Here is a 144,179-nt window from a genome sequence, read left to right as displayed (position 1 = left end):
TTTAATTTAAGGCATTCTTAGTAAAAAATTGAATTCATGACTTTTAATATTTTAAATAATATTTTTTGAGTTACTCTATATATATTTATATATTGTTTATGTAGTTATATTTGAAACTTTAAGATGTTTTATAATAGTTTGATATTTTCTTAATAAAACAAAATAAGAAATTATTATATAAACTCAATTATAAATTTTGTTTTTTTAGTAATATTCTCTATTCTAAGTGAATATGTTCACATTTTAGTTGGTGAACCACATTCCATTCTTTTACCATATATAGTATAAGTTGTATAAAAGTATAAATTATAACTATCTTATATTATTATAGTATGAATTATAAGAAATTGTATAAATTATATATGGTTTATAATTTAGTGTTTGATATATAATATATAAAAATGTAGTATAGCTAGGTGGTAAAAATATGAATTTAAAATTATTATTATTTTTAAATATTTATTTATATTATCAATAATATTATTTATTATTATAAATTACTGTATGGTTATTGTTTAATAATTAATGTAATTTTTATTAAAATCTAAAATTTTAATTATAATATAAACGATAAATTTATATTTATATAGTTTATATATTATTAATAATTGTAATAAAAAAATTAAAATAAAATTTATATATAAAATAAAAAATAGTATTTGTATTATAAGTAAATATATAAAATTATAATTAATAAAATTATCGTTATAAAAATAAATAAATATTTTTACTTAAAATATTAAACTATTATAAAAAATATATTAAAATGATTATATATATAGTAATAATATTAAATTAAATAAAAATATATTTATTATATAATATAATAATAAGGTATATATAATATTAATATAGGTTATAATAAGAAATTAAAAATTAAATGATATAAGAATAGTATTGTATTTGAACTAATTCCCAAACAAGATTAGGTAACCTTAACCTTAACCTTGTTTAAGGTTCAATTTCTCAAATTAACCTACTTTGTTTATTTACTTTCAAACTAACATACTTTACTATTTTGATATTTTAATTTAATTTTATTATATTTCAACTTATTATTAAATATATATATTTAAATTATTATTATTTTATTAAAATATTAAAATAATTATTTTTATAAATTAGATTATTTATATTTTAATGTATATATTTACATTATTATTATTATTTATATTTTGATATATATATATTTTTTAAATCATTATTTTTATAAATTTTATAATTATAATTTTAATATATATATATATATTCACATTTCAATTATTATAATAAATATTCACTTTACCATCCTCGTAAATAATTGATAAATATTAATATATTTAAAATATTTAAACTATAATCATATATAACAATTTAATAACTTTTAAAAAGGATTACAATCCTTCTTCTCTAAATTATTGATAATTTTATTCAATACATCTTTGACTATGTTTCGTATAACTTTTTTGGCTACATCTCTCACAAATTATGGTCTTTCGTCTCAATTCAAATACGCTGATTTTGACTTCGTTAGTTTTTCTTATTTCTTAAAATTTCATTGAGAATAAAATTATCATATTTCTCCCTATCATGCGCTATTGAGAACGTCCAATATTGATTTTTTTTAGCATATCTAAAATCGTTAAAACTATATTTTATGTTGGGTTTGTTCGTTGATAAATATTTTTTATTTATGTTTTTATTGTTATTTTTCAAATGTTTAATCTCGTTATTTGTTCACTTCATTTGGTGACACTCTGAACGATCGTATTTTTTTATAATGTTTTTGTCATTATATTTAAACAATTCTTATTTATATAATATTAGATTAATTTTTTTTAAAATAAAAATAAAAGTTATATAAAATAATAATTAAAAGTAAATATATATTTAAATATAAATAATCAAATTTATAAAAATAATAATTTAAATATATATATCAAAATATAAATAATCATTTATAAAAATAATAATTTTAATATTTTAATAAAAATAATAATTTTAATATATATAATAATAAATTTAAATATAAATAAATTTAAAAAATAAAAAAACTAAATTTGAATAGTAAAATATATTAGTTTTGAAATAAATAAATAAAGTAAATTAATTTGGGAGGTTGAACGAGAAACAAAATTAGTTTGAGAATTGGGTTCATTGTAACTAGGTGGACTAGATACTATTTTATAGTAAACTAGCAAAAAGTTTGTGCGTTTGCACGGAGTTAAGTTAACAAATATATTAACTAAAAACATATGTAAAAAATAAAAAAAATTAATTTTCTGATTTTTTTCGTCTTAATAAATTGTCGTGTTCGACAAATAACCACTAAATGCTTGTAGTTGTCAACGCTAATTAAATCTACCATTCAAATGGATTTCTTTGTATTATTTTTTGAGATTCTAATATTAATAGATATTATAATAGTTAGTGTAAGTTGTAAACATAAAAAAATTATAAGTTGAAATAATAAGTTGAATGAATATCGATAATTGGACAATTATTACTACATTTTTGTAAGGTTGTAAAGATCGTAATTGGACACAACACGAGAAATAAGAAGTTCTAATTTCTCAAAATTTATGACAAATATAATTTAAAAGTCTTACCAATTTGAGACTATAAATATCAAACAAAACTCTTATTCATAGTGTCGATTCAATCAAATCTTATCCAAATTAAATTACAGAGATTAATAAATATGATTGAAGTCATCATTAGATAAGAATTTAATGGTTTTACACATTCAAACAATAAAATTGATGTTCAAAATTTCTCATTTTATGTACTTGTAGATAATTTCATTTTAAATGAAATAGTTGAAAAAGTAGTAGAGAATGAAAAGTATAATATCAAAAGGCTAATGATTTGATAACATTTTCAATAAACATCTTATTATTTCAATTTTAAATCATTAAAATATAAAATAGTGAAAAAAAAAATTTATTACTAGATGAAAAGACAAATATATATATACCAAAATAAAGTAGATATTGAACCATCAGCAATATAACATTAAAGTTAAAATATGACAAAATAATAATAATAATAATAAAATTAATAATAATAATAAAGTATCTTTGTTTATGAATTTACTTGTGTCACCTAAAAAATTTGTCTTAAATTTTGTAAAATGAAACTCAATTTTTTTTTTTAAATTCTTATAATTCATATTCCACAATATTTGTATTAATTAGTTATAAATTATGGTGAAATAAATTTGAGGGGTTTGTTTTGTTTGATATTAATTATTTGGATAAATTATTAATATATGTAAATTGAAGGTTATAATAATATTTATTATCCATTAATTTTATTTCCATTAATTAGTTATAAATTAGAATGATTTATTTTATGGATATGAGATTATAATAATATTTAGGGCAAATTATCTTGGGGGTCCTTTAATTACTTTGATCGCTCACTTTTGGCCCTTAAATTAATATTTGAAACAAATCGCCCCTTCAACTATTATAAAGGTCACCGATAACCATTCCGTCAACTTTTTAGTTAAACATAATGGTTTAATCTTAAAATACTATTATATATATATATATATATATATATATATATATATATATATATATATATATATATATATTATATTTTATTTTTTATATTTACATATATAATTATTAAATAGCTTATATATAATATTATATATTATTATTAAATTTTATATTTATATAATTATTAAATCTTTTATATAATATATAGATAATATATATTATTTATTTTTATCTATGTTTATATAAAATAAAGTTTAAAATAATTTATATAATATATATATATATATAATTAATATATATTATCTTTAATTAATTTATATATAATATTTATATAATATATATTTTAAAAATATTTTAAAGGTTAAAAGTAATTGAGTAATTGAAAAGTTACCATTCCTTTTAACCTTCAAATTATTTTTTAAAATATATATTCTATAAATTATATAAATTTATATATATATATATATATATATATAATTAATGATTAAAAATAATACATATAAATTATTTTTAAACTTTTATTCATATATATATATATATATATATATATATATATATATATATATATATATATATATATATATATATATATATATATATATATATATATATATATATATATATATATATATATATATATATATATATATATATATATATCAAAGTAAATAATATATATATAAGAGATTTAATAATTATATAAAAATTAAAAATAAAAGATATATATATATATATAATATTATATATAAGTGATTTAATAATTATGTATATAAATATAAAAAATAAGATTAAAGATAATATATATATATATAATATTATATATAAGTGATTTAATAATTATATATATAAATATAAAAAATAAGATTAAAGATAATATATATAAAAAATAATATTTTAAACTTAAAACCGTTATGTTTAACAAAAAAAAAATTGACGAAATAATCATTGTTGACCTTTTTAAAAGTGAGCGATCAGTCATTTAAGGCCGCCCAAGTAATTTGCCCTAATATTTATTAAACATATTTAATGTAAGTATATTTTTTTATAATTTAAATCTCTTAAATAGTTTTCATAATTAATATTAATATTTAATACAAATATTAATAATTATAAATGACTTTTTAAATGAGAAAGGTTTATTTTAGTTGAATTTATTTATAAATAATCAAATTATTTAGATGAAATATTTAATAAAAAATATTAATATATATGGATGCTAGGTTATGTTTATTGAGTTTATTTTAAAAAAAAAATTAAAAAAAAGTATAAAAAACAAAATTATACCATAAAAATTGAAGTTGCACAATAAAATTAAATTTATAAAACACATTATTATTTCAATAAAAATAAGAATATTAAACAAAATACTTAATCTTTAATTATTAAGTTTGTGTATACACATTTATATATATATATAATATTTTAGATGAGAATTATTAGGTTTAATAATTTAAAATAATCAATAAAATAAAATATATATATATATATATATATATATATATATATATATATATATATATATATATATATATATAAAAGAGTAACCACATAGAATAATTAATGATGAAACTTAGTTAATAGAATTCATGATATATATATATATAAAGAAAAAGAAAATACTTATAATGATGAGGATCATTTTGAAGGAAGAGGGAGTGATGTACACCTCTTATACATATAATTAAAATATTAATATTATTTATTAAATTATAATTTTATTATAAAATATCTTATTAGACTGTGTTATGAAATAATAAAAATAAATTAATTTTGAAAAAAACTTTTCTAAATTCACGGAACAAAAATCTTCGTCTTTCTCTTGATTTCAAATCCTTGTCTTTTTTAGCTTCCCATTTTTCTTCAAATCAATTAAATTCAGAATAAATCACATTATTATTATTATTATTATAATATGATAAATATAATATGAATATATTAAATAGGATAATCAAGACAAATATTATAAATTAATATGAATAATAAATAAATTAATTAAGCATTATAATAAATAATAATAATAATAACATTTCAAAAAAAGGAAAATAGTAAAACATATTAAGCTAAGAATATAGAGATCATATGCATATAAAAAATTATTTTTATTTTATTAATTAGTCATAAAATTTAATCATTACTCATACTTTGACCATATCGGATTCAAAAGAAAATCGATGAAATTGGTAGGATGTTGTTGCAGCTGCATGTAACGATCGAATTCAAAAGAAGATCGGTGAAATAATGCGTAGGATGTTTTGCAACTGCCTGAAACGATCAGATTCAAAAGAAGATCGATGAAATGCGTATGATGTTGTTGTAGCTACCTGAAACGATCAAATTCCTGAAAAAAATGTAAAATAGTGAATAACTAATTGTTGAAACATAACATAATGCAAATTCAATTATTGAAGAATGATATTGATAGAGAAATTGAGAATATTATGAGTCCATTGAGATATTACTATTCTCTCTTCAATTGAACATCTAAGATTATTTATAAGGAGAAAATATTTGAGTGGAAAAGAAAATGAAAAGTCCCGTTGATTTAATATATTGGTTTAATTGTAGTTATATAAGTTGATATAATCATTTAAATTAAATTAATAAATAATTATAATATAATAACTGAAACTTTTTTTATTCTTGTATATTTTCATATTTAATATTTAATGTTAAACTGGATTAATGTAGATATATTTTTTATAATAACTGAAACTCTTATTATTCTTTATTATTCTGACAGTTTTTTATAATTAATAATTAATATTAAATTCAATTAATATATATAATATTTTAAATGAGAATTATTAGGTATATAATATTTTAAATGAGAATGAGAATTATTAGGTATATAATATTTTAAATGAGAATTATTAGGTTTATTTTTAAAAAAATTATTAAAAAAATATTCATTGCATCAATAACAAATAAAGTCAGAATATGTATAATCAACAACCCTCTATTTATTAAAGACATAAGGGAATAATTTCCTATTGAGAATGAAAGAATATATATATATATATATATATATATATATATATATATATATATATATATATATATATATATATATTTTCAAAGTGTCTATGTGATCAGAATATTTAATTTTTTAATTAATTAAATTAATAATACTTTATATTTTAAATTTAACATAAAACTTTATTTAAGTTAATAATATTTTATTTTTTAATTTTAACATAAAGCTTAATAAACATAAATATTTCTAACCTATAACTTTATAATGTAACCAATTAAAATAATAATATTTTAAATGTATTCATATAATTATAATTATAATTATATATATATATATATATATATATATATATATATATATATATATATTCCTATCATATTCATATTTTCTCATAATTATATATATATAATATTTTTTAATATATATATATAATTATGAGCTTTTATAAATTATTTTATATTTTTACCCCGTATATATAATAATAACGTTTAATTCTGAATTGCAAGAATTTATATGAATCGCTTACTGTGAACAATTTAGATATTCGTGTTAAACAAAATGAATGGTTAATTATAAATTATACTTAAAACTCTTTTTTTTTAAAATTATTTTCACTCATTTAATAAATATATATTTAAAATTAATAAATGTATATTAATTAAGAATATCAAAATTAATTTCTCAAAAAAAAAAATCTCAAAAGTATTTTTTTTTTCTAATTTTACTTTATATTATTTCTCATTAATAAATAATTATATATATAGATATATAATTTTATCATTATTAATTATTTTATATCTATATAATTATATATTATAACAATCTATTTAAAAATTAATTCATAATTAATTTGTAGAATTATTCGTTTTTTCTTTATATTCAAATAGGATTATTTGTTTTTTCTTTATATTCAAATAATAAGTGGCGATAGTGAGAATGGTTAGATTTTGAAAATAATATTTTTTATTTTTTAATAAAAGTTGAGTGATTTATTTTTAATCCTTAGACATATCAATTATATATTCATAAAATAAATTATAAAAATAATAAACAATCTTAAGTGATATAATGGTTTAATTTATAATAAAGACCAAGAATTTGAATTGAAATATGTGCAAAATGCTCGAAATAATAGTTCAATTGGAAAACAATCGATGGGAAAGAAACGATATGTTGTTGGGAACTAAAAGATATATTGGTAGATGAAATGATAATACAAGAAAAAATTTGTAATGATATAAAATGATTGTAGTAAGAGTGCTCCAAATGATATTCAATTATGAAAATCATTATAGTTTTGTTTAAATTTTTATAATTTGTTCAAGTTTGTTAAAAAAAGAAAAATAATTTAAACAAATTATAATATACTATTATCAATTTATAATTTTATATATAAATATATTAATTAAGATGAATGATCAATTTACTTAACTAATTAATTATACTCATTCTGCACTCATATTAAAATTCAAATAAATAAGATTAAGTGGCACTATTATTAATAAATAATTCAGTATTATAAGATAGGGCATAAGATATATAATAAATTTTTAGAATATATTAATCAATATACAATTAGAAAATCATACTAATCACTTATTATCTTGTTTCATTTTATTTAATGCGCTGATTTCATGTGTCGAAACGATACACTAATAATTGTTGGGCGGGTCGAGGCCCAATGTTAGTATTGTATTCAACCTAACGAAACCCTAGCTAATTATCAAAAACACCGCTTACATTATTTAAATACTTGATGCTCTCCTGTTTTTGGTGAATGTGTTATAAATATTTTTGATCATCAAATTCACTTACACAGGTGGTGTGAAATTTGTCATCAATAATTTATTTCATTGTGTTGAGCTCTTCTTCTATCTTTTATATTATCATCAATTATATTAGATAAATCATCTTATTACAATTACAATTGACTTTGAATGTTGATTAGTTCAACACCAATTTGATGTTGCAAACAGCATTGTCGACAATTGCATCACTTTCAAAAAGGTATTTTTATTTTGTATTCAAATTGATATTCCATTAACTTTAATTTAATTTAATTAATTTTATTTTATTTTAGACAATGGTCCATTCCCTGGAAGATGTTAACCCAACATCACACCATCGTGATATTAATTTCAACAAAAAATGTTTTCAGTATGAATCGAATCCAAACTCCAGGTATTCAAATATTCTAAATCTTTAATTTTTTTGTTATCTAAATTGTTGTTTATTTTTTTTTATGACATCTCTTCACTAAATCTTAAGTTTTGGTGTTTTTTTTCAAGTTCTATTTACTTTTTTTTTTCAAAATCTAAAATTCATCACTAAATTGCTAACAACTTGCTAATTTGAAGAAGAAAAAATGCATACAATGTTCCACATAGAGGTCCACAAAACTTCTTATATATAATTTTTTTATCTTTGTTACTATTTAGGATTTTATATATAAAGTATTAAATTATAATCTATTAATTTTGATCACTTTATTTTATAATCTGATCAGATCTTTCAGATAAAGAAGTTCACGTATGTGATGAAAGATGGGTTATTTTGGAATTTTATTAAAAAACTCAATCATCAAATCTTATATATATTCGTCATTTAATTCATTAAATAAAAATAAAGATATTTATGTAATATATATACATAAAAAAAATAACTATTTTTTACTCTCAGTTTTTAGAGGAGGGGCAACTTGTCCAGAATGTGTCAATATTGTTGAAGAAAGCTGAATAAAACATGAATATTAGATTTTTCCACCTATTAATTGTTTATGCTTTCGTATGCATGTCATCATTTGAAGTAATTTAAGTTTGGATTTTTAGTGCAACCTCAAATACATCAATAGTGACCCACCCACATTATTTTTCTTCAGAAAAAAAGAGGTCTTAGAAAAGTAATGGTGTAATGGCACCAAATCCAAAGACGAGATATGGTTTCTCTGAGGAAAAAACAAAACCAGTGTTACAGATACTCTTAAAAATCTATAAAAGAAAATGGGAATTTATTGCGGAAGAAAATTGATTGTATATTTGACGAATATGAAGAATATGTCGCTCCTGAAAATAATGATGTATAATTATGTTTTTCATATTTTGTTAAGATCTTTATCTCTATAAGTTTTTTTTATTTATGGTTAAAATATTATTTTGAATGTGAAGGAATCTGAAGCTGCTGATGAGACTGATCAAAGACCATTGAAAAAATATGTATACAGCATTCAGATAATTCTAACCTCTGAACGAGTAAAAATCATATATATTGGACAAGAAGCAGAGGAAAACAAGCGTTACAACTGTCCAAGGCATTGTTTAGTTATATTCCCAAAACCTTGTTTTAAACATTGAAATGTGAAATGTGAGATATGAGTTGTGCAGATTGTTCAAAAACTTTAGGTGTATTTAGTTAGATTGCCAAGTGTATAAATTTATAGATTTGTTTTTCTTATATTAAGAGTCAAGTATAGTTTATGGCTCTCACTCATATACGAAAGATATAATATAAGTTATAACTAAATTCTAAAAACATTGGAACTCCAAATCTATTATATTTAGAAACAATTTTTTTTTTTTTTATAATTAACGTGATAATCGCAATCACTATTAAAAATTGATAAAGTAGAAAATCAAAATTATTTACTAAAATAGTCAAGTTAACATAACGGTATAACCGCAATTACTATTAAAAATCGATAAAATAAAAAATCAAAATTATTTTATTTATATTTGAAACCTACTAAAATAGTAAAGTTACCGTAACGAGTCTTAAAAAATTAAAAATAATGAGTTTGATTTTCATTTTTATTAAAAATATCTTAAATTGATAATTATTTATTTGTTTATAATATAATTGATATGATGTCAAATTAATTATGTACTTAGACATACTTTAATATATAAAAACATAGTGTCACAAATAATTAATTAAATGAATATAATAAATAAAATTCATGACCAGCCCAGCAAGTGAGCCGATCAGCCAAACCCACAGAAGCTGAGCATTTACATAGCTCACACACGGAAAGCCAGGTCGAGCCCATCTCCACGCCACAGCATCCTTGAGCCGCGTCCAAGAACTGAGAGTCTGGGATCTCTTTGCCCAGGGGATAAAGCAGGGTCTTCGCGTGGCTTCAACTGGAGAAAAGAGAATAAACGACCATGTTTCAAACGCTTTTATCTTTGAGACCTTTAGGAATGTTAACGGGTATTCTGTTGGAATTAATTAAAATAATTTTATAATAATCTTAAATCATAAACTATAATACCTTAGATCTTTATTTTCCTTAGATATGAAAGACAAAAGCGGAATATATATACCTGAATCCTTAGACATGATTAAATGAAATGGTCTTCCAAAATGACAGAATTTCTTTAGCCTTATTTCTCCGATGATGGGAATTCAAAGAGATAGCGTATGATAAAAATAAGTTCGTTTTATTCTTTATCAACCAACCTCCTTTTTATAATTTTTCTGCCTTTTGGGGACCACTGACTCATTACGTTAATTTCTAATTTAGCCCCTCATCAAATTAAAAATACCGTAAGGTATCCACAATTTAACATTCATAACAATAACGTCCTTAAGTCAAATCTCAAACATCCTTAGATCACATAATATTGACTTATTATAATCAATGACCATATATATTAATTTAAATATATAAATGTCCCTTTAAATTCTAACATATCTGTATATTCGATACACGTATATATTCGATGATCGGGTTCGAGATCGAAATGTAAAGTGTCCGAAATCCAAATCTAATACCCAACTATATTAATATTAAAAATAAAACAAAATTCACCAAAGTAGTCTAGTGGTGAGAGTCGGCTTAAGAAACTAAAATGTCACGAGTTCGATTATATCTATAAGTGTTTTGAGTTAAATAGGAAACAATAACTGATGGGTGTCACTAAAAATAAAATATATTTTTATTAAGGTTTAACATGACATAACATATCATAAATATATCATTTATTTTATTTTATCCAAATTTTCCTCTAAATGTATAACATAAATAATTGCATTAATAAATAATATTTTATATATCTTTTTAACATTTTGATATTATTAATTTTAAATTTTTTATTATTTAATAAAGTTAAGATTTTTTAACCTTTTTACAATTTTATAAGTATTTCATTGGGTAATAAGGTACCGTCATTTATTGGGTAACCGACAAATAAAAAATGAGACAGAAATAGAGATATCAGTTGGGTCGGTCCGATAGTATTATGAAAATCATCAAATAAAGTGAGTGAGTAAAATAAAAGTAAAAATACTCGATTGAATTGGGTTGGGTTGACAGTGATAGTAAAATAGAAATCAAGTTTTTATCTGACAATCTAATTGGCTTAGTTTTGTTTTAATAAGTTATTCTTTTGACTTCAAAATCTGTAATATTGATAAAAGAGAAATAAAAAAAAATATATTTAGTCACTCTCTTATATATTAATATTAAGTTAACAAATTTATAATTTAATATTTAAATTAAAAAATAATAATATTAATGTTTATTTTATTTACTTTTTTATTTAATATATCAAATTATATAATTTATTAACTAAAAATAATCTCTTTTTTCTGTGTGATATAGTGTATGTTTTGTGGGATGTCTTTTATTATTATTATTATTATTATTATTAATATTAATATTAATATTAATAGGTAAAATATTTCGTTTATGTTTTACCCTTACAATGTATTCTATTAAAGTTTATAATATTATTAAAAATATTCAAAACAACCAAATTTAATGTATAAAATTGTGTCTATAATGGTAATGGTAATGGTAATGGTAATGGTAATGGTAATGGTAGTTAGTAGTAATGGTAAGAATATAACTATTTTTTTAATCAAATTTACTCTGTAGCGATCATTTTAACTTTAGTTTAAGGCATTTTTAGTAAAAAATTGAATTCATGACTTTTAATATTTTAAATAATATTTTTTGAGTTACTCTATATATATTTATATATTGTTTATGTAGTTATATTTGAAACTTTAAGATATTTTATAATAGTTTGATATTTTCTTAATAAAACAAAATAATAAATTATTATATAAACTCAATTATAAATTTTGTTTTTTTAGTAATATTCTCTATTTTAAGTGATCATGTTCAATTTGAGTCGGTGAACCACATTACATTCTTATTTTTTTAACTGTTTATGTCATCTTCACAGCTTTATTTTTATTAATAATTTATTAATTAAAAATACTAAATATATAATATATGGGATTTTTTTTTAAATAGCCAGCTAAAATGTGTGCTTACGTGGATGCATTTCACCCACCCCATGCACATGGCCTAACAAGAATAGGTCATACAATTAAGCCATCAATATTGTGTACCTAATTGTTGACCAAAATGCTCTTATTGGCTCAATCACTAGCTTACCGTAACTTTATATATTTTTTACTAAGTTATTATTACTAATATTATTTATAAATGTGTTATATTATTAAAAATGTATATAAATTATTTATTAATGTGATTAAATTATTTAAATAATTATATAAATATAAAACTAATATAATTGAGTTAAATCTTTAATAAAAAATTTGTTAGAAAGATGTTCAATTTTTTATATATATAATTGTAATGGTAAGTTTTATTTTTTTAGAATATTTGTTATATATAAATATGAATTAAGTAAATATACTAAAATGAATTAGTCACCTTAAAATAATATGTATAGATAATCTTATGTATATATATAATTTATTTACTAATAATTATTTTAAAATCATAATTTAAAATATATAAAATTGACCCTTTAAATAAAATATATTTATATATAATGAATATATATATATTTATATATATATTTATATATATATATATTCATATATATATATATATAAACATATTATTTGTGCTTAATAATATATATAAATTGTTCAATATTTATATAAAATACATATTAATTTTAACTATTGTAAATAAAAACGCAGTTAAAAGTACGATTACAAATTATATATAATATAAGTTGTATAAAAGTATAAAGATAAGTCGTTCATATTTGGTATGAATTATAAGAAATTGTATAAGTTATATATAGTTTATATAAGAATGTAGTATATGTGGTAAAAATATAAATTTAAAATTATTATTATTTTTAAATATTTATTTATATTATCAATAATATTATTTATTATTATAAATTAATGTAATTTTAATTAAAATTTAAAATTTTAATTATAATATAAACGATAAATTTATATTTATTTAATTTAAATATTATTAATAATGGTAATAAAAAAATTAAAATAAAATTTATATATAAAATAAAAAAATAGTATTTATATTATAAGTAAATATATAAAATTATAATTAATAAAATTATCGTTAAATATTAAACTATTATAAAAAATATATTAAAATGATTATATATATATATAGTAATAATATTAAAACTAAATAAAAATATATTTAATATATAATATAATAATAAGATATATATAATATTAATATAGGTTATAATAAGAAATTAAAAATTAAATATATAAGAATATTATTGTAGCTTAACCAATTTTAAACATTAATTTTGTTGACGTTCAACTTCCCAAACTAACCTATTTTATTTATTTATTTTCAAACTAACATACTTTACTATTTAAATTCAGTTTTGATATTTTAATTTTAATTTATATATTTAAACTTATTATTAAATGTATATATTTAAATTATTATTTTTTATTAAAATATTTAAATTATTATTTAAATAAATTAGATTATTTATATTTTAATTGTATATATTTACATTATTATTATTTATATTTTGATATATATATTTTAAATCGGTATTTTTATAAATTTTATAATTATAATTTTAATATATATATATATTTACATTTTAATTATTATTTACATAATATAATAAATATTCACTTTACCATTCTCGTAAATAATTGATAAATATTAATATATTTAAAATATTTAAACTATCATCATATATAATAATTTAATAACTTTTAAAAATGATTACAATCTTCTTCTCTAAATTATTGACAATTTTATTCAATACATCTATGACTATGTTTTGTATAACTTTCTTGGCCACATCTCTCACAAATTATGGTCTTTCGTCTCAATTCGAACACGCTGATTTTGACTTCATTAGTTTTTCTTCTTTCTCAAAATTTCATTGAGAATAAAATTATTATATTTCTCCCTATCATGTGCTATTGAGAACGTCCAATATTGATTTTCTTGAGCATATCTAAAATCGTTAACACTATATTTTATGTTAGGTTTGTTCGTTGATAAAAAAAATTTATTTATGTTTTTATTGTTATTTTTCAAATGTTTAATCTCGTTATTTTTTCACTTCATTTGGTGACACTTTGAAGATCGTGTTTTTTTATAATGTTTTTGTCATTATATTTAAACAATTCTCATTTATATAATATTAGATTAAACTTTTTTAAAATAAAAATAAAAGTTATATAAAATAATAATTAAAAGTAAATATATATTTAAATATAAATAATCAAATATATAAAAATAATAATTTAAATATATATATCAAAATACAAATAATAATTTATAAAAATTATAATTTTAATATTTTAATAAAAATAATAAATTTAATATATATAAATAATAATAATAATTTTAAATATAAATAAATTTAAAAAATAAAAAAAATAAATTTGAATAGTAAAATATATTAGTTTGGAAATAAATGAACAAAATATTAGTTTGGGAGGTTGAACGAGAAACAAAATTAGTTTAAGAATTGGGTTCATTGTAGCTAGGTGGACTAGATATTATTTTATAGTAAACTAGCAAAAAGTCTGTGTGTTTGCACGTAGTTAAATTAACACATATATTAATTAAAAAAATGTATAAAAAAATGAAAAAAAAAAAATAAATTTTCTGTTTTTTGTCGTCTTAAGAAATCGTCGTGTTCGTCGAATAACCACTAAATGCTTGTAGTTGTCCATGCTAATTAAATCTACCATTCAAATGGATTTCTTTGTGTTATTTTTTGAGATTCTAATATTAATAGATATTATAATAGTTAGTCTAAGTTGTAAACATAAAAAAATTATAAGATGAAATAATAAGTGGAATGAATATCGATAATTGGACAATTATTACTACCTTTTTTTTAAGGTTGTAAGGATCGTAATTGGACACAACACGAGAAATAAGAAGTTCTAATTTCTCAAAATTTATGACTATAAATATCATTTAAAAGTCCTACCAATTTGAGGCTATAAATATCAAACAAAACTCTTATTCATAGTGCAGATTCATTCAAAATTATTCAAATTAAATTACAGAGATCAATAAATACGATTGAAGTCATCATCGGATAAGGATTTAGTGGTTTTATACATTCAAACAATGAAATTGATTTTCAAAATTTATCTTTTTATGTACTTGTAGATAATATCATTTTAAATGAAATAGTTGAAAAAGTAATAGAGAATGAAAAGTATAACATCAAAAGGCTAAGAATTTGGTAACATTTTCAATAAACATCTTATTATTTCAATTTTAAATCACCAAAATATAAAATAGTGACAAAAAAATAAATAAGTTTATTACTAAATGAAAAGACAAATACATATATAAATACCAAAATAAAGTAGATATTGAACAATTAACAATATAACATTAAAGTTAAAATATGACAAAATAATAATAATAATAATAAAGTTAATAATAAAAAAAATATCATTTGCTTATGAATTTACTTATACCACCTAAAAAATTTGTCTAAAATTTTGTAAAATGAAACTCATTTTTTTTGTGTTGAAATTCTTATAATTCAATTTTCACAATATTTTCATTAATTAGTTATGAATTATGGTAAAATAAATTGGAAGAATTTGTTTTGTTTGATATTAATTATTTGGATAAATTATTAATATATGTAAATTGAAGGTTGTAATAATATTTATTATCCATTAATTAGTTATAAATTAGAATGAAACTGAATGATTTATTTTATGGATGAGAGGTTATAATAATATTTAGGACAAATTATCTTGTGGGTCTTTTAATTACTCTGATTGCTTACTTTTGGCCCTTAAATTAATATTTGAAACAAATCGCCCCTTCAACTTTTATAAAGGTCACCAATGTCCCTTCCGTCAATTTTTTAGTTAAGCATAAGGCTTAATCTTAAAATACTATTTTTTATAAATATTATATTTAATTTGATTTTTTATATTTATATATATAATTATTAAATCGCTTATATATAATATTGTACATATTATTATTATTAAACTTTATATTTATATAATTATTAAATTTTTTATATAATATATAGATTATATATATATTATTTATTTTTATCTATATTTATATAAAATAAAGTTTAAAATAATTTATATAATAAATATATATATATATATATATTATCTTTAATTAATTTATATATAATATTTATATAATATATATTTTAAAAAATATTTTGAAGATTAAAACTAATTGAGTAATTGGAAAGTTACCATTCCTTCTAACCTTCAAATTATTTTTTAAAATATATATTCTATAAATTATATAAATTTATATATATATATATATATATATAATTAATGATTAAAGATAATACATATAAATTATTTTTAAACTTTTTTTATATATATATTAGGATCGGGATCGCCCTTGGAGAACCGGGGACGGCTTTAAGGGTGAACGCTTAACAACACAACGCAAATTGGAATTAATCTGGTTAGAGACTAGAACCGCTTCTTAACACTACACAAGCTGTCACAAACCTCTTGAATCGGGTTCAAGTGCGGAAGTGGTTTGTTTCAACTTGAAGCAACACACAGTTCGGTTTGAAGGTTATTTAGAAGGAGATGTCGGTTTAAGGAGAAAGTCGGTTTGGTTGAGGAAGTTATTAGTTATTTCGGTTCGGTTTAGATGTTTCGGTTAGGTTTGAATGAGTAAGCCGAAATATGAAAGTAAAGAACACGAGACGAGATTTTATGGATGTTCGGAGTTTAATCTCCTACATCACACCTTCTTCTCAAACAGTGAGAAGGATATTCACTAAGGAATATTACACAACCACAACACACAATCCGAACGAGTCTTATTTACTGCTCTTCGGTTACACCACTCACAATGATGTAATACAATACTTTTACTCAATGGTAAAATACACACACAATACACAAAACACTTCTGGGAATTTCAATCACTATTCTAGGTTGTACGTAAGATCTTATGTTGTTGTTACTTCTCTCTTGTATAAGCTTTTTTGTAGTGATCTCACGCGTATTTCTTCGGCACCGTAAGCTTCTATTTATAGAGAAAATATGATAACGGTCATAATTTTCTCTCTCTGCTGGATTGGTCATCTGAAGCCGTGCCGGTCAGGTTTAGAGGATTGCGTGCACGCTTTGTTATTTCGGACACTTGACAGTCATGCACTTAGGCCGGTTTACATTTTGGACACATGGCATATATGCACCAGGTCTGCCGCCTGAATCAGATGTTGTTTGTAGTGTTAGATAAACAGTTCATCATTTTTTTCGTTGCATGCTTCTGATCCGGATCTTTTCTTCTTGTATATTTCCGAGAAATCTTTATATCATCATATTACGTCATTTTCTCAGATTCATCATTTTTCAAAGTTTTCCGTTGAGCTTTATAATCTTCAATAAAGAATGAGTCAACCGGATGAATCAACCGGATGATGACACTTTTACTAGCCAATCCGGTTGAAGGGGTTCAGCCGGTTTCACAAACTATGACCGGATCATTGAGTCATGTACTTTAGTCGGTATGATGCAGCTTGATCTGTACCTGCATAGAAAAATTGAAATTGATTAAGTTCTTTGGCCGGTTAAAATTAATCTACTTAATTTTTCTAGCAATTTTTCCCTTTTTGATTATTTAGAATAAATATTCAGAACTTGTAATGTGTGGCCGGTTGAAAAATTAACTTCCTTAATTTTTCTAACAATTTCTCCCCTTTTGATTATTTAGAATAAATATTCAAATTTTGTAATGTATGGCCGGTTGAAAAATTAAGTTGATTTGACCGTGTTTTGAAAAATGTTTTTAGCGATTTCTCCCTTTTTGATACTTTTCAAAGAAAAGTTTTAAAATATGTTGTTTTTTAATATGCGCCTGATGAACCAGGCTGTTTGAAAGATTTGATTTTTCAAAAACCAACTTCATAAACTATGAGAAAATAAACTAAAAGTTGAGGTGATAGGTTCATAAGTTCAAAACAAAAAGAGAGTAAATAAGTAAACTATGGGTCGGATGATCCTCCCTTTTCTTTTTCTTTGAGCTTTTTCTCCTGCTCGACTTTCCATTCCCTTTCCCTTTGATTCGCATCCATGCACCATCCGGTTAAGAGGCTTGTTCTTCCGGAAGGGAAGCGGTTGAAGCTGAAGGATCCACCTGCTGGTCTGGGTGGTCGAAGCGGGGGAGCAGTTGATGTTCCCTGACTTGTCGATAGAGCAGATGAGGTTATATCAGCTTTCTTCTTCCTTGGATGTAGAAGAGTTTCATCCTCTTCTTCTTCATCGGCGAGTGGACTTTGAAGACCACTTTGTTCTACTCGATACATTAATTCAACAATTTTCTTTCTTTTAGTCTGTCGCCGTGTCACCATTCCTTCAATTTGAACCGGTTTGGTTTCTTTTTGTTTCGCCTTTTCTGCCTTATCAAATTCCTGGGTTATTCTGAAGTCCTTTGTTACGAGAGGATTTTAGGGTTAGGTTTTCTAATCCTTAATAAGTCGACGGATTGTTTACGAAGTCGGTAGGTTCGATAATTTCTATAATTTCGTTGTTAATAAGCTGTATTCACACAACAGGTTTTTTAGTCTGGAATAAGCTGTTACACAGCATATGAAAGGTCTTGTAGCAGTTGAGTAACTACATTAGTTATAAAAGAAGGACAGTAACAGCTGGCCTTGCCAGCTGGCAAAGGCAGTTAGAGAGTCCTGTAAAGGGGTGAATGATTCTGCCTTAAATACTTGCTGAACTAGAATAGAAACCACAACTGATGAATTGACTCTTCAGGTAATCCTGATTAACTCTTCCTATTCTCATTCTGCATCTCTTCTAATCTCTTCTTCTAATTCAATCTCTTCTTCCTATCAATTGCAGATCTGCAATTATTCTCATTCTCTACTCCTCTAATCTCTTATCTTATCGGCAGTTACTAAGGTATTGTCAACCCTAGATTACATATTGTATACGTATAGTTCTCATAATATCATTGGTATCAGAGCGACTTTCTTGGCAATATGGTGGAAACACGTATCGACGGATAGTTGAATGAAAATCATAAACATAGTCAGGCGTATGAATGAATAAAGTGCAGTGAGTTGTCAAAATGAATTTTCCAAAATTCTTTGGAGAAAATGTCGAAGATGTTGAAGACTGGATTTATGAGGCAGAAAGATTTTTTCGGGTTAACAACACACTTGAAGAAGACGAGGTTCATCTTGCGACAAGTCACGTGAGGATAAAGGCACTACAATGGCTTAGGGAACACGTGGTCATGAAAACTCTCAGTAGGGGATTGACGTGGAGAGAGCTAAAACAACTATTGCGACGTGAGTTTGGGTCATGTGTCAGGGACGATCCACAACATATACAAAAGAAAGTGCAACCAGAACCGTGGAAGGTAATCGCGGAACAGTGTCAACAAATAACCGACTTGTTAAAATCATGGAGGATCGCTGATGAAATTAAAAGACAGAAACAAAAGGCAGATGAAGAAATAACAAGGCAAAAGTGGGAAAACGATCGTCAAAAATTGATAGTCGAATCCGATGAGTTATATGAAGATGACAAGCAACCTGTAGAAGATGTTGGACAATCGATACATTCCACATTGACACATTCACAATCGATGCCTTCCCCATTGACATATTCGGCTCTAAACAAAGACGAAACCTCTTTTAATGATGATTGTTCTAAAGTGGAAGACGCACCTCCTGTTGAAGACTTTTGTTATGGAAAAGAAATGGAGACTTCAAATACTCATGATATCAAACACGACAATCTCAGTCTCGATGAAGAAATCTACGATAATTCAAGTTCTTCGATTATTTATTTGCAAGTCTCACAAGTGTACGATGACAAAGAGAATGCGAAGACAACCTACGTTGGAAAAGAAGATCATTATCGGGTTGACTTGGGAGAAGTAAAATTTAAAGAAATATTTGAAGATGTTTTGGGCCTTGAAGATAGGATGTTGTCGTTTGATCCAATTTCTCAAGCATACTTAGCGCCAAGTCCAAATTGCGTCCAGATTTTGTGGTTCGAGAAATCTCAAGATGTTGGATCTTGCTTTCAGAAAATTTTATGGCATAAAACATGGATGAGATACAAATACTTATTATGGTTTGAAGAACCACCAGATGCAGTGTTTTGCAATTGTTCTTATGCCTTACAATTGGGAAATATTTTGAAAAAAATTGTGTGGTTTGAAGAGCCACCAGATACTTGGGAGTGTCAGTTAAACCTTCATTTATTATCTACAGGGGAGAATGAATCTTGGTTGGAACATGAATTTCCAAAACTTTGGTTTGTTGGAAATAAGTTGGCTTCTTCTTTTAATTGTGTTGTTCGTGGTCGAACAAATATTTAAGGGGAGGCTAATGTTACGAGGGGAAATGCAGTAGCCAATCCTCATATTCCTATCCTACAAGAGGGCAGCCTTGTAGAACCAGTGGCAATTCTAGATGAGAGAATTGTTTGGAAGGATGGAGTCAGTATAGGACAATTCCTGATCAGGTGGTCTAACGCTTCAGATGATGATGCTAGCTGGGAGGAAGAGTCATGGTTGATGAAAAGTATCCTCAATTTGTGTTGACGGTGGGAGACACAGCTTCTTTCAATCAACTTGTTCGTGGGCGAACAAGTGTTGATGGGGAGGCTAATGTTACGAGAGGATTTTAGGGTTAGGTTTTCTAACCCTTAATAAGTCGACGGATTGTTAACGAAGTCGGCAGGTTCGATAATTTCTGTAATTTCGTTGTTAATAACCTGTATTCACACAACGGGTTTTTTAGTCTGGAATAAGCTGTTACACAGCATATTAAAGGTCTTGTAGCAGTTGAGTAACTACATTAGTTATAACAGAAGGACAGTAACAGCTGGCTTTGCCAGCTGGCAAAGGCATTTAGAGAGTCTTGTAAAGGGGTGAATGATTCTACCTTAAATACTTGCTGAACTGGAATAGAAACCACGATTGATGAATTGAATCTTCAGGTAACCCTGATTAACTCTTTCTATTCTCATTCTGCATCTCTTCTAATCTCTTCTTCTAATTCAATCTCTTCTTCCTATCAATTGCAGATCTGCAATTATTCTCATTCTCTACTCCTCTATTTACTGCTCTTCAGTTACACCACTCACAATGATGTAATACAATACTTTTACTCAATGGTAAAATACACACACAATACACAAAACACTTCCAGGAATTTCAATCACTATTCGAGGTTGTACGTAAGATCTTATGTGGCTGTTACTTCTCTCTTGTATAAGCTTTTTTGTAGTGATCTCACGTGTATTTCTTCGGCACCATGAGCTTCTATTTATTGAGAAAATATGATAACGGTCATAATTTTCTCTCTCTGCTGGATTGGTCATCTGAAGCTGTGCCGGTCAGGTTCAGAGGATTGCGTGCACGCTTTGTTATTTCGGACACTTGGCAGTCATGCACTTAGGCCAGTTTACATTTTGGACACATGGCATACATGCACCAGGTCTGCCGCCTGAATCAGATGTTGTTTGTAGTGTTAGATAAACAGTTCATCATTTTTTTCGTTGCATGCTTCTGATCCGGATCTTTTCTTCTTGTATATTTCTGAGAAATCTTTATATCATCATATTACGTCATTTTATCAGATTCATCATTTTTTAAAGTTTTCCGTTGAGCTTTATGATCTTCAATAAAGAATGAGTCAACCGGATGAATCAACCGGATGATGACACTTTTACTAGCCGATCCGGTTAAAGGGGTTCAGCCGGTTTCACAAACTATGACCGGATCATTGAGTCATGTACTTTAGTAGGTATGATGCGGCTTGATCTGTACCTGCATAGGAAAATTGAAATTGATTAAGTTCTTTGGCCGGTTAAAATTAATCTACTTAATTTTTCGAACAATTTCTCCCTTTTTGATTATTTAGAATAAATATTCAAAACTTGTAATGTGTGGCCGGTTGAAAAATTAACTTCCTTAATTTTTCTAACAATTTCTCCCTTTTTGATTATTTAGAATAAATATTCAAAATTTGTAATGTATGGCCGGTTGAAAAATTAAGTTGATTTGACCGAGTTTTGAAAAATATTTTTAGCGATTTCTCCCTTTTTGATACTTTTCAAAGAAAAGTTTTAAAATATGTTGTTTTTTAATATGCGCCTGATGAACCAGGCTGTTTGAAAGATTTGATTTTTCAAAAACCAACTTCATAAACTATGAGAAAATAAACTAAAAGTTGAGGTGATAGGTTCATAAGTTCAAAACAAAAAGAGAGTAAATAAGTAAACTATGGGTCGGATGATCCTCCCTTTTCTTTTTCTTTGAGCTTTTTCTCCTGCTCGGCTTGCCATTCCCTTTCCCTTTGATTCGCATCCATGCACCATCCGGTTAAGAGGCTTGTTCTTCTGGAAGGGAAGCGGTTGAAGTTGAAGGATCCACCTGCTGGTCTGGGTGGTCGAAGCGGGGGAGCGTGTTGGGTTAAATTTTTTAATGAACTCAACAAGTTTTGATAATTTAATTTAAATAATCAAAAAGGGGGAAATTGTTGGGTTGATTTTTTAATGAACTCAACAAGTTTTGATAATTTAATTTAAATAATCAAAAAGGGGGAAATTGTTGGGTTGAATTTTTTAATTGATTTAAAAATACTTAACAATCTTGATTGGATGATTGATGAAATAGTTTTTGGATAAAACTAAATTCAATAATTGTTAGTAATATCAAATATATAAATATATATTTAGATATCAACATCTTAAGTGGTGTAGTGGTAAGCATGCCCGCCTGTAGAAAAGTCAACGCGGAGTTAGACCGATTTTATGAAAAACGTCTAAGGTTAGACGTGGAGTCTAATAGATGCAAGGAATTAGACGTGTGAGTCTAATAGATGCAAAGAATTAGACGTGTGAGTTTAATAGATGCAAGGAATTAGACGTGTGAGTCTAATAGATGCAAGAAGGTAGACGTGCAGCCTAGACAGAGAAAGTTGGACGTGTAGTCTAGAAAAAGAAAGTTATACGTGGAGTCTAACTAGTGTGGTTAGACGTGGGGTCTAATGTTAGATGGAGGCGTCTAATAGACTGATTGCGTCTAATCAGATGAACGGCCGAGATGATCAGATAGGCATCTGAAGGCAGATGCTCTTCCTGGCAGCTGGCAGCAGAGTATTCCAGGCAGCTGACAGCAGAGCCAACAAATGGATAACCGCCACGTATGCCATAATTCAAATTGCATGTACTGCATTGTACTACCACGATCTCAAGAATCTTTTTCTGATGTACTACCTAGTACCTCATAAATAGTACATTCAACGGAAAGATGACATGTGTCCAAAAGAAGGATTTGACCGTTGAGGCTTTTCAAGAATAAATTGCTGCCTAAGACAACGGACAAATCACTGGCTGAAAAATACAAGAAATAGAGAGAGAGCTGCTTCATTAATTTTTCTTTCAAGAAAGTTCCTGAAATCAAACATCTCACTTATCATCTAGTTGTGAATACATTGTATTACATACTGTCTTTTCTGTGAGAAAACTTCAGTGTTGTAAGTTGAACAAAGGTTGTTTTGTTCAACAGAGAGTTAGCTAGATTAGTGAACTGTATTTGATTCAAAGAAGTATAGTGAATCCTTCCGGTGGTTGGAAGAATGGGTGACGTAGGAGAGTTTGCTCCGAACATCCATAAACAACTTCTTGTGTTCTTTACTTTCTGTCATTCATCTTTCATTGGTTCAAAGCTTCAAATCCGACGAACAATTCCGCACTTGAATCTGTTTCAAGAGTTCGAAGAATTTGCGAAGAATAGAAAGAGATATTAATCCCTAACAGGATTTCTATCAAACTGTTTATCCGAAGTCGTCAACAATAGTCAGACTCCCGTCTCTATTGGTGTTGTCGATCCTATCAATTGGTATCAGAGTCTCATTTTCTATTCTCAAGCTTCTAAAGAATCTGAATCATGTCTATGGCTGTCATCAACAATGTTCCTATCTTCTCAGAGGAAAACTATGTTGTGTGGAAGGCGAGAATCCACGCTCATCTAGATGCCATAGATGATGACATGTGGTTTGTCATCACCGACGGTCCGATAAAGATTGAGAAGGCTAGATCTGAGTGGACCAGTGAAGATAAAAGAATGAACAACCTTGATAACATAGCAAAAGACATCCTCTACAAGACATTAGATGACAACATGGCATTCAAGATCATTACATGTCCCACTGCCAAAGATATTTGGGAGAAGCTGACTAAAATTTGTGAGGGCAACGAGCAAACAAAAGAAAATAGACTCATGGTTGCCACTCAACAGTTCGATAACTTCAAGATGCGTCCTAGAGAGACGATGACTGAGTTCGATGAGAGATTCAGTAAGGTTATCACTTCTCTATCCACTCTGGGCAAGACTTACAGCAACAGAGAGGTTGCGATCAAAGTCATGCGTGCTTTGCCCAAAGAGTGGGATATTAAGACGATGGCGATGAGGGAATCTAAAGACCTCAATAAGATGGAGCTCTTTGACTTGCTGGCCGATCTAAAGGCCTATTAGTTCGAGTTGAACTATAGAAATGAAGAGAAGCACCCCACATCCACCATCCTAACAAAGGCATTGGTGACTGTTGAGGAGCCATCTACTGTCACTGCTGTGAAGACTGTTGCTATGCAGAATAGAAGCAATGCCATGGCTCTTTTCATGAAGAAAATCTGCAAATTCATGAAGAAGAGACACTTCAAGGAAGGAAACAGCAAGCCGAAGCGTAATGAGAAAAAGAAAGATGAGAAAAAGAACAAGAAAGAGCTGAAGACTCTCATGGCAGCTGAAAACAAAGCCAAGTGGGCCGACAGCGACTCAGATGATTCATCATCCAACGTCAGTGATGATGAAGAGGTCACTTGCTTCATGACAAAAGAAGAAGTTGACTCTGAGGTATTTGATTTCTCCTCTGAAAAATTCTCAAGAGATGAGTTAATTACTGCACTCAATTACGTGGTCATTGAGTACAAGAAATTGTCAAACTCTTTTTATGAACTAAATTTGAAAAACAAATATGACAGCTCTTCTTCATATCAAAACAATGATTCTAAAGTTTTTGAAAACAAAATGGCTGAGCTCTCATCTGAGAATGAGAAGCTCAAGGAAAATGTTCAAACTCTGTTTTCTGAAAACCAACGTTTGACATATGTGGTCGGTTCCTGGACGAAGTCTGGAGATGCAGTCAGACAGCAGATAAGTATGCTGAGGCCTACCAGATGCAAATCCGGTTTAGGATTTGATGGCAATGACTCAGACAAGTCTTGTGAAAAATTAAACCCAGAAACTGACAAGTTTAAGTCTATAAACTTTGTCAAAGGGAGCTTAACTGAGAATGGAACTGATCCAAGCTGTGATGCGTTAACCTTAAAGGATGAGATTACTTATGTTCCGCCAACTGTTATCTGGCTGAAACTTAAGATGGAAGCAGCCAGTAAGTCTGGCATATTAAAACTTGACAGGAAGTCAAGGAGTTTTAGACAAAAACTATCCTCTAAGATTAACAGTTCAACTACTAGTAGAAAGACGTCTTCTAAGCGTAAATCATACGCACCGATCACAACGCAAAATGGAAAATCCATAAAAATAATCAAAGTATGGATTCCCAATGGACTAATAAGCCATGGACCCAAAGAAAAATGGGTACCAGATTCGTTATTGTCTTTGAATGCAGGTAAAACAATAAAGCAGCTTGGAAGAGGTAGACGGCATCTGGACAGCCAACTGCTCGGACATAGCATATGACAATCAACAGCCTGAAGTGGCTGACATCTTCTCAAAGCCACTTCTCGAGTCTAAGTTTTCTTACCTTATAAATATTTTTAGGATTGTTAGATTATGATAATGCCTAGATTATGTTTAAATAATGAACTCAACTAGTTTTGATAATTTAATTTAAATAATCAAAAAGGGGGAAATTGTTGGGTTGAATTTTTTAATGAACTCAACAAGTTTTGATAATTTAATTTAAATAATCAAAAAGGAGGAAATTGTTGGGTTGAATTTTTTAATTGATTTAAAAATACTTAACAATCTTGATTTAATGATTGATGAAATAGTTTTTGGATAAAACTAAGTTCAATAATTGTTAGTAATATCAAATATATAAATATATATTTAAATATCAACATCTTAAGTGGTGTAGTGGTAAGCATGCCCACCTATCATACAAGTTACCTGGGTTCGAATCTCATTAATCAATTTTATGAAAAACGTCTAAGGTTAGACGTGAGTCTAATAGATGTAAGGAATTAGACGTGTGGGTTTAATAGATGCAAGGAATTGAACGTGTGAGTCTAATAGATGCAAGAAGGTAGACGTGTAGTCTATAAATAGAAAGTTGGACGTGGAGTCTAACCAGTGTGGTTAGACGTGGGGGTCTAATAGACTGATTGCGTCTAATCAGATGAACGATGAACGGCCGAGATGATCAGATAGGCATCTGAAGGCAGATGCTCTTCCTAGCAGCTGGCAGCAGAGTATTCCAGGCTGCTGACAGTAGAGCTCAATAAATGAATAACGCCACGTAGCTCAAGATATTTTTCTGATGTACTACCCAGTACCTCATGGATAGTATATCCAACAGAAATATGACATGTGTCCAAAAGAAGGAAATGACCGTTGAAGCTTTTTAAGAATAAATTGCTGCCTAAGACAACGGACAAATCACTGGCTGAAAAATACAAGAAATAGAGAGAGAGTTGCTTCATTAATTTTTCTTTCAAGAAAGTTCCTGAAATCAAACATCTCACTTATCATCTAGCTGTGAATACATTGTATTACATACTGTCTTTTTTGTGAGAAAACTTTAGTGTTGTAAGTTGAACAAAGGTTGTTTTGTTCAATAGAGAGTTAGCTAGATTAGTGAACTGTATTTGATTCAAAGAAGTATAGTGAATCCTTCTGGTGGTTGGAAGAAGGGGTGACGTAGGAGAGTTTGCTCCGAACATCCATAAACAACTTCTTGTGTTCTTTACTTTCTGTCATTCATCTTTCATTGGTTCAAAGCTTCAAATCCGACGAACAATTCCGCACTTGAATCTGTTTCAAGAGTTCGAAGGATTGCGAAGAATAGAAAGAGATATTAATCCCTAACATGATTTCTATCAAACTGTTTATCCAAAGTCGTCAACAATAGTCAGACCCCCGTCTCTATTGGTGCCGCCGATCCTATCAGAGCGGTTGATGTTCCCTGACTTGTCGATAGAGCGGATGAGGTTATATCATCTTTCTTCTTCCTTGGATGTAGAAGAGTTCCATCCTCTTCTTCTTCATCGGCGAGTGGACCTTGAAGACCACTTTGTTCTACTCGATACATTAATTCAACAATTTTCTTTCTTTTAGTCTGTCGCTGTGTCACCATTCCTTCAGTTTGAACCGGTTTGGTTTCTTTTTGTTTCGCCTTTTCTGCCTTATCAAATTCCTGGGTTATTCTGAAGTCCTTGTCTTCCAGTTCTTTTCTCGACCTTTCTTGTTTTTCCTCTTCGGCTTGGAGTCGGAGGGCTGCTTCCGCATCTGATCGGATCTGTTCTTGAGTGTCAACCACTTTTATCTTTGTCAACTCCTCAATCTGAGCCGCCATAAGGTGCATCATTTCTAACAGCGGAGCGGTTGATGACTCAACGGTTGCCTTAACCGATTCAATTAATTTAGTTTTGAGGGTGGTGGTTCTGGCCTCCGTGACGTTGTGTCATTCGCTCATTGAAGTGGCAACAACGTTATCAATAATATCCTTAATATTCTCGGATGTGTATTCAATTTCCTGACTTGGTTGAGTATGAACCGACATTGCAGTTTTCGATTTCTCTTGACCGGTCGAATTCTCATCCTTGGGGACAGAGTGAGAAGTAGACTTACTTGGGGAGATGTGGTTGTCGGCTTTCTCTTCATTTGGCTGCGGTTGAGTTTCTTCTTGCCGGTCCCTTGCAGTTTTGGAGGATTCACCGATTTCAAAGATCGGCTTACTCTGGTAGTCTTCCGGATGCAAAAGACAATTTTTTCATTTTTCTTTTGATTCTTCCTCTAGCCGTTCGATGTTGAGAAGAGTATCGTTTTTCACCTTGCTGAATCGTTCAAGCATTATCTTTTCAACCTCGGTTGGGTTCTCTTGAACGTTTTTGAATGCTTCATTCAACGCTTTCAGCTTAGCGTATTCATCGACCAGATCTCCTCTTGCCAAGACCATTGAGACGATATCGGCTTTCGCAAGATCGAATGTTTCCTTCTCTATTACCAACAGTTCAGACCAGTATTTATTTTCGGTAAAGTCGGGAAGCATGTGTGAGAATTTTGTTTCACTTCTGATTTTTCACCAAAAGTGATAAGGGCGGGATATTCCTTCGACTGCCTCGTCTATATGGATGCGTAGTTGCTGAAACATGGCTTCTATTTCTTGTTCAGAAACCGAAAGAGCTGATTCCGGTAAGATTTCGGGTTGCGTTGGTCCTTGAGGAGTCGGACCGGTTGAACCATTCTAAGATCTGTTATCTCCTTGCACCAGAGGATCATCCTTAGTCAAATCTTGTTCTTTAGCACCCGGATTTGAGCCTTCCGGCATGGTAGTTTGGGGAACTAGCTCCTCTTGAGCTGGTTTTGGGTTAGATCCGGTTGGGATAGAGTCTCCCACAGCCGGACCGAATGAATGTCTTTCCTCATTATCACCCTCTCGCACCGGAGGGATTTCTGTTTCAGCATTGGTCGTTTCTCCGGCCAGATTGTTTTTGATCTGATTAGTTGCACCAACCTGACTAGTTCCTTCAAGAACAGTTGTCACCTCGTCTTTAGTAGCACGAGTGACATCTTGTACCACATTATCTATGACTTCCGAAGTTCTCAGTCTGACACTCTCTATCGTATTCTTAATAGATTTAGAGTGAACGGAGTGGATATTAACCTCTTTAAACGGATGAGGGGATAAATAGACCGGAACCGGAATATCAATGTTTATGAGAGTGGGGTGTAGAAGTGGATCGGATAGCCGTGGAGATTGTTCGGATGAAGTTCTCTTAGAGTCATTAGACTTGCTAGCCGCTTTCTTCGCAATAGGCTTTTTGGCTTTCTGAGCCGGTCTCTTGAGTCTTCCATTCTTCTCTTGGGCTCCGATTTGTTTAGCCTTACCTTTCGGTTCGACTTCTTTGGAACCTTCTCCTTCTAAGGCAGCCGGTTCGGCCTCCTTAGAAGCCCTGACTTTGGAATTCTTTCCTTGACTGGTTTGACAATCCGGGTCTGTACACTCTCAGCATTCATAATTTTACAGTTGGAGAGAGGTGTACCTTCACTGATTTGGATTTTTAGGTGTTGTAGAATTTTCCCGATCGGCATGGCGTAAGCTTGAACCCGATCTTTTGTCTTGGCAACCACTTCGCATAGTTGTTCGAATAATACACAGCCCCAATCGATTTTGTCACCGCGGACTATACCCATCATCATCTCGAGTTTCATTCGGGTCATGTTGTCGAAGTTTCCTCTTTTTCCTTGTAGTGATTTGGAGACGATATCTAAGAGCCACCGGAACTCTGACTTCAGTTTCTTCTTCCGGCTGGTGTGATTCACCAGGTCATATAGCAACATAATTATCGCGATTATTGAATCTAGACCAAAATTTGCTATTTTTTTTACCTTTCAACGGTCCCGAACCCTAACGCTTATTCGCCACCACTACCTTTTGTAGCAGCCGTAAATCCCGAGCATTTATTATAAACTCTCTATAAATTCTCGGGTCAGATTCAACCACGTCGACGAGTTCTAAATCTGACGGCCTAATAAACAGATCGATAGTTTTTTGTCACACACAATGGACTCCCTCCACGCTTCCCAGACCGCTCGCCTTGGTTTTTCTGCAATACTTGCAAATGATACTCCATTACAAATATCCTCACACATTCTGTTGGAGACGATGGCATGAGGTCTCCTAATATGAGAATGAGCTCTATCTCCCCAATGGCAACAGCGCGTTCGTTTTTGCCTACCACCCGCCACTCAGTCTCGACCTACAATGCTGATGATTTTTATGCTCGATCGACGCCCTTCGACGATTAATACGGTCCGTCTAGCTGGTTCCTTCAAATCCAGCTGACCTTTGAGTTTCTTCAACCCCTCGTTCATCAAAAACAATGAAAAATGAAGAATGAAGAATGAAAAAAAAAATTGGGGAAATTAAAGGGTCTCTCTCTATTTTTTTACTACTTTGTGTAGTTTTGATTAAGCATCATATCATCCAGCTGGTTTTTCTGGATTTGCGTTTCTTGTTTTATCCTCTTTTTTTTTTCAGTTTATTTTTTCCTTTTGTAGGTGTAAAAAAAGATGATGAAAGTTGGTGCTAGAAACAGCCTTGACCAGTGCAGTTAAACAGATCAACGTTTCTTTGGACCGAGATGCGCCATCGATCGAACTTAAAATCTACTCTCTTAGAATCTTCTCCATTTCGTTTCCTGTAAATTTGAAGCACTCTTAAACCAAACCCTTGATTAATCCCCCACGTCTACTCTACTCTACTCTTGCCTGTTTCTTCAAGTAATTTCATTATCCTCTGCAAAACCAGTTCAATTTCGTTGTCTGTTCTCGTCAACCGTCTCTTTCTTCTCTGCCAGACAAAGAAAGAAGCGCAATTACCAAGCAAGAAACCTTAAAGAGTCACCTTTACTCACTTGACCGCCCAACTATCTCTTCTACTAAATCCTCCATCAACCCAATTCAACTCTATTCTCCTTTCTCTTTGGGTTTTATGCCTTTTTGCTAGTAGATCTATAACAGGGATTCACCAACGGAGAGACGAAACATGAATAATTGGAGGCCGCCGCCGCCGCCGCCGCTCTTTCGATTTCTCTTTCTCTTGCTTACTATCGGAACTGTAAATCTTGCCCATGGTCAACGAACGGAGAGAATTTCAGGTGCGCTATATTTATATTCCTGATTGATTGTTGCTTATATATGGATCTTACCCACATTTGTTCTTCAGTTTCTTCATTAGGTCAAGTAATTTGGAAACTAACTGAACAAGAAAATGAATAATTCATGGCAAAGAAAGAACTTTGGCTCCTTGGTTCTAGTTGAATAGATCATTGCAGATTATTCCTTAGTATGGAATAAAAATGCAGATGAATCCATAGTTCTTGTTCTGAAAAGGAAATTCTGGCTGATTGGATTATGCCAACATATCTTCTTTATTTAGTGAACAAATTTGAATCATAATCCACTTCATGATTTATTAAATTGAGAAAGTCTTGAAATAACAAACTCACTACAGAATTAAATGAACTAGAATTCAAACATTTGTGTGGAGATTATTGTAATCCTTTTTAGGAAAACTATTAGTTGAAACAGATTGAACTTTTAGGGTCAGGCTTATAAAGTAATAAAGAAAATCAAGGTCAAACCATATTAGGAAATAAATTCAATTTACTGAAAGTTTCTACCTGAAGAAAGATGAATTGATGAAGTGTATGGATTGATTCATTTTTCGTGAATACCCCTAAAATAAGGGATATAATAATACTTAATTAGTCTCCTGACCAAGAAATTGAGCTATTTCATCCTTCCTCTGAGCAAAGTCATTCCCCAAAAGTATGTGTATTTCATTCTATCTTCTTAATCAACTTATTGATAGAGGAGCATACCATAGACTCTCGAGGGATGATGAATGTTATTGTAAATTAGTCAAAACACTTATCCTAGTTATTGAAAACTGTATCTTTTGCTTCTTTTGAAAATGGTCATAACTCGCGACCTTGAGGTCATGATCCTTGTGCTCTACCACTGTATTTTCTTTTAATCAAGAAAAGTAATAATGTCCCGTGATTGCACAACAGAGGAAGTTACCCTGACTCTGATTGAGATTCTATTCTCAATAAAAGTGCCAATTTGAAATGGCAGGTCATGGCGGTGAGTTGTTGTGTTAGCCGCCTCCTCCAGGGATTAGTCAAGGTTCGGAAAAGTTGGCCCAAACACCCTGTTACAGAATAAAAGAGAGGAACTAATCTATAAGGGTTTAAATCAAAAACAAAGAACAAATTTTGGAGAAAAAGCTTCAGCTTGTGTATGACTTTTTTTCCTGAGAAATATGGTTTATTTTAGGTTAATTCCAAATAACCCAATATCCCCTCACCAACCTCTCATCAATTACATAATTCAAATGATTAACCAAAATACCTATATTTTTAAACTATATTTAAATGGGCAATTTGGTAATTGGAATGTGCACAACGAACAATGTTATTTTCAAGTTATTTGCCGCTTATTTAAATCACCCAAGATCAAACAAGGCCATACATATTGATTGATTATATTTTCAATGGTTGATATTTATACACAAGATCCATGTTTATCTAATCCTTGTGAAGAATATTATTTAATGTCAGAAGAGATGCTTTGAGAATACTGTTTGTTACCATCCTTGTAATCATTTGAAAACATTATAAAGCATTTGTTGAATCAAATGTCTAAGTATTTCAAGTTTGTATAGGTAGTGCTGGGGATGTATTGGAAGACGATCCTGTTGGAAGGTTGAAAGTTTTTGTTTACGAGTTACCCAGTAAATACAACAAGAAGATTCTGCAGAAAGACCCTAGATGTCTCACACACATGTTTGCTGCAGAGATTTACATGCATAGGTTTCTTTTATCTAGTCCTGTGAGAACCTTTAACCCTGAAGAAGCCGATTGGTTCTATACCCCTGTATACACAACTTGTGACTTAACACCGAATGGCCTTCCACTACCTTTTAAATCACCACGAATGATGAGGAGCGCTATACAACTTATTTCATCCAATTGGCCTTATTGGAATAGAACTGAAGGGGCTGATCACTTTTTCATCGTGCCACATGATTTTGCCGCATGCTTTCATTACCAGGTAACAAACAAGTCCTCATTTATTTGCACGAGGATTTAACTAAACTTAGTCGGACACAGGAGCCTATATTGTTCTTTTTCGAGGATTGTATATGACTGGATAGGAATATTGCATATATTATTGATTTCAAAAGTTTCTTTTCCTCATGTATGTATGCTCCTAGTTTTATGGAGTTTTTTTTTTTTTAAATTGCTTCAGGAAGAAAAAGCCATTGAGAGAGGAATACTACCATTACTACAACGTGCTACATTGGTTCAGACATTTGGGCAGAGGAATCATGTTTGCTTGAAAGATGGATCCATAACAATCCCTCCATATGCTCCTCCTCAGAAAATGCAAGCCCATTTGATCCCTCCTCACATCCCTCGTTCTATCTTTGTCTACTTTCGCGGCTTATTCTATGATGTTGGCAATGACCCAGAAGGTGGTTATTATGCAAGGTATGTATATATACATGAACTTCTTAATTCATTATTGTCATGACTTCTTATAGAACAAGATGTAAACCAAAAACTTGGACAGCTTCACCTCTTCCAAGATTGCATTGAGAGTATCTGAAAACTATGTAAAAGGAATAATATAATCAGGGATTTGCTATCGGTTTCTTAATTTTGCAGAGGTGCCCGAGCTTCGGTATGGGAGAATTTCAAAGACAATCCCCTTTTTGACATCTCGACTGAGCACCCAACAACTTACTATGAAGACATGCAAAGAGCGGTTTTCTGTCTGTGCCCATTAGGGTGGGCCCCATGGAGCCCGAGGCTGGTGGAGGCAGTTATATTCGGTTGCATCCCTGTCATAATAGCAGACGACATTGTTTTGCCATTTGCGGATGCAATTCCATGGGAAGAAATAGGGGTGTTTCTTGACGAGAAAGATGTGCCCAATCTGGACACGATTCTTACGTCGATCCCACCCGAGGTAATATTGAGGAAACAGAGGTTACTTGCAAACCCTTCAATGAAGCAGGCTATGTTGTTCCCACAACCAGCTCAACCCGGAGATGCATTCCATCAGATTTTAAATGGTCTTGCTCGTAAATTACCCCATGATCGAGGGGTTTTCTTGAAACCGGGGCAAAAGGTCTTGAACTGGACTGCCGGCCCGGTTGGTGACCTCAAGCCATGGTAAAGTAAACCACAGTATATTGTTCAGAGCATCGAACTCTTTGTATGTGTGTTTTTTTGTCGCTTCACTGTAATCAAGAAATCAATTTTCTGATAATTGTATATTTTCTTACCTTGGATAAAATGAACTAGTCATTTTGAGGAAATGAAACAAGTTTTCGAAAGTAAAAAATCAAAGTTGCATGGAGCTGGTGTTGATAAAATCTCTCATTAGAAGATCATCATCATCATCAGCTGGTTTGATTATGCTAGAGATGTGCTTTTCTTTGTTATCTTCATTAAAGCAGTAAACGGGAGCTTGCCATTCAGCATCTTCAAGAACTTTTCCAACCTCAAATGTCATCACATGCCCACTAAATCCTGAAAAACAGAGATTTACAATTGAAGCAAAAAATTGAAATGAAATGAAATGAAACCCAATTAAAAAAAAATATTAGATTCATCATCTAACCGCTGAAGAACATCCAGTAGACAGGTCTGTTAGTGGCTACATCTTCATAGTACCAAATGAAATTGACCTTCTCCCAAACATTGCATAGGAAGCCATCAATGTATTTCTGTCCGAGGTAATTGGCGCCGTCGAGCCAATTTGGCCTGAGAATTCCGACATCAAAATGTCGAACAGTGCATTCCTTGTTCTTATCCAATGTATAGTAGAAGGATGTTCCGTTGTTCCATTCAAGGTCGTAGGTTAGTTTGCCCAATTGATTCTGGATAATGTTGAAATTGCGGCCGTTGGTCCAATCGTACCAGAGATCGGTGTGCTGGAGGTTTCCACTCCGGTTCATGAAGAGGATAGCGTGAAACTGAAGCGGCCATGGCGTTGGGACTGGTTCTGCGTCTGGTTTGGTTGATGAAGAAGAAGAAGAAGTAGTGGTGAGGAAGAGAGATAGGACGATGAAGAATGTGGCTAAGGCCATGTTGTTGTTGTTGGACATGTTTGATTTTCTGTGCTCATATTTAATGTATAATAAAACAAAATAAAATCAATGCCCTCAAAAAATCCCATTTTTTTAAAAAATATGTAAAACTAAAAACTGGGTCCGATTTTATCAAAACTCTAAAGTAAAGCGGTTAAGTAATGATTCTATCCGAACTCCACGGTTAAGTAATGATTCTATCCGAACTCCACGGTTAAGCGTGTTGAAGACGAGAATAGTACTAGTTTAGGTGACCTTGCACTAGTCGCATTTTATTGCAAGGTTTAACATATGTCTATGTTACATAGACATACATTCAGGAGGGTTGAATTCATATTTCAAAAGATAATAATGAATTAATTATAAATTTATTTAAAATTTACTCTCAATTAACTTTATAATTTTAATTATTTACTCAATCTTGACAAAAACAACTTAATAAAACAATCTAAAAATGATTTTTTTTTTTATTATTATTATTCTTGAGTTGGGTTGTAACTGTTGTTTGACTTGTTTCCCTCAACCAATACATTGTTACCAAAATTTGATATTGGCCTAAACTCAATGAACTTTGATAAATAATGATCTACACAATTTTAACAATTGGACAAAAAAACAGCCTATGATCAATTGATTATTCTGATTGTTTATAAAGAAAATTATGGAATTATTTTTTCGAATTTACATCCATAAAAAACGACTCCACTTCAACTTACTACGATTATCTAACCATAAAAAACGACTCCACTTCAACAACTTACTACAATTATCTAACTACTCTTGTCATTTGAAGATAGAGCAATCCAAATGGTTACAAACATTCTTTTAAGTATGATAAATAAAGTTGTCTAATGGAGATTAAATTAAAATTTACTCATGATACTGTCTCATGAATTAATCAGTTAATTATTTATTTGCATGATGATAAAAAAAAAAATGTAAGAAATGTTATACCTTTTCTTACAGAAATACATATTAATCATTTCAATACTTAAATGTTTTTTTTTCTTTCTTTTTTCTATACTTAGATGCTATAAAATGCAGGATTTAAAGAATAAAATGGATATGACCATCTCTTCACACATGTAACAAATCATAAGCTTCTAACAATCAGCAATTGTCAGTTTGTCATCAATTACAAACTTCATTTCAAGATGTCTGACTGTTCGAGGTTTCTTATGTGATCCGAAGCTTTGGGAGATTGGATTGTGTGATATTTGGAAGTTTATATGAATAAAATTGCATTTTCAGGCTAGTGAAAATAAACCAATAGTCGCTAAATGTGTGCAACATGTAGGAAGTGATTATGTAATGCAAATCCGATAGTAAATGGGAGAGGAGAATGAATTTACAGCAGCCTTTGTTTTAACTGAGAATGAAGGTGAATACATCTCTCAACGTGATAATGCCTTCAACACGATTTGTACCAGCCTCAATCACTACTAGCCGTCTCACAGCTGGAAAAAAATGCACAAGATTGTAAATATATCAAATTTAGATGTTATTAGAGCACAAAATCAACTGTCAAATGTGATATACGACTTTTTCGGTACAAACCTGGATTCGAAAGGCGCTCCATCACTACATACAAAGGATCAGAGCGTGTACAAGTACCGTACCTTTGCCCATCAACTAGCTCCAATGCCTGAACCACAACATAGAACTTTTTAAAGCAAAAAATGGAACTTTTCTCTTTATTCTTCTACATTTTTTCTTTTTAGTACCAGGGTGTTACGAGCCAGCTTCATAAACAACTCACTATCATTGCTTTCAATGAGAACCGAATCTGAGAAGTAAGGGTAGTAAGCCCCTTAAGTTCAAACCCTTTGACATTGAGCTACCAGAGTGGTTCTATGTTCTTCTTTATGCAAATCACAAACTGTAATACTTTTATTTTCTTATATTTTCAAAATTAATATATACAAATCACAAAAATAACAAAATATACTGAAATTGAAACTTTCATTAAACATACAATAAAACTAATCAACTATAACCAGATGCAAAGAAAAATAATAGAAGAACTGGAATTCTACAAGGCCCAAGAGATGGAATTGAAACTCCTTCCAGGAATGAACTGTAGCTAATAAATAACATTCATTTTAACTCCAGGGAAGTTGTAATTTCAATTTTTAGCTAACCAAAAATAGTTACAGATTTCAGGAATCATCAACGTGATTATATGATTTAATTATGCTAATAACTCTCCCCCTTTTAAAAAAATATAAATGAATTTATACTTGACTTTCAGATATTCACATCAACATGGTGAACAGATCACACAAAGGAAAGACCAAATTATTAGAACTAGATTCATAAATCACCTGAGTCAAAATTGTTCCATCAAGTTGAACACGAACATATGCATCATTTTTGGCCAATGACATTATGTCACTGTACAAATAGCAAGGCATCACTTTAAGTGGAAAATGTTGCTAAGGAAATAAAAAATTCACATACACAAATCTCTTGCATGTATTTACCTCCGGGAGTACACATTTACAAGGGATCCGTCACTATTTACAATAGGCAATGAGCTTACTTGAGCTGTAAAATGAGCAAATGAGAGTAAGAAAACAGCAGTGATGAATTTCTTTGCAGACATAATATACAGATATGAGGCAGTACCTTTTAATAAAAGATTCAGGACAGAACCAAGAACTTCAGTAGGATGTACAGTTAAAAGTTGACTGCTTGCTCGTCCATCTTTACTGGTCCATGTACCCAAATGGAGGCTTCCAATTGGCCGCCTTAAAAGAGGAAGATGATTCAGATGGTTGCGGAATTGCGTGCATATGTCTGAGATTCATAAGGAACAAAAGAGAGCATGAGAAAGTAAATAATAGTGTTTGACACAGTTCAATAGACTGAGGAGTCCTACATTTTAGAATTCCGCCAAGGCAGGCCACATGTAACAATTGCGGACAAGATCCATCACCCATTGAGTGTACAATGGGTAAACTTGATATCTTATTCAGTAGAATCTTAAGAGACACATCTTTTATAGATTCATCTGGATTAGCCTGTTGATATCAAAAAGGATAAGCTAAGATACAATTAAATAGAGCCAAATTTTTTTATACAAAAAGAAAAGTCTTGTTTGATGAATTCTTTAGGTTAAATGACTAAAATGTTATTTGTATTTAATATTTTAAAATGTTGCAAAAACTAAAGTAAGGGTATTTTAGTTTATTGGTTGATGAAGGGATAAAGGGTTATTTGAACCCTTCAACAAACAAGGCCTTAGACTCTGAAAACTTTGTTCAAAAAACGATTAGGGAACGGAATATAGGGAAAGATATTTACTATCAATATTGATGCGTTGTTTCTAATTCCCTTGTTTTCCTTCTACATGTCCTTCTGTTAAAGGCTTACCTGGATTAAAGTCTTCCTAAACATCAGCTCGGCAGCCACAGCTGCTTCTCCGTAGAATCGAGATTTTTCTTGTTTCCAAGTACTAATACTACGCATTTCAACTTGTTCATCTGTCAGCATTGCACGATTTCTATTCAGCTGCAGGAGGAAACAAATTTGTGATGTTTTTATCCAGAAAAAGCATCTCACAAGTTAGAATAGGACTGAGGTTATCAGCCACTAAGTAAGACGCCTAATGGGCTGTTTTGTAGATGTTGATCGTGATCCCGAAAAATCAACATTTGTTATGTTTCACAAAATGAAAATCATCTAGAAAATAATCTAATCATATGATATAAAGTAAGTTGATCATCAACTAAGAAACAATCTATATTTATGTCAAATGAAAAAAAAAAATTAAAACTATACTTTGGATCATGATCTAGAAAATAATGTGTATACCAAATGAAGCAACAAAAACCACACTATAGATTGGATTAAGATCCAGAAAATATCTTATACCAAACAGAAAAAAATAATCACTTCCAATTTTAACTAGCAATTTTGCCAAAGCATCATGATTTGACAATGACAAAATACCAGTGTTCAAATAGGCTCATTATGATCATGAGTGGTGAAGATGACTAACTTTCATTATACCTTACTTTATTGGAACAATTTAACGCATTCAACGACATTGCTCATATGCCCTGTCCATACCTCAATTAATATCAAAATGAAGTCAGAAGCAGTTAGCATTCCTGAAATTTGTCTGCGGTTCCCATCCATAATGGGTACAGAATCCAGTCCCTGGAGAAAGGAGAATTATTACAGGCTAGTGATACAAATTCCTCAGTATATGAAAGCACAGGGGAACACTTTCAACATAAGAACAATAGCAAAATCAATTTTCATTCATCATAATATGGATAAATTAATTGTCAAAAACTGACTTCCATTCATTGATGTATGGAAACTTCAATATTTTAGTTTTTCATTAACATTGGTTATCATCTCAATTCTCATCTAACACTCAGACCAGTTCAAGCTGTTGCCCAATTAATTGGGTTTAATGCCTTCAACACTCAAAATCTAGTTATTTCACTATTCACACTCCTACTTTGAGTTCCCAGTAAGTAAATAGCTAGAGGGAAGATCATAAATCAATTCTTTTCAAATTGTAACAATATTAGCCATTGCAAGATAACATTAAAATAGAATCCTCAATACAAGGCAGGAGTGTCAATACTACTTGAATTTGACAAACACATTATGACTACAGCAATCAAAGAAAACTGCTAATCAGTAATAATGACTTTAAAAGAAAATGGGTGAAGTTTACAAGCCGCACCTGTTCATGCATAATGTGGAAAGCATCTTTTATGGTCACTTCATCATCCAATGCAAAAACCTAAAATGATTGCCACTATCAAATTACATCATCTAAATGCAAATAAATGCAATGAAAAAACATATAAGAAAAATAAAGAAGGTAAAACAACCTTGCCTGATTGAGGCATCAAGTGAAATATTTTCTGACTTGATAAGTGCGTGAAAATGTTACGTTGAAAAACATCTTTGTCTGTATCTAACAGCTGCAGCTCCATCGTGACACTTGGAAGTGGAGTCTTAGTCACACACCACAACAACCAATTTGGATCATGAGAGAATTGCCTGGGATCTTTGATCAATGAATAAACATAAAGAGCAAAAAAAAGGTTGTACCGGAAGTTGTATGCTTGCAGTGTTATCTAACATCATGTTTGGATCATAATTTCCAGGATGAAATCCAGAAGAATTAGATTCTGAAATCTCGACATGCATGAAATTATTAATCGCTCCATTTTCATCCTGAACACATCTTTGTTGATTATCGATTCTCCAGACACCATTCACCAAGAACTTGTACTGCATTGAGTATTCACAATAATTTAAAGGTCCAAAATAATAATTATTATTCATTACCCATTTGCTTTTCCAAGCTTAAAAGAAAAACAATTAGCTAGCTCACCTGATGATAGCCAGGAGGAACATCGCAAGTTACAATGAAAATTGTGGAAGAACCCTCTAATGGAGTCATCCGTATCCGGTTAGTCCACCTAAATTATGCATAAAGAACAACATCAAAGAACTGGGGATAGAAAATTAAACTATTGTTGTTCTGTAGGAGTAATTGAACTTACCCATTGAAGGAACCAACAAGAAAGACTTCAGTACCACCGTAAGGCCATGAAAAGCTTTTGTAAACCATAGATGCGTTTCCGATTACTGGTTTATACAGGAAGACACATGCGTGTACATATGCATAGTGGAAAATTGATGGGTAAATTGGAATTTGAAACCCTAAAAACTTGTCAACAAAACATCACAGAATCCGCCGGCTGAAGAAGATCGTAGGAAATGGCCAGTGATCCCTTGGAATCCCCGACTGCGAACAGCTAAGACAGAGAAGGAGAGAATTGCATGAGAGAGAAGATTATCAAAAAAAGGAAAAAGTCGAAATTGGAAGACAACGCGAATACATACATAATATATATACAAATGAATCTAAATGTACCGTGCTGGATTGATGGAAGAACTTAGAGAGAGAATTAAAGATTCTTGCTTGGTTTTTCTCTACTCTTCTTTCCTTTTCCTTCTTTACAATTAGACAAAGAAATCTAAATCAAAATTAAAACAAAGAAAAATATATATATATATAATAAAGAACTTTGACTTTAAATAAAGAACTTGTAAATAAATTATACCAACAATCTAACTCCATCAATTAGCCATTTTTTTATTTTGAAAATTGAATCCTTATATTTTTTTTTGGGAAATTGGACGAAATGACCCTACAAATAGGGGAAATTACCTTCGTGGTCACCAGATAATTGAAATTGATCTGGTGACCACTTAATTTTTTTGGACGAAATTACCCTTTTTGCGTAACGCGAAGGGATTTCGCGTAACGCGAAGGGATTTCGCGTAACGCGAAGGGATTTCGCGTTTCGCGAAGTGAGACGCTGTGAAAAGTCCAGAATACCCTTACTATATAATAAAATCCGGCCATCTTTTTTTCATTTCTTTTCTTCCCTTCTCTTTCTTCCCTTCCGCTTTTCTCCTCTTTCTCTCTAATCTCCCCGGCGACGGAGTTCAACGGCGGCACTCAATGAGCTCCACGACGAGCACAAGCACTGTAACAATTGGTAAGTTTATGTATTTCAAGTTTATTGTTGTTCATTTATGCATTTTCGAATCACTGTGTTGTTTAGGGTTTCATCTGATGATACTTCCCGTTTCGCTAAGTACTTCCCGTTTCGCTAAGTACTTCCCGTTTCGCTAAGTACTTCCCGTTTCGCTAAGTACTTCCCGTTTCGTTAAGTACTTCCCGTTTCGCGAAGGGTTTCCATTTCACAGTATTAATTATCCCGTTTCCAATTTTTCTTGCAGCCGAAGTTTTCGTTTTCTATAATGGAGAGTGGAAAGTTGATGCTAATGGAATATGGTTTTTTGATGCCTCTTCAATCAAAACATTGGATTTACCCCAAAGTACTCGTTATGCTGAATTAATTGATAAACTCCATGAAAGACTTCAAGTGCAGAAATCTACCTATGATTTAGTGCTGCAAGTGAAGTATGATATTCCGAATATCACAAATCCTAAACCCGTTTTTATTGAAGATGATGAGGATCTGAACATATATTTATCACGCTTGATTTTGGGTAGAACTGTGTCACCATTGTGTGTGTCTGTAGTAGAGAAGTCACAATTTACTAAAGAAAAGATACCACTACTTACCTACCCAACTCAAGAAAGTATTCTCCCACAATTTACTCAGAAAATTGTACCAGAAGCTTTACCCTCGGAGGTCTTTGTTGAAAGTAATGAAGCCGGAGATAACTCTTTGCCTCACATCCCACTTACTCAGGACTTGCATGCATCGATACCTACACCACGTAGTGCGAGAAGAGCATCAACGGGTACACCTACTAGTGCAAGAAGATCATCATTGGGTACACCATGTAGTGCAAGAAGATCATCATTTGGTACACCATCGACAGACATATCACCGACAGACATATCACCGACAAACATATCACCGACAGACCCCTCATTTGCGTTGGCGTTAACTACTGAAACTGTATTGGAAGTCGGTGCCTTGTTTGAAAATAAAAAAGAACTACAACTGATGCTATATAAATATACGATGGCTAATCATTTTGAATTCAAGGTGGAGAAGTCAAGAAAACATCTTTGGTATGTGAAATGTTTGGATGAGAAATGCAAGTGGAGATTGCGTGCCGTGAAAGGTAAATTATCTGAGATGTTTGAGATCCGGAAATTCGACCAACAACACTCATGCTCATTTCTATCTAGGCTAGAGAAAAAAATGCAAACACCAGCATGGGTTATTGGGCAGTGCGTGAAGAGTAAGTATATGGACCATCACCATAATTACTTGCCTAAGAAAATAATTGAAGACATGCAGGCAACTTATGGGGTAAATTTGACTTATAATAAGGCTTGGAGGGCTAGGGAAATGGCATTAGTGGCGGTGCGAGGAACGGTTGAGGATTCATATGAAAAATTACCCTCATACCTATACATGTTGGAGAAGCATAATCATGGTACCATAACAGACATCCAAACAGACGAGGTCGGACACTTCAAGTATATGTTCATGTCCCTAGGCCTCTCTATTAGGGGTTTCAAAGCATTTTGTCGTCCCGTATTGTGTGTTGATGCCAGTTTTCTTAAGCACAAGGTGGGAGGTCAACTATTGGTGGCTATTGCATTAGATGCTAATGAACAATTATATCCTGTCGCATTCGGAGTTGTTGATTCAGAGAATAATAACTCTTGGACTTATTTTATGCAAAAATTGAGAGAAGCAATTGAATTAGTTGATGATCTCGTCTTCGTATCCGATAGACACCCAAGCATCGCCAATGCCTTATGTGCTGTTTTTCTAGAAGCATACCACGGTGCGTGCACATATCACATAAAGATGAATATCAACGCGAAATTCAAAACTGATAATTGTCATATGGAGTTTGATATGGCTTCTCGTGCGTACACCGTCCACGAATTCAATCGTTTTTTTGACAAGATAAGGGTTAAAGATAATAGGATTGCTGCCTATTTGGAAGAAATTGGATTTCAAAGATGGAGTAGAGCATTTTTCCCCGGTAAGCGATACAATCAACTAACAAGCAATTATGCTGAGAGTTTTAATAGTCAGAGCAGGGAAGCCAAAAAGTACCCCATTTCCTCAATGGCCGAGTATTTAAGATTGACAATACAAGGTTGGTTTAATGAGAGAAGAGAAAGAGCGTCCAACCACCAAGAAGTGTTATCTCCAACATATGAAAAGTGGTTACGTGAGGGATTCGAGAAGGCTAGATTCTATACAGTATCATCGCTTAACCGATTCGAGTTTTATGTGCATGACAATGAGTCTCATTTTAAAGTCAATTTGAAAGACATGAACTGCACTTGTAGGGTATTTGAAGTTTCTGGTCTTCCTTGTACTCATGCAATGGCTGCTGCCCGTCACCGCAATTTGGTTTGTTATGACTTTTGTTCAAGGTATTATTCAGCTCACATGTTCAATTTATTTAACCAATTGTTTAATTGTTTTATTTTCCATTCTTACAGATATTACACAACTGAATCTTGGATGAATGCATATGCGGAGACATGTTACCCTGCTGGTGATGAAGACGATTGGGATATTCCCGAAATGATCAAGGAACGCGTATGTCTAAAACCACCTGTCAAGGTTAAGAAAGGGCGCCCATAAACAAAGCGTATGTCATCTCAAGGTGAGGTACGTAAGGCTCCGAGACGATGCAGCTCATGTGGTGGACTAGGACATAATAGGGCCACATGCAAAGCAGTCATGCCTGCTCCATCTACTGCAAAAGCATCATCATCTAAGCATCATGACTCATCTTCTCAACAGCACGAGCCATCATCTCAACAATATGAGCCTTTAGATTGATTGGGATAAGTTGTATAAGTGTTTTGGATAAGTTGTATTATGTTTTGGATAACTTGTATTATGTTTTGGATAACTTGTATTATGTTTTGGATAAGTTGTATTATGTTTTGGATAAGTTGTATTATGTTTTGGATAAGTTGTAATCGGATAAGTTGTAATCTGTATGTTGTATCTAGTTTATCTGTGTACTGAAGGAGTACTTAACGCTTCGCTAAGTACTTAACGCTTCGTTAAGTACTTAACGCTTCGTTAAGCGCTTCGTTAAGTAAAACTTGGTTTAAGTGAGTTTAAGTTAGTTACTTGGTACATTGATTTATATGTTCAATTCTTTGGTATGTAAATATCAGACTACCAACCAACCAGACTACATTAAAACTACAAATATTTTAACATGAAATGTAACTTAAGTTGAAGTTCTACCCAAAAAGTAATACAAGTTCAGAATACATAAGCACAAGTCAAGTTCTATCCAAAAATCAATAAACGATTACAATACAAACTAAGGTTCTGTAATTTGATGAAATAACCGGACCGCCATCTTTTGTCGAAAAAACTCCATTTCATTGGAAGTCACCTTCTCTACACCTAAACCAGCAGTCAAGTATTCCATGTGCATAAGCATAAATACACCACAATCCCCACTTTCTTCTGCTCTAGGGACTTCCCCATATTTGGCGACTGCATTTTTGGCTGAGTGTGGCAACCTTTGATATGTCAGTTTCTGGAAATTGAAATTAGGATACCGTTGTAGCTCAGCATCACTGGCTCCCATTGCATATATTCGTGGAAACATCTCACACAAAGGTCTCATGTATGGATCGAGATTCCTATAAATACTCGAGTCGCAGTCATAAACGTCAATGTGATTATCTTGTACACGAACGACGCACAGTACCCAATGCTTGTTGCCAATGTTCAAAGGCACGTAAATATCGTCTACTAGTGGCCATTCTGGCATATGTCTATGAGGCGCTCCCCAGAAGTACTGAGAAAATACGTCTGCTATTGGAAATTTTTCAGGATCTTTTTTAAAGTTCGGGTACTCTCGCCTCATCATATCTGCTAATAAGCAATCCCCTATTGATACTTTACAATGTTTATATGTCTTGGGATATTGCTCTATCCTTTTGCGCAACAAGTGGCAGACTGCGTCGATTTCCTACAAAATGGGGGAAAATGCAGCATATATCAAAAACCTTATTCATAAGTTAAAGAATTAATATGAAATACAAGACTTACAGGATCTTTAAGCCATGTGCACTTTGTTAGAACTCTAACAAACAACTTCTTTCGTGCTTCGCAAGTAAACACAGTCTTTGTCTCATCATTGGTAGCTTCATCTTTCAACCAATTCTGTAATTGAACCAACAACTCATCATCAAATTTTTGAAGGGGATTGATAGTTAATGGATCATTCGTCTTTGACTGTTTTGACAAAGAAGGGTTGGTGTAGTCTTCATCTTTCTTCTGCTTCCTCACTCTTTTTTTGGGAACTACTCCTTTAGGTGGAGTGTTGTATAATTGGAAATCATCATCATCGTTCTTATCCTTCCCATCCCTCGAATCCTTCCCATCCTTCCCATCGTTCTCATCCTTCCCATCCGTGGCATCCTTCTCAACCTTGACTTTCTTCTCAATCTTCCCAACCTTGAGTTTAACCTTCCCAACCTTCCCATCTTTGGCTTTCTTCTCAACTTTCTCAACCTTGACCTTATCCTTCTTTTTCTCAATTATTTCTTGCATCATATCGGAGAGCAACATCTCCCCACCATCCACCTTCACATCAGTCTCAATCTCCCCAACATGCACCTTCACCTTGACATCATTCTCAATCTCACCACCATCCACCTTGACATCATTCCCAATCTCACCACCATCCACCTTGACATCAGTCCCAATCTCACCACCATCCACCTTCACATCAGTCCCAATCTCCCCACCATCCACATTCACATTATTCTCAGTCTCGTCCACCTTCACCACACTATCCTCCGCCTTCCTATCCTACAAAAAGAAAACAACAGTGTGGTCAGCGTTTACTTCCCGAAACAACATTTGACTTCGCTAATCAAAACTTACCTCAGTTATATCCTCCACCTTCTCACTCTCCTCCTCCACCTTCCCATCCTTCATCTCCATGTCATTCGTCTTCATCTCCTCCACATTCCCTTCCTGCAAAAATAAAACAACAGTGTGGTCAGTTAAGAACAACAAAAGATAAGTACTTAACGAAGCGTTAAGTACTTAACGAAGCGTTAAGTACTTAACGAAGCGATAAGTACTTAACGAAGCGTTAAGTACTTAACGAAGCGTTAAGTACTTAACGAAGCGTTAAGTACTTAACGAAGCGTTAAGTGCTTAGCGAAGCGTTAAGTACTTAACGAAGCGATAAGTATCTTCATCTTACCTCAGTCTTGGCCTTCTTTTCCAATTTGCTCTTCTTCTTCTTCTTCCTCTCCTCCTCCATACTATCTAATTTGACAATTAACGTGGCCATCCTTTGGTTGGATTTGGCTAATAACTGTTCGCACATACTAACAACCAACTTTTTCATATAAGCCTTGTGATTTGTTTGAGTTTCTTCGTAAGCTGTTTTCATCTCTTTGAGCTCCTCCTTCACCTCTTTGATGAGCTCCTCCTTCAGCGCTTTTACCTCCTCTTTCAGCTCTTCACATTTACATCCAACAGAAGATGTTGGAGGTAATCCAGGAGTAGTAGCGGATGGGGGGCTAGGAATGTTGGTAGGACTAGATTCATAAGCAAGCTTCCTCTTCAGGTTTACTGCTTCTTTGAGATTAAGCGCAGCCTTTCTCTTCCGGGTGTTTGGTTTGGAAGTAGGTTCTTCATGTTCATCCTCAGGTTCACTTCCCTCCTCTTCATCATCATAATCCTCCTTCACTAACTTCCCTTCTGTAAATCCCTCAAAAAATTCATCAGTTGACTCATCTATTTGTTCAAAGTCCTCACCACTGTATAACCTCTTCTCCATGGAGGACTCTTCCATCTCAGTCAGATCCGTTGTCTCCAGGGCAGACTTTATCTCGATCAAGGTGTTCTTCCTGTTGGAATGATAGACTAACAACCTTGGGCGTAGAGGATCATTAAGCTCATTCTTTCTAGCAAATTTAGGAACAAAACCTTTGATGACCTCGTATGTCCACACTTGAAATGCCAGTGCAAACCCATAAATGTTATAAGCAAAAGGAGCATAAGGATCAGTACTCTTTTTCTTCTTCTTATAATATTTGTGACTGAGATGTCTCATGTTCTTGTTCAAACCCTTGAGGGTGACTCTAAAGGTCACCTTCCCCCAAGGAAATCGGAGGAAACTTTCCTCGTCTTCGACCATGTGGAGGATTTTGGCAAATACCACCCTCCTTGGGTCAAATGAAAATAGGTACTGGCAAATCAAGCATACCAGCCCCATCTTCCAGGCATCTTCCTTATCTCTACATTTCAAAAAAGCAGTCTCCAAGTCTTGCATTACTACACTCGTCTTCCCTTTAAAATATTTTACCAACAGAGGTGGACAACCTCGGCATTCTTCTTCGTTCACCTCAGGAAACCTTCCGAAGTTTAGGCCCGTCACCAAGGCGTACTCTTTCATACCAAACACAAGTTCTTGCCCATTGATATTGAAAGTAATCTCCTTGGAGGTTGAGGTTACCCTCCTAAGCAACATGTGATGTACAATAGTTCCTGAGAACTGCAACACTGGCGCAGAGACTATATATCGGAATTGGGTATTGTACACCTTCTCCACAAGATCCATTTCCTCAAACTTCATAACAATTTTCTTCAGGCAGAGGGCGCTTTTCCAAGAAATCCGTCCAGGGAAATCAGGAACGGTGGTTTCTGCCATCTACAAAAGGAACAACAACAAAAATGTAAGATCATATACATAGACCACATCAAACGTTAAGTACTTAACGCTTCGTTAAGTACTTAACGAAGCGTTAAGTACTTAACGAAGCGTTAAGTACTTAACGAAGCATTAAGTACTTAACGAAGCGTTAAGTAATTCGCGAATCCCTAAACCAGAAACAATAACCAACAACCAGAAACAAACATGCAAATATAATGCAATAATCAATAACCAGAAACAAACATTAAACGCTAAACCTAACCAATATTAAACCAATAAACTGAAACAGCCAAAACCCCTAAAACTAAACATGCAAATATGAAAACCCATAACCAAAAAAAGACATGCAACAACCAAAATAAAACTAACCTGAGATTTATGGGGAATCAATGATAGAGAGGGAGGACACGAGGGGGACGGGCAGATCGGCCTTGTCAATGTCTTCTTCAGTGAGACGGTTGTAGAGAGAGAATAATCGAGAGGATAGAAGAGGGAAAATGGAAGAAATGAATGTCCAAATGTTTTATTTTTTTAAATATATGGTATGGCGCGTGCATATACGCGCGCCTCTTCGTCTTCCTACGCGCGCGTGCAGAAGCGTTAAGTACTTAACGAAGCGTTAAGTACTTAACGAAGCGTTAAGTACTTAACGAAGCGTTAAGTACTTAACGCTTCGCTAAGTACATAACGCTTCGTTAAGTAACTAGCAGAAACGATATCATCTGCAAATATCATCACAGCCAAAAGAACAATCAATAAGATGAACAAACTAATAAACCAATATGAACAAATATGAACATATATGAACAAATATAACCCAATATGAACAAATATGATTCAATATGAACCAATATTAACCAATATCACCAAAAAGAACATATTTAGGGTTAGGGTTTCATTAAGAAATACAAATAATAACATAAATCTGTTATATAAACATAGATTCGGGGATTAGGTTTCTTATCTTGTAGATTTAGTTCATAGTAGTCGTCGTCGCCGTCGCCGGAGTTTACGCCGCCGGCGACAAACTCAGGAGGAAAGAAAGCATGAGAGAGAAAGAAAATGAGAGAAATGAAAAAAATTGAGTATATATATCAATACTGTTTCACTTCGCGAAACGCGGAGTCCCTTCGCGTTACGCGAAAAGGGTAAATTCGTCAAAAAAAAAATAAGTGGTCATCAGATCAAAAATTATTAAACATTACCACGGATGCAAATAGGCCTATTTGTAGGGTCATTTCGTCCAATTTCCCTTTTTTTTTGTTTGTAGGTTGTTTTTCATAATTTAAGCATATATTTAAGTTTAATATTTTAAAATATTTAAATATTAAATAAACATTTATTATTGATGTTGAAAATATGAAAAATGGTACCTAAAAATGGTGTTAGAAATTAAAAATAATTGAAACAGATCCATTTTTAAATATTTTATGAAAATATTCTAAATATATTTGTAAATCGTTTTCTATTTTTTTAATTTTTTTAAAAATAGTTTAGAGCCTTAAATATAAAAAATAAACATTTAAAACCTAAAGTTGAAAACAAACAAACCTTTGGCCAACTGTTTAGGTCGGGATTTGGGTTAAGCGTGCGAGCGAGTTTAAACTTGATTTGATATGGGGTCAACTAGTGCGGGAGCCCAATTAATGCATAGGTGATTCTTCGGTCGTGCGAGATTTTCTCGGTCGGGAAGGATGTATGACTGGTTTTCTCGATCGAAAACTATGTCAGATTGAATTGTTTTGGTCGGAAGCGAGGCCTAACTAGTTTTATCGGTCAAAAACCAGGCCATGTCAAAATTTCATCGGTCAAGAGGTATGCGCTCACTCGCTCGTCTTCTACTTTAGGTAGTAGGAAAAAATATTTTTTTTATAATTTTGTTTCAAACTCCAAACCAATTAGATTGAAATGATCATAGGATCATTTAGAATTGAATGACGATCATTCAATCAATCAAGGCCTGAATTTCAAAATGACATTTCCTAATAAAAAAGGAGATTTCTCATTTTAGGGTGTTCGATGGTTAAACCAAACTTAAAAAAAAGCTTATTATTAATAATTGTTAGGATTAATCGTAACTATAAAATCATAATTAGTTGCAATATTAGTATACTAATTCAAGAATTAAAATTTTATATTTTATTTTAAAATTTTTATTTTTAGACAAACATACCTATATATAATTTAGAATTAATCCCAAAATGTTTCTAACATCATTTGAAATTAGTTAGTAATATTTTAAAGTCACACTCCCTTAGTTAGAGCATAAAATATAAAATTTGATTTCAAAAATTTTAAATTCAAAATTTGGTTTTACTGATGAGCTTATTTCATTTTATTTCTAAGATAGTTTATAAATAATATTAGGATCATTTTCAAATTAAGAAATTAAACCACGTTGAAGAACACTCAAACTGAAATATGAAAAATTCAAATTTTGTTAATGATAATTGATATGAATTGCATCATGAATAAAAACTTATAGTAAATTGGAGAACACTCCTAGAGTCTTGTCAAAACTTTTAGATAAACTAGAACTGAGATTTGAAGTTATGTACAAGATTTTAAGAAAAAACTTAAAAGCTTGAAATTTTTTAAAGATTCTTGATTTGGAAATTAAAAATAATTGAAACGGACCCATTTTTAAATATTTTTATGAAAATATTCTAAATACATTTTTAAATTGTTTTTTATTTTTGGATTTTTTAAAAATAGTTTAGGGCCTTGAATGTAAAAAATAAAAATTTAAAACCTAAAGTTGAAAACAAACAAGCCTTTGGGCAGCTGTTCAGGTCGTGAATTTGGTTAGACACGCGAGTTTAGACGTGATTTGATATAGGGTCAACTATTGCGGGAGCCAATCAATGCATAGGTGATTCTTCGGTCGCGCGAGCTTTTTTCGGCCGGGAGGGATAACTAGCTGATTTTCTCGATTGAAAATTATGCCAGGCTGAATTGTTTTGGTTGGAAGCAAGGCCTGACTAGTTATATCGGTCAAAAACCAGACCAGGTAAAAAAAATATTTTTTTATAATTTCTAAACCAGTTAGATTGGAATGATCATATGATCATTTAGAACTAATGAGATCATTCAATCAATCAAGGCCTGAATTTCAAATTGATATTTCTTAGTAAAAATGAGATATCTCAATTCAGGGTCTTTGATTGTTAAACCAAGCTTCCAAAAAGTTTCATAATATTTGTTAGGATTAATCATAATCATAAAATATTAGACCAATTTAAGAATTGAAATTTCACACTTTATTTTAAAAATTTTAATTTTAAACAAACATGCCTATATCTATGATTTAGAATTAATCCAAAAATGTTCTTAACATCATTTGAAATGAGTTAGGAATATTTTAAAGTATGGTTCTTAAGTTAGAGTTCAAGAACATAAAATTTTTAAATTCAAAATTTGGTTTTCCTGATTAGATTGATTCGTTTAATTTTATTTCCAAGAGTTTATAAATAAATTTTGTATCATTTTCAAAACAAGAAATCAAATAATTGGACCATGTTGAAGAATACTAAAACTGAAATGTGAAAAATTCAAATTTTGTTAATGACATGAATTGTATCATGAATGAAAACTTACGGTAAATTGGCGAACACTCATAGACTCTTGCCAAAGCTTTTAGATAAACTAGAAGTGAACTTTGAAGTTCTGTACAAGTTAAGAAAAAAACTTAAAAACTTGAAATTTTTAATGATCGGTCATTGATGGAGGTTGATTCGTATATTGAGACTTGGTTCTTTCTCTTCGGCTTGGTTTGAGAAATAGCCATCCAAGGTCGATTGGTTGATCAAGTTATTAATAATTTTTTCTTACTCGGCCGATTTCTATATATCCTTTTAGGTCATGATTTGACCTAGGCTAACACGCAAAATGATCACCAAACTAGGGTGCGATAATTTGTTTTTTTTTCAAAGTATTCGCCAATCAAAAACTTATCCGGCTGTTGCGAGAAAGAAGACAACACAGGACAAAACAACGTTGTTTTGTTATTTGGCATGGACACTCAAACGTGTGGTTCACAATGCGTTTGCGTTCCATCAACGATGGGTGATCCGTTTGCCCAAGTTTTAACCTTTTGTGTGTCGCTCTACTGAGACATGGAAGTTGCTCGCTAGGCTTTTGAATGATGTCTGAGTGATCATCTAATGGTTGTCTGGCATGCTAAAACCCTTCCTCAACAATTCGGTTACACCAGATCACGATCCATTTTAAACCTTAAGGACTTGTTTGAATTTGCTTCTTCGTTCATCTTTTTTCTTTTATTTTAATATGAAAAAATACATTAAAAATAAAACAAAATAAAATAATTAATAGAAATAAAATTTATTTTGTATATTTGTTTTATTGTAGAGCTACTTAAATAATTATTTTAGGATGAAAATAAATACAACATTCTTCTTAAAATAATTATTTAATTTATTTGATATTTGTAAAAAATTAGTCAGGGATTAATTAATACAATAATTAAAATAATTTATTTAATTTATTTTGGACTTTATTTTAATTAATTTGGAACATAATAATTACTCTAAATAATTATTTAATTTTATTTTAATTATTTTGAATTTATAATTATAATATTTATTTAAAATAATTATTTAAAAATTATAGATTGGAGCGATGTAATTTTATATTTACAGGGTGAACTCAGATTTTAACTATTTTGATTTAGATGATTCATTTATTTAAAATTAAGTTATTATTTTCAAATTTAAATATTTAAATAATAAAATCTTTAAAATATAAATTTATATTAATTTTACTATTTGAGAGTGTTAAGAAAGTAATTGATTTTAATATTTGAGAGTATTAAGAAAATAATTGTATTTGATTTTAGTATTAACTTTTACTTATTATTTTTCATAATATAATTTGATTTTTAAAATTTTTGTTTATAATTTTGTTATATAATTTTCATTTTCAAAATTTAAATTTTAGTTATTTTTTAAAATTTTAAGTTTTTACATTACCATAAAATTATTTTTAAATCATTGTTATAGAATTTCTTAGGTACATGGTTTTAGTTATTTTTTAAAATTTTAAGTTTTTACATTACCATAAAATTATTTTTAAATCATTGTTATAGAATTTCTTAGGTACATGGTATAAGGAATTTCTTGGAGTATTAATAGTTTTATCGTATGAAGATGCAAAATAGTGTATAGCTAGGTCAACTTAACTTAATGTATACAATTCTCTCATTTTTTTTCCAACTATTTAATCATTAAATTATCAATTAGAATATTAAAATATTTTAATTTATTAATATAATATATAATTATATAAATTCATAATATATTAATTTCTATATAATTAGCCCGGAAGAGGCCCACCCATGCTATACTGATATATTATATTAAATATTTATATAACTAAATTACCTATCTATTAACATCATAATTTATTAATTCTTAAATAAATAATTAGATTTAATAATAAATAATTTATTCTTTTTTTAATTTAAGAGTCCCTAACTTATTCTATTTAATTAAATTATGAGAAGTTATAAAGAAAAGGAATTTGGTGAGGGAATTTGGTGAGGGAATGACTAATCATCACCTTGTTGGAAAATGTAAAAGTGGGAGTAAAGAGAGAAAAAAGAGAAATTATTTGATTTTTTCAGCGAATAAGATTATGCCAAGTCATTCCCTCACCAAATTCCCTCACCTAATCATTTCTCTTAAATTATATATAATTTATTCAATTTAATTAAAAAAATACATTCTAAAAATTGATTTTTTTTAATTCTCTTCTAAAGTTTGTATAATTGCAGTGTTATCCAACATCATGTTTGGATCATAATTTCCTTCATGAAATCTAGAAGAAGTAGATTCTGAAATCTCGACATGCATGAGATTATTAATCGCTCCATTTTCATCTTGATGGAGATAGTTGGAATGACCAGGTTTTATAAAGGAAGATTTGATCCATTGGAATCCCCGACTGCTGCAAACATATAAGAAGAGAATTGCATGAGAGAAAAGATTATAAAAAAAAGAAAAAATCAAAATTGGAAGACAACACGAATACATAATAATAATAATATATATAAATGAATCTAAATATACTTTGTGCTGGATTGAGGGTAGGGGTGATCATATATTGGGTTGACCGAAACTTTAACCCTAACTCAAACTTAAAATATTAATTTGGGTTGGATTAAGTATAAGTTGAGTTGAATATGAGTTGAATTTAATTTGAGTTGGGTTAAGGTTATCTAAATTATATAAATTTAATGAATTCTTTCTTATTAATTCAATATAAACTAATATCTTTCGACTTCAATGTATTCTCTTTAATTTTACTACGTTGATATTCATTACAGTCGAACATTTTTTTTCACGTTTAACATGTTTTTCATATGTTTAACACGTTTTTCACGTTTTTTACGTTTTTAACACGTTTAACACGTTTTTGACATGTTTAACACATTTGACACAGTTTTACACTTATAACATATTTTCACACGTTTAATACGTTTTTTCACGTTTTTGACACGTTTAACACGTTTTTAACATTTTAATATGTTTAATATGTTTTCACACGTTTAACACGATTTGACAAGCTTAACACGTTTTCACGTTTTTAGCACGTTTAACACGTTTTTGACATGTTTAACACATTTTTCACACTTGTAACATATTTTTCATGTTTTTGGCACGTTTAACACGTTTTGACATGCTTAACACATTTTCCACACGTTTTACACATTTTTGGCACGTTTAACACGTTTTTGATATGTTTAACACGTTTTTGATATGTTTAACACGTTTTTGACATGTTTAACACATTTTTGACACGTTTAACTCGTTTTGACAAGTTTAACACGTTTTTGGAACGTGTAACATATTTTTAGCACATTTAATACATTTTGACATGTTACGTTTTTCACATTTTTAGCATGTTTAATATGTTTTTTTTACGTTTTTTACACGTTTAACACATTTTGACATTTTAATACGTTTAACATGTTTTTGGCACGTTTAACACATTTTGACAATTTTAACACTTGTTTGTCACATTTGACACGTTTTTGACATATTTAATACGTTTATGGCACGTTTAACACGTTTAACAAGTTTAACACGTTTTTGGCACGTTTAACACATTTAACACATTTTAACATGTTTTTCACGTTTTAACATGTTTAACATTTTTCACGATTTTGACTTTTTAACACGTTTTGGCACATTTAACACGTTTTTGACACATTTAACATATTTTGACAAGTTTTAACACATTTTGACACGTTTAACATATTTTTGGCACATTAAACATGTTTTAACACGTTTAACATATTTTGGCACGTTTAACACGTGTTTGGCACGTTTGACACATTTTAGCACGCTTAACACGTTTTTGACATGTTTATTGGTTTATATAGTAAAACACATGCATGTACATATGCACTGGAAAATTGATGGGTAAATTGGAATTTGAAACCTAAAAACTTGTCATCAAAACATCATAGAATCCATCGACCGAAGACCGAAGAAGATTGTAGGAATGACTAGGTTTATAAAGGAAGATTTGATTCCTTGGAGTCCCCAACTGTCGAATAGCTAAGACAGAGAAGGAGAGAATTGCATTAGAGAAAAGATTATAAAAATAAAGAAAAAGTTGAAATTGAAAGACAACGCGAATACATACAATATATATATATAAATGAATCTAAATCTATCGTGTTGGATCGTGTTGTGTCGTGTCTTAATCTTATGTATGTCGTATCGAGTCTTTATCTACTCAAAATATTATGATCCATGAGATCTTTCGTGTCGTGTTAATTCGTATCAACGAGTTTATTCGTGTCGTGCGAATTCGTGTTTAAATTCGTATTTCATGTTATTCCGACTAGAGTTTCGACCCAATCGTATTATGTCGATGCTCGTTTCATGTGTGTCATGTCGTGTAGACACACTCGTATTAATTATTTATATATATATATTAAATTATATTGTTAGTAAAAATGATAAAATATGATTATTAAATAATTAATTTATTTTAATTTAAAAAATTTAAATTAATTTAATAAGTTAAATGTGTTAAATATGTTATTTAAAAAACTAATTAATATGTTAAATAGGTAATTGTGTAGATATAAATTTTAACATATAGTTTCATTAAAAAAATTGAATGTCAATTATTTAAAATATATTTAAAAAATTACAAATAATTATATAAATAAAATTAGTTAATAATTTATTAATTGAATGAGAATGTAAATATATTTAGTTTGAGATTGTTAATGTAAAGGTGGATAATTTGGAAAAAAAAATTGAAAATGTGTGAGTAATTTTGGAAAGGAAATAGGAAATGTGGGTAAAAATTTAATGAATTTGTAGTTGACATATTTATAAATATATATTAGTATATTATAATTTAATGGAAATGTGAGTATAAATTATAAATATATATTATTATATTATCAAAATTAAATTATTATAATATATTTATGATTTAATGTATTAATAATAATTGAAATTATAAAATAATTTAAAATTTTAAAAATAAATAATAAATTAATTAATAAAAGTAATATCTGAGAGAATTATTTGAAAACTCACATTTTTTTCATATAATATTTTTTATATTAATATTTTATTTTAATTTATATTATTTAAGTTAATATTTTATTTTAATATTTTAATTTATCATATTTAGTTTTAATTATATATATTAAATTTTATAAAATTAAATAATTTATTAATTGAATGAGAATGTAAATAAATTTAGAGAAATTGTTAATTTAAAGTTGAATAGCTTAGATTATGTGACTAATTGTGTTTATGTCGTTTCATGTGTATACTCGTGTTTGTGTCGTGTTTATACTCGTGTTGTGTTTGTGTCGACCCGTGAACACTTTAACAAGACAGAGAAGTTAGATGCGCGAGTTAGTGGTGACTTAATTGATTTGGATCCGGTAATTGAGCCTACTACAGTTGATCCTGAACATTCAGATATGGTACAGGATGAAGTTCAGAATGATGATCATGAAGGTGAAGAAACAGATGACCAAGTTCATGTACCAGAAGATGTAGTTAGACGATCCACTAGAGACCGAATGCCTTCTAACCACTATTCAACTAATGAGTATGCACTTTTGACAAATGATGATGAACCTGAATGTTATAGAGAAGCTATTGAGAGTAAGCAGAAAGCAGAATGGATTGCAGCTATGAATGATGAAATGCAATCCCTACTTGTCAATGATACTTATGAGTTGGTTAAGCTTCCTAAAGGAAGAAAGGCTTTGAAAAATCGATGGTTATTCAAAATAAAACCTGAGAGAATATTTAAAGCCAGATTAGTCGTTAAAGGTTTTGGTCAGAAGAAAGGTGTTGACTTTGAAGAGATATTCTCACCAGTAGTCAAGATGTCTTCAATTCGGGTTGTTATGGGCTTGGTGGCTAGTCTTGACTTAGAGATGAAACAGATGGATGTGAAGACAACTTTCCTTCATGGTGATTTGGAGGAAGAACTATACATGGAGCAACCTGAAGAGTTTGTTGTACAAAACAAAGAAAATTATGTGTGCAAGTTGAAAAAGAGCTTATATGGTTTGAAACAGGCACCAAGACAGTGGTACAAGAAGTTTGAGTCGTTCATGGTTCAACAAGACTACAAGAAAATTACTTCTGATCATTGTGTTTTTGTGCAGAAGTTTTCAGATAATGACTTTGTCATTCTATTGCTTTATGTAGATGACATGCTCATTGCTGGTTCAAATGCATCCCGTATTGGTAGTTTGAAGGAAGAGTTGAGTAATTGCTTCTCAGTGAAAGATTTAGGGCCCGCGAAGCATATTCTTGGGATGAGTATTGTTCGAGACAGAATGTGCAAAAAGCTATGGATTTCTCAAGAAAGATATATTGAGAAGGTACTTCAGCGATTTAATTTAGAAAAGTCAAAAGCTGTAAGTACACCTCTTGCTACATCATTTAAATTGAGTGCTGATCAATCATCTTCGAGTGAGCAAGAAAAAGAATACATGCAAAAAGTCCCGTACGCATCTGCTGTTGGGAGTTTAATGTACGCAATGGTTTGGACCAGGCCTGATATAGCGCATGCAGTTGGCACGGTCAACAATTTTTTGTCTAATCCAGGAAAGAAACATTGGGAGGCAGTTAAATGGATTTTGAGATACCTACGGGGCACTTCTAATTTGAAGCTTTGCTTTGGAAGTGCAGAGCCTACTATTGTTGGCTATACTGACTCTGATTGGGCTGGAGATGTGGATTCCAAGAAGTCTACTTCTGGATATTTGTTCACTTTTGCAGGGGGAGCTATGGCATGACATTCAAGATTGCAGAAGTGTGTTGCATTATCCACTACTGAGGCCGAGTTCATTGCTATCACAGAAGCTGGTAAAGAGTTGCTTTGGATGAAAAAGTTTAGTGCAGAGCTTGATCTTGATCAAAAGAAGTATGTATTATTTTGTGACAGCCAAAGTGCTATTCATCTCAGCAAGAACCCTACATTTCATGGTCGATCAAAACATATTGAAATGAGATATCATTGGATTCGTGAAACCTTGGACTCCAAGAGATTTGTACTTGACAAAATTCATACTGATGATAATGGTGCTGATGTGTGTACTAAGGCACTACCTAAATGGAAGCTTGTCGCTTGGTTGCCGGAGTGGCAACATCCTCCACATAGTTGGGAGGGGGAGAATTGTTGGGCAGTTAGGTCCCTTCTTATGTGGTAAAACCCAAATATTTTGGCCCACAATCTAAATAGCCACTAAGGTTATTTTTACACATTTCTTCACATGTCAAGTAGTGGGCAGTACACATGATTCACATATCAAGTAGTGGGCAGTTTTCAGCAGTTACTCATTGTTAGATATATATCAGCAAGTTGAGTGTTTCAAGTTGGACAGAGAGCAATTTTGGGAGATCAGCAGTGGTTGTGTTTTAGGTCAGAAATTGGTTGTTTGCCGACAGGACCAAATCCTAGTTTGTTTTTTTCTAACTCTTATTATTCTCAATGTTTGTTGATTTGAGTTAGATCATATTTATGTTGTTCAGAACCATTGGTGGCAATTTGTGATTGTGTAAACATTATTTATTTAGTGGAGAATTTTTGGACCGGAGAAATGTCCCGTGGTTTTTATCCTTCATTGTGAAGGAGTTTTTCACGTTAAAATCTGCTGTCTTCTATCATTTCTTTATTACGTGATCGTTCTTATTTGCTCCTCTAGTTCAGTCAAGTGAGAATATTATTTAGGGATAAAGTTCAACCAGACCTGATATAACGCATGCAGTTGGCACGATCAACAATTTTTTGTCTAATCCAGGAAAGAAACATTGGGAGGCAGTTAAATGGATTTTGAGATACCTACGGGGCACTTCTAATTTGAAGCTTTGCTTTGGAAGTGCAGAGCCTACTATTGTTCAAAAGAAACAAGTGAAATGTTCAACCTTTCCCAAATGCTTTAGACTCATCCTTTTACTTTTAACCATAAAATATACAATGTCATTTTTAATTTAAATGATAACCCATTAGCTCCAAGGAAAAATATAGAAACAAACTTACGAACTATTGTCCCTATATATCTTGGTCAAAGTTTTCTTATGTCAAAAAATTTCATACATCTCTTTGTTTTTAAAAACATAAGTTAACGAACTCTACCAATACTGAGCTATTATGGGTTTAGATCGTTTTTTTCGCAATCCTATCAACGAACCATGAGCGATTTCAAAGATTTACATTTAACGGTTCCCATTGTAGCGGATGTGTATTCTTTTTAAAAGAACATAGAGGATTATTAAGATCAATTTGATGTCCAGTTTGATAAAATGAATTCCAAATTTCCATACTCATTAATTACTTGCATTAGTTTTTGCATTGCATAAAATATCAGCAAGGAGAAGATTAATAAGGCAATTTTAATGTTAGATTATGATATTACTAAAGGCAAACTCCCGTGCCATATTCATATATCACTCACTATATAAAAGCGAGTCAAATGAACAAGTTATAAATCAAAATTCTTAAATGATTTATTGATTAAAGTTTTTATAGTCCAGATTTCATAATAAAATCTAATGATTTAATTATGATGGAGTAATAATTATATATGTTAGAGTTTAACAACATGTGGTTTGGATGTGAGAAAATATTTAAATTGAATTTGTAATTGTACGGATGAATTTTATGTTTTTTAAATGTATATGTCAATTACTCGAATGACAATCATAGCGACATAGTTTATGTTTAATTATTTTTGTTATTTTATTAAAAGATATTATTAGTATTTTATTGTATGAATTCAATTGTAGGTAATAATATATGACAATATGAGCATTAATGTTTTACATTATTTCTTGAAAAACCTAATTAGTTTTATTTGGACGGTCTATTGACATATTTTTTTTATGAAAAATGATAAAGAACACGACTTGAGACAGCTGGGAGAGTGATGCCTAAGTGGTAAACAGGTAAAATATTCTCTCCTATTATTAAGAGGAATGATAGAGAGTGCGACTATGAGACAGCAACTGAGAGCGCGATGATGTACGTGTGATAGTTTCCCAAAGTAACCTTGTTTGATGTTCACTTTCCCAAACTAACATAGTTTGTTCATTCATTCCCAAACTAACCTAGTTTACTATTCAAATTCAATTTTTTTTTAATTTATTTTTTTACATTTAAAATTCATTATATATAAAACTAAATTATTTATATTTTGATATATAATTTAAATTATTATTTTTATAAATTAAATTATTTATATTTTGATATAAATTTTAAATTATTATTTTTTAAAATTTAATTATTTATATTTTGATATATAATTTAAATTTGATTATTTTTTATAAATTTGATTATTTATATTTTATTATATATATATATATATTTACATTTTAATTATTTACATTTTAATTATTATTTATATATATAATAAATATTCTCTTTAACTTTCTAATAAATAATTGATAAATACTAATAAATTTAAAATATTTTAACTATAATAATATAATAATTATATATTCATAAAAACGTTTTTAAATTTATCAATTATTTATTAAATATAATAACATTTTTAATTAATATTTTAACTCTAGAAATATGGTAATCTTTTTATTATATTTAATAAATAATTGATAAATTTAAAAACGCAAATATTTAATTATTATATTGTTATGGTTAAAATATTTTAAATTTATTAGTAACCAACAATTATTTACTAGAATTATTAAATATTTATTACACTATATAAATAATAATTGAAATGTAAATATATATATATATATATATATATATATATATTAAAATACAAATAATCAAATTTATAAAAATAATTATATTTAAATTATATATTAAAATATAAATAATCTAATTTATAAAAATAATAATTTAAAATATATATTAAAATATAAATAATTTAATTTATATAAATAATAATTTAAAATATATATCAAAATATAAACTTTATATATAATAAATTTTAAATGTAAAAAAAATAAATAAATAAATAAAATTGAGTTTGAATAGTAAACTAGGTTAGTTTGGGAACGAATGAACAAACTAGGTTAGTTTGGAAAAGTGAATGCCAAACAAGGTTACTTTGGGAAACCGTTATGTACGCCAACACTGGAATTAATAAATAAATAAAAATATAATAATAATTAAAAGAAAAATAAATATTCTCTCCTCTTATTAATTAATTTCTCTATCTTTTTTTTAAATAATTTTTCTTTCTATCTCTACAAATTAAATTATCTCATTTATCCATATTCTCACGATTATTATTTTACTCATTTATTTGATATTTATTATCTTAACGATTAAAATAACTCAATAATTTACAACAAACTCTCACATTAAATATTTTAATAATATGTTTAAATAAATTCTAAACTCTAAATCTTAAACCCTAAACCTAAACGCTAAATCCTAAACCCTAAACTCTAAACCTAAACTCTAATCCTTAAATTCTAAATACTAAACCCTAAACCCTAAACCTTAAACCCTAATTAATATCACTTATTAGTTGAATTATGAATTTATCTCTTTTATTTTTATTTTATTTTTATGACTTTTCAATTCATTTATTTATCAAATATTTTTTATTTATTTTTTATGGTCTCTTTTTTCTTATTTTTCTTATTTTATAGGATAGAAATTATTTAATAAGAAGAGAGAGAAAATAATTAATAATAGGAGAGAGAAAATAATTAATAATAGGAGAGGAAATATTCTACCTGTCAATCCACGTAGGCATCGCTCTCTCATTCATTGTCTTAAGTAGCGCTTTCAATGTTTTACATTATTTCTTGAAAAACCTAATTAGTTTTATTTGGACGGTCTTTTTATGAAAAATGATAAATAACACGACTTGAGACAGCGACGTGGGTAGACAGATAAAATATTCTCTCTCCTATTATTAATTATTTTCTCTTTCCTATTATTAATTATTTTCTCTCTCTTCTTATTAAATAATTTCTATCCTGTAAAATAATAAAAAAAAGAAAAAAGAGGACATAAAAAATAAATAAAAAAATATTTGATAAATAAATGAATTAAAAAATCATAAAAATAAAATAAAAATAAAAGAGATAAATTCATAATTCAACTAATCATATATTAATTAGGGTTTAGGTTTAGAATTTAGTATTTAGAGTTTAGAGTTTAGAGTTTATGATTTAGAGTTTAGAGTTTAAGGTTTAGAGTTTAGAGTTTAAGGTTTAAAATTTATTTAAACATATTATTAAAATATTTAATTTGAGAGTTTGTTGTAAATTATTGAGTTATTTTAATCGTGTTAAATGAGAGATAATAAATATAAAATAAATGAGTAAAATAATAATTGTGAGAATATGGATAAATGAGATAAATTAATTTGTAAAGATAGAGAGAGGAATTATTTAATAAGAGGAGGATAAATTAATTAATAAGAGTAGATAATATTCTGCTTTTATTTATTTATTAATTCCAACTCTGTCTGCCACGTATACCATCGCTCTCTCAATCTCTGTCTCTCAGTCGTGCTCTCTATCATTTCTCTTTTTTTATATTATAATTTTGTTATTATTTTTTGAAAGTTAACTATATATTTTGTTATAATGTTTAAATTTGACAGCATTATTTTAGCTTAATATTAAAGTTTAATCATATAATCATTTGATTAATATATTAATATGTAGGTAATCATTCATGGAAAATTATTTATGCATGGATAAACAATCACTGAGAAGAAAGGGAGTGTTCTAGAGTTGGAGATTTCAATTTTTGTTCGCAAATTGGATCCGAGATCTTCGGACTCTGAATTCGCATGCTCAATGGGAGAAATTAGTAATTATCGGATGATTTCTCTGCAATTTGCTTTGATGTTCCTATGCATTGGATGTTTTGTTTCTCAGCTTCCCGCCACCGCTGATCCGGTGAGTTTTATTTGCTTCTAAATCTATAATTTCTCTTCTCTAGCTTAACAACTCTCACTTCAGGACCTGGATTTAGTTTCTAATTAATTAAATACCCATGTAATATTATAGATCTTTTACGATTCATTTGATCAATCCTTCGATGGGCGTTGGATCGTGTCGGAGAAACAGAATTATAAAGGTATTTTACTTTCCTCCTTACATTCTTCTCGATTTTCTATGTTTCATGCAAGTTTGATCAATCAGTTGTTGTCTGGATTATTACTATTTTTGTTACAGTCAAATTGAGTAATAAATATGGTAGAATTGCATATATGAAATAGGTTATTTTGTTCTTGTTCTTGTTCCTGCTCCTGCTTATTATTATAAAGCATGATTGTTTTTATAGACTGAAATGCTGCATGCATGTCTTTCTAAGAATGAAGGATTACAAGTCTGTCACGAAACAATTGCAGTTTTGGCAACAACAGTTCCGTGTTTTATGCGATTGTTGTGTTGGAATGGTTTACAATCAATTGTATCCAAATTCATTTAAACCATTTTCCTTTACCTATAGGCATTTGGAAACATTCAAAGAGTGAAGGACATGAGGATTATGGACTACTTGTAAGTGAGAAAGCAATGAAATACGCAATTGTGAAGGAGCTTGATCAACCAGTGAATCTAAAAGATGGGACAATTGTTCTCCAATTTGAAACCCGCTTTCAAAATGGACTTGAGTGTGGTGGCTCATATTTGAAGTATCTCCGTCCTCAAAAATCTGACTGGGTCCCCAGTGAATTCAACAACGACTCTCCTTATTCTATCATGTTTGGCCCAGATAAATGTGGTGCAACAAACAAAGTTCATTTCATTCTGAAGCACAGAAATCCCAAGACAGGTGAATACACAGAGCATCATCTCATGTCCCCACCCCCAGTGCCATCTGACAAACTAACACATGTTTATACTGCCATTTTAACCCCTAACAATGACTTGAGGATCCTTATTGATGGACAAGAAAAGAAGAAGGCCAACTTCTTCTCCAGTGAAGAATTTGAACCATCTCTTATTCTTTCTAAGACGATTCCTGACCCAAATGAAAAGAAGCCGGATGATTGGGATGAGAGAGCAAAAATTCCCAGCCCTGATGCGAAAAAACCTGATGAATGGGATGAGGATGCCCCAATGGAGATTGAAGATATGGATGCAGTTAAGCCGGAGGGTTGGCTAGACGATGAACCAGATGAGATTGATGATCCTGAAGCATCAAAGCCTGAAGATTGGGATGATGAGGAAGATGGTGAGTTTGAACCAACAAAGATGCAAAATCCCAAGTGTGGGCCAACCCCTGGTTGTGGAGAGTGGAAGAGACCAATGAAGAGGAATCCAGCTTACAAAGGAAAATGGCATGCACCACTTATTGACAATCCTAATTATAAGGGTATATGGAAGGCCAAGGAAATCCCTAATCCTAAGTATTTTGAACTCGATAGACCTGATTTTGATCCTATTGCGGCTATTGGTATTGAGATTTGGACCATGCAAAATGGGTTATTGTTCGACAACATTTTGATAGCTAGTGATGAAAAAGAGGCAGAGTCATACAGAGTAACTGCTTGGAAACCAAAATTTGAAATCGAGAAGGAGAAACAAAAGGCTGAGGAAGCAGCGGCTGGATCAGGCTGGCTTAAGGATTTCCAGGTAGCTTACTTACCTTGCATCAATTGTTCAATAACGCAACAAAAACAACATTTCATTTTGTTGAGTGGTAGTATAATAAAGAACTAATACATGCCCATAACTTAATTTATGAAGTAAAACAGACCAGATTTTTCTTGTATTTTACTTGACATACATCCACTCTATATTTTTCAAAATTTCAGCAGTTAATTGAGCTCAATTATTTAGAAACTGCCTTATCACAATACGATCTCATTGGAAAATAGCCAAAGTTAAATTGTAAATGATTTCGTTTTTTGGTTTGGTATAAGATTTTTCTGCATCATGATCTAGATCATATTATGATTTTTGTCTTTATTTGGTATAAAGATAATTTCCATAATTATGATCTATATAATAGTGTATTTTTCACTTCATTAGGTATAAAAAGTTTTCTTGTGGGTCATGATCCAGCATATGGTATAAATCATACCCAGATGAAGAACATGCATATTAACTTACAGAATCATGAAAATATTTTATGGAGAAAATAATAATGAAATATGTTGTAATTTATTATTATTGCAGAAAAAGGTGTTTGATATCCTCTACAAGATTGCCGACCTTCCTTTCTTGGCTGAACACAAGCAAAAGATTCTGGCGAGTTTTCATAAACTTCTATCCATACATACATACATACATATGTTTGTCTGTCTGTATGTTCTATATTCTCATAGTTTTATTATTTATAATCTCTTTACAGGATTTATTTGAAAAGGGAGAAAAGCAACCAAATCTTACAATCAGCATTATAGCCTCCATAGTAGTTGTCATCTTCACACTTGTGCTGAAACTACTTTTTGGTGGACAGAATAAGGTGAACTTTTAATCAATTATTTGTGATCAAAACACTTTTTATCATCTAGATACATAAATGTGTAAAAATTAATTAAACTCAGTCAGAGACATATAGATATCCTTAGAATAGACTTTTTGGTTGTATTTTGATGGTTCCTATTTCCAGGCCAAAGTGGCAGTTGAGACTACGGCCACAAACAAGACTTCCAACGACGGAGGAAGTGGCGATGAGAAGAAAGATGGACATCGCAGGAGGTCTACCAGACGCGAATGATGGGCCTTAGTTTCTGTAGTCGCATTGTTACTTCTTCTTTGGGATAGTTATAGAGGGTGATGGTAAAATTTCATTCATTTGTTTATGAGGGAATTGGGATATTTCCAAATAATATCAAATACATATTGACATCTCCAAATAATATTCTCAATTGTCTCCCTCTCCTTTAAGCAAAATGGGCTAATATTAGATGTTACAAGCTCTTAATATTTTTCATTTTCATATAAAGGTTGCCAAGGATAGTTAGGGTGAGATTCATTCTTGTTCCCCTATCCATATGAATGAAAATGGAAAAAATTATCTTCCTAATTACCTATGTTAAGGCTTAAATTATTGTTATTAATCCCTACGAAATGGAAGTGGAAGTGGCTAGGGATGACAATTGATACCGATACCCGTGGGTATCCGATGGTCGGGTTCGGGTATCTTAAATCGGGGATGGGGAGCGATACCCGTGGGTATCCGGTGGTCAAGTTCGAGTATCTTAAATCGGGGATGGGGATGGAAAGGGTTAGAAATCTAAATCCAATAGTCGAATTTATTAATATATATATTATTAAAATTTAAATGACTTTTCAAATTCCACGTCTTAACCATCGTTGTAATAAATATATTATTTATTTTTTCCTTACCCAAAAACAAAAATCAGTCTAACATGAGTTGTAATAAGTGTTTCTCTCATGAGTCATGACTCTTAATGTTCAATCTTCATTTTATATATTTTTCCTACATTACTTCAACTTCTATATTTAACATTCTCTATAGTTTTTGTTTTAATTCCAATTCTCTAATAAAAAAAAAATATTATATTTTTTAACCTCTATGTAAGTAAGTAATAATTTCATTTGTGTTTTTAAAATTTTGATATTATTAGTTTTATTGTTATTTATTATTTAATAAAGTTATACTTCTTCTTAAACTTTTATAATCTTATACTTATTTATTAACTTAATCTTGTATCTCTATTTTATAGTCTCTTCTTTCTTTTTAGCAGCAACAAAGTTATTATATTCTAGTCAGGTAAGCAATCCGATCGAATCGCTAAGAACCGAACCAAATTGGAGCTAACTGAACCACATACAAACCTAACCGGTCAAATCGAAAAACCGGCGGTCCAAAATTGCGTGAGCCGAACCCATCCGGTTTGGTGCATTGGCCATCGGTTCTTTGATTGCGGAACTCCATTTTCGGTTCGATCGGTTTGGTTGTACATTTTGATCTATAAACCGACCGAACCGCTTACAGGCCTATTATGTTCTATCCGTTTAAAGATTTTTTTTAATATTTTTGTAGTATGGATGAATTTATATTATGTAGTATGAATGATTAACTGTGTCTATTATTTAAGGATAAAATATTTATTAATATTTTTTGGTCAATTATATTTTGTAATAACATATTAGTTAAGATATTAAATTTAATTTATAATAATTTTATATTATTTTAGTTAAACGTGTGAATTAAAATATAATATTTTAATATAAATAAATATAATTTCACACTTTAATCGATAATGGGGTACTCATCAGGGATTGGGTACTCGACAAATCAGGGATGAAAATATAAATATAAATACACATCGAGTTCGAGGTCAAGATTTAGGGTCGGGAATAAGTATATTACTATCCAGCAAATAGGGTACCCATTGTCATCCTTAAAAGTGACTCCAGAATTTTATATGATAAATGAATCATATATCCTATTGTATCATGTTGGGTTTAGCTAATTTGATAGTATTGGGAGCCCATTGTAAAATAAAAGTTTTTAAAACAATTATTTGCTTAGAAAAGAAGGCAATTATAAATATACTGATAGAACAAAAAAAATGAGAAACTAAATAAAAGTAGAGTTAGATATTTAGAGTTTCGGTGCGACGATCAAACAATATCAATTTTGACACGAATCACATGTGATAAATTTCGCGGCGTTTTCTACAATCCGACTAGTCTAGATCTTTATTTTGACTTCTCTTCGATATTCGTTTGAGTATTCCAATTCGGTGATATTTGTTATTGTTATTGTTCTTGTAATTCACCATTAATGGTAAAATTTTTGTATTAGTGAACCTCTAGAGCGTGAAAGAAGATTTTGTGTAACTATAATATAGTGAGTGTGTTTTTAAGAGGCCTACGAGTCCATTGTAATATAAAAGTTTTTTAAACAATTATTTGCTTAGAAAAGAAGACAATTATAAATATACTGATAAAACAAAAAAAATAGGGAGAAACTAAATAAAAGTAGAGTTAGATATTCAGAGTTTCGTTGCGACGATCAAACAATCAAACAATATCAGTTTTGACACGAATCACATGTGATAAATTTCGCGGTGTTTTCTACAATCCGACTAGTCTAGATCTTTATTTTGACTTCTCTTAGATATTCGTTTGAGTATTCCAATTCGCTGATATTTGTTATTGTTATTGTTCTTGTAATTCACCATTAATGGTAAAAACTTTGTATTAGTGAACCTCTAGAGCGTGAAAGAAGATTTTGTGTAACTCACTATAATATAGTGAATGTGTTTTTAAGAGGCCTACGAGTCCCGTGATTTTATCATTGTTGATTTTTTTACGTTAAAATTGATGTGTCTTTGTGTGTTTGATTTCATTATTTACTATTTGGTTTAGTTCTCTCTTGATTATCTTATTGTGGCATACAAGAGAGAAAAAATAATTAATTTATAATTTTTATTAGTTGTTTTTTCCCAACAAGGAATATTATTAGAGCTTTTTGGTTGGACTGATCAAATTTCTTGTGTGCTAAATGGATGGACAAATTTTGATTAGGATAATTAAGCCAACCTTGACGAACTTTTGAGTGTGTTAATGCAAAATGATTGATTTGCTTTATTCATTTAAATATTTATAATAATAGTTATCTTATTTATTGAATAAATAACATGAAAAGTGAAAAACTTTATACAAATTTTTTGATAGAATCCAATATCTGTCACATACAAGTAACAAACTTTAACTCTTTATTTCGGATTCATACATTAATTTCTATTTTTACTTATATCTACATACACGTAGATAGTAAATAGTTTAACAAGATTATTGTTAATACTGAGATTTCATTTTATTAGAACTTGTGTTATTAAAGGTAGAATAAGATTTTCTGTTGTATATTCATCTGACTTGAAAAAGGTTCTTGTTACAGTTAAAACCATTGTTTCATTTTTTAAAAGAAACTGGAATACTTGAACAATTATATTATCTCTGTATATTGTCATCCAACAACCTTGGAAATAAACTAAGCATTCTATCTAGTTGAAATAATATCCCCTTCCATAGTTCTCAATAAATCTCTTTCCAGTTACAAAATCATGCTAGTGTTTATCTCTTATCCTGAATTGTTTTTTAAGCACAAGTTTTTAGTAAGCAATTTGTTTGTAGATTGCTTACTATTTTCTCACCAGTACTTTGCTTGTAGATTTCTTATTGTTGTCGAACTACTATTTCCTCTAATTATGTATATGATCATGATCTAGACAAGTTTTCGAATAGTGCAAGTTCAAGATTCGTTGAATGAAGACGATGAATGGTATATTTTTTAACTTAAAATGGATTGTTACTTATATCAACTCAATCTTTAAAATTTTATTTCAGTACTTATAATCATAATTTTATATATTCTTTAGCATTATCTTGTTTTTTTGTCTAGTCGAAGGAACAATTGAGAAACATACGGAGGGACGGACCCATGAATTATCGTTATGGTGAGCTTTTTTTTTTGGATAAGATTGAATAATATAATGAGAATATTATAGATTTAACGAAGTATGAATATGAGTTTAGTCTTTTTTTTAGATTTATAAAAGAAAATAATGAATAAAAATGAAACAAAAAATGAAGGAATTTGTCCCTTTTCTACTCTAACAAAATATTATTTTTTATTATAGATCCACTCTATTCTTATATATAAGGTAATATTAAAAAATATATATTATAAAACCGAAATAAATTTAATAAACCAAAATTTTAATTAAGTTTCTATATAATTAAATATAATAAAATATTTCAAATTCAATTTGTAACATGTAAATAATAAAAATAAACTTTACAACAATAATTAATAAAAAAATATAAAATAATATTTGGGACAAAAAAAATTAAAATATAAATAATATGTAACTTACAAAATTGTAAGATATAATTTAGAAAAAGGTCATAGTAGACTAGATATTATGTAAATAATATTAATATTATTATTTTTGAAAGATTAGAATAGACTATTTTAATATTCATTATTTAATAAAATTATTATTATAATAAAATATGATTTAAATATAAAGAAAATAAATAAATTTAAAAGATAAAAAATATCCATAAATTATTAAAATACTAAAAATTATATTAGATAAATTCTAAAATATAATTAAAATATAAATAATCATTCAAATCAAACAAAAATAAAATAAATATATCTAACCTCATTTTTTTTCTCTCTCAAAGAAGACTTAAAAACCTCAAATTGCATCCCAACAATATGCACTTCCTCTAAATTATATGTATATAATAAAATTGAATGAGCTAGAGGCGAGAGTACACCTCAACCCCTTGGTTTTTCCGTCCCTGAACCTAAGGTAAATGTTTATTGTCTTCCTATGATGGATGTGACAATAAGGAAGATGTGTAGTTTTGACTAGTAAAAGTACATGTAAAAGTTAATGAATTATTCTCTACATGCTTATTACAAATATAACTTTTAAATACTATTAAATATTGTAGTGTTGTATTTGGTTTCTTTCTTGTTAAAACATGTTAGGTAAGAGAATTGAATATTCTTTGAAATTGATTTAGCCGATTAAAAATAGTTTAAGAGGAAATTGTGGATACATTAATAGAAATTTTGTAGTCCAATTGTGGATGCATTAATAGAAAAATGCAATATAATGGAATTGTGATACATTCACAAGTGATGCTGTAGAAAATGAATAGCATATTCAAATTGTCAACGATAATGTACGTATGATAGAGTAATAAAATTTTAACAAATTTTTATATGAGAAAAATAATTTCATCTAATAGGAGTAATTACTTGAGATTTATTAATGTATTTTATTTAAACAAATAGAACTATTATTTTTATTATATTTGAAATGATAGTGTTTTTATTTAATTATTTAAGTTATAAAAAAAATTAAAATAAAATTTAAAAAATGTAAAAATACAAAAAAGTGTTAAATAAGAATTTTAAAATAAAATAGAGACCTTTGAATTAATATTATCAACGCATATTAAACATTGTAGAATTTATCAATCTTTCGGCCATATAATTAATAGTTTCGACGTTTAAATAAGCATGATTAAAATTTGCGCTCTACTCTTGGCGATGCTTTCAAGAGTTAGCATAAATCTTTTAAAATTATTTTATTTTATTTTATTTATTATTATTATTATTATTATTATTATTATTATTATTATTATATATATATATATTGGTAGTGAGCATTTGTTGATTCATAATAAGAAGGTTTGAAAGATGAAACATTTCTTTATAAAAAATAAATAAATAATTTATTTTTTTAATTAGTTTAAAAATAATTTTTTATATTTAAAATTTAAATTTAATAAAATTAAAATATTTGGCTAAATAGATTGTGTAGTGGGGCACCACAAAGTTGCTCAGACACAATATGGTTGTTCAGGTAATTGTGTATGACACAATTTGTTTGTTTTTTATATGCTAGAAATTATAAAATAATAATTATTAATTTGTTTGTAAAAAAAAAAAAAACAGTATTTGCAATTAATGATATTAATAATTATAAATTAATTTAATAAATTAATAAGTTTAATTAGATTTTATTATATTATTTTTTAAATTTACATAACTTCGAATTAAATTTGCAATATATAAATATGCCACAAATGCACATTATCCCTTACATCTCTCACTCACACTAGGATATTACTAATACTTGTAGTTAATTAAATTAATTTAAATTATAAATTAATTTAAATCATAAATTAATTTTTCACATTTATTCAACCATCCTTAACTTATTCGACAAATTCAATCATACCTTTTTAGCTATATTCAAAACTCAAAAGCTCCATATAGTCCTTCTTAGCTAGAATTAGGGGAAGACTGTAAGTGAGAAGGAAGCAGACATTGTTAAACAATGGCTCAGAGACACCAATACAAAATCAATTAAAATCTTAGTGCAAGAGTAACGATATTTTAAAATTAAAAATTTGTTTAAAGTTTTAATTTATAACATGTGATTTAATGCCCATTTATTGTGATATTTTATATATATAAATTTTAATGTATCATGTTAATATATGTTTAAACAAAGTTAGTCGGTAATAATACTAAACCAAAACAGATTACTTAAATTAAATGAAAAGAGATTAAATACACTTGGGCAAGAATGAATTCACATTCATCTTCTCCCAATCAATATGAGACTAGGAGAACCTGTACTTTATATTAATTTGAGTGGAATGATATATTCATTTTTTAAGACTTTATTTAGTAATATTTATGATAGATGAAAATGTTGATTCATAATATTACTCCTAAAGAATTTTTAAGGCTTACAAATTATAATCTGAAAACTGAACTGCACGGACATGTAGAACAACTATTTACAACTGTTATTTGTTTTGTTTCACTAATTTAATTATTTTGAATTTAATATTTATATTAACTTTTTTCTTTTTAATAATGATAATTTTTTTTTAATATTTATAGAACTGTACTTTGAATATTATTGATGAATATGGTTTGTAATATATTAAATATTAATATTTTAGAGTTTTTTAAAAATATTTTAATCTTTTTGAAAAGAATAAAAAACAGTTGTATGTAGTTGATACAATACATAACGGTTAATTCATCTCATTTTTAAATAAATATAAACGGTTAGTCACAACACAAGAAAATATTATATTTCAGTGACTAAATTTATTTTTCAAAACTAGACACAATAAGATAGTCACAAGAAACTTTTCAAGAATAAAATGTTCCTATGTCCTAACTACCTATTTGTTAATAAATATATTTGGATATTTTAATTAATGAATTAGTTATTTATAGTTAAAATAATAATGATGAAATATTGTTTTAATAAAAATAAATACACATATCAAAGTAAGTTGTTTGTGATTACCTGATTGATTTTTGTATAAAAGATCAGTAATTTTGAATTACTTTTAATATTAAATTTTAAATATTATTCATTAATATCATTTATAAATAATTTAAAAAAAATTAATATAAGATAATCTGATATGTTTCTCAAATTAATATATCTTAGTTGTAAAAAAATTATATTTAAATTAAAATAATTGTTTTCTTTTATCAAAACATGAAGCTTAATTTTAAGACTTTGAAAGAAAGCATTTTGAAATTAAGGTTCACCCTCCAACACTGACCCATAAGTACCTCCATGTTTATTCTTACGTGCATGCTTTTTATCTTCTCATAAAACCTTAATTCATAATATAGTAATCCATAATTTGGAAAGGGAAAAAATTGTTATTATTTTTTATTTAATTTGTTATTTGTTATATTTATTTTATGGATTGTGACAAAATTCAATGTCCATGTATAAAATGTGAGAACTGTGAATATAATGATGTGGAATCTTATAGGGATCATCTTTATCGATGTGATTTCGTTAAGAAATACTATACGTGGACATCTAATGGGAACCACTATCTCACATTAAACCAAAATTAATGGTTGTTGATGTTAATCAATTTCGTAAAATGATCTTCAATGTTGCTACCAGTTATAATCCCCCTTAGAATGAAGGCACACGTTTTTCTTCACACATTCATTTAGATAATCACATTGAAGAAGGCGACACATTTTGGGATGTTCTGAAAGCTGCAGATTAACCTCTTTGATATGGTCACCCGAATGAGACCAAACTTTCTACGACGACAAGAATTTTAAGTTTTAAAATAGATCACAATCTATCTGAAACTACGGTGAAAGAAATGATTGTTATGATGAACGATTTTATATCACGTGACAATAATTTGTTAGGTAATTATTATAGCACGAAGAAGTTACTTAAGAATTTGGGTTTGCCGGTTATAAAGATTGATGCATGTAGTGAAGGGTACATGCTTTTATGGAGAGATGATAATCAAGATGAACAATGTAAATTTTTTTTGCGATCAAGATACAAACAAAATCAAGAGAAATCTAAAAAGCGAAAGTCATATAAACAATTAATATATTTTTCTTTGACTCCAAGGTTGCAGAGGCTATACACATTAGATGTAACATCACAACACATGATGTGGCATTCACGACATGAAACCGAAGAATATATGATGTGTCATCCATCAGATGGAGATGCATAGAAATCATTTGATCGTGCATATCCAAATTTTGCAGCAGAACACTGAAACATTCGATTAGGACTATGTGCCGATGGATTTGCACCTTTTTAATATATCAGGGAGAAATATTCATGTTGGCTGGTAATTGTGACCCCATATAATCTCTCACATGGTATGTGTATGAAGACACCCTACCTTTTTCTTTCTTTAATTGTTCCCAGGCCTGAAAATGCAAAGAATTATATTGACATATATATATGCAACCATTGGTGGAAGAGTTAAAATAACTGTGGATGGAAGGTGTTTCAACATATGACATCTCAAGCCTACAAACATTCAATATGCGAGCAGCTCTACTTTGGACAATTAATGACTTTCCAACACATGCAATGCTATTAGGTTGGAGTACTTACGGTATTGATGGATGTCAAATTTTTATGAAACGTTCAAAATCGTTTAGACTTAAGTTTGGTAAAAAACCGTATTACTTTGATTCTCACAAACAATTTTTACCGGAGCAACATCAGTTTAGACGAGATACAAAAAAACATCATCAAAGACCGAATTGAGATGTCACCTCCTCCGCAAAGACTAAGCGGTGATGAAATATTGTCGAATGTTAGTGATTTTCCCACTGCTATGGAAAATCCTTTAGGCACACATGTAAGTTTCAGTGTCTTGCATAAATGAAAAAAAAGAAGTATTTTTTGGGAGCTTCTTTATTGGAGTCAATTTCTCCTTCTTTATTTGATGAACATGGGTCGTTTTAACAATATAAATTCAACTTTTTAACTAACTAATATAAATATATATAATGATGCTTAATTTTTAAAGTGTCCAGATTGTCGGGTCGAGAGTTGTGGTTAATTTGAATATATATGTGAGAGTAAATGAATATTTGGGTCCGATTGTGGGTTGACCCGCCCATAAATTTAAAACGGTTAATAATAAAATAAAAAATGTTATGGGTATGTTTCGAACTTGCAACCTAAAAAACAAGTACAACTCTTTAACCAACTAAACTAAGAAGACTTTATATTTTAAATTTATATCAAATTTGATGAACGCGAGACGTTTTAACAATATAAGTTCAACTTTTTAACTAACTAATCTATATATATAATGATGTTTAGTTTTTAAAGTGTCCGAATTAAAAATGTTATGGGTATGTTTCGAACTTGCAACCTAACAAAATAAGTACAACTCTTTAACCAACTAGACTAAGAAGACTTTATATTTTAAATTTTACACCAAATTTGATGAACGTAGGACGTTTTGACAATATAAGTTCAACTTTTTAACTAACTAATATATATATATATATATATATATATATATATATATATATATATATATATATATATATATATATAATGATGTTTAATTTTCAAAGTGTCCGGATTGCTGGGTCGAGAGTTGTGGTTAATTTGGATATATATGTGAGAGTAAATGGATATTTGGGTCGGATTGTGGGTTGACCTATCCAAAATTTAAAACGGTTAAAAATAAAATTAAAAATGATATGGGTATGTTTCGAGAGTAATTAAAAATGTTATCACATTTTAATCGTAATTTTCTTTCTCGGTTATTATATTATTACTCGTGCAAATGCACGGGATAAATTCTAGTATGTCTAATGAGTCATAATTTCAAACTGTAATCTGTTCTTTTTCATTTGCTATTATTATTGCTCTATTTTTCAATGCATAGAGTAAGATAGATGATACAATATTTCTATTTTATTCTAGTTTTTTGAACATTTTTTAATGAATGATTCTGCTAAATGATTCTTCAACTTCTAAAACTGCAGATATGTATGTTAAGAATAAGCTTACCTAAAATCTACCCTTTTTTTGTTTACATTTATGATTGTCTGAAATCTACACTCCCAAATATGTTAGTTCTTTTCATTTGAGTATGACATTTTAATGGTTTCGAATGGGAACAATCATTCTTGATGTTTTTCATGATACTTAATGACCATGACTTAGCATTATTATTATTATATATTGCACAATATAATATGTATGATATAATAGAAGAATATTAACATTATTAAACTCTTTATAAGATCTACATTGAGTTACTTTTATATAGTTTTTAATATGGAGTGTAATATGATTTAATTTTAAATGATCTACATTGAGTTCTAATTGGTTTTGTATTTTATATTGGTTGAAAAGAGTATCTTGCAATATGAGTAGACAATCTCAAAGAAAGCGAGATCTAATTGAATTCGAATATACAAAATCAGACTAGGTATGATTTGGTTGATAGAGTTATAATTTAGTTAATAGAGTTATTTATGTCTTTAAAAAGTGTGTTACTAGTTTTAGGATGTGTGTGACAAGCATCTTCTAGACGAATAGGCCCAAAACAACCACCCCCAACTACACCTTAAAAACCTGTCTCCTAAAAAAAGTACCCCCAAACAACTTGTACCCCCCCCCCCCCCAAATAACTGGTACCCCCCAAACAAGCAACACTTACTTCATCTCCTAATCCCAAAAACAAAAAATCCAACCAAAATAAGAAGTCTACTCCAGCCAAACCGCCTTCAACTTTAGCTCAACCAAGTCTTCAACTTATCCCTTCTAAAGGTTTAGAAACTCAACATAACACAACATTTATTGTCGTCAATCGTGCCCTTATCCTTGACAATACATACCCAACTCATCCACCCTTAAATATTGAAATGGAAGATGAAGATGAAGAAGATTCAAGGGAGGATGTAGACCTAGACAATCTTTTCAAATCGTCAAAGACCTACATAAAAATTATTGGAGAGAAGTAAATTTATTCATTTAAGTTATGTGTATATTGTAATTTAGAAATACAAAATGACTTCATTTTTAACCCTTGTATGTTTTTGCAGCTCATATCTAAATACTTTAAAAGACATACATAGGATAATCACGGGTTATTGGAGGGGCATACTTGATTTGGAATCAAGTTTCTGAAGACATTAAGAACATTTGGTGGGAACAATTCACGGTATGTTTTATTACTTTAATTGATTTTCATTATCAATTCATTGTTCTAAGTCTTTACCAAATTTATATAATTAGTTGTAGGAGACATTTGAGTGGGATCCCATTGAGGAGGGGATGTGAATAAACTTTTCATGAAGAAGGGTGGTGCCAAGATAAGAAACTTTGTGACTAGGGCAAAAGACTCTTTGAAAAATCCCTCACACTTTACCCTAGAGAAGTCTGGAACGAAATAAAAACCAAATTTTATGAGCCAAAGTATTCTGAGAAGTGCACCAAGGCCAAAGGAAATTGAAATAAAATACTTTGAAAACGGTGTTGCTACATATTATGGTGGTTCAATCTCAGCTATAGAACATCAAATAAGATTGATAATTAAGTAATTTATTTATTTGAGTTGTATTTAATTGATTGAATTTTATATTACTAACACCTAAATTTATAATTTATAATAGAAAAAGGAACTTGAAGACATCCTTCCCTTCTTGAAACATTTGAGAAGACACATAAAAAGAAGGATGGTACATGGAGTGGAAACAGGGTAGCATAAGTTGTGATAATATTAATATTTTATGTTTATTAAAAGGTTGAGCTTTATTTTTTATACACAACTAACTATATTTTTTTGTTATGCAGAATTCTTTTACTCAGCTCCGTCAAACTCATGAATCTTTAGATACCAATGAACAGAAATCTAAAATTGAGTTGTGGATGGAGGCAATATGGAATTCCAAGAGCAGCTGTGTGTGTTTGAAATAGGATACATAGGCTGAAAACAGATGTTCTAAAATGGGCAATCTAGCACACAACTTTCTTTGGAATTAAATACACTTAAAGAAATCGTAAGTGTTTTGCAAATTATAAATTTTGAGAAGGAGAAAGAGAATACACTACAAAAAGAAGAAGTTGATAAATGTAAGGTAAAATATGTAGAACAACAAGAGAGAATTAAAATGTTATAGTCCAACCAAGTTGAACTAGATCAAGACAAAGTTGTTCTTCAAACTCAAGTGCAGACTTTAAATGAAAATTTTGACACTATCCTAGCATTATGGACTAAGTCAAGAAAACAAATGATCTCAAACATTCCCACTCAGGACGACTGATGAAGAAGGTTAGTGATTCAATCTTTAATTTGGTAAATATGCTTCATATTCAAATGCAATTCATATGCTATTGTCATAATTATATTAATGTTAGTTATAATAATAATAAAGATTTAAGTATGTTGAATTATAAGTTTGAATAATTAATAGGTAGATTTAAGTCGGTTGAATTAGATTAGTGTTTTATGAAATTTATTTAGTAAATTTTAAAGTGATTTAGTTTTATGTTCATTAAATGAGTCTTTTAAATGTTGTCAAGTAATTTAGTTTCATGTTTAATGTTTTCTAATTAATAGGTTAGTGTTTTATGAAATTTATTTAGTAAGTTTTCAAGTTATTTAGTTTTATGTTCAATATATGAGTTCTTTTAATGTTTTTAAGTGATTTAAATTCATGTTTAATGTTGTTTAATTAATAGATTAGCGTTTTATGCAATTTATGTAGTAAGTTTTCAAGTGATTTAATTTTATGTCCAATATATGAGTTGTATAATATTGTCAAATGCTATTGTAGAATGCACCATGATGAGTGGGATGGATCTTGGGCTTCAAAAACTGTAAGTAAATTAGAATTGTATATTGTTCAATATATAAACTAGATAGTAAATCTAATTCTCATTTTGTTTAATTTATACATGTTTTCAAAAATGGAAATTGGTTAAAAAAGTAAATATCAACGGATGGAGTGAAGCATAATTTGGATCTACTTGGAAATGTCATTTTGTGTATAATTTGGCATGTTTTGTTCATATTTTTGAAACATAAGTACTTGATAAATACTTTTTTCAAATCTGTCATGACTGATATTAGTTTACTAAGAATTGATGACTTGTTTTGGTTATGATGTATATATAGGAATCATTTTAAAGAATTCAATTGAATTATAATATTAGTTTATGATATAATGCGTTGAAGGTTGTAAAAATTATGTAAATTTAATGTAAATTTTTAAAATATATTATATAGAATTATGCAAATCATGCATTTCAAATAATGCAAATAAAGCTATATTTGTTATTGTTAATAGTAATGAAAAGTTGTGAATAAGGTCATTGCAGCAATAATTGCAGTATTATCAATAATATAATGTTAGGTGTGATAATGATCAATTATATAAGTACAATGCAAATGATAATTCTATAATACACAAAAATATAAATAGAATTTTAAATGAAATAATGCAAATCGAATTATAGACATATTTGTAATTCATTGCGGTACGAAATTTATATGATATTGTAAAGATTATTGTGTTATAAAATTTTATAAGTTAATGCAATTTTTGTTGAAAGTACGTTTCATATAAATAATGTATATATTAAAGTTTTTGTTGAATATACGTTTCATATAAATAATGTAGGTATTGCAGTTTTTATTGAATATATTTTTATAGAAAGATGCAAATTTTATTGCTTAATTTTCATATATTCGTTATATTGGATATTGTGAAACATATTGCAGTTCTTAATTTTATACGTTATTGCCGTTTATGTTAAATATATTTTTATTGTTTAATATATTCATCTTATTAAAAATTTTATTAACCATGATTAGACAATTTTAGAAAAAAAATGGATTTTCTGCATTACTCCTGGATTTAGTGGAAATGATGTTGAAATAGTTAATGTAAACACTTATGCAAATTTTAACTAGGAATTCGAAATGTTTAATGGTTTTTTGCAAGGAAAAAAGCTCACTTAGACGTATGTACTTGTATAACTAGCTCACTTAGACGTATGTAATAATAAAAGATCATTTAAACATATGTATTATCAAAAATTGGCTCATTTAGCCTCTTTTAATAACTATGATTAACTTTTATTTTTAAATTTATATATTTATTAATTAAATAATAATATATTTTCTCTCTCATTCTTTTTCATTAATTACACCAGATAATTTAATTTATTCTTAATTTTTTTTATTATTTTAATATTAATTTCTCTTTTATATGTCATCTTCCTTTTTTTATTAGTTTTTATTTCTCATATTTCTTAAATTCTCATTTTTAAAAAATTGAACAACTTATATATGAATTTTATGTTTTATTATAATATTTAATTTAGTATAAACAAAAATGAAATTAATAATTTTTTATTTAATTTTTATTCACGATTTATAGTAGTAGTAAGGTGCATTGTTTTGTCAAATATTTGATTATTACTCTTTTGGTGTTTGATGAATGGGTTTTTATTATTATCTAATTTTTAATTCTTAATTAATTTATTTTTGTGTTGAAGGATTTTCATTGTTAAAAGGATTTTCATTGTTGAAAGGATTTTCATTGTTATATTCAATCATTGAGACCAAATAATTTTAAAATAATTAATAAGAAATGTGAATATAAGAAAAAAAATATAAAAAAGAAGAAAAAATATAAAGTTAAAATAATTAATGATGAAGGCTTATATATATATATATATAATTAAATTAAAATAATCATAATAAATACTCATATAGAAATAATAAAAAATTATAAAAAAGATAAAATAGAGGGTTCATTTATTAGCAATAAATAAAAAAGAAGGAGATAGAAAATATATTAATATTTAATTAATAAATATATAAATTTAAAAATAAAAGTTAACTATGGTTATTAAAAGAGGCTAAATGAGCCCATTTTTGATAATACATATGTTTAAATGATCTTTTATTAGTACATACGTCTAAATGAACTCTAGTTATACAAGTACATATGTCTAAGTGAGCTTTTTTCCTTTTTGTAAATGTAGTTGTGAATTCGAAGTTCTAAACTAATGCTAGGACAATTGCTAAAGTCAATTTTTAATGCAAAGATGGTTGGTGGGAACTTGTTACAAATCGGCAATTTTTTGTAGTATTAATATATGAATTTAATTATAATGATTCTTATTTATTTGGTGTAACTATTTCAAAAGTGATTGAGGAAGAGAACACAATAAAATAAATATAAAAAACATCAACAAAGGAGAAGACTATAAAAACTAGAAATGTTCCAACACACTTAATTACCCACCCTAAATATTCAAGCTCCTTTACCCACATTAAATGTTAAACCTGCCTTAACCTACTAAATAATAAACCACCATCACAACCACCATGAGTAACACCTGTCTTACTCAACCACCATTACAGCCAATTTTAAATCATGGTGCTGTTGAAAAAGATGTTAATAATGCAAATCTTACGGAAACACAAGTTAAAAAACCTAAAAACTGTATTGGGATTGAAGAGGCCAATTGAGTAATATGCTAACATGTTTATTCTTTTTTTTTAGTTTAAATAATTTATTGTAGATTTATGTAGATTTGATTTAACCATCACAAAGAAAATAAACAAAATTTTGGTAGGTTAGTGAAGGAGAGCTTATGTAAATTGGAACCAATTCCCTTAAGATGTAAAATACTTGTGGTGGGCCAATTTTAAAGTCAGATTAAATTTAAATTTCATAAATATGTATGATTTCATAATAATGATATAATAAAGTTAAATGAATTATATAGAAAATATTTAAATGGGATCCAATAATGTTTGGCAATGTTTATAAGCTTTTTAGAAAGAAAGCAAGTGCAAAAATTTTAAGATTTGTCACTTTAAGTAAAAAAAAAATTGAAAAATGTCTCAAATGTTACAGATGAAAATTGGGTTTTAATGAAAATAACATTTGATGGTCCCAAATACGTAGAGATGCACAGAAGTTGTAGGTTGCCGAGATTTTTACGCGAAAAATGAGGAGTTGTGTAACGCGGAAGTTTCATTTTTCTCGCTCAACCTTCTTTCTAACTTTGGTCGTTCCCTTCAAAATGACTCATTCCCACGGTTAAGGATAGCCTCACTTCGTGCTAAACATGAACGACTCCAATTTGTGAATTTCTCAAAATTAGGGTAAATCCACTATGATCGGTCCCTAGTTTGAAGTAAGGACTTTGGGAAAATAATCACCGTGATCATTTTACCTTTTTGAATGAATGGAAATGATACAGAAATGACCAAGATAAATTTTCCACATATGAGAGCATTTTTTCTTCTCTATACTGTTGGTAATGCCATTCGGGGAAGAAACAAAGTTCTGAAAACCCGTTTCAGTCATCAACTTTATTTTTCTTTTTTTTGATAATTTCGATCAAACTGGGTGAACCACATGTCGGAGCGAATTTTAAGACATTGGTATTATACAACACAAATAAATTAAAATTGTAGGAAATAAGTGTCTTAACTGTATATATATGAATGTGGAATAGATTCAAAATTGATAATACATTAAAAAAATTAAAATTTAAAGAAATATTTTAAGAGTAGCTTCAAAAATAATTGGAATTTTATGAGTAGTGTTTCCTCGAATATTGGGCTGCCCTAGTCCATATAGTTGTTAATAAATTATTTTTTTAAAATTTGAACCTATAAATAAATAAAAATTATTATTTTTCATCCTGAACTATTATACTAAACATTTTTATGTTAAAAAGTGTTGGGTCAGCTCATTTGGCAGCTGGGCCTAATAAATTAATAAAGCCCATTAGGGCATATTTAATTAAGGAAAAAAAACACAGCAGTTTTTAGATTGGTTTTTCTCTCTCTTTCTTCCAGTAGTTCTTCCTCCATTGAAGCAACAATTCCTCCATTGCAGTAGCAGGTTCTTCTTCTGATTTCCTTTATCTCTTCTCCATTTGGTTAGCCATCTTTAGTGATGATGATAATGTATGTGAATGACAAGTTAGGATGAGGTCAATTGATAAATTCTGTTAGATTACCTCTAGGATTGTATTGAACTACATTGTATACCCATTTGATATAGTGGATAATTTAAGTGGCCGAAGTGTCCCGTGGTTTTTACATAATTTGGGTTTTCCACGTAAAATCTTGGTGTCCTGCTCTCTGTTTATTTGATCGTTTGATTGTTTGATGCTCAATTGTTTTGGCTGCCCATTTGATTACACAAAAGGGAAAAAGAATTGTTGAGCCTTGTTGTAGCTTGTTTATTTCTGAATTGCTAAACAGGTGCTATTATTCGATTTCTCCAACAAGTGGTATCAGAGCTGAGTTCGTTTGGTGGTGATTCTTGTATAATTCAAATGGAAGAATCGTTGAGCAGTAATGGAACGATGATCAAACTCACAGCTACCAATTACACAATCGGGAAGTCACGGATGGAGGACTTATTGTGTAATTATGATTATGAAGACACTATTTTGGGTGATAAAGGCAAACTAGAAGCTATGACAGATGGAGATTGGAAGAAGCTGAATAGAAAGGCAGTTGGTAAAATCAGGCAATGGGTTGACAACAGTGTGTATCAGCATGTGGCTACTGAAGTTAATGCTTATAAGGTGTGGACTATTTTAAGTGAGCTGTATGAGAAGAACAACACTCAAAACAGAGCATTTCTATTTAGGAAGCTTTGCTCGTTGAAATATCAAGATGGGTCTTCTATGTCTGAGCATCTAAATGCTTTTCAGGGGATTCTAAATGAGTTGGCTGCGATAGGAATGAAATTTGATGATGAGCTTCATGCTATGTGTTTGATTAATTCTCTGCCTGATAGTTGGGAAACACTTGTGGTTTCAATTACCAATTCTGTTCCACAAGGTAAGCTCACTTTGAAAATGATGAAAGAGAGCGTGCTGAATGAAGAGGCTAGAAGAAAAGAACAGGGCTTCTCGACTCCAAGTCAGGTGTTCGTGACTGAGAAAAGGGGTAGAAGTAAAAGTAAAACTCCAAAGAATCGCAGTGGCAGTTCAGACAGGTCACGGGGAACATCCAACTCGAGAAAAGAGATTACATGTTATCATTGTGGCAAGCCAGGACACAAGAAGTATCAGTGCAGATCTTTGAAGCGGGAACAAAAGGAGAATAAGCAAGATGGAAGTAGTAAGGTTGCAGATGTGAGTGGTAACGACATCGATATTGTTTACGACAATGATAGTATCAACTTTGTTTCTCAAGATACACAATGGGTGGTAGACTCAGGTGCTTCTTATCATGTCACCAATCGTTGTGATATATTTTCTTCTTACACTAGTGGACAGTTTGCTTCAGTGACGTTGGGAAACCATGTTACGTGTAAGATTGTTGGAAAAGGAGATGTTTGTTTGGATACTAACACTTCGTGCAAGCTACTTTTTAAGAATGTTCGACATGTTCCTGATATTCGGATGAATTTGATCTCTACTGGTATTCTTGATGATGAGGGCTATCATAGTTACTTTGGTGAAGGAAAGTGGAAACTCACTAAGTGGTCTTTGGTGATAGCTAAAGGAAAAAAGGTCGGTTCTCTTTATGTGACAGAGACTAAGTCTTACGGGGGAGAAGCAAATGCAGTTAATGATTGTTCAGCACAACTTTGGCATAAGAGACTTGGTCACTTAAGTCAGAATGGCATGCAAGTTCTCTCCAAGACAATCGATCTCCAGGGCTTAAAGTCCACAGATTTGAAGACATGCACAGATTGCTTAGTTGGTAAGCAACATAGAGTTTCCTTCAAAAGTTTCTCTCCATCTAGGAAGCCTAATATTCTAGATATGGTTCACACAGACATATGTTTTATGGATTCCTTGACTTTAGGTGGTGCTCATCATTACATCACTTTTATCGATGATTGCTCAAGGAAGGTGTGGGCATATTGCTTGAAGACTAAGGATCAAGCATTGGATTACTTCAAGTTGTTTCATTCTGAAGTGGAGAGAGAAACTTGGAAGAAGTTGAAATGTGTTCGTTCGGACAATGGTGGCGCATACAGAGGACCATTTGTGGAATATTGTAAAAGTCATGGGATCAAGCTTATGAAGACTGTGCCAAAAACACCTCAACAAAATGGAGTTGCAGAGAGGATGAACAGGTCTATCAATGAGAGAACTTTGTGTATGTTGTCTCATGCTAAGTTGCCAAAATCCTTTTGGGGAGAAGCAATGAAGACAACGGTTGATCTGATAAACCTTACACCCTCAACTCCTTTAGATGGCGACGTTCTAGAAAGAGTTTGGAGAGGTAAAGACGTCTCTTATGATCACTTGAGAGTTTTTGGTTGTAAAGTGTTTGTTCATGTTCCTCGAGATGAGAGAGCTAAGCTTGATAGCAAGACGAGACAGTGTATCTTTATTAGGTATGGCCACGGAGAATTTGGGTACCGATGTTGGGATCCGGTTAACAAGAAACTCATTAGAAGCAGAGATGTGGTATTCTTTGAAGATCAGACCATTGAAGACTTTGAGAAAAAGGAAAAGCCGAAGTCTACAGAGAATGAATTGCCTGACAATGGTAGAATTCGTACACCACAATCACAGCCCAATGATGTGGAGAATGCCCAAGTTGAGGTTGATGAGACTCCTTTAGTTGATGCTGAGCCAACAGAGGAAGCTGAACAAGATGATGATAGTTCTCTAGAGCCACCTGATGATCAGTATATTAGAAGATCTAGTAGGCAGCGACAACCTTCTAGTAGGTATCCTCCCAATGAGTATGTGATGTTGACTGACGGGGGAGAACCAGAAACCTATCAAGAAGTATTATCTCATGAAAACAAGAACAAGTGGTCGGTGGCAATGCAAGAAGAGATAAATTCTTTGCAAGAGAACGAAACTTATGACTTGGTGAAACTTCCAAAAGGAAAGAAAACTTTGAAGAACAAGTGGGTATTCAAGTTGAAGCACCAAGAGAATAGCTCACAACCTCGATATAAAGCTAGACTGGTTGTGAAGGGCTTTGGACAGAAAAAGGGAATTGATTTTGAAGAGATCTTCTCACCGGTTGTGAAGAGGTCATCCATCAGAGTTGTGTTAGCATTGGCTGCTAGTCAAGATTTGGAAATTGAACAACTGGATGTGAAGACTGCATTTCTCCATGGTGACTTGGAGGAAGAGATCTATATGGAACAACCTGAAGGTTTTAAAGTTAAAGGTAAAGAAGATCTTGTCTGCAGGTTGAGGAAAAGCTTGTATGGGCTCAAGCAAGCGTCTAGACAATGGTACAGGAAATTTGACTCCTTCATGGAAGCAAATGGGTACAGTAAGACTACTTCTGATCATTGTGTTTTCATCAAGAGATACGGTGTTGATGATTATGTTATTCTTCTGCTCTATGTTGATGATATACTGATTGTTGGGCAAGATATTGCAAAAATTGAGAAGCTCAAAAGGGATTTGAACAAATCTTTTGAGATGAAGGATTTGGGTTTAGTGAAGCAGATCCTAGGCATGGAAATCACAAGAGACAGAAAGAACAGAACACTCTGGCTATCACAGGAGAAGTACATTGAGAAGGTACTTGGGAGGTTTGTAATGAAAAATGCAAAATCGGTTTCAGTTCCACTTGCAGGTCATTTCAAGTTGAGTTCTAAACAATGTCCTACAAGTGAGAAAGAGAAAGATGAAATGAAGAATGTACCTTATGCCTCTGCAGTTGGTAGTCTTATGTATGCCATGGTATGTACAAGACCGGACATAGCACACGCAGTTGGTGTTGTTAGTCGGTATCTCTCCAACCCTGGAGAAGAACATTGGTTGGCTGTTAAGTGTATTCTCAGATATCTTCGAGGCTCTTCGAAAGCACGTTTATGCTTCGGAAGTGATACTCCTATTTTGGACGGCTTTACAGATTCTGATATGGCGGGTGATGTTGATTCAAGAAAATCTGTATCAGGTTTTTTGGTTACCTTTGCAGGCGGTGCTGTTTCGTGGCAGTCAAGGTTACAAAAGTGTGTTGCTTTGTCTACTACAGAAGCTGAGTATATTGCAGCTACTGAGGCATGTAAAGAGGTATTATGGATGAAGAAGTTCCTACAAGAGTTGGGTCAAAAGCAAGAGAAGTTTACTTTGTTTTGCGACAGCCAAAGTGTCATTCATCTCTCAAAGAATTCAGCTTTTCATTCGAGATCCAAACACATCGACGTGAGATATCATTGGATACGTGATGTGCTTGAGACAAAAGAACTGAACTTGGAGAAGATTCATACAAGTGAGAATGGTGCCGATATGTTTACGAAATCATTGCCTAAGGACAAGTTTGAAGATTGTCGGGAGAGAGCGGGTTTATTGGAGCCCGCAAAGTTGCGCTGACGGGGGAGATTTGTTGGGTCAGCTCATTTGGCAGCTGGGCCTAACAAATTAATAAAGCCCATTAGGGCATATTTAATTAAGGAAAAAAAACACAACGGTTTTTAGATTGGTTTTTCTCTCTCTCATCCAGCAGTTCTTCCTCCATTGAAGCAGCAATTCCTCCATTGCAGTAGCAGGTTCTTCTTCTGATTTCCTTTATCTCTTCTCCATTTGGTTAGCCATCTTTACTAATGATGATAATGTATGTGAATGACAAGTTAGGATGAGGTCAATTGATAAATTCTGTTAGATTACCTCTAGGCTTGTATTGAACTACATTGTATACCCATTTGATATAGTGGATGATTTAAGTGGCCGAAGTGTCCCGTGGTTTTTACCTAATTTGGGTTTTCCACGTAAAATCTTGGTGTCCTGCTCTCTGTTTATTTGATCGTTTGATGCTCAATTGTTTTGGCTGCCTATTTGATTACACAAAAGGGAAAAAGAATTGTTAAGCCTTGTTGTAGCTTGTTTATTTCTGAATTGCTAAACAGGTGCTATTATTCGATTTCTCCAACAAAAAGAATAAAAAATTTAGGGTTTTCCTACCGTGGATTGCCCTAATCCGTGAGCTTACTAGGCTTACCCAATTAATTAGGGTTGCTCATCCTATTTAGTCTTGTGTTTATACGATCTATTCTTTTCATGTATGAACTGAAGGGTGGATTCCCACTATGAGGCTTGTATCACATTGATTGAGGTATGGGCGGAGGTGAAAGTTGAGTAAAAGAAGGAATCGGAGATTAATCGGTGCATTTTGGCAACTAGAAATTACATAAGTTATGTATGGGGCATTGAAAATGAACAATGTCTTTAGAGTAAGTATGTAACTCGCAAACACACTTAACCATTTAACCAGGTGCAAAACTTGTCGCCTGACGGGTTCGAACCCATAATCTTAGGGTGAGTATCTACCTCTTATTGCCACTAGACTAGAAGAGGGGATTTTATAACCTTCTTTCAATCAAACCTTCGGATCGGACTAGATTTTGGTCAGTTCAAAAGGTACCAATATTGAAGTTAGAATCCGAACATTCATTCACCTGTTTCGGTTCATACGGTAAAAATGACGGTTGAGCCGCAAAATTTAAAACCTTATGAAGAAAGAGTGCTGGCTTGGGTGGACTACTTCGCTTCGCTTGGTCCCAATTTTATATTTTTCCTTCTTTATTTTCTTAAAATAACACAACACATTAATTAATAAATATATATAATTTTATTTTAATACCATTTAATATATTTAAATTATAAATCTAGGGGTAAAGTATCAATGTCACCCAGGGTTTGAATTTTTTTTTTAAATTAAAGGAAACCTAGCATGACACCCATAATCATGATTTTTTTTACTTAAATTCAAAGTACTTCAAGATGAAATCGAACCCATGACATTTTGATTTTTTAAACCGACTCTTACCACTGAGCTACCTTGGTGGGTTGGGGTCAGGATATGTTTTTAATAAAAATTGATGTAAAAGTTTTGATTTTGATGATATTAATGTTACTTATTCTCATCACCTATTGCCTACCAAAGTTCTTAAATGAAAATATCCATTTGAGATATAAAAATTACTAAATAAAATCTTAATAACATCAAAACTTTTGTGTAGTTGTGTTTGTTATTACTCATATTTTGTTTGAGGTAAAATCAAATTTGAAACAGGTGAACTTAGATATTTTTTACTTTAGATATTTCTAATTTACAAAAGGGATATCTCTATGACTTAAAGAATGACAAAATTTCAATATCAAGGAATGTTAAGTTTTATGAAAATGTTTTATGTTTTAGGTTAGTTCATTAGAAACCAAACAATCATATAGGAGGAAGTTGTACAAACTATGTCAAGCATTATCACAATTGGTAAGATGAAAATATATTCTCATTTGGAGTTTTATACAATCACATTTTCTAAACCATTATTTACTTGAGATTAAAAAAATCTGGAATTCATACTTTAAACATTCAATTAGTTATTATTTAAGTAAAATACTTAATTACTAATTAATATTCTAAGCATTCAATTAGTTATTATTGAGATGAAAATTTAATTAAAGATCAAGTTCTATAATTAGATTTTATAATTGTTCTTAAATTTATTTAGTTTTAGTGTAATCAAATTTAAATAATCATAAATAATACACAAAGTTAAATTTGAATTTTAAATTAGAACCAAAATTTAAAAGATTTTGAGAAATTGTTTTTTTAATATCAAATTGAACATCTTACCTTACCGCTTAACAACTAAATTGATGGACAATTAAACCGCTTTAAAAGTCTCACCAAATCATATTTCTCTAATCCCCAAAACGGGGTTGAGTAGACAAACTTATTAAAATTCAAAGTTTAGGGTTAATATAAAAAAAATATTTTGTTTATGTAAAAGAAAGACTAAAACTATTGAAGATGTAGTAAAAAAAATATGCAACCTCAGGTTTGGAAGACTACAATACACAATCATATTAAAAATGTAAATTATAACCAAGATATCAAATTATGAACTTCAACCACCCTTCCACCCTTGTTTTTAGTTCTTCATGCATTTCTTTAGTCACTTCTTCTATCAAACAAAGAATACCCCACAAGTCTTCCTGTTATAAAAATCATGTTTTATAATAAGATATCCTCATTGTTCCTAAATTTATTTAGTTTTAGTATAATTAAATTTACAGTCATGAACAATTAATAAATCTTTTAAAAAATCCACACCAAATTTGAATTTCATAAGATTTTGAGAAACTATTTTTCGAAAATCAATTGAAGACCTTACTGCTTAATAACCAAATTGAATGATAAGTATCCATTGAAATTGGAAAATATCCATCAAACTTCATAAAAAAAAATATACAAATTATTTTTTTAACTTTTAAAACAACTCAATCTAAGCAAATATCAAACTTTACATTAAACAATTAATAAAATCACTAACAACAAACATTATGTCAACATCTTAACTCAATATTGTTAATTCAATCTTAAACAAAAAAAATCTAAGATAAAAAATTACATAAACCTATAACATAAATTCAAATAATTAACTAACACATTGAAAAATATATTTTAACAGTATAAATTATTTAAATTTATTTTATAAACTAGTTACACATTCTCAATCTTTTCAAAGCAAATCGATCATTAACCATTCCTAAGTTTTTATGTTCATAGTTCTCTTCAATGATCTTTTTTTGGTTATCTACATACATACACTATTTATCTTACGCTCCTCCAATAATCTTTGTTCTCATACAGCTAGTTCCGAACAAGTTTTTATCGGTCAACACTTCTTCGTTCATTCACATTCTCGAAAGCACAATGACATTATCTCGGATTGAATAACTTGACAAAAGACTAATAAAACAAGAAAATTGTTAAAAGATTTTGAAAAGAAAATTTATTTACATCAATCAAATTGTAGTTAGTATACCCTGACTATGACACATATCACACTCAAATAATTAAGCCTCAAGTACTCGGTCGACTTTAAATTGTAGTGTAATCATTGTGGTGAGGAGATGATTTGTTTATTGAGAGTTGGAGAACCGATAACATTGAGGTTGTTTTCTCACAATTTGGTTCGGGACCCATCACAGTAAAGAATTTGAATCAGCAACATTTTATAATGTAGCTGAACATGAACATGGATTAATGGTTGCTTACAACCGTAAACAAGGCTTGTTTGGAGTTGTTCGAAAACTTTAAGAATTGCAGTTTAAATAGGATGTTCCTTTTTTTATTACAAATGGTGATAAAGAAATGTAAGAAACCAATATGTTGAAGATCATATTGTTTTCGTGCATTATTGAAAGAAGAAATTAGACCATATGGATGAAATGCTGAAAAAAGGAAACATCCAACACAGTCATAATGTATGTATTTGTTGCACTAGTAGTATAGTGAGAAAAATATATTTATCTTGGAGGCTGTGTATAGATTATCACTAAATGCAGCTACTGTCAAGGACAAATTTTCTATCCCATCATCGAAGAGCTGCTGGAGGAGCTTCATGATTCTAAATTCTTCAACTTGACCTGTCTTTGGTCTATCATTAGATTCGTATGAAAATTGTTGACTGCCATAATTTGGTTCAGGACCCATCACTGTTTATGGGTCACAATAAAGAATTTGAGTCAGCAACAGTTTATAATGCAGCTGATTATGAACATGGATGAATGCCAGTTTCCAACTTTAAACAAGGCTTGTTTGGAGTTGTTTTTCAAAAAAAAATGTTAAAGGTAGTAACTCCTCTTTTCTCTTTTTCTCTTACTTCGTCTTATCCAGCAAAACGTCATCTTTTCTTCTAATCTTTTTTTATTATTGTATAGGGTATATACAATAAATTTTCCTATAAAAATAATTAATTTATATAGTTGTAAGAAATCTCAATAAAATACTTATCAAAAGAAGACTAATAGAAAAAATAATTACGCTATATTTTTCTCAATCTTTAAGGTGATGGAGTTCTTTCAATATTTTTCAGTGAAATTCAGCCTTTCTTTTCTATTTTCGCAATAACCTTTCTAGACTTCAAGAAATATTATTGATGTGAGAAGAAATTATGAGTGGTTATGGAGAGAAAGAGCAAGAGAATGAAAAACAAGAAAAAAATGAGAAAAAAACTCGTGAGGGATTTGTATTTTTCTTTTAGTAATTTTTTTAGAACGTTGAGTTCCGCTTCTCTTTTAGAGTGCGACTAATTCCCTTCGGTTAAGCACAAAATCCGCAAATACACTTAACCATTTAACCATGCGCAAAATTTGCCGCCTGACGGGCTAAAACCAGGAACTCAAGAAGGCCGAGGATATCCACCTCTTATTGCCGTGCTATTAGAGGAGATTTTATTTAGTATTTATACTATCACAAAATCCAATATATGTAAAAAAACTCCCATCTATTCTAAAAGGTGTCTGAACTAATTTCAAATACAAAATATACCACAAACATTATAACTGATACTATGTAACCAACCTATGAAACTAAGTAACCAACATAACATATGTACTTATAACTTCTATTAACAAATAATACAATCATGCAATCAGTTTAACTCCAACTAACTAATTTTAGTCATTAATAATTATTAATTCTTCAACACTTCCCTTCAAGATAAAAATCTTGTAATTTAATTTTTTTTTAAGATTAAAAAATTGATTTATTTCAAATATTTTGGTGAAAATATTTGTAACTTGCATACTTGAAGGCACATATATTAGTAAAATATGACCTGATTTGTATTTATTTTTAACCAGAAGGCAATCAATATTGATATGCTTTGTAATTGCCCTTTTATGAAACACCGAATTTTTTTTAATATATATCGTCAAGAAACATGAATCTTAATATCATTAATTAAATATGTTAGTCATTGTTATTCAAAAACTGTTGAACGAGAAACAATTTGTTGTTTTTTTATTTTCCAAGTTACGAGTGAATTACCAATAAAGATACAATACTCTTAATGAATTTCTAGAATCTAACCAAGATCTTCAATTGCTATCAGAATATGAAAATAATTTAACACAGTTATTTGAGGAATAAAATACTGCTAAAGATGAAGATCCGTTCAAATATTTAGCTACTTATATAACTACCTCAAAATGAGACTTAAAAAAATTTATTAAGAAGTTGACTTAGTTTTTGAACACAATAAATAATGTCGGATTGAGTGAAATTTAAATATAATAACCTGCCAACAACCAGTCTTCTATGGTTAACGTCACATAATTCATCATTAGAATCATTAACAAGTTTCACTCCTTTTATCATAGGAGTTGTTGCAAGTTTAGAAGTAATCAAACCTAAATCAGAAATAAGATCCAGAATATGCTTCTTTTGGCTAGCATGACACCCCGCTTAAACTCAAAGCGCTTTCAAATTGAATCGAATCCGTGACATTTTAGTCTCTTAAGCCGACTCTTACCACCAGGCTACACTGGTGAGTTTCATTATTAATAATTTATAATTCTAAGAAAACTTAGTATTCCCAAGATCATTAATGGAATATTTAGAATCAACAACATGTTTTACATATTCAATGTCTTGTAAAGAATTACTTGCCAACAAGATATCATCAACATATAATAGTAAACAAGAATTTTGTTCTCATAGACAATGATCATTTTCATATTGTAATAAATCAATATTTAAAAGACTTTTAAAAATTTTAAAATGTCATTGCCTTGAGGTATAAACTCTTTATATAGTTTACATACTTGATTTGGATCGGAACTTCACATTTTAAATCTTCTGAAATAGACATGTATACATCTTCATAGATCCACCCATACAAAAAGCATTATTTACATCAATTGAGGACCCAGCTGAGAGCCCAACTAAGGACCCGACTGGATCGTGGGTCTGACCTTGACTTCAATAAGGCCTTCAAGTCAACTCCAAAAGTTTGGTCAACTTGAAGTCAAAAGGTCCACTACAACAAAAAAAGACTTTTGGCGACCCTTAAAAAGGCTTCTGCCAACCCTTAAAAGCGTCGCTAAAAATATCACCGACCCTTATTCTTGCGTCGCTATAAGCAGGGTCGGCGCAAGTTATAGCAACGCTTATTTAAGCGTCGGTAACATTATTTTAAGCGTCGCCAAAACCCCATTTAATTTTTAACAATTTTTTTTTTTTTTTATAATTTTTATATAAATTAAATAATCATTAAAATTATTTAAAAGAACATTTCATATTCATTCTTTGACAATTTAAATATAAAAAATAAAACATAAACAACGATATTTTTTTATAAAATAATATCATAGTCAAATAAATAAATATTAATTACCATATTACAAGTTTTTAATAATGTTCTAATGTTCAAATAAACAAAACACTAGATTCCCGTTTATTTTCCAATATTAGCCAATTCAAGGCAGGCACATCATTCACCCCATCCCCAGTCATGGCACTTCACCATCTTCTTTAATCAATCTGACTATGTTTTGTTTATGCCTTGGTTCGGCCCTAGAGAACAGTAACCCTCCACTTTGCCTTAAATAAGTTTTAGGATCACCAAGACCCATAAACTCCCTCCCTGTTATGCTTCTACAAGTTATATCATGATGTTGTCCAAATACACCTATTTCACGGAAAATAGCTTCAACTGTGTTCTTGTTGTCTCCTGTAATAACTATAACTCTAATACCAGTTGCTCTGCACTCTTTAATTGCTTGTCATACCTCTTTCCGTGGGGATCCTAAACCAAAAAGGGGAAACAATCATGCACGGGAGGAGATATTAAGAAAGAACCTAGGAAAAAAATTTACAAACTTACCCTCAGACCAGCAAAACCAACAAAAATGAGGTTACTTTCTATTGAAGAATATGTGGATGGATTCAGCAAAAGTTGGTGTGCTGGGTCATCCTTGTAAGTGGCAAACTCTAGAAGATCCTCCTTGTATGCAAAACCCAAACATCGTATAGAACTTGTTGACATTTCATCTAGACTTTTTAAGATTTTGTTTCTAGAACTTTGATCTAGTGTTACAATAGAACCGTCTAGTAGTTGAATGAAGGAACTTCGTTCCAACAAGTTCTCCACTACACCCTACATTATCATATAAAATCTTAACTATTATTAGAAGAGAATGAAATATTTTTACAAGATTTAGTGTACCACCTGTGTAAAGTTAGGTAAGTTCACATACCTTCACAAGCAAAAACTTTCTTCTTCCTGAGGTAGAACCGACAATAACTCCTATAGATTTTCTGTTCGGTCAAACTCAAGAGTGGCGACCCGTGGATCATGTTTATTCCAAAAATTTCAGCAACCTTTTAAAGATAAAAACTTTGTCAACATTCATGTAAAAATGCTTGATAGAGAAAAATTACCCCAACTATGAATAACTTACAAAGTAAACCACCGTTCATTGAGGATGAACCAGCATCCATATCATCAGGAAATCCTATTTTCTCAACCATCACCTGTAATAAAAGGAAAACATCATAATCATGAACAAATTTTAAAATATATATACATATATTCTTCTCTTTCTTATCTGATCTGATCACCTTCAGAGCTGCCTCGGCAGGCATTCCATTTGTAACAAAATGATTCTCACTTTCTTCAATGCCTGCCTCATTGCACAGAGCAGCAATCTTGGCTATCATCTGAAGATTAGGATCCATTCTTCGCACAGGACATCCTTGAATTTTTCCATCAAAAGGACTATATGTAATCCCTTCTTCATTAAAAGTCCGAACAGTGTTTGCTCTATCACCACCTATGGCCACGAGCTTCGATACAGATATCTGGTTAGTGGTTAAAGTACCTGATTTATCCGAGCAAATGACTATTGTACATCCTAGGGTTTCAACACTTGGCAACTTCCCCACAAGTGCATTCTTCTAAGCCATCTCCGGGTCACAAGGGCCAAACATGTGGTTATCACAACTAGTAAACCTTCCGGGATCCCAACTACTGTTAGTGCAACTGCAATCTCGAAATAATAGGTGCATTTCTCGAACGAGAACTTAAAGTTGGTAGGCCACCCATCAACGTACTCCCAGGTGAGGAAATATTTCAGATTTATAAGCCACACCAGAATACTTCGATAATAGCTGTCAAGGCTTCTCCAAATTCATTCAACTTCTTCTTCAATTGACAGAAATGAGAACAGAATAATAGTCTTTGATTTCGTGAATACGTATATCAGATACAATCCACAAGTATTGTATCTGCAATTACTGGATCACATAATTGTAAAATTAGCAATAAAGAAGCTTAGAAAAACAGATCATCAAAGCGGAACAACAAAACTGAACAATGTAAACCTAAAATTAGATAAAAAGATCAACAAAGAACATATCAATACTATAATTATAGGGAAAAGTAAGAAAAGGAAAGAGTACAAGTTCAATTCCACATGAGTTGTTGAGTTCCAATGGTTTGTAGAAAGACAAGATTGGGGATCTGAGAAAGGTAACAAACCAGAAAGAAATTGTAGAGCGATCGACGAGAAAAACAACGATCTGACGCCTAAAAAGTATGTCATCTCTATCTTTGTCCTCTATGATGTCTTCTCTGTCTATCTTTCTTTCTCTTGGTGAAGACCTTTGTTTCTACGCTATCACCACTCGTGTTTGTAGAACAAGAACTCGTCTTCTCCTCTAATCAATTAAGAGTGCGATTTTTCGAGAAGAAGGGAACTCAGATTGAGCGACTTCTGTTGTTTCGCAATTGGGCAGGGGAGAGAACTCAGATTGAGCGATTTTCGTTTACTGGACTTTGGAGGTGGAGTGTAAAGTCTGATTAGGTTTTGACTTTTGAGAGAGAAAAAAAATTGGGATAGTGGGTTTTTAATTATAAAAATATATAGGTCTTAAATTTAATATATTATTTTTTACTTTTAATTTAATTAAATTTAAATATTAGTTAATTAAAGGACAGATGTTAATAAAAATATTAATAATGAAATTTAAATTTCATTATAAAATTTTATAAATAAATTTTAATTTTAATAAAATTAATAATAAAATTTTAATATTAATAAAATTATAAGTCAAATTTAATTTTAAAAAATTAAAATAGTGAAATAAAATATTTATAAAGTTAAAAATTAAAAATTAAAATTTAGAATAGTTAAGGAATTTAGTTGTGAACAAGTATGTATATTAAAAAAATAATAAAGGTGGTTGTATGTTAAGGGTTGGCAAAAGTTTTGTTTCTTTTGATTTTTAGCCACGCTTAATATGCGTTGGCATATAAGGGTCGCCAAAAACATGTTTTATTGTAGTGGTCAAACAATGGTCTAAGTAATAAGGTGGCAACCAAATTCAAATTGGGATTACCATCTAGTTTTACTTAGGGAAAACCTCCAACAAACTCCTTAAGTGTTGGTTAAGTTTGTTTAAAATGGGCTTGGGCTTGGATAAATTTTAACCTAAATTTCCCTATAAAACCCTGACCCCATGTCATTAATTAGGGCATCTCTTTTACACGAATTTTCACTCCTAAGACTCTGAAGTGCTGCCTAAATCTTTTCACACATTCCCTACCTATTCAAGCAAGAACACCAAATTAGGTAGATTTGGTTCATTCTTAAGCTTCTTACTTAGGTTTTCGGTTAGGAATTTCGATCAAGACTTCATAGCCAATTGTAAAAATGTCTCGATCATTTCTTTTTATTTTATTCTTATTCCCTAAATAATTAAATTTCAAATGATGTTCAAGTTTTGTCTTTCTTTAAATCTTGATTGTTTGGTTATTTGTTGATGAAATTGTGTACATAGGTATAATATCATAAACAATGCAACATAATTTGATTTCTAAACTAATTCAATAAGTTTTTACCAAAAATATATAAATAATAATAAAAATCAACCCAAGAAAATATTTTATATTATTGTTTAAAAGGGGGTTTAATCTTGTAATTTCTTTCAATATTATTGATTATATATGTATTGATAATAAGTATGTCCAAGAACATTCGATCTTTGGAGACTTTGTGGCCATTGACCTTGGTAATTATAGGGAACTCAGTCGCTCGAACGAAAAATATAGCCAAGCGACCGAGAGAGGAGAAACCAATGACCAAATCCACATATCGGTACAGGGCCGGTCCTAAAAATTTGGGGCCAAATACAAATTTAAATTTTGGACCCCTTTTTAATTTTAATTAATAAAATATAAATAATTAATATATTATAATATTGAAACTAAAAAGAGATAAAAAAAAGTTATTTTTATAATATATATTTAATATTAAAGGAGAAAATAGAGGAAAAAATAATATTATTAAATATTAAAAAATGGGGCCCTATAAAAGTGGGGGCCTACGCAACTGCATTGGTTGTCTTACCCATGCTCGGCCCTATATCGGTGCATCACGAACGACTTCCAGCGTTTCAGCAAGGTTCCTAGCGTCTTCCAGATGTTTCTATCGCGATGCTTAAAGTAGTTGACCGAAAAAAAGAGTCGGCACCCGCTGTCGATGCATCAGATCGAAGGAAGTCCAATGAAAGCAACGAGCAAGCAACCAATGAAAAGCTTCAATGCTCCTACCGGCGCTATTTTTCCGACGCTCCTGACCAAGTCGTCTCCAACACGACCAGGAACTGCCGACGTTGTTTTCCGGCACTTTGACTACTTTTAGCTCGCCCGTTCAAGCGACACTTCTTCTATGTCAGCGACGCTAGTTTCTTGTCGCTTCCTTCCTACATGCGGTGGCCTTTTGACCAAAATATCTTCTCTTTGGATTTTATTTTTGGTTTTTGTTGGTTTAATTTTTTTTAAGTTTGTGTTTCTTTTATCCTAGGTTAGTTATTAAACCAAAAATATAAATATAAAGGGAAATTTGATGAAATAACCTTCATAATAGGGTTATTTCCAAATTTAACATAGGCCATATAATTTTTTCAAATATAACATTTTGCCTATGGAAAAATACCCTTTCTCCCTAAAATTAAAAAAATTAAAAAATTTCAGTTTCTTCCCTCCCTCTCCTCTTTTAATTTTCCTAAACAGCATCTTCCTCTTCCCCCGAAACCCCACTCTTCTTCTTCTCCTCTCCCCCGGCGACGATCCAAGCCCCCGATGACGGAAAAAAGCAGAACAAACGAAGGTTGAGGTTGAGGGTAAGTTTTCTTCGAGGCAACGAACTCCCGAGGCAACGCCGCAACATTGAAGGTGAGTTTTTCATGTTTTATGTCGTTTACCTTCAATGTATGCTGAAATGGAAGAATGATTAAGGATTTTAGTGTTTAGAGTTTAGGTTTAGGTTTAGGTTTAGGTTTATGGGCTGACTAAATCGTTTTGGGTTTAAAATGCATCTGTCGAAGGCGTCGCCTGTGACAGATGCATCGTCGCCTGCGATAGATGTCTTATTTACTTTAAAGAAGTGGTATTTGCTTTCATTAGTCTGACATAATATTTTTTTGCAGATGGCACCAACCAAAAGCAAAACCAAAACGGTTATTGAGAACTTTCCTGGCCGTGTTTCATAGAAATCCACTTGTACCTGCTTGTTAAAGACGAATGACAAGTTTAATCACTTTGGTCTTATGGATAGGGCTTTGAAGACTCAATTCCAACATCTATTGAAAGCCATGTCTGTAATTCATCAGATGTTGTTGAGAAAAAGTAGCTCTAATTCGAAGGGAATAACTTTCCTGGTCAATGGTCAGGAGATGTACTGGGACATGAAGGAATATGCCTTGGTGATAGGCCTAAATTTTGGAAGATTTAATGTGATCGAAAACTGGCACGTTGAAGAATGTCCACCCTTAGTCCATAAATATTTTGGGGGAAAACAGTTGTTAGAGTGACAGAGGTTCAAACAATTTTCCTCCGATGCTCTGAGAAGGAGGATGCATGGAAGTTTAGGCTCATCAACCTTATTTACCAGTGTCTTTTTGGATCTGATAATAGGAGAAGGGTAAGTTTGAAAATCTTCAGCATGGTGGAGGACATGGAGATGTTCCTTCAATTTCCATGGGGAAAGGTGTCCTTCAATTCAACCCTGAAGAGTATTGACAAAGATATGAAACATCTTCGACAGCTATATCTGGAGAAGAAAGAAACATGCAAGGGGAACTGTGATGTCGCTTATACTATTAGTGGGTTCGCAATAGCCTTCCAAGTTTGGACATATTTGGTTATGAAGACATTTGTCCCCAAATTTGCGGATATGACCGATGAACAACATATATGCCCAAGGATATTACTCTTTACAGCCTCCAGAAGCAACACCAATACTGTCCAAGAGGTATCCACTGCCCTCCTGAAATGCAATGTGTTTAACTAGATTGATGAGTTTGAGGAGAAGAAGAGGAACTACTATGGGGAAGATTTTGAAGAAATAGGAGGCTACATTTATGATGAATTATTTGAAGTGGATGGTAGGAAGAGAAAGAATGAAGATGACAGTACTCCCAAACTGGCACCCAAGAGGAGAAGACCACTTAAAATCACACTAGCCAAGAGGATCGAGAAGTCATTTAGTGATGAATCTAGCCAAGACACCTCTCGGTCTACTACTCATGAATCTATCCTTGTCCCTTCAGCAATGACTCCTCAAAATAAAGAAACAATTCTCCAACTAGCCAAGACAATCGGGTAACTCAAGCCCAGCATGATGAGAAGTTTGATGAGCTGAGAAAAGATATGAAGGAACTGAAAAGGGATGTGAATGAGCTTAAAACGGAATTGAAGGTCATCAAAGAGGATCAACGTGTTATGTTCAATAACATAATCAAATTATTGGGTGAAATAAAACAACAGAAGAATGTCGATTCAGATTTAGTGGAGAAGGAGTTCGAGTTCAACAAAGATGTTGTTGCTGTTGATGTTGGGTTGGTGACGAACAAAGATGCTGATGATGTTGATGATGACTTGAATGAGAAAGAAGATATTGCTTCTATTGATGTTGTAGATGGGTTGGATACGAAAGAAGATGTTACTGCTGTTGATATTATTGTTGAGAATGAAAACAAAGATGTTGATGTTGTTGTTGAGAATGAAAACAAAGATGCTGATGATGATGTTGTTGTTGGCAATGAAAACAAAGTAGATGATGTTGTTGTTGTTGAGAATGAAAACAAAGATGTTGCTGTTATGAATGAGTTGGGAAAGAATGAGAAGAAAAAAGATGTTGTTACTGATGATGTTGGGTTGGAGAAAACAAAGATGCTGATGATGATGATGTTGGGTTGGAGACGAACAAAGATGTTGATGATTTTGATGAAAACAAGGTAACTGATGATGATGTTGTTGTTGAGACTGAAAACAAAGTAGCTGATGATGATGTTGTTGTTGAGACTGAAAACAAAGTAGTTGATGATGATATTGTTGTTGAGAAGGATTATGATGTTATGAATGAGTTGGGAAATAATGAGGCTGAGTTGAAGATGGACGATAAGGAAGATTTGGCCACGAAGAAGGAGTTCTCCACGAAAAAGGAGTTGGGCACAAAGAGGAAGGTAGAGTTGGCCAAGAAGAGGTTGGAGGAGTTGTTCAAGAAGAGGAAGGTGGAGTTGGAGAAGAAGAAGGATGATGATGTATTAGAAATAACTCCAACAAAATTTGAGGGACAGAAGTTTCGGAGAAAGAAGAAGTCCACAAAATTGGGGAACTACACAGACCCTAATGGAAAAACGTTTAAAATCAATGATCCAGTAACTATCAATCCTCTTTTAGATTATGATATTGAACTGATGGATGAGTTAAAAAAGTGGTTGAAGCTGGAGGATGAAGACAAGATAAATATGGTTATTAGCTTTATTGGTCGAGATTTGTTTATTAGAATGTTGAGGCCTCAGAATTGGGTACAAGATCCAATAAGCTACATGATCCACCCTGCACAGAATTGCATTTTTCGTCTACGAAAGATGCATCGTCTCCTACTACAGATGCATCGTCGCCTGCGACAGATGTATCTGTCGCAATCCGAAAATACAATTATGTGCTTTCTATTTTGTGCTTAATTCAATTTATGTTCTGTGCTTAATTCATTTTCTCGATTCGCAAGAGATAGATGCAGCATGTTACCTTCTTAGAAAAAGGGTTGCCAATTTCCCTAATACTTATCATCCGATAAATTTCTCAATATGTGACTGTAATTTCTCTACGAGGTTGTCGTTACTTTATTCAAAGTTCTCCAAAAATCCAGAAAAATATAGTTTTGACAGTGACTTGATGGAATATTTCATGGGATGAAGAAAATTTTCTGACTTGTTGGAGCACTATAGATAAGATATATTTCCCTATGAATCTGAAGATGAAGTACTAGGTCCTGTGTGAGGTGCAACTACAAGATTGGTGCATCAATGTTTATGACTGCGAACAGGGATTTATCAAAAAGTATCATTATGACAAGTTCATGAAACCACTATGTGAAATGATTTCATATTTGTTTCTAAATGGAACGACCCCTTTTGACAGGAACATGTATCCTAACTTCAGTTTGGAAAGTATGTCATATGTTGTAATACTACACCTAAGAGTCCCTAAGTGCACCAAGAGTGGGAACTGTGGTATTTTTACAATCATATATTTGGAGTACCTTATTGCCAAATTGTATATATCAGCTATGATCACAGAAAACATAGATTTTTGGAGATAAAAATGGGCAGTATGGTTATTCCACCATATATTAGACCCATAGGAAATTGGACAATTTTGAATGTAAATGGGCAGTTGTATTATTTTGCTAATGCTACAATGGTTGTATATTTTGAATGTAAATGGTTATATAATTTAGTCTATGTTTACTTTTGATTGAGTATATATATATAATTTAGTCTATGTTTACTTTTGATTGAGTATATAATGTAGTATAATTAATAACAATTGCATCTGTCGCAGGCGAGATTGTCAAATACTGCATTCAAAAAACTGCATTGTCGTCTACGAATATACATTTGTTGCAGGCGACAATGCATCTATCGCTTGCTGTCCTACTATATCTCGTTGTCCTGCTATTAATACAATTGTTGGCTGTGTAAATGACAACACACTTCAAATGACAACACTTAAAAGTATATCAGTTTGATAAAAAAACAACAGTTTGATCAAAAAAAAGTTAGTAAAGCAGTGTTTGACAAAAAAACAGCAGTTTGACAAAAAAACAACAGTTTGATCATGTCAAAGATTGGGCACTAGATTGTGAAGGTTGTGTACTAGTTTGTGTTGGTCTTACAGTAGATGGTGCAGGCATCACTACTGAGCATGTTGCCCTGTTATGACCTAGACCGCCACATGAGTCGCACCGTCTCCGCTCCTTACGAGGCTCACCTTGTGATGATCTACGCTTTATTGTTGGTCGTCCTTTCTTAATCTTCACATGGGGTTTTAGGCAGACTCGTTTCTTGATATGTTAGGGAATGTCCCAAGCTTCATTATGATTAAAAACTAGATAACATGTACCACGATTCAGCTAAGTAAAACCTGAAAAATTATACATAAATTCAACATAAATTGAACATGCAATTGGTTAAATTCTCTAACCTTGCACAAAACTCATAGGGAACCAATTTTCGGAAACGGACAGCTGCTAGGGCATGCGTATAAGGAAGACTGGATACATCAAATACCCTACAAATACAAGTTCGGCCCTTGAAGTCAACTTGAAAATCAAATTCACCGTCATGCACATGGAACTGGAATCGATTAAGTGGATAAACGCTGTAAAATCTAGCAGTTTTGCCTTGCTCACGTAAGAACTTTTCATAATAGGGAGATAAATGATCGTTGTGGTTGGTTGATTTTTCTCTTTTATAATTAAACCAATCTTGTATTATGAATCTTAAATAGTTAGTTAATGTTGTTATGGGATATTTCATAGCTTCCCTACTCTGACTATTAAAACTCTCCGCGTAATTGTTTGTCATTTGATTGTATTGCGAACCGGGGAAAAAGCACGACTCCATCTCTCCACTCCAATTTGTTCTAAATATTCAGTAATCCGAGGGTCTTTAGTTCTGATCCTGTCAAAATGCTGATGAAACGTAGACTCGGTGTATGCGCGAGAAGCCAAATCAAACTCAACATGGCAGTTATCAATTTTAAATTCGGCCACAATATTCATTTTGATGTGGTATATGCATGCACCGTGATGTGCTTTTGGAAAAACCGTTGACAAGGCGTTGGCAATACTTGGGTGTCTATCGGATACGAAGACGAGATCCGAGACTAATCCAATTACCAACCTTAGTTGTTGCATGAAATATGTCCAAGAGTTATTATTCTCCGAATCAACGACACCAAAAGCAACGGGATATAGTTGCTCATTCGCATCTAATGCTATCGCAACCAATAGTTGACCTCTAACCTTGTGTTTAAGGAAGCTAGCATCGACGTACAATACAGGACGACAATAGCCTATGAAACCCCTAATTGAGACCCATAGGGACATGAACATATACCTGAAGTGGCATTGCTCATCAGTTTGGATGTCAGTTATGGTACATGGGTTCTTCTTCTGCAACATGAATAGGTATGATGGCAATTTATCATAGGAATCCTCCACAGTTCCTCGCACCGCTATTAAGGAATTTTTCCTAGACCTCCAAGCCTTATTATATGTCAGAGTTAACACATAGCTTGTATGCATGTCTTCTATTATTTTCTTAGGCATGTGGTCATGGTGATGGTCCATGTATTTACGTTTGATGCACTCCGCAATTACCCATGATGGTGCTTGCCTCACATTGTCTTGTCTCGTCAAAATTGGGCATGTGTGTTCTTTTAAAAAATTTCGATCTCAAACATCTCCGAGGATTTTCCTTTCCTAGCACGCAATTTCCACTTGCTGTTCTATGCCATACATTTTACAAACCAAAGATTTTTTTGTTGACTTCACCACTTTAAGGATAAAATGATTAGACATCGCATGTCTATGCAACCTCAATTGTATTTCTTTTTTGTTATCAAAAAACGTACCCACATCCAATCCGTTTTCAATTAATTGAGCATGTGTTTCGATCTCGAGTGGTTCATATGAGAAGTAGTGTTTTGTTCCCTCAGTATGATTGAATGTTTTTCTAGCATAGGAAGTGCTTGGTTCCCGGGGTACTTCTTCTGCATGGTTTTGACTTGGGAAGACATCTTGCTGCTCGGATATATCTTGCTGCTCAAAAACATATTGCTGCTCAAAAACATCTCGCTGCTCTAAAACATCTCGCTGCTCTAAAACATCTCGTTGCTCAAAAATATCTTGCTGCTCAAATACATCTTGTTTCCTTCGGAAGACATCTTGTTTCTCACATACATCTCGCTGCATTGGGAAGATATCTTGCTGCTCAAATATGTCATTTTCTGGTCTTTCACTTTGTTGAGTTGAAGGTATTGACTTTTCTACTAAAGAGACACACAGTGGGGCACGATGATTTGGCAGTGAAGACGAGAGTTCTTGAAAATAGAATGCCACGTCGCTATCTCCATTGATTGTTGCAAGAGGAGAATTCATCATTAACATATTATACTTCACTTTGAACACTAAGTCATATCTTAATTTGTCCACACCAATAGCATCATAGAAAATGGCAGTTAATTCATCATATGTAGCATTTCGGGGTACATTCACACCACGACATGAACTTGAGACAAAAGAACTAACACATCTATCATCAGTTTTCCAGTCTCCATCAAAGATGATAAAAACACTCACATACATGTGATCTGCAATTGATAAAAATTCATAGAAGTCAGTGTTAATTGTGCAAAATGCATTTGTCGCAGACGGAAAATGCAAGGCAGAAAATGCATCTGTCGTAGGAGACGATGCATCTGTCACAGGCGACGATGCATATGTCGTAGACGAAAGATGCATATGTCGAAGACGAATAATGCATATGTCGAAGACGAATAATGCATATGTCGAAGACGAATAATGCATATTCGTCAGATGTATATTCCACCGTAAAACCAATCAACCACGCTCTAAAACCATTCAGCCACCACCTAACCTAAACCCTAGACTCTAAACGATGAAACCCTAAAACATTCTTCCATTTCAACATGAAACGACGGAAACACGGAAAACTAACCTGAAATGTTGAAGACCGACGTCGCCTTGGCTTCCCGGTTTCCTTGGTTTTGTTGGATCGTTCGTTGCGATGATGAATGATCGTTGGTGGAGAAAAGAGAAAACTGAAACGAGGAGGTTGGGAGAGGGAGGGAAATGGGAGACAAGAAACGGGAAAGAAATTGAAAGTCCCACTAGTATGATTTTTTTTTTTATTTGAGGGCAAAATGGACTTTTTTCATGGGCAAAAGGTTACATTTGCAAAATTTATATATCCTATATTAAATTTGAAAATAACCCTATTATGAGGGTCATTTCATCAAATTTCCCAATATAAAAACATAAAAATCAAACATAAAAACATAAAATTCTAAAAATAAAATAAAAGGGTTAAACATTATTCTTCTATTATTTTGCATTATCACCTCCTTTCAATATTTAAAATTCTAAAATTGGTAGACTTAAAATAACAATAAATTTCTTATCTAAATTATTAATCTTATGAGTTTTTTTTTTCTAAGAACCTTCAAATATAACTTATGTGATGTTTTGCATAACCTCTTCTTTTATAGGTTTTTATTTATTTGTATAATTTATTTTCTTTGTACATTTACTTTTATTGTCCCTATATCTATATACAAAACACAAGATCCACACAAATGTGGACAAATCATGGAAAACTAAAAAGTAAAGCATACAAATATATTTTAAAGGCCAAAATAGATGTAGTAGAGAACTACGGGACATTGAGGGACATAGCTGTCTTTGGCCCTTTCTCACGCATAACTATGTCAACTTTCTATTAAAATCTCAATCTCTACTAAATTCGACATTAGTGTAAGTTATATAATTGTCTACAAAGTCTAGTCTTTAGCGCTTTACTTTTCGATGTCATCACGTAAAAATGAATTCATCTCACGTATATAAATAAAAAAGAAACATGTATAAATGGTGTAAGCTTCCAGAATCAAACTTGACGATTATTATCATGCATAGGTTTTTTTGCGACTCTGTTGGGAACATTCGATGCTTAGCTTGAAAATTAATTTTGGCCAAATTTAAAATATAAGCTTTAATGTTCTTCCCAAAAATACGCTTTATTTTCTTTTAGTTGCATGAATTTTGGGCTCAAACATGAAGATAGTATAAGGTTTTAGAACAAAAATCTCTAAGCCATTTTTATCAAGTCGTTGTGTCCTATCGGATAACAAAGCCACATCGAAAGCATAGACTCATTATATGATATTATATATAAATATATATATATACATACATGTATACATATATATACATACATGTATACATATAGTTATATATAGGAGGTGTTCATGAATCTATTCTACCCTTTGAAAAAACGAGTACAATAATAAAAACAAAATTGTTCTCCTAAACAATATAAAATTAGAGAGAAAAAATTTACATAATGTCTAGAAATCTAGAAAAAAAAAGTCAAATAAATATAAAATCAAGAAAAAATCTAACTTAACTAGTTCTTATTTTTTGTTTTACTACACACATTATGTAAATGATCAAGAATGTTCGTGAAGGAAGTTTATATCGAGTGTGAAATGATCCACGATTTCAGGACACAAAAATGCACGAGGAAAAGATGTGAAGACGAGAAGACAACGAATATGATGGCTTAGACTAGACTTTCTCTTTTGTATTTCGTTCTCATGTAAATTTCCTTCTGATTTTTTAGCGACATTTTCGTTTTAACGTGAGGATGAGAGGTGTAAATTTGCGATTGTGAGTTTGGTTTTATCCATACACCTAAATAAATTAATAAAAATAACTTTTCTAACATATTTTTTTCTTTTACCAATGGAAAATGAGCGCCTATACTTTGATTCTAGAATATACATGCATACAAGTAACGCTTACTCGTTTTCTCTTTCGAAGATCTCAAACTCACTTCTTTTTCTTGAATGCAGGACCTTGCTCACCACAGGGACTCTACGTGATTCAATAGTTAGTTGTTTCATCAAGGCAATGTCTAACAACGAATCTTATAACTCTTCCCTAGTCGAAGACCCACCATATTCATGACCATCAAAGTGCAAGTGATGGCTAGTAAGGCCGATCTGAAGGATCTCGAAGATAAGCTGACAAGCTAAAGTAGATAAGCAGCTGACCTAGATGAATCAGATCATAAAAGGAAAAATGATAGTGACAGAACACGACATTGAATAAAACTATCAAAATCGAGAGTTTACGTAAAATCATTAAACCATTATAAACTCGAATAGTAAATTCGTAAGAGTTTACCTAATTATTATATTTAACTATGAAATAATAAATCTTCAAAATATTTTAAATTTTATAAATAAAAAATATTTAAACTATTTTAATAATCATTCAACACTAGGGAAAAATACATCATTAGCGACGGAATAAACTATCGCTAAAATCCATAATGTCATCGCTAAAGAATTTGTCGTTAAAAGATAATGGAATTTATCGGCGGCGATAGACCGACGTTGATAATCAAATATCAGTGACGACAAATGGGGAATTCTGTCACTGATAATTAACAATAATAGCGATGGTTTTGTGCCTATACCGTCGTTTATATTTTAATTAATAGCGACAACATTCCCCTAATGTCGTCGCTGATATTGTTAATTATCAACGTCGGCATTCCCTTAACGTCGTCGCTGACAGTTCTTGCTCTTAGATTTTTTGACACAATTTTGATTCTCTTATCAACGTCGGTATTCCCTAACGTCGTTTCTGATAATCCTTGCTCTTGGGTTTTTGACACATTTATAATTCTCTTATCATCGTCGGTGTTCCCTTAACGTTGTCGCTGATAATCATTGTTATCGGGTTTTTGACATTTTTTTATTCTTATTTAACTTGTTTTTTATTTTGTTCTACTACTATTAGCAAAAAAAGATCATTCATAAATAAAAATCAATTCTAAATTATAAAAATCTTAAATCGCATGTCAATCAATATTGATCGGGGGGAGGAGGGGACATCCTAGACATAAGCGCATGTATAGCCTCTTGTAAAATCACCAAATTGTAGCTTACACAAATTAATATTATTTGAAATTTGTAAATAGTGTTATATATTTATAATATTTTCCTATAATTAAATTTACAAATCACTTTATTTTTTCAACTTAGTTATAATTTTAGATTTTAAATCATAAAGAAAAATTAAAACAATATTCAAAGAAAAAATAAATTAAAATATAAAATAAGACCATAATGGAACAATATTCCAAATCATTAATCCTCACTTAGTCAAATCCATAATCTCTTATATCGCATGTCCCTACTGTACAGATGCCTCGCGCATCTGCTCAATTTGATTTCACACATAATTTGATGTCATTTGATAAATTTCTTATAGCCATGAACATTAATGTGATGACTTATGAAAAGTCATTAGAAACTCTTTAAGTTCCTACATATAGTGAAAAATAAGGGTGAAAAGAAACGGTGGTGATCCAAGTAGTGAAGAAAAAATTTTATATATCAATAATAATCAAGTAAATAAACCACATTGATGGACGGCTTGAAGTCAATAAACCAAGACATTGAAGTGTCTACAAGACTTGGTTTCTCCATGTCTTTTCTTCAACCAATGTGTGCTTCTAACCAATAGACAATTAGGCTCTTCTAGTAAATATTCATCTTTATCTTCAACTTCCTTCTAACCAATAGACAACAACAACACGTTGAGTACAATTGTGATTGTCTATATCACAATTGTACTCAACGTGTTGTTGTTGTCTGTAGGTCTTGACTTCTTCTTATCTTCTTCTTGAGTTTGGAAATTGATGATCATTTAGAAAAGCATGAATGGCTATTAGTTGGAAGGAAATTCGTAATTTAACTTTTCACCACTAAGGAAATTTCTAAAGGAGAAGCGGGAGAAGAGTATGGTATTTGACAGGCTAGAAAACTTATTTGGTAAAGAATGTGAGGACGCATTTGTCGGTACGTCGTTGGTATTATAGATTATTAGAGATGATGATAGCATAATGTCGTGGATGATAGCCTTTATAATATCAGCCACGGTATTTGTCGGTGCCGTGGTTAATATTATAGATTATCAGCCACGACATTATGCTATCGCCGTCCTTAATAGTCTTCAGAATATCAGCGACGACGATAACATAATGTTGTTGATGATAATCTATAATATGAGCCACGGAATTTTTCTATCGTCGTAGTTGATATTCTTTTTAAAAATAGCGGGGAAATGACGAAAAAAACTTGAATTTTAGCGACGGCGTTGACAACGAAAACTGTCGCCGATAATAATAGCGCCAAAGCCTGAATTTTAGCGACGGCGTTAACAACGAAAATCGTCGTTGATAATAATTATCAACCACAGTGTAACATCATTGTCGCTAATATATTTTATTAACCGCGATTTTTTGATCGCCGTCACTAACAATATTTATCGGCCACGACGTAACTTCGTCGTCGCCAAATTCCATCGCTAATAATCCTAATTCTACTAGTAAAAACATATTTATAATATATATAATATTAACTTATATATAAATAATACCATCATTAATATTTGTTATAACTATATAGTATATTATTAATTATAAATTATAACTAAATCTAATATACTAACTATTATATAATTAAATTATATATTTTTAAAAGATGAAAAATATCGTTAAAAAACTGAAAAAGACGGTAAAATCACTGCAAAAAATTATATAGACTGCATTGCACAGATAAGCCATTATTATCACTGTCCACTTGCATATATATGGATGGCAATGGTGGCGAGAATGAATATAGTATTTTCGCCCTATTTTTGTTTTGAGATTTTTTTTAAAATTATTCTTCTCTCGTTCGGTTTTAGGGAATCCTGTGAGAGGTACCGTTTATAAAATCTTTTAAAAAATATATAAATAATTATATAAACGAATTTTGTAATATAATATATATTATAATATATTAAAATTTTATATTATTATAAAGAAATAAACTTATAACTCTTATAAAATATAATGAATAAATGAATATATTGATAATTTTATATATTTAATTGTGTTTATAGTGTTCGGGGTAAAATCGGGGTGAGATCTTATAAAATATAATGAATAAATAAATATATTGATAATTTTATATATTTAATTGTGTTTATAGTGTTCGGGGTAAAATCGAGGTGGGAACACAAATACCATCCCTATCCCGTCTCAATTCGGTTTCAGAGAAAACCGCCCCAAACTAGAATATTAGGTTTAGTTACCACTTGCGGTGCATATGTTGGAGAGTTTTATAAAGAATGTACTCTATTTTTCAACCAACAACCCTGAAAGCCAACCTGAAAAAGGTTTAAAGTGAGGAGATTTCTTATCATTTCAAACAATGAATATGAAAATATTTTAAAGAAGTTGTGGTAATTATTTAAATTTTGATATTTGATTATATTTTTTAGAAATAAGCAAAATTTTATGTATTGTTCGATTTCAACGATTTTTAGCGAGTTGGCCAAGTCAACTAGTTAACGTCAATTTTACACTACTACGACTTTTGGACACTCGTGACTCGATTTCCTTATCTTAAATCGCAAGCTCAGAGATTTTATGAGTTGACTCGCGAGTTTAACAACATTGACGTTGAAGTTAGAGAGGTAAATGCGAAGACGACTATAGTAAAAAAGTCTAGAAGAGAGAATCTAACAACTAGTCCATTGATGGACAGGTTGGTTCAGATTTATAGAACGCTTATTCAAACCCCTATTAGGGGTACTACCCTGCATTCCTAATAATTAGGAAAGAAAGACCCTTCAGCCTTTATGAGTATAGGAAAATATCAACCAAAAAAAGTACAAATTATTTTTAAAAATTTTGAAACTAATACTCAATCTTACATTAGACATTCATTCAAATTATTAAAACAAATATTATATCTATAATATAATATATAAATTACATTATATATTTAACATCCATTGGAATCATTAAACATCTGAAGAATCCATTTTAACTTATATCAACTCATTTAATGAAAAAAATTTCAACGCAAATCAATCATACACTTTTCCTAAGTTTTTATGTTCATTGGTCTCTTTAATGATTTTCTATGGTTTTCTCCTTGTATCCTCCCTTTATCTTGTGTTTCTCCAACAATCTCTACTCTCACACAACTCCGAACAAGTTCTTATCATCTAACACCTCTCCGTTCATCGACATTTCCCACCAAATGAATAACCTGACAAAAAATTAATAAGAGAATAAGTTTTTTTAAATATCTTTAAATGAAAATTTAATTTACATCAAACAAATTGTATATTAGTGTACCTTAAGAGTGACACAGTTCACGCCAAGCAAGTGAGCCTCAGATTAAATGTTTATTGGGAGCTGGAGAACAAATTGTAATTGACAGCATAAGGTGAATTTCTCATGTATATGTACATGACCCATCATGTTTCTGGGTAACAATAAAGAATTTTAGTCAGTAATCATTTATCAAGCAACCATACATCAATGAAGGTGGAAAAGAAAATTACAGAAAAACTCCTAGGAAGAGAAGTGCATACCCTTTACTTTGTGTTATTGCAACAATACTTGTAGATTGAGATGAAGTAAGAATTGGCAGGTGGTCTTAAAGTTGGGTATATGACCAAATTTTCCTATAAAAAAATTGATTTTGTTGTAAGAAATCTCAATCAAAAACTTATCAAAAGAAGAAGAATAAGAGAAAATAATTACCTGCAACAACAAAGCTAATTCAAATCTCAATTAAAGACACACAAAGCTAGTTATCCTATATACTCCATCGTAGACATAAACTTTAACAATTCTACTAACATTCCATTTGAATCGTATAACATTTCTTTGAATTTTCATCTCCCGACCACTCTGATAATCACATCACCTGAACTTGTGATACTTCTAGTAACAAGTGATTCAAGAAAAAGACTAAATTTGAAAGGAATTGATAAGCGGCGGCCAAACAGAAAAACTAAGTGTAGAATTGATCAAAATCAATTTAGGTTTTTCTAAAACCCAGTTCACCTTTTATACAATTTTATTAGTGTGTCTGTAATCCGTATCTACGAAATACATTTCGGTCCTTAAATAATTTTAAACTTTTCAAATTATATCAAATATTTGTAAATAATTTAAATTATATCAAATATTTGTAATTTATTAGTGTATCTATATGTAAAATATTCATTATTCTTATGAATATATTTTCTTCTTTTCTATGAATTTTTTCTTAATTTTGTATATCTTAATTTTTTTTTAATTTAAATGTTTCTATTTATATAGTCACAAATTCACTTAAAATTTGTTAATATATAAATGAAAAATGGATTTATTTTATTATTTATAAAATTATTTGTTATGCTCAATTATTAAAATCAGTTTCAAGATGATGATCCTATAAAGTGTGATTTTTTTTTTGTTTAGTTTGATTAAATTATTTTTTATAATGATTCATATAAAATTTCAGAACATTATGATCATTTTATTATTTTTAATATTTAAAGTAAACATGAAAATATTACAAAATTGTTGAATTATTTGATTCATATCCTAAATTAATTAGTCAGATTTAATACATCAAACAATTATCATCATTTTTCTTTTAAGATTTTCAGCATCTGGTTTCAGTTTTGTTTAAATTGTTAAATATTAAATTAATATTAATATTAAAATAAAGTGATTTTTGTTAATATAAGATTAAAGTTAATTTTAATTTCACTACTTATCATGAGATTTGTTAGGATAAATAATATAGAATCGTTGATAATGTTTATCTCTTCCTTTTCAAAAACATTTATTTATATATATATATATATATATATATATATATAGTTTATATTTTATAATAATTAATATTTAAAGTAAACATAAAAAAAATTACAAAATTTTTTGAATTATTTTATTCATATCACAAATTAATTAGTCAGTTTTAATACATCAAAATGTTATCATCATTTTTCTTTTAAGATTTTCAACATCTAGTTTCAGTATGAATTAAATTGTTAAATATTAAATTAATATTAAAATAAAGTAATTTTGCTAATATAAGAATAAAGTTAATATTAATTTCACTACTTATCATCAAATTTGTTTGGATTTGGTTTTAATTGTGAAGTTCATATAGGATAAATAATATAAAATATATTGTTGATAATGTATATCTTCCTTTTCATAAAAAATTATCTTTTTCTTTTTATATATAATAGTTGATCATTTTATTATTGTTAATATTTAAAGTAAACATGAAAATATTACAAAAATTGTTGAATTATTTTATTCATATCATAAATTAAGTAGTCATATTTAATACATTCAAAATGTTATCATCATTTTTCTTTTAAGATTTTCAACATCTGGTTTCTAAGTTGTTAAATATTAAATTAATATTAAAATAAAGTGATTTTGTTAATATATGAATAAAGTTAATATTAATTTCACCACTTATCATCAGATTTGTTAGGATTAGGTTTTAATAGTGAAGTTCATATAAGATAAATAATCTAAAATTGTTGATAATGTTCATCTCTTCCTTTTCAAAAAAAAAATTATCATTTTCTTTTTTATATAATAGTTGATCATTTTATTATTGTTAATATTTAAAGTAAACATGAAATAATTACAAAAATTGTTGAATTTTTATTCATATCTTAAATTAATTTGTCAGATTTAATACAACAAAATGTTATTATCATTTTTCTTTTAAGATTTTCAACATCTGGTTTCAGTTTGGTTTATATTGTTAAATATTAAATTAATATTATTATCAAAATAAAGTGATTTGGTTAATATAAGAATAAAGTTAATATTAATTTCACTACTACTTATCATAAGATTGGTTAGGATTTAGTTTTAATTGTGAAATTCATAAAGGATAAATAATATAAAATTGTTGATAATGTTTACTCTTCCTTTTCAAAAAACATTATATCTTTTTCTTTTTATATATATATATATATATATAATAGTTGACTATTTTATTATTGTTAATATTTAAAGTAAACATGAAAAAAATATAAAATTTATTGAATTATTTTATTAAAATTTTAATTATTACAAATTTAATATTTTATTTATTATATCTTTTTCTTTTTATATAAAATAGTTGATCATTTTATTATTGTTAATATTTAAAGTAAAATGAAAAAATTACAAAAATGGTTGAATTATTCTATTAAAATTTTAATCATTACAAATTTAATATATTTATTTTTATCTAATGTTTATTTGTTAATGTAATTTTGTAATTTAATTATTTATATAATAACTTCTTAAATTATATATGACTAACTCATTTTTAAAAGAAAAAAATTATCACTAAAATAAACTCTATTTATACAACTATTTCAATAAGGTGGTGATTGGTATGAAGTGTTACTAACAGTAAAATTTATTGGTACAAGTTATTATATCTCAAAGGGGTATAAATTAATAACAACTTATACTTGTTATAACAAGTATTAAATTCTTAATTTTTTTAATTATATTTTTAATATTAACCTTATTAGTTTATAATTTAAATTTTTATTAAATTTTCATCATTAAACTTTAAATATTTTTTAATTTGTGTATTTATTATTTACTCTTTTTTGTAGAAATTTAATTATTTTATAATAAATTTATTATTTAATATTTTTTATTTTTTTAAATAATGTTAATGTTTTTTTTATAATTAGTAATATAAAAAAAAATAATAATAATATTATTAATTATAATTATCATCTTTTATATTAAATATTCATTAGTTTAATAATTTTAAAAAATATTTTCATATTTTAAACTAAATTATGAAATAATAATAATTATTTATTTTAATTTTTTATATATCTCTCCAGAAAAAAAAAAGGAAGTTTTAAGCAAATCATTCATTTTTATTAATTTATTTGTGATTTTATTATTATATATTTATTAAAATTAATTATTGATAAATATTTATTTAATTATAGGAATTTAAATATAAAAAACCATATATATATATATATATATATTATATATAAATTATATAAATTATATAATTATATAGCATTATTATTTATTTTTTAAAATATTTATATGATAATTAAATATATGTTTATTAATTTAAATATAATTAATAATAAAAATGAAATAAGGTAAATATTAAAATATTTTATTCTTTTTAATATTTTCTTATACCATCAACTAAACACAAAATTATAAAACCTATATAATTTATACTTTTTTATTATTCCAACCAAACACTAATAATATATATAATTTATACATTTTTATACCCTTATATAATTTATAAATCGTTACAATTATACTTATATAACTATAAATTCTACCAAACGCCACCTAACAATACTATGGATCTTTATGATCATGCAAGTCTTGATAACATGAATAAATATATTAAATTTGTAAGTGATTTTTTTTAACATGAATTTTCAACTCTATTGTTTCCTTACACTTATCTCTAACTATAATATTAGGTTGGTTTACTCAAATGAATTTCAAAAGAGAAAGCAACCAAGTTGATTTTGATTAGTCGGACATGTAGGGCATACCCAACTTGAGCAGCCCAAACTCATATTAAAATAAATGATTATTTTAAATTTTTTTCTTTCTTCCTTTTTTTCTCACATTTTCTCTTTCATAGTTTTTTTCTCGATTTTTCTCTCTTTCTTGCTCTATATGTAGTTGATATTTCTTGGTTAAAAAAAAATACAATTAGGGTTGGGTAAGGATAGAAGGGTAACAGCTAGATAGGTAAGATGACTTATGCAATTGAATAAGTCATTACATTTGAAGGCTCTAAATTTCTAAAAAATATAGTAATATTAATTATTTATTTATTCCATGATAAATTAAAAATGTTGATAATTTATAATGCCTCAATAAAAAATAAAAAATAAAAAAATAAGTTTTACACTGTTTCTTATTATCATTTTTTTTTTAACTTTGCAAGCGACAATTGTATTAAATGTGTTGGGTGGTTATTATTGTTCGACTAGTTTGTTTATTTATTTTAATTATTATTATTTTATTTTATTAATAGAATTAATGATTTTAGAAAAATTCACTTACTATATAATATTATAATATATGCATACGGATAAAAATATAAAAAAAAATAATAATATGTATTTAATATTTAAAATTATTAATAAATTATTAATAATATTTTAAAATAAAACACTCTTATTCCACATTTTAATCATTTCAGTAAAACAAATTATCTTCTCACATATCTTATCACATATATTTTCCGAATAAACATTTCATCTCGTGGCCATATACTTTCACTTTAATCAATCAAATATATTATTCATATTTTTAACATTTAACATTGTTACCTTACACTTTGTTCAATCAAATATTTGATTCATATATTTATTTGTTTTGTTAGGTTACAAGTTCAAAACATACTTATAGCATTTTTAACTTTATTTTTAACCGTTTTAAGTTTATGGGCGGGTTAATTCAAATCCGACCCGAGTATCCATTTACTCTAACATATATTCACTCGACCCGGCAATCCGGACACTTTTAAAATTAAACATCGTTATATATATACTTATATATATATATATATTAATTAGTTAAAAAGATGAACTTATATTTTTAAATGTCCCGCATTTATCAAATTTGGTATTGAATTTAAAACATAAAGTTTTATTAGCCTAGTTGGTTAAAGAGTTATACTTGTTTTGTTATGTTGCAAGTTCGAAACATACATAAATCATTTTTATTTTTAACCTTTTTAAGTTTATGGGCGGGTCAACTTACAATCCGATCTAGATATTCATTTACTCTCACATATATATCCAAATTAACCACGACTCTCGAACCGACAATTCGATCACTTTAAAAAATTAAGCATCATTATATATATATATATTAGTTAGTTATGAAGTTGAACTTATATTGTTAAAATGTCTCACGTTCATCAAATTTGGTGTTGAATTTAAAATATAAAATCTTATTGGTCTAGTTGGTTAAAGTGTTGTACTTTTTTTTGTTAGATTGCAAGTTTGAAACATACATATAGCCTTTTTAATTTTAATTTTTACCGTTTTAAGTTTATTTGCGTGTCAACCCACAATCCGACCCAAGTATCCATTTACTCTCACATATATATATTCAAACTAACCACAACTCTCGACCTGGTAATCCGAACACTTTGAAAAATTAAGCATCATTATATATATTTATTTATCAATATTTAAAATTCTTAATAAATCACGAATAATATATTAAAATAAAAAAATAGAACACTCTCATTCCACATTTTATTTATTTCAGTAAAACAATTTATTTTCTCACATATGTTTTCCGAATAAACCACTCATCTCGTGACCTTACACTTTCATTTTAATCAATCAAATATTTGATTCAGATTTTTAACATTTAACATTGTGACCTCACACTTTAGTCAATCAAATATTTGATTCATATTTCTATTTGTTTTGTTATGTTACAAGTTCGAAACATACATATAACATTTTTAATTTTATTTTTAACCGTTTTAAGTTTATGGGCGGGTCAAACCACAATCCGACTCAAGTATCCAATTACTCTAACATATATCCAAATTAACCACATCTCTCGACCCGACAATCCGAACACTTATAAAATTAAGCATCATTATATATATATATATATATATATATATATATATATATATATATATATATATTAGTTAGTTAGTTAAAAAGTTGAACTTATATTGTCAAAATATTCCGCGTTCATCAAATTTGGTGTTGAATTTAAAATATAAAATATTATTAGTGTAGTTGGTTAAAACGTTGTATTTGTTATGTTATGTTGCAAATTCGAAATATACATATAGCATTTTTAATTTTATTTTTAACAGTTTTAAGTTTATGGACGGGTCAACCCACAATCTGACCCAATTATCTATTTATTCTCACATATATATCCAAATTAATCACAACTCTCGACCCGACAATCCGACAATTTATTCTTCAAATTCGGCTTCTACTAAGTTCCGGTAAAGTCAAATTCGAAACCCTAGAAAGAGAGAGAAAAGCTCTGAAGATTTTTAAGGAAGCGCGATCGGCACATGCGGCACAACTCAGCACGATCGGCACGGCCAGGGCCGGCCCTGGGGTAAGGCAACCAATGCACTTGCATAGGCCCCCCACTTTTATAGGGCCCCCATTTTTCTATATTTAATAATATTATATTATTAATATTATTTTTTCCTCTTTTTTCTCCTTTAATATTAAATATATATTATAAAAATAACTTTTTTATTTACTTTTAGTCTCGTATTATAATATATTAATTATTTATATTTTATTTTATTAATTAAAATCATTTTTTTTACTATTATAGGGGCCCCAAAATTTAAATTTGGATAGGCCCCCAAAATCTCAGGGCTTCTCAAGGCCGGCCCTGGGCACGGCAACACGATAGGCACATCCACGATACGATCGGCATAGGCGGCACGATATGGTCTTTGTGTCGGAAGTCATAAAATCAGCACCAAAATCAACATTGATCAAAGGAAGTGTGATCGGCATAGGAGGCACAACATGATCGGCACGGGCGCCACAATAGGCATAGGCGACACAACCCGATTTTCACGGACAACATAATATTGTATTAATCAAAGAAAGCGTAATCGGCACAGATGGCACGACACCATCAATACGGGAAACACAATAGGCACAGACAACACGACCCGATCTATATGGATGGCACGATATTGTTTAGCGACGTTATGTTGTGTAGTTGGCTTTGATTGTTATTTCTGGTTTTTGGTTTATTTTGGCTGCTTTTTTGGGATCTGTTGGTTGTCGTTTATTGTGCAGTTTGCTCCTCAATCAGGCTGGTCTGGGTTGGGTGGCTTTGCTGACTCCTTTATTGTCATCTGCTGCTACAGATTATTGTTGTTGATTTCAGATGCAGGTCTAAATTGTTGATAGTTTCTAAGGCATTTGGTTGTCTGCTGCGCAGGCTAAGCCACGATGAGTCTACGCTCGACCAGCCTCCTCAACCGAACTAATAGCATAAGGAAAAATAAAGGGAATCTAGAGAAATTGGCTGAAAGGGATGTCACTTCTTCTAGGTGTCCGACCGATCACAACGCTGCTGATGCAGATGATGCTGACTTCAATCCAACTGTTGCATCGATCACTCACATGGCTGGTCTATCAACTGGTCGTGCCCATCTCCCAACTCATCTCCCAACTGGCCATGACGCCCCTCCCTGACCGGTCATGTATCTTCCACCCCGACCGTCCTAGCTGTTGTCAACCAAACCAGTAGCGTTACACCTTCGATAGGCCATGTCGTTGGCACCCTGACCGGTCACGATGCTGTTTTTCCAGTCGGGCTCACCTCAGCCAGTATGGCATGACACGGCATCCCCACCCCGATTGCTCAAATCCCCGATAAGTCGTGGACCATGGGACGAAATGAAATCGCAAATCTGGAGGGCATTAGGAACCAAATTCTCAAATCCCTCGCCTAATTCCAAAGGCATGAACTTGTCATGACCAATGAAAGGAGCGAGCAAATCATTTGCCAATTCAAAATCCGATTCGAGCAAGATTGGAACTCATTCGACAAAACCAAATACGAGGAAATCGTTTTGTGGTCGATTAGTGTCATGAGGGAGTTCTACAAGTTCCCTAAAACCTATGCCTACACTACACAAACAAATCAAACCGAACATGGTAAAGCAATAAGGTTTGGAGAGAAAACGGGACAACTAATGGAGACAAGCTCAATGTGAATTCTAGCTTAAAAATTAAAACGCTCGAACTCCCCCTAGAAATTGAAGAGGAATGCGTCAACGATTAGAAGCGATTTGTCGTCGGTCACTTCGTGAGCACCCACAAGGCCCCATTCCGAGCAATCAAGGCCGCCCTTTTTCCGACAATAGAGCGAAAAAGGACTTAAAAAAAGTTAAAGTCAACGGCTTTGGCTATTTCTTCCTCACTTTTGGCATGGAGACCGAAGATTAAGCCATTGCCGACTCAGATTTCACCTTCATGTTCAGCTTATGTTTCAAGCTTGCCAAATGGAATGAAGAAATGGACATCAATAGCAAACCGCCACAAACCGAACAAGTGTGGGTGAGACTAAGAAACATTTCACCGCACCTTTGTAATGCCAAAACACTTGCCTACCTCACCGGACTCATTGGAAAGCCGCTTAAGCTCGACTCAACTTTGACTCGTTTGAACGAGTCACGTTTGCCCGCGTTTGCATTGAGATCGATTCAACGAGCACAAAACCGGAAAAATTCGAGTTAAGATGCCGGAATGGAAACATGGCTGTCATTAAGGTCATGTACGAGCAGCCGAAAAAAATGGATGGGGAAAAAGAAAAGAAACCCATGGCCACCCCCGAAAAAGAGAATCTCAAGTTGGTTAAGAAATCTTATATCGAAATCCTCAAAGCAAATGAAAACCACAACGAACACGTGAACGAGAACCAAACTAATCACAATCCCATCGAGCCTAAAACCAAGACCCTTTTCCCATTAATTAGGTTCGAAAAGCCCGACGTTGAAGTGGATGATAGCGAAAGCCTAAACATCTCAAAAACCATGAGCTCCGAAACCAAAGAAAGCTTCAATGTTGTCAAGAAACCACCTTAAGGGAAACAACTCATACGCTCAACTCCAAACTCAAGATCAAAAGGAAAAAAAGTGACAAGAGAAGCTAACAAAGACAAGAGAAGCTAGCGAAGACGAAGAAGTCGGAACTCTATCCGGAAATATATTCCAAAAAGACACAAGGGTGACAAGAAAGAAGGAAAGAAAGAACAAGGGCAAAGACAAGAGAGACGATTCCGAGGAAATCAACCCCTATCGTCTTGTTTTAGTTGATTGATTGTTAGTTTATTCCTTATTCACTTTTGTACTATAATTTCATTTCCGTGTGTGTTTCTTAGGCCAACTGTGAATTCCTTATGACCATCGTATGTTGACTTTGAGAAAATTGTTATAAGCTCTTAAACTCTATAATATTTTTTGCAGCTCAATTCAATATTTAATATATATTGAATTAAAAAAAATATAATTTATTTAGATAATTCTAATCCACTCCTAATCCAATCCGTATTTAATCCAACCCAAATTCAATTTAATCCTAACTCAATCCAATCCGTAATAACCAATCAAAATTAGTATTTTGGATTCGGATCGAGTTGGATTTTGGATTAATTTGTGTAATGCTCCCCTAATTTACACACCCCTAATTAAATATTATCCTCCAAATGTTATCATCACTATGCTAATTAACCTAGTAGTAGTGATGTGTTATGAATAAATATTCTTCTATTTATAGCATAGAGACGGTGACCTATCTCTATTAAATTAATTAAATTAGTAAACAAAAATGTATTTATTACCTTGGATTTTATCGATTTAAGATTTATATTGATTGTAATAAGGATAAACAAACGAATAAGTCTAATAGAACGACTAAGTCTAATAGTGGTGCAAAGAGGAGTATAGACTTATTATAAATCATACATATATTGTCCATGCGAATGGAAACAAGTAGTCCTGAATATTTTATCATTTTTATTGACGATTACTCGTGATACATGTATCTCCACTTGGTTCGTTCCAAAGACTGACATTAAATAGTTTTAAAAAAAAATTAAAACTAAAGTAGAAAATCAATGTGGAAAAAGATTAAAATTGTGAGAATTGGATCAAATTGGGGAGTCGTATGGTATATACAATGAGAGCGGTTATTGTTTCATTATCAGGGACTCTCTGTCAATTCGATATGAAACAAAAATTTCTTTTTTATTCTCTTTCGATCTTGCATAGATTCGATATGTTATACTTCCGATCTGTCAACAAAGAACTAGATTCTCTTCAATTTAATATCTGCATTTAGGAATCTTGCTAATATGAATATTGTAATACTGCATTTAAGTCTGTACTCTGTAATACCTAAATCCCTAAAGACCACTTCTGTAATACTGTAATACTGTCCCAAATCAAAGGTTGAACGAAATTGGTATGTGTTATCTTCAATTTAATGTCTGCATTTAGGAATCTTGCTAATATGAATACTGTAATACTGCATTTAAGTCTGTACTCTGTAATACCTAAATCCTTAAAGACCACTTCTGTAATACTATAATACTGTCCCAAATCAAAGGTTGGGAGAAGGCACGGAAAATTTGCTCACTGTTAAAAGAATTTTGGACAGCAACACACATCATTTCAGGTAGTGAATATCCCACTTCTAATTTGTTTCTTCAAGAAGTTCAAAAAATAAAATCTACCTTGGATGGGCATGTGAATGATGAGGATTCTTTTATTAAAGAATTGGTTTTGAAAATGAAGAAAAAATTTGACAAGTATTGGGGTGAGTGCAATTTGTTGATGGCTTTAGCTGCAGTTCTAGATCGAACCAAAAAAATGTTAGCAGTTGAGTTTTGTTTTCCAAAACTTTATTCCCATGGTGATGCCCAAAGAAATATTTGTAAGGTTAAAGATGCTCTTGTTAGCCTTTATGATGTCTATGTTGCTGAAAATGCTTGTGAAAGGATTTCTCGTTCATTCCATTTGGAAAATATTGGCTCTTCCAATTCTAATACGACTCAACGTGATTCTTCCACCAATTGGGATGACTTTGATGCTTATTGTGCGGAAATTGAGACTTCAGAGCCTTCAAAATCTGAATTATTAGACTATCTCGAAAAGGGTCGTTTGAAGAAGAGTGAAATTCCTAAAGATTTTTCATGTTTAGATTGGTGGAAAATGAATAGACTACAATATCCAGTGTTATCAAAAATGGCCGCTGATATTTTAGCTATTCCAGTAAGTTCGGTAGCTCCCGAAGCAACATTTAGTGCTGGGACGAGGGTCATTGATTCTTATCGTTCATCACTTACCCCAAAGACGGTGCAAGTTCTTCTATGTGGAGGAGATTGGCTTCGACATTTGCATGGAGTGAAAAAAAATACGAGGGTAAGTGAAATTTAATATTTTTTATTTTACGTTAACATATATTATTATTTGAACATTAATTTAACTATATATTGTTTTTTTCAGAGAGATAAAACTTATCAAGAAATTTGTCTTCCGGAATCCATATAAGGTGTTATTTTTTAGTTTGGACTTTGGAATGTTGGGAACTTTGGAGTTTTGATTAAGCAAGTTTGGTTGTTTTATGTTGGACTAATTTAATATATTGTATGTTTGGACTTTGGATTTTAGATATTTTTAGTTAGAATGGTTATGGTTTAAGTTGAATGTTTTAATGTGTAATGTTGTGTGTTCTATTTGATTTTGATGGAATGTTTATGTTTTAGGTGAAATGAATAATTCTATATGTTTATTCATTTTGTTGTGATCTTTTGATATATTGAAAGTGTGAAACTATTTAGTTGATATGTTTTAATTTTGTATGTTTCGAGTCGAGTTCGAGCTCTAGCTCGAGCTATAAATCGAACTAATCGAGTTGAGCTCGAGCTGAGCTCTTGAGCTCGGTAAAATTCAAGCTAATCGAGTCGAGCTCGAGTACTTGTTTTGAGTTCGAGTTCGAGCTCGAGCTTTAATTTTGATACTCGATCGAGCTCGAGTTCGAGCCGTTGAAATTTTTTCGAGCTCGAGCTCGAGTAGACCTCTACTCGAGCTCGACTCGACTCGTTTTCAGCCCTAATCAGAGTGAGAAGAAAGAAATTGGACATTAATTGTGGAAAGTATGTAAATAATTCAAAAACTCTCAAATTTCTTGTGGAGTAAAGTATTCAAGACGGTTGTGTATATATTAAATTAGGTTTCAACAAAGGTCATTCTAAAGACGACATTTATGTTATTTAAAAAATGAAAAACGAGTTTGTGACATACATTTTGGATAGCCCGTCTGAAATAAAAAATTTATAATTTACAAGAAAAGAACTAGACTCAAGGACCATTATTGGGTATTTAATTGGATATATTGAAATGTCCAAATGATGTAGAAAAATCAATAAATACAAAATTTCTTGAGAATGATGTATAAGTGTGAGTGAAAAATTATGAGAAATAAATACTTAAATGATCATTTGAAAAATGTATCCCTAATCAATTAAGTATTTTCATACCCTTCATATTAAATAGATATTTCACAATTTGTTATATTAATCTTGTAGATTAAATTGATTTTGAGAAACATTTAAAAAAATGTTATACAACCTAATGTGTAATCGGTTAAATAACGTGTTTCTGTGTTTCTCAATATGATAAAACAATATTGAAAAAATATGTTAAAAAGAGAAAATTAACATATTTAGTGATTATGTATTCAGTGATTATGTTATGTATTTATGAGAATCGGACATTAATACACTACAACAAAAAAGACTTACGGCGACGCTTAAAAAGATTTCTGCCAACCCTTAAAAGCGTCGCCAAAAATATTACCGACACTTATTCTTGCGTCGCCGAAAGCAGGGTGGGCGCAAGTTTTAACAACGCTTATTTAAGCGTCGGTACTACTAATTTAAGCGTTGCTAAAAGACAGGGACTTTTAACCACGCTTATTTAAGCGTTGGTAATAATAACTCAAACGTCGCCATTAGTCTAGTTTATTTTTAAACTATTTTTTTTAACAATTCTCTTAAAATTTTATTAATTATTTTTATTTCTACATTTTTTTAGATATTTTAATATTTTTTTATATAAATTAAATAAAAACACCAACATTTCATAGATAATAAAAAACCTTAAATAATTAAATTAAAAAGAAACATTAATTAGTTAACTTCCTTATATATTTATGTAAATAAAATGCATTAATTTTCAAATAGTTAGTTCCCATGAGATAGAACTTTACTATTTTCTTTTACACATTAATTTTCAAATAGTTAGTTCCCATGAGATAGAACTTTACTATTTTCTCTTACACTTTCACACAGAATCCTTAAACGACTATCCATCATTTACGGCATAACAGCTTGGACAATCTTTTATTTCCCAGTGCCTTTTAGCTTGAAGTCTTCTATTTCTCAGTGCTCCACCCATTTTGAGTATTGTCTTCAGCCCACAACCGTATTTTACTGAAAACATAACAAAATCAGTGACAGTTTCTCTACTGCAAACAAATCAGTCCAGATGTTCAGCCTCTTTAATCAATTTTCCAAGAGCATGTCATTAACTATATAAAACTGCTGTATATAGTCAAATTAAACTGCTGGATAACCTAAGAGCATGTCATTTGTCACAAATTCTTATACAAAGAAAGAAAAGGAAGAATCCTAAAAAAGGAGAGAGCATATCATATCACACAAATCCTGGACTAGCTTGTGGTATATTGGTGAATGGAAAGTTCATATACCTATCACTACTACTCATGCAAGTCAGTGTCAATTGCCATGTACTCACACCCATCTGCATTTTTAGAACAAACATTTTCAATCATTAATTAATTATTAATCCCAAATCACTATATTAATACCTCACACTTCATTTGATCTCCATTACAGCTCCACCATTTGGAAGGAACATAATCCAAATATTTACACCACCAACAATACTCTCTTATATTAACACCACAACAAACAGCCACAGCAGTCCCCATCATTCTACACACAACAAACAAACCTAAATCAGATAAGAAAAACAAAAGAAAAAGTAAACAAAGGATCCAAGACTCACAATTCCACGAATATGAACTTGGCAGAACATTTTACTTCATACTCAAAGAAAGCACATTTTCCTTGAGTCATTTTCCAAGTTGATGTTTAAACAGCAGCACAAATCCCAAAAGAAAACAGCAGCAAGACCCATTACAATATTGATTATCGAAACAGATACTAAAACTGCAATAGCTGTCAACTTATTGTTGTAAGTTGTCCAGTTTTGGACAAGAGCTGAAAGCATAGTGCTAATCAATCCAAATAGTGCAGCAGAAGATGCAACAGAAGGTTTGTCATTTAGAAACAAGGCAGCAACTAAACTACCGCTGCAGAGAACATAAGCCAGCCCAATCCTAACCGTAAATTAACCCCGTTAGAGAGAAATCATCATATTTTTACAAGAAAACTAACCAGTTAACTAGCTTCACAAGAAAATAAAAGATTGTAAATCAATTTCAGAATCTCATTACTAAACAGAATAAAAGACTCCAAAACTCATTTGAGAAACTTGACTTCATGTCTTTGATATGAAATCATCACAATGGAGGGACAAGATAACACTACTGAAAGTGATAGACCAAACAAAATACAACTTGAAAATATAATCATTGTTTTTGCGCCTGCAAAATATAGGGGTAAAAACAATCAAATTTAAATATCTGTAGTATAACATGTACTCCCTTTATCCCATTTTATATAAAAACTACATTATCCCTTTCTTTTTCTCACATATTCAAGTCTAATAAAATCAAAATTCATTACCTTACCATAGATTTAGGGAGAATGTTGGATTGAAAACAGCTCTGTTTGCCATATGTTTTCCCTGCATTATCATAACAAATACAATTGATTAAGACTAGATAAGATTGATAGAAGAAGTTGCGAAATAGATGAGGAGAATGATATAGACTTGGTCTGCTCTCATTGAAACTGTAAGCCGACAGCTGTAGGAGGGGAGCGGCTTCAGAAAGGGTTTCGGACGGCAGGGACAGCAAGGGAGGGTTTCGGATCACAACATATTTTTGTCAATTTCATACCCTCTAACAACAATTAATATCCTAAATCAACATATTGCCGCAACATATTCGTTAATAATGTAGAAAGAGATAGAGCGAGTGAAAGAGAGACCTAGAAGTTACGCTGGAAACTATAACGGAGTTCGGGATCTAAGCAAATCATCGGAATCATGTGATGAGATTTTCCAAACTTGCTAGCTGGTGACCTCTTCTTCCCCTCTCCATGAAGCGGAAGAAAGTTCTTCGTCTTCGTCATCACCCCTGAATTCCATAAATGACCTCTTCTCTCTCTAATCTTCACTAGCTAAATTAGAATACCAAATCAAGGTAAGGAAGCTACGGGAGCAATGCTGGTGATGGCGCGATTGAGGAGAACAACCACCGAGAGATTGAGGAGAACGAACACCGAGAGATTGGGAGAACAAACACCAGAGAGATTGAGAAAACTTCCCAATTCCATTTAACCTAACTTCATTAATTATTAATAAATAAAGACGGGTTTAAGAACTCAAATAGAAAATATTCAAATTAAATTATAAAGTTATTTTTTTTTAATTTAATTTATTAAATTATAAATATATTTATTTTGAACTTGATTATTTAATAGTTAATTTATTATATTATTTATTTAAAGAAATTATTTATAATATTTCATCTAATATTAATTTTATTTAATTAATTTAATATTAATAATAAAATTATATTTAATTAATTCAAAATATAAATAAATGTGAACTTTGAGATAAAAAGAAATATACAATTTAATTTTAATTTTATTTATAAAATTAAAATTAAAATTAACAAAAATAAGTAAAATAGAGAACAAAGAAACAAAATATTAAAATAAAATACTATCTAATTATTGTTTGAAGGTGTTTTAAATATAAATAAAAATAATAAAGGTTGTCATTAACACTTAAAGGTTGGCAAAACCTTTTTTCTTCTGACTTTTGCCAACGCTTATTAAGCGTTGACAATTATAGGTTACCGAAAGTATATTTTGTTGTAGTGATATTGGAGTAAAAAATAATCCTTGACATTTTCACAGGTCATAAGTATATTGGATTAGACTTATGGTATAAGCACCTGAACTACCCATAGTCTATCTAGTTACATGGTGAATTAGTCAATAAATTCATTTTTCCGGAGGCCTTGTTCTATTCAGATCAGAAGGTTCATAGATCATCGATAATGGTGATTAATTGAGTTCATAGATCATCGATAATAGTGATCAACTCTTCAATCGAATCTAATGATTTTTTGAACAAATATTAGAATCATCATAATAATAACATTTTTTCCAATATGTATTTGAAGACTACGACAATTAAAATTGGAACGATTTCTTTCGAGTGAGATAGTTTAACAAAAAAATAAATAAAACAATTGGAGTGATTACCCAACATCTTATAATTATTAATTGTAATATTAGTTTTACAAACTATTTAACACGTACAATTATAAAATAAATAATTGTGTTAATTATCATATTTCTTATCATTTTTGTGCATTGGCATTTGTGAATGTCAATAAATTAATTGGGTGGAATATGAATTGAATAGCATGTAAATGATGAATCAAACAATAATGGTTGTCTAATATGAGCTCAAATTTTGGTCCTCCAATTTTGAATTATTTTATATGGGTTCGAATTATTAAAATTTTAATAATTTGAGATTTTTTCACAAACGAATAAATCCGCGTCTTTAACCTAGCATTTTTCCTTTACTGAATTAATTTATCAAATTTGTAAAACAAAATAATAATTCTTTTTTTTTTTCAATTTTTCCAATTATTTTCCCAACTTATACCATTTTTTAAATAATTTAAACCGTATTCGAAAGTTTTGAACGAGTATATGTCGAAAAAAATACTCAATTTAAAATATAAATACGTTTAAATTGATAGACCGTACACAAAGTTGTGTCGTTATAAATATTTTGAAAAAATAAATAAAACAATCTATCTATATTCAAATATTTTCTTAAATTATACATTTTTTTAATCATCAAAACAATTTCAACTAATTAGAATGCGAAATTCTAAAAATAATATTCAATTTTTAAAAATACGTTCAAGACTTCTCTAAATATCATTTAACTAAAAAAATATGAGAAATTAATTAGAAAAATGAAAACAATAAGTTAAAATAATATGGAGAACATTTTGTTTATTTGAGAAAAACTTATTATGGTTAAAATTTTGATAGTTAAGATCATATTAGAACAATTTAAAATTTGACTCATTTATAAAAACAATTCAAATTTATCCTCAAATAACAATTCATCAAAAAAATAAATAAAGTAACTTCATTTAAGAAAAAACCCAAAATCAATCAAGCTTAAATCATAATGATTTACAATCCGCTTGCCTTTCTCTTCTCATCGAGATGGCTAGTATCTTTTGTCAAAGTTTCTATCCATTATTTGTTAATTTTAATATATTATTCAAAAATACTAAAATATCATATATATATATATATATATATATATATATATATATATATATATATATATATATATATATATATATATATATATATATATATATATATATATTAAAAACTATATATTTTATAATTATATATTAATAATCTTTTCATTTTTTACCAAAAAAAAATTTCACACTAAACATCACCAATAAACCTTCCTTTTTTAAATAACTCAACTTATTTAATAATCTGTATCCCAATAAGACCTTACATTCTAATACCGGGACTTCAAGTTTGTACAACATGACCACTTATAAAATAAAAAATAAGACTATTCATTATTTCAAAAAGAAACCGACTTTGATTATAATATTATCATTTATTATATAATGCTTAAACATTTTTATTTGAGTGTGTTATTGATCAATACAGAATTTCAAAATAAACAAATCTATATAATTAACAAATCATATCTTACTCGCTTACTTTTTTCCCTTTTTCTTTTTTATCATGAACACTTTGGGACTCTTATGGATAATGGAACTACGCGAGTAAGTTATGTTGAAAACCACCTCGTGAGTCAATAAAGGTGCTCTGATGTCTCAATTAGTCTTCTTCTTGGTCATTTGGATTTAGCTTAACAAAATAACTTTTTCTCATAATTTTTTCCATCTTGTCTTACTCTAGGACTTAATGATGATCTCCAATTTTATAACAAATACAATTTGGAATCAAATTCAAGAACATTGTGTATGTTGTCATGGGAGATAGCAGTTTTTTTTGCATGTACCCCACTAAAAAGGCCTACATTAACATCACTACTCCATTTTGAGCCCACGTGAACTAGGCCTAATTAATTAACAAATCCTAGTGCACAATGGCCAATGGGCCAGGTCTTTATCTACCCATGATGGACTCTCTATCCATCTCTGTTTGCGGAGATATGAAAATATGTTTCTTTAACACTTATTTGTAATGATTTAGGTAAAGAAATCAATACAATATTCGCAAACGTCCCGCGTTCATCAAATTTGGTGTTGAATTTAAAATATAAAGTTTTATTAGCCAAGTTGGTTAAAAGTTATACTTATTTTGTGAACATATCTACAGCATTTTAATTTTATTTTTAACCGTTTTAAGTTTATGGCGGGTCAACCCAGATTCCGATCCAAATATCCATTTACTCTCACATATATATTCAAATTAACCACGACTCTCGACCCGATAATCTGGACACTTTCAAAATTAAGCATCATAGATTAGTTAGTTAAAAATGTCATGTGTTCATCAAATTTGGTGTTGAATTTAAAATATAATGTGTTGTTAGCCTAGTTCGTTAAAAAGTTGTACTTGTTTTCTTAAATTGCGAGTTCGAAACATATCTATAACATTTTTAATTTTATTTATAACCGCTTTAAGTTTATGGGCGGGTCAACCCAAAATCCGACCCAAGTATCAATTTACTCTCACATATATATCCAAATTAACCACAACTCTCGACCCGACAATCTGGACACTTTCAAAATTAAACATTATTATATATATATATATATTAGTTAGTTAAAAATGTCCCGCGTTCATCAAATTTGGTGTTAAATTTAAAATATAAAGTGTTATGAACTTAGTTGGTTAAAAAGTTGTACTTGTTTTGTTAGGTTCAGAGTTTGAAACATACCTATAACATTTTTCATTTTATTTTTAACCGTTTTAAGTTTATGGGCGGGTCAACCCAAAATCCGACCCAAGTATATATCACTAGTAAAAAATGACTCAATACCGACGTCATATGCCGACGGACTCAAAAACAGTTGGCATTTGGTATATATATGCCGACCAGACTCATTCCCATCGGTATAAGAAGTATCAATAACGACCACTTAAAAATTAGTCGGTGTTAGACCCTTTATTCCGACCATTTTTGTTGCCCTCGTCATATATCCTTAAGTTTTATTTATTTATAATATATATTTTTTATTATAAAAAAATCAATTATGAAATCTTCAATTTGATTCATTAATAAAATTGAGTGGTTAGACAAAAAAAAAAAAAATTATAAACACTTTCAAATAATTTTATTTTAGTATTGATAATTAAATTTTAAATAAATAATTTAGATTATTTATTTTCTAATTCATTAAATTAGTTATTATATATAAAAATATGAAATATATTTAATTTTGTATTTATATAATTAAATTTAAAAATAGTATTTTTCAAATAATTTTATATATAAAAGGGTTATCTAAATATATACTATATAAACTAATTTTTAATAATTATAAATTATAAAAAAATAAATATGAAATTAATAATATTTATTTAATAAGAATTTGATAAATGATGCATTTATTAAACAGTGCAAGGATGGGCAACATTATGCAAAATCCTTTCAACCGATTATCTCCCTCTATCTCTATACTGCTTATTATGCCTTGCTGCATCTATCCGTTGTATAGTTGATACATTCAGGGGTTTCCTTTTACTAGTTCTGAATGAACAATGCCTCAATAATGGATCCGCATAGGCAACACGGTGTGATAGATTAGCCACATGGAATCACGACTTACACTAGGGCAACGACGCCTTTGGAGCTGAAAAGTCCCGATTGGAGCCGTCATTGTAGTTATTTATTTAATTTTTACCGTGTTTATCATAGCTTATGTCCATCTTTCTTCTAGGGATAAGGTTATGATTTCATCACTCATGCACCGTTCTCCAAGGTACAATCAAAATATATCTTCTTCTTGCACTGTATGTGTGCACGATCTTATCAATTTGATATCATCTCTCACTCTTGATCGATTAAAGCTCTAGGTTCAATTTTCAGCTTAACGTTTTCTGGATCTTGTCTAAGTTCTGTAATCCTTAATCGAATTTCTGCTTCCAATAAATGAAGGATTATGCTGTTAGAATCTTTATAATTCCAACATATGCATCAGTTGCTTTTTCCGTAGTATTTGTGTTCGTAGTTAAGATTTCTAATGTTTGATTTAGCTGATCTATTGGTTTCTTGATGTTGATCTAATTAAGCATGGTACAGAGTGAATATTACAAAGATTTTAAATCTTATCAATTCGTAGAACGACTGATCCGTTTACTGAATTTGATTAGCTGTTATAGCGGTAGATCGGATTAAGTTTTGGATATGACTGTTCTTCCTGTTTTTCAATCTTTTATTAATCTTTCTTTTGGCAGAGACAATCCTTCAATGTTTACCCTAATCACAAATGAAATCTGAATTTATAGTTGTCTTGAATCTCATGCTCATTAAGAGATGGTATTATATGATAGGATCTTTAGGTGTTATCCTTATTATATTATATTCGTTGTTGTGCAGTTGACTATTCAAAAACAACGGGAAAATGATAGATTAAGCTCCCAAATTCCCCTCATAGGTGTGCGTAAGATAAATTGGATGCAAATAATGAACCGTTGCAATAGATTCTTTTATAGATGTGATGGATGTTCTTGAGTTCTTAGTTTTCAGGTGATCAAATCATGAGAAAATAACTTAGTTGATTTTGTTTGAAACACCCCTTCATGTCCCGTTCCTATTCCTTGAGATTATTTTTTCTATTTTTAACATTCTAACATTCGACAATGGTTATCATTTATAGGCGCTGGTGTTGCTAGGATTGTAATGCCGGAGAAAGAAGAGAAATTGGTAATGATCAAGAAGGGTAATGCCCCAGTTATTCCTTTTGAATGTGTTACCTGGTGGTACAATAAGGAAGACGCAAAGTTGTACTCCTTTCCTTGGGTGAAATCTCAAAATCCCACAAAGCGGGTTCTTTCACAGATTTCTTCTAGCAGGCACAAATGGCATCTTCACTAGCTTCTCAATAGAGTTTGTGAGCAGATCTTGGGACTTGCTAGAGGATGTTGTCAAGAACCTTATTGAAAAACAACAAGTTTGTGGCATAATCAAGGTTGATGCAAATTCCAAGATGCCCGAGCCTAAGACTGGCCATCGCGAAGGAATGTCACTCAACTGTGAGTAAGCTCCTTTAGACATTGACATAAAAAATTGAAGAAGGGTGGTTGTTTTGACACCTAAGAACCTTCCGTTGGTTGGGAAGGTTGGACTTGGGGCTGATCTGGTGAGGTTAGCCGGCTGTGTTATGTGTTCTCCGGGGTTCAAGTGACCTATATTGTCAGGGGAAGTGGGCGAGCTTATGTTGTGGGAGTAGACATGAAAAAGGTTATTGGAAATAATTGTCAATACTTGAAACTTGTTTATTGTGCCTAGGTTCTTCGTGGTGCCAAAAATTGCAGATGTAGATAGGTTGGAGTAGTTCTCCATCATCTCAACACCAAGGTAATAGATAATTAATTTGGCTTTTTAAAAATGTTATGAAAGTTGTTTTTACTGATATAAAATTGGTGTGTTGTTGTAGTCATATATTTACTCATTTGGAAGGAAGTATTGGGACATTGAAGGCACTTAGTTCAAAGGTGATTCAGTTGAATGTGGATTCAGCTCTTGAGCAAGAGTTCGTAAAAAGAGAGTTGCTAAAGCTAATTGATGAGCTTCTCTATCTAAATTTTTCACGTGAGTTTAGACTTGCGTCTGAATTAATGATTTTGACTTATGGATGAGCTTTTCAACAGAGTGTCTATGAGAAATTTTGCATAGTACGTGAAGGTCAACTTTAGATAGCTTTTAAGCATGACTTCAAGGTGAGTTATTCCTTGTGAAGCTGCAAATGCTTAATTTCTGATTATCTTGAATATTAATAGAACTTGATTTACAATGTGAAAGACTAATACTATATGACCTTGCTTAATTTCTTTAACATTCTGGATTTTCAATTAAGGATGCTCTAGAGGACTTCTTGTTCGAGAATTTGTTATAAATAATTACATTTTTGTTGTTGCTGAAGAGAAAGACGTGGTTATCGATGTGAATGGATCTAAAGGTAATTTGTCTTTTATTGTTTTTAGAATTCTTTATTTACTTAGATGTGGCTATGGATGTGGATGGATCCAAAGTATAGGGTTTGTATTGTTTTTAGAATTCTTTATTCATTTATATGTTTTTCTATTAATCATGTCTAATCTTACATCTACATTCAGATAAAGAAACAACCCTTGAGTGTGAGACTAATTCAAAGAGTCAAGATTGACTTCAATGGAACTTGACCAATGTATGATGAAGAAATGTCATATACATGAAACGCCAAATCGATGTTCAGATTCAGATGCCCAAGTAAAGAGAGCGAAGGTATCTCATCAAATAAATATAGAAGTTGGAGATCAATTGCAATCAACAAGCAAATATGCTGCTGCAAAGTCCTGGACCCGTTTCTGGAGCTAAAAAGACAAGCATACGAGACAGACAGTTGCGCCATCTTCAAATCCCAAATTTGGAATTTTCATTATGTAAATTTTGATGCCTACTTAGATTTTAAACATTTAAACTTTGGGAACATTGTAATAAAATATTTTATACTAGTAGATATATTTATGAATATAATTTATTTTTTAATATTTTATAAATTTATTAGTATATCATGTTTTAAAGAAAATTGGAATGATTCTCTAGTCTACAGCGACGGTAAAATTTGTCGGTACATAAATATGATGACGGTAAGTGTGGTTGCCATTTACTTCTTTATGGCGACGGTAAGAGTGGTCGCCATTTACTTCTCTATGGCGACGGTAGGGTGGTTGCCATTTACTTCTCTATGGCGACGGTAAGAGTGGTTGCCATTTACTTCTCTATGGCGACAGTAAGGGTGGTCGCCATTTACTTCTCTATAGCGACTGTTTGAGCTGTCAGCATAGAACATTCTATGGCGACGACACTAAAGTAGTTGGTATTTGTGTTTTTGAGCAATAACGACAAGGGCAATGACGACGACTGACGACAGCTCTTTTCACTGTCGTTATTACCAATTACCGACAGTTTACAACCCAATACCGACAACTCCAACCGTCGGCATTGACCTTTTTTTTACCAGTGTATTTACTCTCATATATATATTTAAATTAACCAAAGCTCTCGACCTGGCAATCCGGACACTTTTAAAATTAAGCATCATTATATATATATATATATAGATTAATTAGTTAAAAAGGTCTCGCGTTCATCAAATTTGGTGTTTAATTTAAAATATAAAGTGTTATTAGCCTAGTTGGATAAAAAGTTATACTTGTTTTGTTAGGTTGCGAGTTTGAATTATACTTATATCATTTTTAATTTTATTTTTAACCGTTTTAAGTTTATGGGCGGGTCAACCCATAATCTGACCCAAGTATCCATTTAATATCACATATATATCCAAATTAATCACAACTCTCGACCCGGCAATCCGGACACTTTAAAAATTAAGCATCATTATATATAGAGAGAGATTAGTTAGTTAAAAATATCTCGCGTTCATCAAATTTAGTGTTGAATTTAAAATATAATGTGTTATTAGTTTAGTTGGTTAAAAGTTGTACTTGTTTTGTTAGGTTGTGAGTTCGAAACATATCTATAGCATTTTTAATTTTATTTTTAACTGTTTTAAGTTTATGGGCGGGTCAACCCAGAATCCGATCCAAGTATCCATTTACTTTCATATATATATATATATATATATTCAAAAGGTCCTTGCTTTATAAGACAAAACAAAAAGTCGATCAGAATACGAATAAAATAAGAAATGCCATCATTAGGGCAAAGAGGGCAATTGCCTCGGTTAAGGCAAAGCCTAAAATTGTTTCCAGTGGATCGCAGATCGGAGAAAAGTTTACCATTAAGAATGGTATTTGGGTTTGTGTTCATCAACCAAGTCAGCGCGGGTCCGGTCAAACTGCGCTGGAATAGTTGGACAAGTAGCTCATTGTCGATTCCCATGGGCTGTAGAGTTCCGACATACATTCTGCCTGCTCCGAGAAAAGCCTCTTTTTTATCCTATTTCGTTTCCCCATTTTCCCTTTTGGCTAATGTTCCTGGATAGCGGTTCATGGGGTACCAATTATGGATGTACATAGCCCCCGACCCCATTTTGCATACCCCTATAAGTAAAGCAAGGAAGTCCACTATCTCTCTAAATGGTCCTTCTTTTCTATTTCTTTCAGCTGAGGCGAGGAAAAGCAGCAGTGACGACATTACCTCTACGGCCGGGCCTTCATTATTAGAACCGATCACCAAAGCTTGAAGTACCTCATGGAGCAAGGCATAACTACAGCGCTCCAACTAAAATGGTTGACGAAGCTTTTGGGTTATTATTATACTGTATAAAAAGGGCTCCACAAATAGAGCTGCTGATGCTCTTTCCAGACAAGGGGATGCTGAATTTTTTGCTATCTCTGCTGTCAAACCAGTCTGGCATGCCGAATTGGAAGCGTCATACCAACAAGATGAGTTTGCTCACAAGCATGATAACTCCATTTAAAGTATTAACCCCATTCATTTGAGGCAGATGACAAGAAGGATGTCGGAATCTCCTTTGAAGCGAGGAAATTGAGTTCCCGAAGCAACTCAAACGAACTAGCCACTCGTTCGGGCCTCTTTACCTCTGATGGACCATGAGCTCTGGACAAGTGCGATCTGACGTCTGAAATAAGATCCTCTGAAGGCGACAGCAAGGTCTCGTATGTAAATGCCTTAGCCGGGCAAATTTCCTCCCATCCATCCCCCATCTTGCTCTAGAAAAGAGATGAAAGGAAAGGGAAAAGATAGTGAGACTAATGGACCTCACCTTATGGTTACACAAGGAAGAAGTCAAATGGTTCAGTGTCGACGAAGCGAAGACTGAGGCTTCTGAATTACAGCCTTTTCAGGTTCGCGAATGCTACGAATGAGGATAAGGAGAAACCCCCTCATAAAGGGAAAGCAAGAAACTGCTGGTGAAAACATTTTGTCTGAATCTAGCGCTCAAATGGCGGAGAGACTGAACGACAGCGTAGAACTCTTTGTCATAAGAGTAATCTTTCTGTTTTGACTCACTCAGTTTCTCGCTCGTCAAATTAAGTAGATTGCTAAAATGGAAGATTGAAAACTTGGCTAAATTTCTATGGTAAGTTGGTAACCCATGCATGGTCACAATGTTTTACAACGCCAGAAGCAAGCAAGACGAGGGCGCTCTGCTTCTCCGACAAGGCTCGCTCGTTCCGTTCTTGACTTACGATCTCGTGTAGTACTCGCCTCTCGGGGCTTATGCACTCCACTCGCTGTCTACTAAACGAGCGTTAGAGCGAGCGAAGCCTGAAATTCTTTGTCTTCCCCCCCCCCTTTTTATCACCCCTCACATAGTCCGCGCCCATCTCAGATGGAAAAGCTACTGACTTGGCTGATTTAACAATCGTGGATTTCCCAGCTGCCCCAGAGTGGAGAATCGACAAGACCAATTTCTCCGACCCTTACTGCCCAACCTGAGAGCGGACAGCTAATGCGTTCCACTTATTGAACAGGGTTCTATGGTCGGTCCGCGACCCCTGGATGCCGAAGGCGTCCTTGGGGTGTATCTTGGCTAGCAGCACTTAGAGCTTCTATGAGTTTTTCCGTATCTAATCTAGCTACATACTGATTTAATGCGCTCAGATCTCCGACATTTCTGAAGCCCACCATATGAAAGACCCGACATATAAACAAGGAAAAAGTAGGTGAATGATTTCTGTGATTGAATGTGCTTGTCCTGCTGTACTCCCAGAGCTTTCTATATTACCAATCCTCCATTCTCTCATTCGCACTCCCGGTTTTGGTCTTCTTTCTTTGATGATATGCCCCAGTCCCGAAGCTACTGCCTAAGGAAAGGAAAGCGAGGATACTCCACTCCAAAGTGCATAGAAACTTTCGTTCGGGTTAACCTAATATAATAGAGCAAATACCGACAACATTTTCTGAAAGATCCTGGCTTTCGTGCTTTGGTGGGTCTCCGAGATCCTTTCGATGACCTATGTTGTGTTGAAGGGATATCTATCTGATCCGATATGATTTGATCGATTGTCTAGGCCTCTTCTCCGGAACAGAAGGAAGGATAGGACAGAGATTAGAGATAGGAAGCTAGCCCCCTATATAGTTGGGCAACAAGGCTTTCTAACACCGGCTACTCTCACAAGTGTAAAAGCTTTATGTGAGCCTTCTCCTTACCTCGACACTTTCTAGAGGTTACCGATTAGTCACTGGATGATAAATATCTTAAGTCAAGCTCTCAGGAAGGGTGCCGATTCCCATTATTATGGAAATCCTAAAAGTATTGATTTGAGATAAAGTCCGTCAATTTCACAAGATGAAGATGACGCATTCTTATAGAGATTTCCGGGGATGTTAGTTTCCCCTTTATTGAGACTCCAACAGTAACTGGATCGTAATAAAATGTACTATTATCGCCTGGCAAGAAAGTAGACCGCATTACGTTCAAATGGTTAAAAGGACCTATGTGTTAAGCATACGGCAACTACGACTCCTCCTTTCTAAAGCTGCGCAAGGCGGCAGTTACCCAGAACGCTAAAAAAGGTGAAGGGGGGGTTTACATACAACCGAGTCAATCGAGTAGGTGATTTTGGATTAGCTCCTGGGATTTCAGGTTGTTTTACTCTCTTTCAAACAGTAGACTTTTCAACCATTTTTGCTTGTGCTAGTGCCCCCAGAAATTCTTGGATTTCTCGCAATATGAGATTGAATGTGAAATGTACAAGCTTCATCAATCATCCACTCATCACCTGATAGACACCTCAACAGAATTCCCGATAAGCCTCTTTTGAATAGCTTACCATCATTCACGATATACCTTTCGGCCATCTTCTTTAGCTTATTCGCTTCGTATCTATCATCCGGTAAGGTTCCTTTTGTCAGATACTCAACCTTCTGTTGGCCTTCTCGATGGCTTCTAGGTTACGTCGTGGGAGAGAAGCAGTTTGCATCGAGTAACTCGGGATGCTAAGGTCGGGTATCCGTATCCCGACGAGTAGAGTCAGGCAAAAGTAGACCGGTTGGTCAGTGAACAGCAAGCAGTGGTCCAAGTACCCAAGGGACCCCGCCTCTTTAGAGGGGATTTCTTAAGTGAACAGGCCAGGGGTTTTTTCTTCTATCTTGCCACTACATAATCACTTTTCTTCTTCTGGCCTAAAGTCTTCATTGACAGCAGGTACTCATACCTTCACGCTACGCTTCCTCCTTGTCGGCGTTTGGAAATGGCTCAGGAAGCAGATCTGAAAGGCGCTGGGAAAATTATTCCAAGTATTTCAGCTGGAACAGCTATGTACATTTTCTATTTTCTATTCACTCATGATCTGGCCTGGTCGACCCGAGAATGATATTTCACTCATGATCTGGCCTAAAACTCTTCTAAATTAACTACCGCTCTCGTGTCGGTAATCCGAATACTTTCAAAATTAAGCATCATTATATATATATATATATTATTATTATATGAGAATTAAACTTTATTTTGTAATAATAAAACTTAAATACATTAAATCCTCAAAATAAGAATGATGATGCACTAGGGTAATGAGATCTGTCTGTGTAATAATTATGATTAACATAGTGGTAAGAAACCAATCAGGATCTTCTGCTATCGATTCCCGTGTTCCCCTATTGTGGACCAATCAAATTGCAGCATTATTATTATATTAATAAATCAATCTGGGTTGGAGAGGGGGGAGGGAGAATCCGGAATCCGGGTTTCATTCCGGGTTCACCCTAGACACCGTTAATGGAATGTCCAGTTAACGTACGTAATTAATATATTATTCATATGTTCCAGCGAAGATCACTTCTCTCCGGACACCATGTGAGAAGAAAGGGTGAGAAGAGAAGGGAGCGAAGCTTTCCCCGCCAGGAGCCCTGACCTTTATGTAAACCCTCCAACCCACCCATGAGAAGACCGTTTACTTATCATGGAAATACACTTACTCATGTATGTAAAGACCAAAATTAACATGAATTTAATATTTCTATTTATAAAATATTAATTAAATTTATTGGAAATGACATTCAGCGAAGAAATCTTCGCTCAAATTACTTCATTCTTATTTTTAAATTTTTTACGAAATTTTTATTTACGGGGAGACGCTCAGGAGCGAAGAATTCTTCGTTTCAATTATTTTAAACATGACCTTCATGTAATCCCCCCAACCCACCCATGAGAAGACCGTTACCTATCATGGAAATACACTTACTCATGTATGTAAAGACCAAAATTAACATGAAATTAATATTTCTATTTATTAAATATTAATTAAATTTATTAAAAATAATATGCAGCGAATAAATCTTCGCTTCGATTACTTCATTTTAGTTTTGAATTTTTTTTTGTAATTTTTATTTACGGGGAGACGCTCAGGAGCGAAGAAATCTTCGCTTAAATTACATAATTTAATATTTAAAAAAATTTCAATTTTTAATTTACGAGGAGACTGTTTAAAGCGAATAAATCTTCGCTTCAATTATTTTTAACCTGACGTTCATGTAAAACCCCCAACCCACCCGTGAGAAGACAGTTTACCTATCATGTAAGTACACTTACTGAGGGAAATTACATGTAGCGAATAAATCTTCGCTTCAATTACTTATTTTTATATTTGAAATTATTTTTGAATTTGTTTTTACGAGGATACGATTTAGAGCGAATATTTTTCGCTTTAATTACTTATTTTTATAATTAAAATTTTGTATGAGAATTTTATTTACGAGGAGAAGATTTGGAGCGAAGAATTCTTCGCTTAATTAAATTATTTTTGAGGATTGAAACATATATTTCCCTCTACAATCCCACTCTTCATTTTCATAAGCAACTGTTCAAATATTCAACGTTGAAACCTTAGAGTTTTCTTCTATTCTACAAGGATTTCTTCTGAAAATGTCAGAAAACCAAGGCAATAACATGGAAGTGGATACCTTCGACTTCCGAGAGGTCGTCTTGTCAGTTTGTAACAGCATAAATGAAAACAAAACCGCCCCCAATCCTATATTCAACGTCAATCCCGACAATAAACAAGAGAGGTAGGTTAATCTTATTGTGTTTATATATTTTCTATTAATTTTACACCCGTTGATTCCATTTATTTAGTTGAATACTAATTTATGTTATCCCACCGAAAATAATGACTTCGAGGTTTCACTTGTTTACATATGAAAGGAAGAGGAAGAGAAATACGAAGACGAAGACGAATACGAAGTCATCGACTAATGAATCAGTTTCTACAGTTGTTGTCGAAGCTACTGATATTGCTGCAGGTACTACACATGTTGATGAGAATTTACCACCACCTCCTCCCCCCCCAAAAAAAAACCAATGTTATTGCTACATCTACTACACCAGTCGATGAAGAGTTACCACCACCACCCCCAGAAACCACTAATATTGCTACATTTACTACACCAGTCGATGAAGATTTACCACCATCTCCCCAAAAACCAAAACCATCAAAAAAAAGGAAAATGGCATTTCTAACAAGATCATCCCCTCAAGGCCTTTATCAAATGATTCCTAAATTGAGCGTAGAACAGAAGAAAGTTGTGAAGCAAATCGGGTTTGGTTCTATTCTTACATTGGGTGTCTCCACTTGCCCGGGGCATTTTTCGAGACACGTAATCAGATCTTTTGACCCGGATAAGAGTTCTCTGGTATTGGCCAACGGTGAGGAGATCCTTATCGATGAAGATCTCGTCCAGCTCGTGCTGAACCTCTCGAGAGGGCCAATGAATGTAGTTGAGTCCGCTGGGGGGACAAGACTAAGGACCCTGATTTTTTTTAATTCTTGAGGGATTGGAAGACCAGATGGACCGGGGAAGAGTCAAATTCAGCTCTTGAAATACTTTCTATGATACCCAAGATATTAAGTAACACAAGTCCAGACAATGATTTCAAAATCGACTTTATTGTCTTTGTTGTCTCAAGTTTTTTATGTCTAGTTCAAAATTCACGAGCCAGGTAAACATGTATTCAAACCTATTATATATCTAATTGTATTTGTGATTATTTACACATGTATTTTATTCATTTCAGGTTCAAAATTCTCAAATCCTTAATGGATGTTGATAACATAAAGGAGCCGAACTGGTGCCACTTCACACTACAACGATTGGTTGAAAGTGTAAGAAGTTGGAAAGAAAAAGAAAGTAAAGATAAAAATCCATATTTTGATGGACCTCTAACCCTTTTATTGGTAATAATTCTTCTCTTGTATATGATTTATAGGTATCAAATATTGAACTAACATGTTTCCCATTCATGTACTTCAGATTTGCTACCTAGATGGTGTTTTTGTGGAAGGTGTACGTCAGCCTTATGAAAGGAAATTTCCATTCATCTCTTACTGGGATGAC

The 144,179-nt window shown here is 30.8% G+C and overlaps 5 protein-coding genes, 1 long non-coding RNA gene and 2 pseudogenes across 8 annotated transcripts; 2 read left to right on the top strand and 6 right to left on the bottom strand.

Moving 5' to 3' along the window:
* Positions 1-31,055: 31,055 nt before the first annotated feature.
* LOC124943744 (probable beta-1,4-xylosyltransferase IRX10L) lies at positions 31,056-34,859 on the top strand. Its single transcript, XM_047484222.1, has 4 exons — positions 31,056-31,593; positions 33,165-33,553; positions 33,752-33,993; positions 34,171-34,859. The coding sequence occupies exons 1-4, from the start codon at positions 31,482-31,484 to the stop codon at positions 34,682-34,684; spliced, it is 1,257 nt and encodes a 418-aa protein (XP_047340178.1). The 5' UTR covers positions 31,056-31,481; the 3' UTR covers positions 34,685-34,859.
* Positions 34,750-35,640, bottom strand: LOC124943751 (uncharacterized protein At4g14100-like). Its single transcript, XM_047484226.1, has 2 exons — positions 35,132-35,640; positions 34,750-35,040 (listed from the first exon to the last, which is right to left on the bottom strand). Exons 1-2 carry the CDS (start codon positions 35,616-35,618, stop codon positions 34,853-34,855), a joined length of 675 nt encoding a protein of 224 aa, XP_047340182.1. The 5' UTR covers positions 35,619-35,640; the 3' UTR covers positions 34,750-34,852.
* Positions 35,641-36,646: 1,006 nt separating this feature from the next.
* LOC124943730 (sucrose nonfermenting 4-like protein) lies at positions 36,647-41,606 on the bottom strand. 2 transcript variants are annotated; one of them, XM_047484206.1, is made up of 14 exons: positions 41,512-41,606; positions 41,138-41,392; positions 40,966-41,053; positions 40,680-40,862; positions 40,457-40,582; positions 40,306-40,365; positions 39,675-39,764; positions 38,976-39,113; positions 38,482-38,623; positions 38,229-38,399; positions 38,084-38,147; positions 37,925-37,994; positions 37,158-37,245; positions 36,647-37,057 (listed from the first exon to the last, which is right to left on the bottom strand). In XM_047484206.1, the coding sequence occupies exons 2-14, from the start codon at positions 41,203-41,205 to the stop codon at positions 36,966-36,968; spliced, it is 1,380 nt and encodes a 459-aa protein (XP_047340162.1). In that variant the 5' UTR covers positions 41,206-41,392; positions 41,512-41,606; the 3' UTR covers positions 36,647-36,965. The 2 variants fall into 2 exon arrangements, with proteins under 2 accessions (XP_047340162.1, XP_047340169.1); XM_047484213.1 differs by having other exon boundaries at positions 41,481-41,584.
* Positions 41,607-45,379: 3,773 nt separating this feature from the next.
* Positions 45,380-48,803, bottom strand: LOC124928736. Its single transcript, XM_047468986.1, has 7 exons — positions 48,633-48,803; positions 47,349-47,834; positions 46,916-46,945; positions 46,562-46,855; positions 46,181-46,294; positions 45,516-46,100; positions 45,380-45,406 (listed from the first exon to the last, which is right to left on the bottom strand). The coding sequence occupies exons 1-7, from the start codon at positions 48,801-48,803 to the stop codon at positions 45,380-45,382; spliced, it is 1,707 nt and encodes a 568-aa protein (XP_047324942.1).
* Positions 48,804-95,263: 46,460 nt separating this feature from the next.
* LOC124928725 lies at positions 95,264-97,440 on the bottom strand (annotated as a pseudogene).
* A 29,219-nt stretch (positions 97,441-126,659) lies between these two features.
* LOC124922217 lies at positions 126,660-127,368 on the bottom strand. The gene is made up of 3 exons (XR_007097776.1): positions 127,288-127,368; positions 127,168-127,220; positions 126,660-126,889 (listed from the first exon to the last, which is right to left on the bottom strand). It is a non-coding gene; the product is annotated as an uncharacterized LOC124922217 (long non-coding RNA).
* LOC124922216 (RHOMBOID-like protein 8) lies at positions 127,358-128,948 on the bottom strand. Of its 2 annotated transcripts, XM_047462949.1 has the most exons (4): positions 128,379-128,948; positions 128,236-128,291; positions 127,488-127,821; positions 127,358-127,414 (listed from the first exon to the last, which is right to left on the bottom strand). In XM_047462949.1, exons 1-3 carry the CDS (start codon positions 128,391-128,393, stop codon positions 127,530-127,532), a joined length of 363 nt encoding a protein of 120 aa, XP_047318905.1. In that variant the 5' UTR covers positions 128,394-128,948; the 3' UTR covers positions 127,358-127,414; positions 127,488-127,529. The 2 variants fall into 2 exon arrangements, with proteins under 2 accessions (XP_047318905.1, XP_047318906.1); XM_047462950.1 differs by lacking the exon at positions 127,358-127,414 and having other exon boundaries at positions 127,427-127,821; positions 128,597-128,948.
* A 2,844-nt stretch (positions 128,949-131,792) lies between these two features.
* On the top strand, positions 131,793-136,057 carry LOC124928715 (annotated as a pseudogene).
* Positions 136,058-144,179: the final 8,122 nt, after the last annotated feature.

Source organism: Impatiens glandulifera, chromosome 1, assembly GCF_907164915.1.
Source record: "Impatiens glandulifera chromosome 1, dImpGla2.1, whole genome shotgun sequence".
Classification (NCBI taxonomy): domain Eukaryota; kingdom Viridiplantae; phylum Streptophyta; class Magnoliopsida; order Ericales; family Balsaminaceae; genus Impatiens; species Impatiens glandulifera.
The sequence above is the reverse complement of the archived record's forward strand: the minus strand, read 5'-3'. Positions and strand labels throughout refer to the sequence as shown.

Bases quoted from the DNA above. Each gene is read 5' to 3' on its own strand.
- LOC124943744 (XM_047484222.1), top strand. From the start codon at position 31,482: ATGAATAATTGGAGGCCGCCGCCGCCGCCGCCGCTCTTTCGATTTCTC. The intron at 33,554-33,751 runs GTAACAAACAAG...AAATTGCTTCAG, and splicing joins CCGCATGCTTTCATTACCAG to GAAGAAAAAGCCATTGAGAG. The intron at 33,994-34,170 runs GTATGTATATAT...TTAATTTTGCAG, and splicing joins GAAGGTGGTTATTATGCAAG to AGGTGCCCGAGCTTCGGTAT.
- LOC124928736 (XM_047468986.1), bottom strand. From the start codon at position 48,803: ATGGCAGAAACCACCGTTCCTGATTTCCCTGGACGGATTTCTTGGAAA. The intron at 47,835-48,632 runs GTACATCACATG...AAGTTAGTGAAG, and splicing joins TGCAGTTCTCAGGAACTATT to GAGGATTATGATGATGAAGA. The intron at 46,856-46,915 runs GTGGACGAGACT...ACTGATGTGAAG, and splicing joins CGGAGGATAGTGTGGTGAAG to GTGGATGGTGGTGAGATTGG.
- LOC124922216 (XM_047462949.1), bottom strand. The intron at 127,822-128,235 runs GTAAGGTAATGA...ATTTACGGTTAG, and splicing joins ACATTCTCCCTAAATCTATG to GATTGGGCTGGCTTATGTTC.
- LOC124943730 (XM_047484206.1), bottom strand. From the start codon at position 41,205: ATGGTTTACAAAAGCTTTTCATGGCCTTACGGTGGTACTGAAGTCTTT. The intron at 39,765-40,305 runs GTGCGGCTTGTA...TCCTTTCTCCAG, and splicing joins TCCACATTATGCATGAACAG to GGACTGGATTCTGTACCCAT. The intron at 37,058-37,157 runs GTTTGTACCGAA...ATTTTTTTCCAG, and splicing joins GGAGCGCCTTTCGAATCCAG to CTGTGAGACGGCTAGTAGTG.
- LOC124943751 (XM_047484226.1), bottom strand. From the start codon at position 35,618: ATGTCCAACAACAACAACATGGCCTTAGCCACATTCTTCATCGTCCTA. The intron at 35,041-35,131 runs GTTAGATGATGA...TCTGTTTTTCAG, and splicing joins CTACTGGATGTTCTTCAGCG to GATTTAGTGGGCATGTGATG.